Source organism: Podarcis vaucheri (assembly GCF_965113315.1).
Source record: "Podarcis vaucheri genome assembly, chromosome: 4".
In the NCBI taxonomy this organism is placed as follows: domain Eukaryota; kingdom Metazoa; phylum Chordata; class Lepidosauria; order Squamata; family Lacertidae; genus Podarcis; species Podarcis vaucheri.
This window is the reverse complement of record NC_138762.1, coordinates 31,276,534-31,420,115: the sequence shown is the minus strand read 5'-3', so window position 1 is coordinate 31,420,115 and position 143,582 is coordinate 31,276,534. Positions and strand designations below refer to the sequence as shown.

Sequence of the window (143,582 nt, the reverse complement as noted above, 5' to 3'; positions counted from 1 at the left end):
AACAAATCCCACTGGCAGGTTGCTGGCTCAGTTGCACAGGGATGTGAAAAAATGCAAAGCGCACTTGAAGATCACCTAACGAGGATTAGTATAACGTTGGATTAATAACAGTGAGAGCATTAGTCAATTGATTAATTAAATTGCATATATTTGCATATGAATAAACAATAGCTTTGGCAAAAATACTTCCTTTGTTTGTAGATAATGCAACATGTCTAAGATGGCAGGCGTCTTAGGCATGCCATTATGTGTGTGTCTATGTGACGGGGGAAAGGCAAGGTCTCTTTTAAGACAGTATCTGCCACCTACGTTTTTGCATTCTATAAAACCCTGTATCTAACTTTTTTTTTTTAAGTGCCTGATTAAAGTTATTAAGAACTGGTGATTGAAAAGTTGACCGAATGATACAACCATTTATTTAATGATATTTCAGCATCAATATAACTGCTAAGGGGAACACTTTAACTGGCATCCATCTGTCTCAGAAGACAGAATGGAGGAGTGCACATTTGGGAGTGAGCTCAATGGGAAACACTGGAGTTGCATCAGGCTTAAGAGCCTTGCAGGATCAGACCCAAAGAACACTCTTCCACTTGCACTCCCCAACAATGGGTTTTAGAAGCAGACTGCCTCTCATAGCGGAGGTGCCATCCTAATGAATAGCCACTGGCAGCCTTGTTCTCAATTTTCCTAGTCTTCCTTTAAAGCCATTCAAGTTGGTGGCAATCATCACATCTTATCTTAGAGATTTCCACAGTTTAACTGTGTGCTGTATTGAGAGGAGGGCTTTCTTTGGCCTGCCCTGAATCCTCCAACGTTCGGGTTCACTGAATGACCCCAATCATGAGAGAGGGAGAAAAATATGATCTATATGCTTTCTTCACACTATGCATGCTTGTATAATCTCTATCACATCATCCCTCTTTTTTCTAAGCTGAAGAAAGCCTTTCTATTGTTGCAACCCTTCCTCATTAGGGAGCAATACATATGTCTTCAAGCTCCCTGGATAGGAGGGATGGGCGATTCTGCCAATTTCAGTTTTTCATTTTTCCAGTCTTAAGTTCAATTCTCCACATTTTGACATCAGTTTGCAAATTTTTGTTTCAAATGCTTATGATACTCAACAGTGTTTTAGTGCAAATGTCTCCTTTTTTAAAAAAAATGTGCAGTGATGCCTAATATACACATTTTTGTAAGCCATTTTTTCCCTGATCCAATGCATTTTTGCATTATATGCACTTTTTTTGGACACTTCACCCTAGTATATGCATTTTTGTACACATTGCTTGGCAGGACAACTGCATTGCAGAATTCAGAGAAGTGCAAATTTCAAAGGATGGTTGTGTTTTTGGCTCATGCCTTGTTTCCAAAAGTGCAAATAAGATGGACACACCTTTGAATGAGACTCAGTTTTCTCCCCTCTCCCCTCCACCCCTACTGGACACACACATCTACTAACCATGAATGGCCTACCGTTTCCTAGAGAGCACAGACCAGTATATTGCCCCCCCCCACTCACTGCACGTTTGTCATGGGACACGCAGGTGCAATACATACAGGTGTTCCCTTGCAAAGGGCAGAGCTGCCTTGCTAAGCTCGGAGTCCTTTCAACATGGCTTTCTCCTGCATTTTCTCCTCCGCTCTCAACACTTGGTTCCCAAAACACCCAAAGCCGCTTTCTACGTATCAGGTCCCTTCTATAAGATTGCCTGTCCTGGGATCAGCGCCTGCAAGTTTCTTTGCAGCGTCCACAGCACCGCGTTGCCATCAACCAGTCAGCCCGCTCGCACCCAATCTAATCCAGATTCACCCTTTCTAAAGCCGACCCGTTTGCAACCCCAAACCCCCACGAGGAAGCGCCCCTCCCTCAACACGCTTCTTTGCGCATGCCATCCGCATCATTAAACCGTGGTCATTGGGGGTTGGGGAGCTTTCCCACCAGCCAGCGTCTCCCCGGTCTCCTCACAGTCACAGCCCCCGTCTTTCCCCGCATGCGAGTATGTGCGTAGCTTTTTCGTTTTCCAACCCGGGTTAGCGATCGTGGGAACAGAAGAACCCTGCGGCGGCGCCCTATGGAATGAAATCGCGTAGGGGTTTCCGCTCCGGCGCACCCCCGCACCCCCTGGGGATTAAAAAGGCGGCGTGTCGGAGAAAGATGAGGCGGACTCTTCCAAGCTGCCTGCTTGCCGAGCAAGCGAGCCCTTCTGCACCAGACGGGACCAAGGCGCGCGTGCCGTTTTCCTCCCGGGTCGCCCTTCTCGCTCTCAGCCCGCTTTCCCTCCTCTTAAGGTGGCGCGCCGGGATGTGGGCCGCTGCTCGGCGTCTCCTCCGCCGAGGGGGCCTTAAAAGCAAACCCTCCTCCTCCTCCTCCTCGCCTCCTTCCACCCAGAGCCGCAAGCTTCGAGGTGCGCCGAGCGGCGCTGCTTTGTAAGGGCGCCCGGCGAAGCGGCTGCGCTCCAGTCGGCGGGAGGCTTGGCCAGGAGGAGGAGGCGGCGGCCCGGAGTTGGATCGCGCGCAAGACGCCACTGGGGCACGTGCTGCAGCCGCAGCCGGCAGACCTGTAGCCTTGCAGCCGGACGGACGCCTGCCTGCTCGCCTCCTTTCACATCCTGGAGCAGGGTGCCGCGGCCGCCTTTAAGCGCCGGGAGATCCCGCCGGAGACCCTCGCCCGGGTGATCTTGGAGATCCTCGTCGCAACTTACCCGTGAAACAAGCCGACGCATTTATTTCCTCAGGTAAAAAAAAAACAAAAAAACCGCATGGAGAGGAATAGGTCTGTGTCATGAACAGAGAGATTTTCACCGTATTCTTCTTCTTCTTTTAAATAAAACAAATAAATAAATGTTGAGTGGGGGGGCAGGAGAGTCTCTCTCTTTCTAGGGGGACAATGTTTTAAGACTAAACACCCTTGACATTGCCCACTTTCCCCCCTTCTTTTTGTAAGAGTCCCGTCTCTACTGGACATAGTTAACTTTAAAAGGTGCTAAGCGAAGCAAACAATTGCCATGAATTTTAAGATATATATAATGGCTCGAATAACACCCTTCTCCTTAGGTACGAATATTTTCTCATCCTCAGCAAATTTGATGGATTTAAGAGAGACGGAGAGATGTGGGGATGTTTTTACAAGGGATGGAATAATGCATTTTTCTACATCCCTCCCATATTTAACGCTCCAGTGAAAGAATCCTAGAGGATATTCTCCAATCCATTATTTAACCCTCCCATCATCTTTACCTGAAATGTCACCTGTGTTTAACTACGTTTGGAAGAGGGGAAACAGATGTGCTGTTGCAAATTGCCGGGGAGCCTGCTCACCTAAGGATAAGAAAGCAGCGGCAGAGATGGGCATGCAAGGACCCACTGCATTCTCCAATTCCCAATCAAATCTTCCTCTTTTGTTTGGATTAAACAAAAGGAGTCACACACAAAGGGGGGGAGGGGGAGTCGCGGTACTTTAACAAAAGAAAAAGGTTCCAGGATGTTTTTTAAAAGTCTTAAGTATGACAACTTGGCAAGAGGCATTAATCCAAGATTCAGAAGATTGGACCACTTTTAGAACGTTAAGTGGAAGAAAATATTCTCTCTTTTTTTCCTCCTTTGCCCTTGCCGTGCTTGTTTCTATTTAGGATGCACCTTCTTCCTTTTCTAGGATGTAATTATTGTTTAAGGGAGGATGAATCTGATGAGGGTAACAGCTTCACTTTCTGTGCCACTCTAAACCACTCAGGTGCATACAAGGTCTAATTACCCAAATGAGAGGCATGAGCTCAGCATCCTCGCTCTCTGACTTGGAAGCCATAATCAGGTGCAAGAGGGACCGTGGGCAAATTGTAGTTGCATATTGACTCGGGGTTCGCTCATGGGGATTGGCGTGTTCCCGTGCCGAGCTGTGACATTAAAGAGATCCCACAGCAAAGCCCTTGATGAGTTGCAGCTCAAATTGAGCAACATACAGTGCATGCAATGGCAGTGAAGACCTACAGTCGTGTATGTTCTGTACCGATGTAATGCAGGAAAAGGTTTAATAGATGTGCTCCGGACGGCAGGCGTCCCACATCTGTGCTGAGCCAAGTTACAATGTCTGAGGATGAATGGCAGGCTACTAATATCTGAAAGGTGCTCTTGCGCCTTGGAAATCTGTTTTCCAAGGGGAAGTTGTGCAGGTACAACTTCTGTCATGGTGTTGCAGTGATAGATAAGCCGTATCTGCTGAATATCTCCTTGCTACATAGATTTTAAAAACAAGGGGAGACAGTTTTTGATCCAGATTTGATGATACGAATCTTGCCCTCAGTCCAAAGAGAAAGTGAAGGATCATATCTCCAAAGCAGGGAGATGGAGAAAGTGTAGGACTTTCGTGCTTTTTGTATAGCCTGATCTGCTTCTACAGTCCAAAACAGCCTTAGCAATCTAGCATACTCTCTCACACGCAACTATGCTTGTCTTAGAACAGGGACCATGGAGAAGAGGCCATTGCAGCCCTGATTATATACGTGGGCTGGTGGAGGGGGGGGAGGGACAATTGCATTTTGATCAAGCTAACCTGAAGTGGCTATTGAAATTCAGGACCGTGATGTGCCTGGAGGAAGTTGAGGGGCTGCCAGCCTGTTTTATTTGAGGCTATTACAAAGTGATGGAAGGTGCTAGGGGACAGCTGGGGGGGGGCATAGAACTGAAATGGCAATCAGCATTAAGGGGAGAAGCAGAGCCAAGGAATGGGAGCCAAAGACTGGAAGAGGTAGAGGAGTAAGTAGCTTGAGAGTGCCTGGCAATGGCCGATTTCACTAGACAAGAGCTCAGAAATATGGCTGCCTGGTCGCCAGTGGTGACCATAAATTTAGTTCAAGTGACCAGCCGGGAAAGCTTCCTGTATATTCTGCCACACCGTTTTTTAAAAAAACCTTTCAACATGGTGCCCAGCTGTCTGACTTTGCGCTGAGATACAGCATTTGTGTCATGGGTTACAAACACATCCACTACCCGGCTCTTGTCCTGTAAAATCTTCTTGCCAGGCAGCGGATATAAAAGAGGCATGCTGTGGAGCAGGAAGCAAAAGAAGAAGAGGAGTAAAATCTCTCTGCCAGTTAGAAGCAGATGTCGGCTGTCATACCAGGCCTGATCTACAGATGTAGACAACATGGTGTCCTCCAAATGTGGCCAGACTCCAATTCCCATGATCTCTGACTAAGCTGGCTGGGGCTGATGGAATTTGGACGCCAATGTCTGAAGGATGCCACGTTGGGCACACCTGCTATAGAGGCCATGAGTGTCTTCACACATTACTTGTTTGGGAGCACACCTAAAAGGATAAAGTGTGAATGTGCGTAACATGGGTCTTGCTGGGTCTATGAGACGGGATTGTGATCAGGGCTTTTCTGTTGGCTCATTTCTTGCTGTGTAATGTGTGAATCGGCCTCTGGAGAAGAAGGGAGCACTACAAGTCAAGGTGGGGGATAGAACTAGAACTGCAGGAAGTATTGGAGGTTCAAGTTGTAGGCCATTGTATAGCAGAGGGGGAGAGGAGAGGACCCTAAGAGCAAAGGATGGCGCGAGCTGAGGTTAGGACTAGGTTACTAACCTTCAAATGAGCTGAATGCACATCTCACTGTGTCTTGTGTGTAGAAAGCTTCCAAGTCCTAGCTACGTACATGTGCTGTGTCCTCTGGTGCAGGATCAGGAACCGGTGTCACCCCTGCAAGAGTTGCATTTGCTTCTGGAGGGATTTGCATCCAAAGTCAACAACTTGGGCATTACTTGCACTGCTGTATTTAGCATGCAGGTTTTTCACAGCTGCTGGGAGATAATTATTGAGATTGCAGCAGGAGGGGAGAGGGGAGTGTTAGTCCTGATTGGCAAGTGCAATGCCCTAAGTGCTTTCCCCCAAGTTTCCCATTGCCAGAGTGTCCACGTATTTCACCATGTGTGTCTAGGCATGAGGGGACAGCAATGTAGCCCCATGTCTTAAATATGAAATTTGTGCTTTGTGTTTTGACCTGGATAACTCAGTCGGTAGAACACGAGACTCTTAATCTCGGGATCACGGCTTTGAGCCCCATGTTGGGCAAAAGTTTGCTGCATTGCAAGGGGTTGGACTAGATGACCCTTATGGTCCCTTCCAACTCTGATTCTGTGATTTGCAGTAATACTGCAGTCACAATATAAATTTACACACACACACAATTTTATAATTTCTCCAAAAAGACTCAAGAAAAAAAAGAATAAAACAAGCATAGTCCCTGAAATACAACAATGGACATTTAAATTAAAAAGTTAGCAGTATCCAACCTGTTTAACAAATTCCAGCAGCACAAAGGTGACATGGAACTGACCCAGCAAAAATCATGCAATTAACTAAAAACCTTAAAATAAAAAAAAAGCCGCAGCGTCTTCAGTGATCACCCAGCACAGTATAGTGATAGGGCATAATTGACTTTGCTCAACACAAATCCCAACCCTTGGCTACTGAGATGGAGGGAATTGGAACAGGCCCCCAGATGATGATGGCTCATGAGGTGTAAAACGTACAGAAAATGGTGGTTCCTAAGGAATCCAAGCCCCAAGCTGTTAAGAGATTTAAAAGATTAACACCAGCACCTTCCTTTTGAACCTGGAAACGAATTGCTGATCAGCAACTAGCGTGAATTGCATAGAACTCAGATCACCTGCCGGCGTAATGCCTTTTCCCACTTGTGCAACAGGAATTTAGTAGTGACTGCCATCCTCATGCAGCTGGCGTAACTTGAATATAGGATTGGCTATGTATGTGGCACACTCTGTACCTAAACGCTGTTCATTGAGTGAGAGCTGTGAGTCCCCCTGCAGGGGGGTCAGAAGCACGCAGAGTATGATTGCCATGCTTGTCTCGCAGGAGCACCAGCAGCCTCTTAGCATCACTTTCAGTGCACTTAACTCTACACTGAATAAAAGGCCAGTGGGAGGAGGAGGAGGGAACCCTGCAGCAATTAAAACTCTATATTGTGTGTTTTGAAAGTCTATTGATACAGAATTAAAAGCATGCTGTATGCCAGAGCCAATCAAAAGTACCAACATGCTGAATATCCATTAATGAATCATTTCCACTTTTTGAGCAACGGTTGCCCAGAGAAGTGTGATATTCTAGGTGCTTTTAGAGAGAGCATTGCTGAAGGGGGGGTCAGGAATAGGCAGCCACTTTTGATGTAAGGGGAAGCAGCATATCACATTTGCACAAAAATGTCACATAGGGTGGACACGACGGACATTGGAGCAAGATGAGAAGGGGTCTGAATTTTGCATGCAGCGAGTCTGAATTTTTGTTTGGAAGAGTGATGCTCTGTAAATCCCATGGCATTTGTGTAACGTAAGTGGCAGAACTGTGATCTCATTCAGGTCTCTCCCAAGGCCAGACTCGGTTGGTGCCCATAGCATACACAAGTGTGCACAGACACACATGAGGAATATGTTACAGGGCTGATGTAATATGATGGTTATGTGCTTCAAATGCATTCTGTCGGTGCTATGTGTTATTAATGAGCTCATTTCACTTTGGCTAATGTAAACGATTCCATCCTCACCCCCAGAATCAGAAAATGTATTGAAATTCGTGAAATGTTGTGTCGCAGCAGAGAAACAGAAGCAAGTGTACTTTATGTTGACTTTGGCAATAATCATTTGTACTAGATTTTCGAAAGTCGTATCAAGATAGATTTAAAAAGGAGGGGGCACTAGTGAAAGCATTTAATAACTTGTTTGAAAATCCTATAAAAAGATGTTGGACGGCTAGTCCCCAATGATTTGCTTTATACAAGGAGTCTTCGGGTTTTCAGATAGGAGGAACGATTTCATACTTTTTTTAAAAAAAAACAAACTTAAGATGTCTGGAACTCCATTGTCTCAATGAAAAATTGTAGCGATAAGGAACTTAGCTTTGCAGACTAGTTTAAATTGTAGCTTTTGTGTGGTGTTTAATCTATGTTCTTTCCTCATAGTCTTTACAACGCTTTCTTTGTAATTTTATTTTCTGTTGTTTTTTTTTAAAAAAAAATGTATTATGCAGAGCCTGCTCTGAAATTTGGACTGTGTGATGCTCTCAGTGACATAATCAGGAGCCACCAGGGTCCAAATTCAACCACAGTCCCCTGAAAACTCAAATTCTGAGAAGCCTCTTAACCCCTTCCCTATTTATAGATAGATATTTATTTGCATCAGCCACCGAGTATAAAATACAAACATGTACAAACACAGCTAAGCAGGTAAAATGACCAGCCTTTTCCTTTTCTTACCTTCACTTTCTTTGAAACTCACCTGATGGCGGCAACGGGAGGTCTCTTTGGCAGCCTGTGAATCCTTCTTTCTCTCACTGAAATAGCAAAGTTCCAGGCACCAGGAACCCTGCAAAATGCTGTTTCTCCTCAACAACAGCACCCTCGGCACAGGGGTACCTAGGCCATGTCATTTCTACAACGCCTGGTACTCATATAAGCTACTTGTGCCTGCTATGAAGCTACATGGCCCATGGCCCTTTGCCCCCTGGGATGGTTCCATCTCAGGCTTCCACATGGGGGTTTAATAGTGTAGATGGAGCGCTGGCAACAGTTTGTTTTTTTTTTTATTCACAAGATTCTAAAGGTGGGAAATATGTGGGCTGGCGTTTTGAAGCCCGTAATGTCACGTGGACCTCAAAAACCTGCTTGCACAGGGAGCAGGGATCCCAAAGTGAGCACCCACCTGGGAACAGCTGCAGCTTATTGGTGAAGCATCTTCTTTTACATGCAGAAGTTCTGAGAGAGAGAAGCCTGCCTGAAATCTGCTGTCAGTCAGTGTAGATAGTCCTGGACCAGTGACTTCACTCAGTATACGGCAGATTCCTGACATTCCTCACCCATCTGGAACCACCTTCAGTGTCCAAGACACCAGAGAGCCAGAGAGCAAAGGAGTTATCACAGAAATAGCTTTGCTGAAGTCTCCCTGTTGTCAGTGTGGTGTAGTGGTTAGAGTGTCAAGAGGCCTGGGTTCAAATATATAATTAATAATAATAATAATAATAATAATAATAATAATAATGTGGGATGCGGGTGGCGCTGTGGGTTAAACCACAGAGCCTAGGGCTTGCCGATCAGAAGGTCAGCGGTTCGAATTCCCGCGACGGGGTGAGCTCCCATTGCTTGGTCCCAGCACCTGCCAACCTAGCAGTTCGAAAGCACATCAGAGTGCAAGTAGATAAATAGGTAGCGCTCCGGCGGGAAGGTAAACGGCATTTCCATGCGCTGCTCTGGTTCTCCAGAAGTGGCTTAGTCATGCTGGCTGCATGACCCGGAAGCTGGCTCCCTTGGCCAATAAAGCGAGATGAGCACCGCAACCCCAGAGTCGGTCACGACTGGACCTAATGGTCAGGGGTCCCTTTACCTAATAATAATAATAATAATAATAATAATAATAATAATAATGTAATGTAATAATAAATAATTTTATTTGTACCCCGTCCAGCTGACTGCCCTACAGTTCAAGCAGTTTCCTCTATCCCAAAGTGCAGAAAGCAGATGGAACACATTGACCCTAAGAGGAAGCAGACCCTGGAGCAGAAGCGACTCTGGAATGGCCCTGTGTGGTCATTCATAAAATTATATATTTTCAAATGGGAAACAACTACTTTTTATATCTTTATAAATAGGAAACAACTGTTGATTAAACTGGTGGTGGTGGGTTTAAGTCTATGCCCACCAGTGAAAAGATACTGCCTCACAGAATAGCTCAGCTGGTTAGAGCGTGGTGCTGGCAATGTCAAGGTTGCAGGTTCGATCCCCATAAGGCACAGCTGCATAATCCTGCATTGCAGGTGGTTGGACTAGAATGGCCAAACTTGGCCCTCCAGATGTTTTGGGCCTACAACTCCCATCATCCCTAGCTAGCAGGACCAGTGGTCAGGGGATGATGGGAACTGTAGTTTGGCCATGCCTGGACTAGTTGATCCTCAGGGTTCCTTCCAACTCTATCATTCTATGAGATTCTATTGAGAACTGACAAGAGCTTTTGGGGGGAGTGGTGTTAATGGTTAAAAGCACGTAGCTTTCATTCTACATTATCTAAAAAGTGGGTGTCTTGCAATTAAACACAATTTATTCATTGAAGAAAAGCACCTCATGTCATCGAAAGGAGGGGAATGAAAATCAGTGTCGCCGTGAAAATAATGCAAGTTTAGCCATTTTGGGGGGCTGCCTCATTCCGTGAAGAAATGAAGCATAATTCATTATATCTCGGTGCTCAGAACACCACCAGATGCAACAGGTTTCCTGTAGCTCAAGAGCAAAAACAATTGGATACAGCTGAATCCGACGGTTCAGTGTATAATTTGTGCTGCCCTTTGCTCCTTTGAAAGGACACTGCAATCAGCTGTGAAGCCTGTTTGAGGCATTGTTTTACGAACCAGGCTGGAATACAAAGGCCAAGCTAAACTGTTCTGAGCCAGTGTGCTTTCAGTTGTCCCAGGTATTTTGCATCAATGGCCACAGCTCTGGTAGCTCTCTGCTTGCTAAGTGAAGCAATGTAATAAAAAGGAGAAATGAGCATTCATAAAATTTAAACACTTGATGCAAACCTGTTAAGGCTAGTCGTAATGGTGCAGAGTTGCCAGGTTTATGTGGCTACATATTGCAGTATGTTAAGAAAAGCAAAAGCAATTTTGTTTGGGGGAAGTGCTGCCAGCCCATCACAGACTTTGGATAGACGCACTACAGTTCTACTGTGAAAAGATCATATTATGCTTCTCCGGTGAGTGGGCCCTCGCTAATATGTGCTTGAAGTAGGGATAGATGAATCTGTCAATTTTTGGTTCTCTCAGTTTCTAGTTTCTCCAGTTTTGTGCAGAACTAAGGGTTGTGACCCTGCTTGTATTGCTCACCCACCCACCCCCACTTAGACCTCGTCAGCCCTCCCCTTACAACTCGCCAAACCACCGTGCCCTTTCCTTACACGGCTGTAGGGAGCAGTGAGGGTTGGTGTTGGGGGCTGGCTGGGCGATAATGACTAGTAGGAAGCGCTAGCTGGGGAACCCCCAAGAGAACCCCCAGGGTCTCCCAGGTGGGCGCCATTGCCATTCCAAGAGAACAAGGGAGGTTTTCAGTGTGAGTTCCAGCACCTCTTTTTCTAGAAAAATAGCACTGGGAACCCCCAAGGGAAATCCCAGAGGTGGAAGGCTCAGAGCCCAGGGATTGGTGATGGGACACTGAAGATAGATCAGAGGGGGAAGATTGGGAAGAGATGCTAGATACCAAACTGACAGCAGGGTTTAGTGAGCAGGAAGAGCCTGTGACAGGGAACAGTTCAGATTCAGAGGCTGAAGCAGAAGAGGTTGGGGGGTGTGTGTCAAGGGACTTCTGAAGAATTCTGGGAGCACAGTGTCATATTGACTTCCTACCACCATTTTAATTGCTTTCATGCATGGTCCTTGCAATGTGCAGGATCTCCTTTCAGCTGGTTTGGTTTTTCTGAGTAAGGTGGCAATGTCTGTAAAGCAGACCTATATGGGGCCAGGCAAATGATGGTCTTCTTTCCTATATCAGTGCTGCTTGGCCCCAGAGATGGCTTTCTCCGTCTCCCTGTATAATGTGAAACTGGCATGGCTTCAAATCCATGTTAGTGATGCTGGGTGTGCATAGCAGGGGATGATAATAATTCTGGATAAACAAACATGGTCTAGTAGAGCATGGTCTCATGTGTGACTTATTTACAAATGCTGAGGTTGTGTGAGTGTGTGTGTGTTTAAGTGGGATTTCATTTTATTTATTCCCTGCATGCATATGCTATTTCCCCCCTATTTTGGAACTCAAGAGAGTGTGTTCCTCCAGTTGACCTATTTATTGTGCATTCATCCTGATATGCTTGCGTTGTGCCCAGTCTTCATTGGACATTTGTTCTGCTTCGTTTGTGACAATGAGCGAGCCTCTTCATTTGCTTCTGAGTGTTCATCCTCTTCCCCGTTGATTATTTGTTCATCCCACACAATGCATTTCCCTGTCACTTTCCTAATCTCAAAAAAAAAAGAGGGGTCAGTTTCTTGTTAAAAAGCAGGTCTGTTTTGCCAGGGTGAGGAAGTGCTTTAATTCACTAATAATAATAATAATAATAATAATAATAATAATAATATAATATAATAAATTTATTATTTATACCCCACCCATCTGGCTGGGTTTCCCCAACCACTTTGGGTGGCTCACAACAGAATATTAAAAACAAGATAAAACATTAAAAACTTCCCTAAACAAGATGAAATGACTGAGCAGCCATAGCCACACTGGTAACAATTTCAGGGTCACCATATAAGCTTTTCATTTCGTTTTTTAAAGAAAGAAGTAGCAAGTCCAAGATCTATGTAGGAAACTGAGCTAAGCACATCCCTGTTTCAGCTGGGAGAGCATGAGGGGTGAGGAATGAGGGGTAATGGTGCAAATTTAAACTTACAGGATACTCTTGAACCCTTAATGAGAATTAGTGACAGCTCAGAGGGACCCAGCATATACACGGTTCCCAGGCAGTCCCCCATCCAAGCACTAGCCAGACTCTGGCTTGCTTAGCTCGCGGGGAGTGATGTTGTGTTGCCTGCCTTCAGACTGTAGATCTGATTTCGTCTCAATCAAAGGTGGTCTGACCGATGTAGAACCCTGTTAGCTCCTATTAACAGTAGTGCAACGGATGCCTTAAAAAGCAATCAAACACAGATTCCATTGACTGGAAAGGTGGAGGAGAGGGGGCTGCCACTGTTCGCTGTATATCAGATAGTCCCTTGAGGCCAGCGTGCAAGGTGTGCAGCAATATCCATTGGCTCCCAACTTGTCCTGGTTAAGCATGTGCAAATTCCCAAGGTTCAGCAAAGTGCCCGGCTTAATTTAAAGACTTGTTTCTGCTTTAACGACAGACGTCCCCCTGTTGTTTAATACGTTTTCTCCTTGTTTATTCTCCGTGCATAAGGCAGAAAGGTCTCCGTCTCCTGACGCCGTTCGTATGCCCCCGCCCAGCTGCCCCAGCCTCCCCACTCCACGGTTTTGGATGCCGTCCCATCTACAGACTCCCCCAGTTTGGCTGCTTTCCTAGGATGAGACTTCACAATTGCTGGCTACTTCAAGCCAGAAATCAATCAGCCAGGAAATTCCTTCTGTCTTGCACTCAGAGAATTGGTAGCCTGTTTCCAAGAGGCTTCAAGGCAGGAGTGTGATGAGTTGCGGGGGTGGGGGGCAGGAGGGGCCGCGGGAAGGAATCGGGGAAGAACGCCACTATATTTGAAAGCAATTGACAACTCAGAAATAATCAGCACAGAAAGCAATGCCCTTGTATTTTGAGAGCTTCCCCACTCCTTGGCCTCACCTGCCCTTTGAGCGCATCACTGCATAATGCTATCGTTGTGGTTGTCCTTAACTTTCTTTACAAAGTCACCTGCAGGTGCACGTTCCCTATACTTTGGTTCACAGTTGAACACCTTCAAGATTTAATCTGTGGCGTGCCCCACAGCCAAAGAAATTTCAACATGGCAGCATATTACAGCGAATGTCAGGAGCTCACAGGGTGAGGGAAACGGGATCCTCGCCTCCTCCTGCAGTGGTCACTGGTGGGAGCAAGGAGAGTCACACTATGTGGCTCCAAACTTAATGTAGTGACATTGGGACCGTACCCCATCGTCCCCTGTGGCTGTATTTGAGAAACCATGGCCTGGGGTTTCAAAAACATAGTAGGGGGGGAGGCATCTGTAAATTATAAATGGCTTTAAACCAGTTGACAAGCTGGAACGTGTGCAGAGAAGGGCGAGCAAGATAGTCAAGGGTCTGGAAACCAAGCCTTATGAGGAACAGATGAGGGAGTTGGGTATGTTTATATCTTGATTTTATTCTGTGAACTGCCTTGAGACCCCCAGGTATAGGGTGGTATATTAATAATGATGACGATGGTGATGTTTAGCCTGGAAAAGAGGAGACTGGCAGGATATATGATAGCCATTTTCAAATATCTCAAGGGCTGTCACATGAAAGAGGGAACAAGCCAGTGTGGTGTAGTGGTTAAGAGCGGTAGACTCGTAATCTGGTGAACTGGGTTCGCTTCCCCACTCCTCCACATACAGCTGCTGGGTGACCTTGGGCTAGTCACACTTCTCTGAAGTCTCTCAGCCCCACTCACCTCACAGAGTGTTTGTTGTGGGGGAGGAAGGGAAAGGAGAATGTTAGCCACTTTGAGACTCCTTCGGGTAGTAATAAAGCAGGATATCAAATCCAAACTCCTCCTCCTCCTCCTCCTCCTCCTCCTCCTCTTCCTCCTCCTCCTCCTCCTCTTCTTCTTCTTCTTCTTCTTCTTCTTCTTCTTCTTCTCTGGAGGGTAGGATTCAAAACAATGGCTTCTAGTTACAAGAAAGGAGATTCTGACTAAACATAAAGAAAAATTTTCTGACAGAAAGGTTGTGGACTGCCTTGGAGGTTTTTAAGCAGAGGCTGGATGGTCATCTGTTATGGATGCTTTCGCTGAGATTCCTGCCTTGCAGAGGGTTGGATTCTCCTACAGCTCTATGATTCTACATCAGACCATTGATTGGTCCATCAAGCTCATTTCCAGACTGCGACCGTAATAAATCAATTCTACTTCAGTTCTGGTCCATCAAGCTCAGTTTGGCCTGCACTGTCTGGCAGCAGCTGTCTAGGATTTCACACCAAGGTTTCTACCTGGAGATGCCAGGGGTTGAACTTAGGACCTTCTGCATGCAAAGCAGTAGACTTTTAAGGCACATCAAATGGCCTCAGCAGAAGAACAGTTGCTTCCTAAAGGAAAATAACAGGAGCCCCATAGGCTTAAGATGGCTCTTTTGCAGGGTTGAGGGAGGGCTGAAATGCCAGTCCTCTTGCTGAGCAGCTTGCCTAGACTTTTTCAAGCTCCATCTGATCTTGTTCTCCTCCGCTCCGTAACATTGTACGCCCTTTTTGTTGCTTTTCATCTCCATGTGCAATCCCCCTCCCCATCTCTCTCTCTCTCTCCCCCTTCCCCAAATCCGCACAAAGGTGAAAAGGAGCGAGGAATGAGGCAGGGATGGCTCTCCCCTATCTGCTGCTGCTCTCCCCACCTCCACCATGAATGAGCCCCTTCATCCTCTCCTCCAGAGGAAACACAGATGCTTTTGTTTGGCGGCCTTGTAGGATAGGATGGAATTAATAAATCGGAGAGCTGATGTTGTGCTGCTACATTCTTTGCAATTTTAAGGCGAGAGCCTGAAAGAAAAGTTAATTTGCCTTCGGAGAAACCGCAGAGGCTCAGCCGACTGTTTATCCCCACTTTTATTTTTCTTAGACGACGCTCCTTTTATTTTCTTCTTCTCTCGCACTCAGCCCCCTTCCCCTTTTCACCTCTCCCCCGTAATCCATCTCTGCTTTCTCACAAGTCAGGCCATGTTTTCAGTATTATGGAGAGCTGTCCAGGAGTCCAGACAGGAGAAGCTCCCAGACCTACATGGAGACGCCTGGGATTGAACCTGTGACCATTGTGCATCTTCGACCATCCTGCCCTACCTTCCTCTTGTTGTCCCTTCACTCCTGACGCTTCCTTTTCCTACCAAGAACAGACCAAGGTAGAATCACTAGCAGTATCAAGAACACACTTAAGTTTGCTTCCCAGTTCAGGGGAGATGGCTTTCCCCATTCAGATATTTGTTCGTGTAAACCAGGTAAATATTGGGGGCCATTGTATAAGGTAAAAAGGTAAAGGACCCCTGGACAGATGGAGGGGTTCACAGCATCAACACCCCAAAAAGGGTATTGTTTCTCCCATGGTTGCAGCCTTGGAGTCAAACAGAATCAAGTGTTGCTCTCAAATGTTGCTCCAGCTTGCTGCTTCTAGCTCACATCCCGGCCCCAGCTCTGCTCTCAGCTGTGGCTTTTTCTGTCCCATTTGCCCATCACCTCACCAGGAAGCTAGTTTGGCTATTTCCCAGAATGAGAAGGCTTGATTAGCTTTTCATACTTGCTGGATCCAAGGGTTAGAAGAGTCTGGCATACAGTTTAACACCCACCCACCACAAATTCATAACAGTAAGTAGATTGTGTCTTTTTCCTTCCCGTTTTATTGATGGGAAGCCAAGGTTGAGGAGTAATGATTTGCCCAACGTCAGCCTCTGTAAGTCCACTCTAGAGCAGGATCCAGATTGCCATCCAACGTTTTGTGCATTTGAAAAGGGGCCGGGGTGTACTAGATATATATCACACTCTGTGTGACTCCCCAGTGAATCATGGGTCTTCTTTGTAGCATTCAGTTTCCTCAGCCACAAATCTAGCGTTCTCTTCCGGCATGGAACACTGGAAGCTTGCAGTGCAAGTCAGCTTGGTAAATCACTGCTTTGAAACTAGAACACCTAGGAACATGTTGACTGTTCTCATTTCCCATACATGATATTTCTCTGTGTTCCTGTGAGCAGAATCGGATCCTGCTGCTTCCGGGCTGGCAGAGGCTCTGCTCCTTGAATTACAACCAAAAATATGCCCAGGCTTCCCCTTAAGCTTACGTGGTTCTGTTCAAGCAGAAGAGTTGCGAACAATTCCATATGCTTGCATGGCAGAGAGGCAGAGCTGGGGGGAAGGGTTGAGAAATCTCTCTGGCACCCTTTGCTGTGCCTGGTGCTGTCCGGTGCTGGTTGGGGCTGATGGGACTTAACAACCCAAAATATATGGAGGGCACCAGGTTGGCGAAGGGGGCCATTGCATAGAAAGTTCACCACACATTAGCTGTTGTGAAATCTATACAAACGCTTGAAGAGAAGGCTGAGAGGTGATCTGATAGCCATCTTCAAATATCTGAAGGGCTGTCACATTGGAAGATGGAGCAAGCTTTTTTCTGCTGTTCCAGAGGGTAGGACCCAAACCAATGGGTCTTGTTATTCAAATAACAACAAAGGAGATTCTAAATAAACATCAGGAAGAACTTTCTGGTGGTAGGAACTGTTCAACCATGGAACAGGCTACTTCAGAAAGTAGATATTGCTGGGATATATGTATGCCCAAATATATAGAAATTGTGGCTTTTTGCCTCCCAAACCTATTGGTTGATACTTTTCCTGTTCTGTTGGAGAGATGTGGTTTCTCTCTGGATCATTTGTGGCTATGGATGAAGATTTATGAACTTTTGTCACTATGCATATGTGCATATTTATATATAATCGACTTTTGTTTTTAGTTCATATCAATTCAACACACACACGCCCCTAAAACGGCAAAGGCGCAAACTAAAATGCAGCAAAAGTGGAGATGAGGGAAAGTTGAGGGATGTGAGCAACATTCAAAGATTTTGTTCACTTTCAATTTGTGAGAATGTCAGAAAGCGATATGCTGTGATCTGCCAGAGGAATTCAGCATTTTAAGTTTGTTTATGCTGCATGTAGTTTTGTTTGGGGCCGAGTTATCTTTCATTGATGTTACCTTGTTAAACTTTTGTTTTGTGGTGGTCCGATGACTAAATACAAATAAATGAATCTTGATCATTGATTTGGAAGGATTTGATTGCTGTGATGTACTGTTAATAATTCAGACTGTAACAATTGGTGCTGATGGGAAAGTGCAGGCTTGCACATCCAATCAAGGCACAAGCGCCAAGTGCGCCAGGCAGAATCTGCAATGTACTTTTGCCACTAACTTTACTTCCAACTCCTCTCCAAGGAGGCCCCTGAACCGTGGAATTAGATTTTCAATTGGCAATATCAATTCCAAACCCAGACCCTGCATTCTTGCATCCTTTAAACTCGAGATCTAAACTTATATTATGATTGGAGGACATGAGGCTGAAAAATAAATAAAATGTGAAGGGGCCTAATGAATCTGTTCTACCTGATATGTTCTACCTTGTCCAACCCCAAACAATGAATGGGATTCAAGGAGCCTAACTTCCAGAAGGGCAGTAGCAATGGTAGTCAGCTGCAGCAAGTAAACAATAAAGATTTCTTTGGGACTCAGTAGATTAACTGCGGTTTATGCCTTTGCGGGCGAAAACCCACTTCATCAGATAAATTAAGTGCTACCCGAAGTTGGCAGGTATGCATGGATAGAGATGAAAAGATGTAAACACTCAATGAAAGCTAGTTCCATAATATGTTGGCTGCTATGTAAGGTGCCACAAGATTCATCAATGTTTTTAACAGTAGTTTGGAAACTTTTGCAAGTTCTGCAACTAGTGGCCCTCCTCCCACGACTACTACTAAGCAGTATGTTTTATATCCTGCATTTTATCCTGTGAACCACCCTGAGGTCTGAAGGGCGGTATATAAATCTAATAAATAAAACAAAAATAAAATATGTTGTTTACATTAGCCCCAGCTGTCCAGGCAGTGGATAAGTTTTAGATCCACATGTGAACTCTGCAGCTGGAGTCCATCCCTCATTCATCTTGGCTCAAGGCTGCCACTTGTCCTGTCTGCAATGAATGACAGGCAATGCATCTCTGAAGCATCTGCAATGGGCTTGGATGGACCATGGATGAAAGGTGGGTTCAATACTTGCCTGTAGCTGGAGCCCAGGTCCTTCAAAGAGCTTGAGGCTTTTCTGCTGAATTTTATTATGAGTCAAATAATTTGCAGGATGACTGCATAGTTTGTGGGTGCCTCTGCTGACACCTATGGTAACCTGTAGCATGGGCGTGGGGAACCTCAGGCCTGGGGGCCAGAAGCAGCCCTTCAGACCTCTCTATCTGGCCCTCTCCCCAGGCCATACCCTTTACTGGTCCTACTTTGCACTCCAAGAGTTGTTGTTTTTTTCCCAAAAATTTGATTGATTTTCCAAATTTATAACAAACATCAAAAACAAATAAACAAACAAATAAACATAAATCCTAACTATATTAGTTCCACTTTTGTTAACATTGTTGGGTGACTTCCTCGAATCCCCCTGGCTGAGTTTCTATGTATATCATTGTAACAGTTTTCCAAAACTAATTTCTCATAAAATTTACTTAATCAATTAACATCTTTCTTTCTTTTGATTTTAACTTTAGATATATTATTCAATAACATCACTTATTTAAATCCTAAGCCAATCTGGTACTTGCAAGTATTTCTTTTTAAGTTATCTTGGCATATTTAGCTAAATAGTCTTTAAATTTGATCCATTCCTCCTAGTACTCCTCCTCCTCCTGGTCGCGGACTCTTCCGGTCAGGTCGGCTAGCTCCGAAAAATCCATCATCTTCATCTGCCATTCCTCCCACTGTTGGTACTACTTGTGATTTCCCATTTTTGGCCAGCAAAATTCTAGCAGCTGTTGTGGCATACAAAAACAATCTGACATCTTTCTTGGGCAATTCCAAACCTATTCTTCCAAGAAGAAAGGCCTCTGGTTTCTTGCACCCTATAAGTTTTTGCCTGGTTGGAATGTGCCTGATCAAATGCCTCTTCCTTGCCTGGGTGTGTGTAGCAGCTAACCAAATGAACAAAGGTAAAAAAAATTGCCATTGTTGCTACACCTACATGTCTGTTTCGTCCTCCCCACCGCAGGCATGTGGCCTTCTGAAGGCTGCACAGGAGGGAGTGTGGCCCTCAGGCCGAATACATTTCCTCATCTCTTGCTGTAGTGCCATTCATTTCATGCGATGCCTCAGATCCAAACAGGTGCCGAAGAGCTAGTGACACAGCAGCAACAATGTTGGCCCCACACCCCCCCCCCCCGGCTGAAGATGGAATGGGGAAACAAAGCCAATGAGAGAGGCAGGATCTCTCTTTGATGAGTTGACCAACTACATGCCCTCCAACATCCTGCAGCGGAAAATCGGGGTGTGTATCTCTCTGGGCTGCACCTCCATGTGAGTCACAGGATTCATGGCTCCCAAAAATGTGCATCTTTCAGGGCTGCACCATTCCAGATAACCAGCAAGAGAGCATGGCCTCCAAACATGGGCATCTTTCAGGTCCACACACTCATGGCAATGAAAACGGGACATCTCGGGATCCAATCTGAAGCAGGTGTGGCTTCTGTAATTCCGGGATGTCCTGCTCAAAGCAGGACAGTTGACAGGTATGCAACTAGGCAGCTGCTGCTGCTATATGTCAAGGCATCCCCAGGGAACCACTACAAGCACTTGGAGGTGAGGAAGCTGTGCCGATTCCACACGTGACATGTCAGCAGCAAGGCTCTGGGCTTGTTATAAGTAATACCTCCCCATCCCACCCCCCAAAAAGAAATGTGCTAGTTCTTGCTGATCACTGATTCTTCTGGGGCGCACATGTGTGATTCTTAGCATGACGTGAGTAACTAAGATTAGTCACAGATATAAATAACTTGTTTTATCAAAACCCATCTGTTTCCTATGGTATTGTCATCCAGAAAGAGCCAGTGTTGCTTTCATCAAAATAAAATATCAGTGCCCTCAGTTACCCTTTGTGCTGTCTGAGAAAGTTCACTAGGGGGAAAATATCAACTAGCCAAAAGGTAATATTTCCCCACAACACCTGGAGGCAGAGCCAAGTAACCAGTGGGTTTTATTTTTTCAATGGGGAACAGCCCTTGTTTTTGGATCCCAGTACAACCTTAGTGCAATCTGCCATGTTTTTTTGCACCCACCAGGATCCAACTCAGTGTGTTTCAAACTTGGGTCTCTCAATGTTGTTGGACTCCCAAGTCCCACCATCCGGTGGTCAGAAATGATGAACATTGCAGTCCAAAAACAACTGGAGACCCAGGTTTGAAACACACTGATTCTAACCTTATTAAAGCTGCCATTCTGTATCCAGATGCCCCACTGGACACCTCCTTCTTGCAACTGTTACAAACGTTAGACTTCAGGGTCTTTTCTTTCTCATCCCAACTTTTTCTTAGCCTAACATCCAGTCCAGTGTTAGAAACTGATATATGAAAGCTAGGAGCTAAATGGCACATTAAACCTAGGTTATGGGCGCAACAACAGAATGTCTAGGTGCGCTTTTTTATAACAAGAATAATAAACTGAAAATGAATGAATCGCAGCTAAAATATTATGTTCATTTTTCACATGATCTAGTCCTTACCTTGCACACACCCCTAATATTCTTAAGAGGGTCTCTTCTCCAGTCTTCAGAGAGTAGCTGGAAGTAGGGAGGCAGAAAGAGGTCCTTCTTTCCTTTCACTCTGCAGTTTTAATCTGAAATCTTAGGTGCAGTACTGCGCCCAGAGCTCAGAAACTGCTCACACTAATTAAATTCCCTGTTGCAAAATGCACCTAGAACAATGGGAGTTTCGAACACTGATCCAGTCTGAATATCAGGGGAACACAAAAGCCTGCCAGCTGCACTATGACATTTTACATGATCCTAATTAAATGTATTGCCTCTTTATTTTTGGGTCTCCCCACCCCCCACCCCAAAGCAACCCACAGTTATTGGATCTACTACAAAAGTTTGCACAATCCACATATAAGCCGGGGACACCGGGAGAAGGATTGTGATTCAACATGGCATACTCCTCTGAAGCAGAGGACACCCTCCAGGTGTTGCACCTCCCATTATCCCTGGCCATGCTAGGTGGGGCACTTGGGAGTTGGGGTCCACAGGCACCTGAAGGGCCCCATGTTTCTTATTTCTGCTCTAAAGACAACCAATGTCTTGAACGTGGGTTTTGTGCTCCCCTGCTGCTATGGAAAATGCAGGTTTTCAGCCTCTGTCCAGCAACTTTTAACAAGAGACTGCTTGCTCTTTTTTTGCCCCTGTGCCCCAGCATGTAAGCTGTAGTAGATACAAGGCATGCGACAGCTGGCCTTAGTCGCCTGTGTGTTCTTAAGCAGGTGAGTTCATCTTAAGGAACTACATACGCCACACACAGAAACTTGTATGTCATGAACTCCCATCTATCTAGTCCAGCATTCTGTTCTCACAGTGGCCGTTCAGATGCCTGTGGTCTTTGATATGCATTTATACTCCGGCCCATATCATCCATCCAGTTCGGCTATTATCTTTTCACTGATTGCAGGGTGGGTTTGCTTGAATGCACATAGGAAACATTCTCTGTCAGTTGGGCTGGCGGCGGCGGCACAAGATCAGGCTTTTAAGCTCCAAGCAACAACATGTACAACCATCCTCTCTGGAGCAGAGTGTGACTGACTGTGAAATAAAAGTAATTCCCCTACAAACAGATCTAGGATATGAAAGCTGTGCTCACACACATTCCCTGAGTTCATTAGTAGCACTTGGCTACATAGACAGTGGTTCTTGGTATCACACACACAACATTTTGGAAGCGACTTGCATCAGGATTTGCTGTTATGTTTCTTGCATTTGATGAAAATTACTGTTTAAATATTTAGTTTATTCTTTTGCATTTGCTGTTCAGGCAGCATTGCATGTAATTTTAAACAGGTTTTAGGCTCCGTTTAGGTGGTTCTCATGTTTGAGAGTTGTCTAATTTTTAGACATTTGGGTTTTTGATATATGTGTGTAAGAGAGGGAGAAAACATTTAAAGGAACTTGATAATTTTGTTTGATTTAGTGGAAGGACTATGAGAGTGCATTATATCCTACATTTTATGATCCCATTCTTAGGGCATATACTATTTGTATATTTATAGTGCCCCTGAGAAATGATTTGATCCAACCTGTGACAGGACTAGAATAAATCTCATTTGAAACATCTGGACTTTCTTCCGCCTTACAAGTGGTGCTTTCCCAGGTTTGTGGTTGGCTTGGTGCTTCATGCCTTTTTGCAGTGGTGTGTCTGAATACAGCCTAATTAGCCATTTGCATCAGGACCAGGATGGCCTTTCCACTAGGTGGCTGCCTAGGACAGCACTTTATAGGGACCTGTATCCAGCGCTGGAACAACCTGGTGGATGCAGAAAGGCAAAAGAACGGGGCAATAGGTAGGGAAAGTACATCAGTGACAAGTCCTATGCAAACAACTTGTGCATATTTACTTTGATATAAGTTCATAGGTCTTTCTCCCAGTTAAGTGTGCATGACATTTTGGCCCCAGTATATTATATGTGCTATTCTTTTTTTAAAAAAAACAACCTCAAGTAAAACAAAGGGTGATCATGAGTCCACTGAGTGCTATAGAAGATGAAAACGAAGGTTGGAACAGGGGTGCCTTGTTAGAAATCAATAAGCCACTGTAACCAACAGGATGGGAGCCTAAAAGATTCAGGATGAAAGAGTATACCCAGTACATTATTATTATTATTATTATTATTATTATTATTATTACTAATACTATTACTATGCGGGTGGCACTGTGGTCTAAACTACTGAGCCTCTCGGGCTTGCTGATCAGAAGGTCAGCAACGGGGTGAGCTCCCATTGCTCTGTCCCAGCTCCTGCCAACCTAGCAGTTCAAAAGCAGGCCAGTGCAAGTAGATAAATAGGTACTGCTGTGGCAGGAAGGTAAATGGTGTTTCCGTGTGCTTTGGCTTCTGTCATGGTCTGTGGACAAACGCCAGCTCCTTCAGCCTGAAAGCGAGATGAGCGCCACAACCCTATAGAGTCACCTTTGACTGGCATTAACCATCCAGGGGTCCTTTACCTTTTTACCTTTATTATTATTATGATCATTATTATTAATTCATTTCTATACTGCTTTATATTTTTAAGGGGGGATCTCAAATCAGTTTACAAACTACTTTAAAACATCAAATAAAACAATCCAGAGCAAAACATTACTGAAGAAATTCAAATATAAAGTATACATTTAAATACAATTAACACTCATTCAAACATAATTAACAGAAAACTAAAATATTATCCTAATTTTTTTTAAAAAAAACAAACCCAAAACACTACAGAGGAGGTCAACTGCAGAATGCACATTTAGCAGAGCAAAGTTAACAAAACAATTATCTTAAACATTTCAAAAGAAAGCATTACTAAATGAAGTCAAATATAAAATGCATGATTTGAAAGACTACAGCACCCAAAGATCTTGGACCAACATGTCCATGCAAGCCCATTTCTGAAGTTTGGTGTACTTGCGCTGCTGAAAAGATTTAAAAAAAAAAATGGCCTTCCAGTTCTTAGGTAAAGATACCCCTGACCGTTAGGTCCAGTCGTGGACAACTCTGGGTTTCCGCGCTCATCTCACTCTATAGGCCGAGGGAGCAGGCGTTTGTCCTCTGACAGCTTCCGGGTCATGTAGCCAGCATGACTAAGCTGCTTCTGGCGAACCAGAGCAGCGCACGGAAAAGCCGTTTACCTTCCCGCCGGAGCGGTACCTATTTATCTACTGGCACTTGACATGCTTGCGAACTGCTAGATGGGCAGGAGCTGGGACTGAACAATGGGAGTTCACCCCGTCACGGGGATTCGAACCGCCGACCTTCTGATCGGCAAGCCCTAGGCTTTCTGGTTTAGACCACGGCACTACCCACGTCCCTTTCCAGTTCTTACATGTGCACAAAATCTGCCATTCAGGCACTACCCCCAAACTACAGGATAGAAATCTTTCAGTGAAGTGCTCCAGTAAATTGAAACCCTTGTTGTTTTCTCCTTCCCGCCTCCCTAAAGCTTCATTTAGCCTCTCCACCAAAAGCCAATTTCACAAACCAGGTAATAAGTGGATGTGTTCAGAATAAACCTGAGACTAGGTGAGAAGGGCTGCCTTTTGTTTACCTTCCCAAGTGTTTCCTGTGATTGTCCTAATGGTGATGAAGCATAGCTCATGCAAGGATGCTGGAAGGAAGTTCCTGGACCATGAGGTGCAACTGTGGTGGAATCTACACACATATAAAAAACACTGTGAAAATGCTTTTTTAAAAAAAAAGTTTTGAAAAATACATTGAATTTGGCATGGCTCAGTGCCGGCATATAGTGTCACATTTGTATATTGTACTTTACAACAGATTTAAAATGTTTTATTTACAGCTGTGTAGTTGAGTCCTGTGTTTCTAAAAAACGTGGACCTGCAATGAGGGGCAAGTGCAAATGAGCTTGCTGCAGGGGTTGGGGCTAAGATACAGGGTCTTATTAGCCAGGAACACACCTGCCTATATGACTTTTGGAATACCATAATGTGGTATTATGGGGAGTGCTCGAGGGCAACCTCTAGCCCTCCAGATGTGCTTGGACTCTAGCTTCTATTATCCCTTACCATTAGCCATACTGGCTAGAGCTGATGTGAGCTGGCCTCCAACAGCATCTGGATGACCACAGATTCCCTCTTCCTGGCCTAAACAATCTGTATTAGGAGGCAGCTAAAGAGGGGACGGGACGCGGGTGGCGCTGTGGGTTAAACCACAGAGCCTAGGACTTGCCAATCAGAAGGTCAGCAGTTCGAATCCCCACGACGGGGTGAGCTCCCGTTGTTCAGTCCCAGCTCCTGCCCACCTAGCAGTTCGAAATAAAATAAAGGGAAATAAAAGATCAGGCTGAATTCAAATTAAAGGCCAAGTAGGTCTTACAGGCCCGACGGAAGGAGGTTAAATCCTGAAAAGGTCCTGGCCATGGTGGAGGATAGTCTGACTTCCTTAGGCCCGGGACCTCTAAACTATGGTTATTCATAGACCTTAAGGTCCTCTGCAAGGCTTACCAGGAGAGGTGATTCCGTAAACCCCATTGCAGGGGATTGACCTAGGTGACCCCTAGGGTCCTTTCCAACTCTACAATTCTATGAGTCTATATCTGTGTGTATGTGTGTGTGTTGTACTGGCAGTTAAAAAAAATAAATTCAATGTTATCTCCATGGAGCCCTGTGGGAAAGTGGGGTGAAAATGTGCTAAATAAATGGAATTGGCACCCAGTGCCTTTATACTGCCACTGCTCCCATCGACACCCCCATGCAGGTTGTAACAGAGTGACCATTGCCTCCTTTCCTGCCCCCTCTTGCTTTGGATGCTGCAACTTTTTCTTTCCTTATGAACAGTACATCCCCAACGTGCAGCTGAGCTCTGACACAATACAGATAACAAGAGGACCAGTTCGGGAAATCTGCGCAGAGCCGTTCTCTGATGCGGAAAGCAGTGTGAGAAACCTGCTCATTACAGATGTGCTTCTTTTAGAGGGGGGGAGGAAGGATCTGCTTAAACAACTATCTCATTAAGTCTGCATAACAATGAAAGAGCAAGGAGAAGCCAAGCCCATGATTAGCAGAACTCCATCTCAGTAGCTACCTCCTTGAGTCAGTGTTATCCTGTTTCTTAGGGTGATCTGTGCCTGGTGACCAGCTGCTCCCACAGTCCGTAGAATGATATGGATAAACCGTAATCTCAAACAGTATGTTGAACCCGCTCTGATAAATCTGCTGTAGCTGATTTGAATCCCCTTGTTAGCCCACCTCCCCTTCGCGTAACTGAGGAGGAACGTCTTTGCAAACATAGCTCTCCTCACTGCAGTGCGCTGGCAGGAAAATGTGCTGTGGGTTTTTTTAAAAAAAGAAAAGAAAAGAAATTGGTTGTGCTCCGTTGCTTTTTTCAGAATGGATGCTAAGTGTCGATTGCTGTGTTACCATTTGGTGTCCCCGGTCTAATCAAGTATTAAAAAGGTTCAGATTTGTACAAAGCATCCCATGTTTTTGGAATCTAAGCCCCAGTTCATCCTCCACAGAAGAGCTGGACTGCCACAATTTAAGGAAGGACGTTGACAAGCTGGAATGTGTGCAGAGGAGGGCGACCGAGATGATCAAGGGTCTGGAAATCAAGCCTTATGAGGAATGGTTGAGGGAAGAGAGGGAACTGAGAGGAGATACGATTCTCCTGCTCTGGAGGGTAGAACAAGAAAGGAGATTCTGACTAAACTTTTGGAAAAGGAGGTTCTAACTAACAGAAGAACTTTCTGAGAGTAAGAGCTGTTCAACAGTGGAACAGTCTACCTTAGGAAGTTGTGAACTCTCCTTCCTTGGAGGCTTTTAAGCATCTGTCCTGGATGCTTTAGCTGAGAGTCCTTTGTTGCAGAGGGTTGGACTAGATGACCCTCAGGCTCTTCCAACTCTATGATTCTAGGTAGATAGAGGAGTGTGATCAGGGAATACTGGAAGAAGCCAGCTGTCAACTATTGCAGGAGTTACCAAACTGTGAACTGGAAGTTTTCTTTCAGGTGGTCTGAAAGAAAAGTGGGTCCGCATTAAAACATCCATATGGATTTCCATTGTATTTTTATTGCTTCTATTACCTTTTGTATTTATCTTTATTGGGTTACAATTTGAGTTCTGTAGAATTCAAATTGTGAAATAGTAAAATACAATTTAAGAAATGAAAGTGGCGATAAAAAATACAATTAAAAACTGCATGGAATGTATCCCAGCACATTACAAATGCTACAAGCTGCAGAGAAAAAAAATCATTTCAGTGGTCCACCAAGAGCCCCAGGTATTTTCCAGTGGTCCATTGGGGGAAAGGTGTGGGATCTACTGACTCCGTTGCCTTGGATCTGATGGTCTATTGGCACTTTACCATTTTCCTATAACAATGCAACCTTCCATGCCAGAATTTTCAGAGTTACCTGAAGATAAGCTGGGTAGCTGTTTCAAAGAAGCCTTCTGTGGCATGTGAAGGCATGAGCCACCAAGGTTCAAATAACCAAAGGCCAAAGACCAACTTAGTAACCTCATTTTGTAGCCAGTATAGCCCTTGCAGACTATGTCCTGGAAGACCAGGGTTCAAATCCCCACTCAGCCGCAAAGCTGGGTAACCTTGGGCCAGTCACTGCCTCTCAGCCTAGCCTAACTATCACAGGATAGTTGTCAGGATTAAATGATGGAGAGGATCACATTCACCACCTTGAGCTCCTTGGAGGAAAAGTGGGATATAAGCGTGACAAATAAAGTAGATAATGAATATATATCCTGTGTATGGATTTTCCAGGACTTGTACACACACACACACCCCTCAGGTGTGTATTTATGGGCTGACCTACCTCTTTCGGGGGGTGGGCACAGAAAATGTGACACAATTCTGTGACGTTACCACTTCAAGATACAGGTGGGTGGGTGGAGAATCACACAACTGTTGTGCCCCTCACAGGCACTCTCCAGCAGGTACATATGACATCTGCACAGTTGTATCTCACACAGCCCTCGCCGTTGCAACTGACATTAACAGCAGAGGAGTAGAGACAACTGCTTCCCCCCCCCCCAGTAATAAAAACACCACTGTGTAGTTGCTGGGGGAAACACAATATCCTGATAGCGAGTATTACTCGGCCAAAGAGATATCTGGAATGCACACAACTCTTGCTCGGTAATGACGGCATCTTTTGTTGCACAGGGAAAACAGTTTAAATAGAAAAAAATAAACCCTGGGTGTTTTGAAGCAGGCTGGGGGTGAAAAGATACAGATCCATAGCAAATTCTGTACTTGACCCCATATCAAAACATCTGTTTGTTCTAAGATAGTAGGAAACTGCCTTATGCTGAGACCATTAGTCCTTCTATGTCAGATGGCAATGGTGGTTGCTCGCGAGTAACCAGTCAGGACTCAGACCTGTCTTTTACAGGTTTTATTATGGGGCAAAACTATTTACAGTGCAGAACCACAAGTTCATGTCAGCCTCAATCGCTAGCAGAATCTGGGAGTGGTTGTTTCTGTGTCCTCCCCCAACATAAGAGCTTAGTCACCCCCAGCCTTTTCCTTCCTTCTTTGCGTTTTACACCTGTGCGCAAGGTGGGCGACGGAAGAGGAGTGCTTCCCTCCTGGCCGGCTTGGCAAGGAGTGGTGCTGAGGCTCCCAGCAGCATCCTCTAGCCCCTTTCCCTCCTTCACCCTGGAGTTGTGGCTTTCCCCACCCTCAGACTGACGAGGTGCAGTGCTGGGGCTCCCAGCAGCATCCTCTGGTCCCTTCCCCACTAGAGGAAGAGGAACTGCTTCGCAAGATTTTTGAAGATTCCCTGTATCCCAACCGCCCCTCTCCCTCCCTTCCCTGTTCCGATGGCAGCTTAGTGTTGTCTACACTGACTGGCAGCTGTTCTCTGGGATATCAGACAGGGATGGAGATGCCAGGGATTGAAACTGGGACCTTCTACATGCTGGGCACATGATCTGCCCCTGAGCTATGGCCCTTCCCTTCCAAGTGGGATGTGGAGGGAGGAGGGTGACAACTGGCAACAGGAAGTTCCTCCTGATTTCAGGGAGCAGAAAGAAGAGCTGCCAAGCACCAGAGACACCCGAGACGGCATGAATTATGCATCCCTTGTCTGAAGAGAGGTCAGCCTCATCAATAATGGAGGAAAGGCTCCCCGCTCTGCCTTCTGCCTGCATCTTCCAGCACCAACAACTCATGAAATCTGCATGGACTTTCTCAGGGTGTTTATGGGCTGCTGGGGGAAAGAAGCCGCAGAGCAGGAAGCAACCGGCACATCGAGCTGCGGCAAATTTCTGTGCATGTTTACAAGGCACCGAATGAGTGCGGGATTCATTTGCACAGATCTGATTAGATCCTTTCTGGCACAGGCCCACAAATGCACGCTTGCCTGTGAAATGCAGCTGACTGCAGCTCGTGCATCCGGGCTTGGGACTTGCAATACTGACTTTGTTTCACCAACTGGTGACAAATTTTAAGGCAGACACATCTGTACTCACCAGCACAGTGTCCTGTTTAGTTTAAAAGAAAAAGAAAGGAAAAAAGAATCACTTCTCCAAGTTTTCCAGTGCTGTTGTTAAGGCCAGATGGGCAGGTTATTTGCCTGCCCTGTTATGTTTTTTTAAAAGCAAAAATACTCATGTAGTGCATATCTGAATGTCAGGGCTGGGCCATGCATGGCTGGACTTGAATCCAGGCCCAGGAAGAGCCTTGCTAGAACTTGACTTCAGCAGGGTCTGTGCTAAACTAGGGCTGAATCTGATGTGCAGTGGGCAAAGGCCACTGATATGTTGATCAGGCCTGGACAGAAGCCCAATATCCTGTTGCTGTTCTTGTTCTTGTTGTTCTTGTTGTTCTGGCCAGTAAAGGCCTGGCCTATACAGAGGCTGCCAATCACAGGGACTGGTTTTCCATGGCTCTGAGGCCTGAGTATCGACAGACCTAGGCAGCTCACTAAGGATACGTCCAAACCTGGTTTGAGTCTCTGGATGCTAGAGGGTACCTCCAGACCGTCATAGCTTTGTGAGGTGGATAGTGGGAAGTTTAGGTTTTCACAATGATAGTGGATTAAAGCATTCTGTTGCCCAAGCGGTACCAGTCCAATTATTTTTTAAAAATGTCTTTTGCGATTAGGAAAGTGGCAGGGAAAATGTACTTAGGTTGGTGTGTCACCTCCAGACTGTGGAATAACTAGACTCATACAACCAACATGCTTAAATCTTATGCATGAAGGGGTTAAGACCATAAAGTAAGCTGTCCTGCCAGACTTAGCTCACCTTGGGAGGGACTGTGCAATCAAGTCTTTGTTCCTTCGGTCTACCAGAGAAGCTCAACGCGTGAGGAGATCTGAGATGGTTGCTGCAGCTCAGACCACATGGCTTTCACAAGCCATGCTTGTGTTCCTATACCAATAATTCAGGTTCTTTCACCACAGTAACTTAAGACGAGTTTTACTGCCTGTGCAGCTTTTCTGACTTCTGTATGGAAAAGCACATGAATCTGAGTTATTAAGAAAGCCATTTTTAACTTAGCAAATGTGTGGTCTTTTTCTATGCTAGGGGAAGAGGGAAACATTGGAAGGAACTCACAAGGGCGTATTGTAAAGGTCTAACAGCCTGTATTTCCATGCTTTACTTTGCTGCATATTTTGTGATTTTAAATCTCTGCTGGGGTTCTCGCCCCAAAGAGTACTTGCCCCAAGCATGGATCTTGGCATCCAGGAACTTTCCTTTTCATATAGCTATTTTTTCCTGGCCAACCAACACAGACCTCATATGGGGGTCCCTCCTATGTTTGAGATCCCGCCCAATGCCATTTCCACCACTGGAATGAGCACATAGCAGAAAGTCCACCCCAACCTCACCTACTGTCGCAACCAGCCTAATACACTTGAGTGCAGATCTTCCAGTCATCATTAAGGGTCATAGATTTAAACTCTCCCTTTGAAAGACACAGATTGCAACATTTTTAAGGAGAGAAAACATGTTTTATTTTTCTGCAATTAAATACTCTGTGGCACAAATAAATAATTGGTTTTCATGAGCGTGGCAAAACTTTTATTAAACTTCCTTCCTCTTTTTCTTCTCCTAGGTTTGGTTTGGTTCTCTTTAGAGGGATGTAGGAAGATTAGAAAGGCTGGCCCCCAATGTATTCCCGGACTGCGGTTCCTGCCTATCAGTTTGCATTAAAGGTAACGTAAGGGGCACCAGATATTTGTGTGAATCTCACCAACCAAAAAACTTCAAATTCCCTTCCAGACTCCACACAGATCTGCACACCAACCGCATGCCTGGTGCATAGAGAAAAGGGCCTTAATCCCACTCTTGAAATTAATGTTCCTATTTCTTTCTTGGCATCATCACACACCTGGTTACAAATATGTGATAAAGCATTTACAGCCTGACTCAGATTCACTGCCCTCTGAGAGCAAAGCGAGATGTTTGTTTGATATAAAACATACAGCTGTGTGTTAAGTTTGAACTTTAATCAGAGGGGTGTGTACTTTGCTTGTGTGTGATCCTTTCAGGGAAGGTTTAATGCAGAGAAGGGAGGGTTGTTTCTTGCTTTCATAGTGTGATCAGAGCCAAAATCACTTTCTGCGTACAGATAGAAAGGTGTTTTTCCCCCTCCCTAAGATCGCATAGCTCCCCCCAAAGAATCCTGGGAACTGTAGTTTGATAAGGGTGCTGGGAATTGTAGCTCTTTAGGGTGTAGTTCTCAGGATTATTTGGGGGAAAGCCACATGCTTTAAAAGTATGAGGTGAATTTGACCTAAGCGTTGTAGTTACACTGGTGAGAGGTGATTTTAGCTCCATTCACCCTGGGGAAGAAACAAGAGAGGCTCATATATATGTCCATATATGAATGATCCAGTTTGGGAACTTTGCCTGCCACAGCAAAGACTGGGCCATCCAAATGTGTTTTTTGCATTAGGATGTCTTCCATTGCTGTTAAGGGGATGTTTCTTTCCAGTATAAATACTATGCGCAAGGGCCTAATCCAGATAAGCAGCAGTTGGAGGTTTGAAGCCCCTTTCCTTCTCATCGCCACCATCAAAGCGTCCATCCCAGTCATCTCCCCCTGTATGGGCCAATTTCATACACGCAGCTAGAATGGAAATAGCTAGCAGCTGGACAGCAACCCAGCTGCCAAGGCCTACTCACCGGAGCCAACGATTACAGAAACTGGCTTTGTTTTTGTTTGCTTGTTTTGTTTTTTAAAAAAATATAAATCTTTATTAGTTTAAAATACAATCACACAGTAAAGGTAAGTATAACAAAATTAAGCACAAAAAAGAAGAAAAAGAATTCATCACCTCAAAAAGGTCAAAAAAAGGTTTAAAGGTGACAAAAAAGAAAAAAAGACAATTAAAAGAACCACATATTTACGGTATATAACATCATCCAATAAAGTTTTTATAGAAACCGGCTTTGAGGGACAAACTAACAAATATATGTGGCCAATTGTGTCACATGGCCAGATTTCTTTATGGAGAGATAATCCCTTGTCTGGCATGTATACAGGCTGTCACACCCTTTACCTTTGCAGCTGGTTAAAATTAATTGCTCCATAATTTGAGTATCATACTTAACTGTTCAAAACGAACCTGCCGAGTGTAGCATGTGAAATGGAAGGTTGTGCTCTGTGCTTTTTCTTGGGGCTCCAGATGGATATGCAAATCTGCTTCCTACGGAGAGATTTTGTTTGTAAAGATATGGGCAGATATGTGTAGAATGAGAGATCTAAAGCATGCTTGTTCACACTGTCAACAATCTTTGAATGGCTGCTAATTCCAAGAGTCTCCTCCTTCTCCTTCTCCTTCTCCTTCTCCTTCTCCTTCTCCTTCTCCTTCTCCTTCTCCTTCTCCTTCTCCTTCTCCTCCTCCTCCTCCTCCTCCTCTTCTTCTTCTTCACATACAAAATTATATTCATTTTACCTCTTTGACTTGAAACCAATACTTGCTTTCCTTGGCTACAGGGATGGGAACCTGTGGTCTGCCAAATGATGCTGGACTATAGTCATCTCCCATCAGCCCCAGGCAGCTTGACCACTGGGCTGGGATGATGGGAGATGTTGGTCAACCCATCTGGAGGACTACAGGTTCCCCATGCTTATTTAGCCAATCCTTCTGACTCATAACCCCCACGCACAATTATTAGCTGGTTCTGTAGACGACAGGAACACTTAAGTTAAAGGGGAAGCATCTGTTTCAAAGGCTGCGTCTCAAACTTTTAATTATGAAGCTCTCCTTTAGATATCTCTATATAAAAGGAAAATGGATGATGGATGACTGAAATTAAAGCGAGACGTGTATAATTGGAAATCGGCTCAAGGATCTTAGGCAGCATATTGAAGGCATCCATCATTCGGCCAGTGAATGTTGTTATAGGTGGTTAGGAATGAAGTTCTGAAGCAGGTATTAACAGATATGGGAGCTGAGAAGAGGAAACTTCAGAAAAGAAGAAAGGTGATGAAAGGGAACAGGGAGTGATGAGAGCTCATTTCTGATCCTAGTTTTCAGAGCCGTTCCAACATTTACAAGCTTCATTTAAACTATTAATACTAGTGTATATGCAAATGTCATGCACATCTGCCCCATTTTTGTCTCTTTTTGGTGATGTAGTTCACATTTTTTGACTCTTTGTATAAGTGGCCACCCAAATGAAACCAGTTGTGACTACCTGACCAGTATACTTGCGTGATGTGTTTCCAAACACTGGTTTGTTCATCCTTTGAGTCCTGTAGGTGTACTTTTGAAATCATAGTTTTTAGAGCAGCATTTGAAAAGGTCAAAAAAAGCAGCCCCTGGTTGCTGTTATTTCATTGCTCCTGAGCAAAGCCCTCTAGAAAGTATCTAGTGCATTCAGACGTTACAAATCTGACACCATGTTAATTAAAGGGATGTTGCCATGTGAGCACGTGTCTCAGTGAAGTGGGTCTTTGCAAGAAAAAGTAAAGGGACCAGGTGAAAATGTTGTGTTAACTGCTCTATTCTGTGCATGTGTTGTATTCAGAGATCCAAAATATGATTTGGAACAAGTTATTCAGGCTGGCTCGTTTAAATCTGTTTGTGTTTGTCCCTTGATACAGTTGGAACAGGAAGTAGTTCATCATCATTATGTGTCATGAATGCATCATCCCACTCCTTTCCATAATTAATCTGGGAATCTGTTTTAAACACAACTGCTTTCACTGCTCACTATTAACCGTTTTGCCCTCTGCTTCTAGTAATGAGAACAAGTTACATCATTGTTCGGATTTCTTTTGTCCCTGGTATATTTAAATGCACACTCACAATAGCATTTTCCCCTGCCAGCTGTGGATCTTTCCCTGTTGCATATAGTTCTTTAGTCATTCTCTACGTCTCCCAGTGCCTAATTTGCATTAATTGTTTTCCATTCATCTGTTTTTGTTATATGTCACTGCCCTTCACAGTTCTTCTAAACTCCTAACAAAAGTTGCTTGAGTTTTTGCAGAACGCCATTAAGTATCAAAACTTCTCATGGCATTTTTCCATTCCCAGGTTTTTAAGTGGAATATTAGGGGCGGTACAGCACAAGCGCACACTGGGCACCCAGAGCTGACCTGAAGGTGTATAGCATTATGAATGGAGAGAGATGTTTTTCTCCCTCTCTGTAATACTAAAACCCAATGAAGCTGAATGCTGAAAGACTGACAGCAGACAAAAGAAGTATTTATTCACACAGTGCATCATTTAACCATGGAATTCATTCCCACAAGAAGGAGTAATGATGCCCACCAACTTCCAGAGCTTGAAACGGGGGTTAGACAGATTCATGGGGAATAAGCCTAACAATGGATACCAGTCATGATGGCTTTGTGCTGTCTTCAGTGTCAGAGGCAGTGTGCCTCTTAATACAAGGTGCTAGGCATAATTAGTGGAGGGGGGAGTGTTTGTCCTCCTATCCTGTTTGTGGCGTTTCCATAGGCATCTGGTTGTCTGCTGTGAGAACAGGATGCTGGACTAGACAGGCCTTTGGTCTGATCTAGTAGGACGACCCTTATATTCTTGAGGTGTGAGCGCATGCTGGCAAAGATGTGTTGTCATGGCGAAAGTGCTCTCCTTCCCATTCAGAACATTCCCTTTTTATACGATGGGGTAAAATGGCAAAATTATTGACATCAATTGGAGCACTAGACTGATGATGACTGCTTGGTCTTTCTCAAATGTCACTGTAAACTTTGGAAAGAACACTAATTAAACACTGGAAGGAAGACTAGCTGTGCACATGTAAAGTGAAGATTGGACTCGTGGTGAAGAACAAACTGAATGTGAGTCAGCTATGCGACACTCCAGCACAAAAGGCCAGTTCAATTCTGGTTTGTGGAAACATTCTACCCAAGGCTCAAGCAGGAATAATATGTTTTACGCTGCACTGGCAAGGCCTCATGTAGATTACTAGGAACATCACAGTTCTAGGAGCATGTTGCTAAATCAGAAAAGATTCAGAGCTCAAGTAAAACCTGTCATCTGAGAAAAGGCTTGAAGCACCTGTGTATGTACTCAGCCTAGAGAAAACAAGATAGATTTATTTTTTTTAAAAAAATCCAACCCTTTAGCAACAGTTTTTGTTTTTTTAAAGCAGTGACGTAATTGACTTTGTAAACGTATGGCTGTAGCACAGGGACGCGTGAAGATGCCTGGTAAGTATGTGAATCAGCTTTTCAAATGAAATACTTGTAGTTGTGCTTTTCGTATCAGGAACGGCCACGGTCGTATTTCTTCCAAGCAGGTGAGAAACTTTGCTTTGTGACTAATGAGGTCTGTGTCTGCTTAGGCCTCCAGAGAAAGCATCGTCCCCCCCTGACAGACAGGAATGTGGAAGAAGGCCTGCAAGGAAGTGCCAAATGTATACACTCTGCACCTGAGGAGCATCTCAGAGGACACCAACTCCTGGCAGATCCCAGGAAGGCCCTGGGGCTAAACAAACCTGCCAGCTAGACACTCTTCCTCAAAGCCATTGGTGTCAAGGCATGCCCTCTGTTGTGACAGATAACTGGTGAGTCATTTTGCAGCATGGCTGATGAGGTGTGCTCGCCTAGCAAGGGAAGGAGTGCCGTTATTATGAATAGGGTTTTCTCCTAAATTTCAAAACTGTCAGCAGTCACATATTGCAGGCAGGGGCAGGAGAATCACAGCTCTGACTCAGGGGTGGGATACCTGCAGTCCCTGAGATGTTCTTGGACTCCTGTCAGCCTTGATCAGCAAAACTGCGATCCTAGAGAGGGATTGGAAACGGCTGACAGGATTATGACGTAGCTGCTTTGTTCCTGCCTATTAGCTCTGCTCTTGCAGCTACTGCTTCCAGTGTTCTGCTTTTGCTGGCTAACTTGAAAGTATTTCATAAAAGAACAAACAGATTTAACACACTGCCGAAACTGTTTTTGTTCCTCTACCCGGAACTAGGTAACTGAATGTAATTATGAGGCTGATTATGGGAAGATGTCCGTTGCTTGTTTGCACGTAGCGCTGACAGTTCGTTAGACTTGCTGGGTTCTTTCCATCAGGGCCTTTTGGCACCTTTATGACAGGCAAAACTGCTGCCGCATCAGAGCCTTTTTCTAGAGTGGGAATTCAGTGAAGGGAAAAGCTTCACCCGCTGAAGTTTTGCCTCTTGCTCAGGTGTCGATAGCTTTAGTACAGAAGAAAGAAATCCTATGCTTTTAGTGTTTGAAGAAAAAGATGGTCCAGCATAGGAACTTCTTTAGAGATCCAGATCCCTAAAGAGATCCATATTTTAAAAAACAAATATTATTTAATTTATGTGTGTACACACACAGAGAGAGAGGCAATTAGTTGCAATCCTGGCATTTTTACTGAGAACTAAGGATCAGACCATAAGAGTGCCTATTTATCAAACATGTTTTCCCTGGTTCAGCGGCAACAGGGTGTCAATGGTTCACTTTTTACACTCATTGGACTGTCTAGGAGTGTGGAGTCAAACTTCTCCCCAAGCTCCATTATTTCAACATTTGCTCCCTGTCAGGATATACTTTGTATGGATGCGTTACCACACCCCAGGAGCTAAGGAAACAATGATTTTTCTGGCAAAATCCACAAAAGAATATGGCCTTCGAGCTAAAAAAGATTCCCCACCCATTTTCTGTTAGTTCATGCTTGAATTTCAGTTCATGAAGACCAATATTTGTTTCATTTTCATGTCTCTTGCCAGATTAAAATATTGACCAGTTTGTTTGTTTTTGGCAGAAATGGGTGAAGTTTTCAGGCATTTCTAAGAGGATGAATTCTGCCAAAATACATCTGCAGTGCTTTACCTGCCAGGGCAGCATTTACAGTTTGGAGGTGGTTTTAAAAAGAGTTAACTTAATTCCCCTATTGTTTTGTGGGCAATAGGTGTGAAAATAATTGTGTGTGAAAATAATACATATCAGACAGGTGTCCCAAAGCAAGAAAGCTGCCATAATTCAAAAGGATTGGTGCAGGGGCTTTTGTGCTGGGTACTTTTTAAAGTTGATTTTCTTGAGGAGAACTAAAAGGGAGTCATTCCCCCATCCCTGACGTTTTGCAGTCAACAATTTTGCATGAAAATGGCATGCATGGTAGAGTTGCCTTTAGGAAAGTAACTTGCAAAATACCAGAAAGACAGGTGCATAGGCTGTAAGTTATAAGGAAAGGGAAAAGAGCTTCAGGCTTGTTTGATGCTCAGTTGGCACTAAAAGCCACAGAAACTTAAGTGCGGAGTTGATTTAATGGGAGTGGATGCGTGGCATTGGCAAAGGCAGAAGGAGTTAAATGCCCAGCATTTTCCAAGGAAGCAAGCATCAGTAGCAGAACTAGCAAAAGCGCAGAGCAGATCAAGGTGATGCATTGCTGTGATTGGAAAACACTGGTAAGATTATTCCCTCTGATGATCTTTATTTTTCATTTCTATTTATAAATAGGGGGAAATCTCAAAGTTGTTTACAAGCCTACATTAAAACGTCAAATAGAACATTAAAAAATAAAGCAGAACTTCTTACAGAAGAGGTTCACATATAATATATATATACTCAGTGATCTTGGACCGGTTGGTTGGAGCATGGCGCTGATAACGCCAAGGTTGCAGGTTCGATCCCCGTATGGGACAGCTATGTATACCTGCATTGCTGGGCGTTGGAACAGACGATCCTGAAGGTCCCTTCCAACTCCAGAATTCTATGATTGTATGAAAACAACATAATTAACAAGAAAATAGAATGCTATCTTAAAGATTTCAAAATAAAACATTACGGAGGTAGGTCAAATACAAAATACACATTTAACACTGCTGCCAAGGAGTGTAGTGGAGTCTCCTACTTTGGAGGTCTGTAAGCAGAGGCTTGACAACCATATGTCAGGAGTGCTCTGATGGTGTTTCCTGCTTGGCAGGGGGTTGGACTCGATGGCCCTTGTGGTCTCTTCCAACTCTATGATTCTATGATTCTATGAACACAGCAAAATTAAGACAAAATATTTTCTTAGACATTTCAAAATGAAACATTCCTAAAGGGGGTCAGGTATAGAATGCACATTGAAAGTGGCATAATTAGCAAGAAAATGAAGTATTATCTTAAATGTAAAATGTAGCTGCTGCTGCCAATGGTGGCTCATTTCGGGGGGCTGCCACTGGAGTTTGGACTTGGTGGTCTGGGTGCTCACTTAGCAACTGGGTGGCAGGCACAGCCAGCAGGCACTTCAAATCTGAGAGCCAAGAGAATGGCTCCAAATGCAACTCTCCCACCCAACCCTCTCCCTCACCTCTGTAGAGTTTTCCTCATATGGCAAAGTTGGAAGGAAAGATTTCACTTTTAGCCTTTTGCCTGAATATCCAAAGCATTCCAAATCACTTTCATTGCCCCAGCTTCACTTCAGGGCACTTTGGAAAGACCCCATTCTGGTTCAGACAAGAACCTTTCCCAAAGCAGCTTCAGCTCAGGATTCAGGGTTTGTCTGAATCTCATGCACATCCCTAATATCTATGACGAGCTCACTTCCGGTCTCAGAGTGTGCTGGGGAAAAATGTATTAAGGCAGCTGTTAGAGCGTGGGACTAACTACTGAAATAATTCCCAAGAATTTCTTGATAGAGTGAATGCCACAGAGAGCTGAATGTAAAAGTTGACAGTTCTGTGTAAGTGCCTGTCTCAGGTTTCTTACAGATAATAGCAGAAAATCCAGCTGGGGTTTCGCAGAAAGCATCTGTAAGTGCTAGGATTTCACAAAAATAAAAAAGCTATGTTGTCGCCTACAAGTTCTTATACCTAGCAACATCATTCTCATCACCATTATTTAGCACTATTATAAATTTCCTCATTTTTTCTACGTGTTGTACAAAGCTTACAAAATAAGACTCTGCCTACTGTTGGGCTTACAGTCTAACAGACATTATACAAAAGGAATACAGAGTGAAGGAAAGGGGTGGAGAAGCACTGGAACAGCTGCACCTTCTCAGCCAGTGGATGGTGCCAGGCTTTCTGAAAGGCAAGAGGCGTTAGCAGACCTTGCAGCTTGGGTGGATTAGATTAGAATAATCAGTATCTGGAATTCAAAGGTTTTATTCATGCAGGAACTATTTACAGGATGCATGGAGATAGAAGGGAAGAAATAGAAGACAGTAAAAAAAAGACTCAGCTTTTAGGAGTGGAGTTAACTTAGACAGAGAGCTACCAACAAATGCTGGCTGGATTGCTACACAGACAGGGCCCTCTGGTTGTTTACAGCAACACATGCATTAACAAGAAGCTTAAGAGAAGGAAATGCATTTACTTTCCTTCAACAATAGAGTGTATCCTCCTATGAAAATCCGGGGAAGTTCCCCTTCAGTTCTGCAATCCTAGGGTAACTGACAATTGGAGCAGATTGTTCTTTCTGGCAAGAAAACAAATTCATTGCAACTGTGGCTTCTTTGGCCAATGGATGGAACCCAGCCAAGTTACAAACCCTTACCATAATGTGAAATCTCTTGCAAGTAAAAATTATATACAATATTCAGGTTTTTCTTTTTACCTTTGTCTGGACTACATATGTAAGATCTTACTACTAAGGGGCAAATGAAGAAATTATCATGTGCAGGATGAGGATAAGAGTCACTTTGCAGAAGCAAACTCTATGGAGAATTGGACTGAAACTGTAGTCTCATTTTACACTGTTACAAGGTGTATGTCTGAACCCACATACACGCCTACCACACATGCGTCTTCAGCATACAGCCCTGAGAGGACTGGAATATTTTGCATGGAGTCAGTACATGCCTCCATTTAAAATGGTGTACACCTTTCACCCTTATGCTCAAAGACCTTTGTACACCAGAATGTAAATAAAGATTGGTTTATTACAGGGGTCAGCAAACTTTTTCAGCAGGGGGCCGGTCCACTGTCCCTCAGACCTTGTGGGGGGGGTGGACTATATTGGGGGGGGTGAACAAATTCCTATGCCCCACAAATAACCCAGAGATGCATTTTAAATAAAAGGATACATTCTACTCATGTAAAAACATGCTGATTCCCGGACCGTCCGCAGGCCGGATTTAGAAGGCGATTGGGCCAGATCTGGCCCCCGGGCCTTAGTTTGTCTACCCATGGTTTATTACATGGAAATGAAATATATAAAGTATATAGCCTTCAGTCATCAAGGTTACACATATGCAGGCAGCAATACAGTCATTAAATATTCAAACCTTAGGTGTAAAGAGTCATTTGCTACTAAAAAAACCTAGAAAGAATGATCTCAGGATAAGTAAGTTGAATAGATAGAAAACCAGGTATGTGGGGATATAGCAGAACTCGGAGCAAACAGAGCACATTGTCAGGGATAGAAATCTCTCTCATATATACACACACACACACACAAACATATGTGAAAATTTTCAGTGGACAAATAAAGTAAAAGAAAGGAAAAAAGGAAAACAAAAAGGTGTTTTCAACCATATTACAATACAGCTGTACAATACAACTGACGATGAATTTGTGAAATGATTAAGTGGGCACAAGATGTGGGTCGCAATATTGATTATGAATTATGGGGAAAGTTGTGGAAAATAAATATGAATTTCACGACATGTTTTTCAATAAAAGAAAATATGATGAAAATGACCCACAAGATTGGCGAAAATGTATAAAAAAGAAAAAGGTATATGTTGGAAGTGTAATGAAAATGAGGGATTTTTTTCCACATTTGGTGGTCCTGTAAAATAATTAAGGAATATTGAGAAACTATATATAATGAATTTTTAAAAAGATAATTAAGAAACTTTCCCCACCTGTGATTTTCCTCTTGGGGATGGTAACAACGGAGGTCCCCCCCCCCAAAAAAAAGAGTTTATTACTATACGCCACTGCGGCAGCTAGAACCTTGTCGGCAGAAAGGTGGAGAACAAGTATAGTACCCACTAAGGAAGAACTGCTGTGTAAAATGCTTCAATATGCTGAACTGGCTGGTCTGATGGTGCAGGATAAGAGGAAATGAATATAAGTAAAAAAGGAGGAATTGATAATGTTTATTGAAATTTTTAAGAACCAGTATAAACAAATACATAGCTTAGCAGAACTTTAGTAAATCTAGCAGAGTTGAAATAGAGTTTTTAATAGATAACAAACTGGATGATTAAAAAGATGTGGATTACGCAGAGTAGTAGAAAAGCAAAGGAACCAGGATAAGGGTGGAAGGGAAGTCATATGGTATATGTATACATGTTGTATTTGGTACGAAGTTGTAAGTGGAACAGGGAGAGGGAAGGGGCTAAGTATGCTCCCTGTTCCTGTTTTTGAAAATGCAAATGAAATAATAGATGGGGGGGGGACTGTAATACAATACGGTATTTAGGTATATAAGTAATGCTATTATTCCGACGAGTATATAATTATTAACAAAGAATTATCATTTTACAAGTGTATTCCAAGAGTCATTATATTTATCCATACACTTTTATATCTCCACCCACCACTTTGTTCTGAAATTTAGGGAGATGCCTGGGCAGTGGGACATCTCTGCAGCATGCTGAGGAGACGTAACCTTCTCACTACACTTCTGATTGTGTTGCCATGGGGGCTTCTTCTTACATTGTGGCATCAGTACCCAACTACCCGCTACCTCAGCATTCTGAGAAGTAAGTGCACCAGGCCCAACTTTACAAAGAGCTTCTTTTTACCCCATAGCAATTACAGTGCTCGGGGATAATTAAAATACAAATGTGAATGTGGTGAAGGTCTCAGTGGCACTGCAGTGTGTGTTTTATGATTTATTCTCTCTATTTGACTTGCCTTAGAGGAAACAGATGAAAACGTGACGGCCAAATCTCTCTTCAATAATAGCACATCGCTCGTGAGGGAGGATGGACTCTCATCATGTGCTCGGCAGCCGGCTGTTGGGGCAGCTCCAAAAATAATCCGGAGCTATGTGTACTCCAGGCCTCCCCCGTGGTCAGAGGCTCTGCCTGCCATCTTTGTGATCACCCCTACCTACAGCCGGCCAGTGCAGAAGGCTGAGCTGACCCGTCTGGCCAATACTTTCCTCCACGTGCAGAACCTCCACTGGGTGGTGGTGGAAGACGCTCCCAGAAGGACCAACCTAGTATCCAATCTGCTGGAGAAGACAGGGATCAATTTTACGCACCTGAACGTTGAGACTCCTAAGAGTCTGAAGAACCCTTCCTGGCTCCCATCTCACAAACCGAGGGGCACGTTGCAGAGGAATCTTGGACTGCATTGGCTGAGGGAGAATTTTGGCACCACACCACCACCAGAGGGTGTGGTCTACTTTGCTGATGATGACAACACCTATAGCCTAGAGCTCTTTGAAGAGGTATGAGACTCGAGTTTAGGATGGTTTCATCTTTGTGTCCATTATTTAGGCACATTGGTTGAGTGCATTCCCTCGCTTTAGTGGAGAGCATTATTTGGGTGGATAGGAAGAGATGCCAGCCATATGACAAATGAGAGGTTCTGGAGCTCAGTGGTAGAGCACTTCTTTTTAATCCCAAAGGTCCCAGGTTGGATCCCCTGCATGTCTAAAATAGAAGATAGGCCTGTATGAAATCCTCAAGAGCTTCAGCCAGTCATTGTAAACAACAGTTAGCTAACTCTTGACAAAGTACCTCACCAAGGACACCTGATTATGCTTAGCAGTCATGAAATAAGAAGTGAGGTCCTCTTGTGGATCAGTAAGCAGAGAGTAGAAATAAATGGTCAGTTCTCCCAATGGATGGATGTAGAAAGTGGAGGCCTGCCCCCAAGGATCAGTAATGGGCCTTGTGCTTTTTAACTTGTTCATAATCGATCAAGGTGAGCAGTAAGGTAATCCAGTTTGCTGCTGACACTAAACTATTCAGGGTCATTAAAACAAGAAAAGGATTTTCTACAATAAAATAAACGGACCTCTCCAAACTGAGTGAATGAGTGGCAAAATGGCCAATGTAAATCATTGTAAACAACCTTAAAGTGAAGTACAAAATCTGAATTTCATGTGCATGCTCATGGCATCCTAGCTGGCAGTGACAGACCTTCGGTTTCTACTCCCAGCTGTGCAAAGGCAAGTTCCATGCTAGGGACCATTGGTAAGGGAATTGAAAATAAAACTGCCAATAGAATATCATGAAACAAATCTACCGCACAGCCAAATCTGGAATACTGTGTACAGCGGTTCTGGTCACCTCACCTCCAAAAGGATATTGTAGAGTTGGAAAAGGTTCAGGAAACGGCAACCAGAATGATCAAGGGGATGGAGAAACTCCTCTGTGTGGAAAGGTTAATATACATGGGGCTTTTTAATTTAGAGAACAGGCAACAGGATAGAAGTACCCTGAAGGGTAGCTCAGTCAGTAGAGCATGAGACTCTTAATCTCAGGGCTGTGGGTTCAAGTCCCATGTTGGGCAAAATATTCCTGGACTCTACAAATCTGTGATGTTGTGTAGTGTATAAGATTGTGTATGCTGTGGAGAAACCGGTTAGAGAATAAAAAAAATTTTCCCTCTCTCATAACACTAGACCTCATGGTTATCCACTGAAGTTTAAGGTTGGAAGATGAAAGAAAATAATTCTTCACACAGTTCAGCTATGGAACTTGCTCCTACAAGGGGTAGTAATAGTTACCAACTACCCTTTTTAAAGAGGATTAGGCAAACTAATGGATGATCAGGCTATCAGTGGCTACTCACTACGATGGTTAGCTCCACAGTCAGAGATACTAATGCTCCTGAATGCCAGTTGCTGGAAACCTTAGCAGATGAGAATGGTCCTACGTACAGACTTCTCATGGGCACCTGGTTGGCCACTATGAGAGCAAGATGCTGACCTCATCCACCTTACGTTCATCCTCCTCCTCCTTTTATTTGTATGCTGCCTTTCCATAGTTATAACCATGTTCAAGGCAGCTTACAACATGAAAAGATTTACATAATTCAGAGCTGTTCCACCAGGCCTTTGGTCAGGGCACAGCCTGACTCCCTCCTTTGGCAATCTCCACAGAACCTTAGCTTAATGGTTGCCAACAATTTGATTTTAATTAATTTTTATAATGAAATGTTTTTAGAATATTGTACTATTTTATTGTTGTTAGCCGACCTGAGCCCGGCTTCGGCTGGGGAGGGCGGGATATAAATAACATTTATTATTATTTATTTATTTATTTATTTATTATTATTATTATTATTATTATTATTATTATTATTATTATTAATTCCAAACATTTGTTGTTTAGTCATTTAGTCGTGTCCGACTCTTCATGACACCATGGACCAGAGCACGCCAGGCACTCCTGTCTTCCACTGCCTCCCGCAGTTTGGTCAAACTCATGCTGGTAGCTTCGAGAACACTGTCCAACCATCTCGTCCTCTGTCGTCCCCTTCTCCTTGTGCCCTCAATCTTTCCCAACATCAGGGAGTCTTCTCTTCTCATGAGGTGGCCAAAGTATTGGAGCCTCAGCTTCAAGATCTGTCCTTCCAGTGAGCACTCAGGGCTGATTTCCTTAAGAATGGATAGGTTTGATCTTCTTGCAGTCCATGGGACTCTCAAGAGTCTCCTCCAGCACCATAATTCAAAAGCATCAATGCTTTGGTGATCAGCCTTCTTTATGGTCCAGCTCTCACTTCCATACATCACTAAATTCCAAACATAAAAAGGCATAAAAATAAAATGCATCAGAAAGTACACAGCCAAATTTAAATGATTTCCAAGTAAATCATAATAAGATCTAAAAATAAAGGTGCAAGAACTATCATCAATCACAACCATCAGTTGCAATCCTTTGCACACTGCCACCCATTGAACACAATGGGGCATATTTCTGAGTAAGCACGAAGTGTAGGCTGCAATCCTAGCCCCAGTTACTTGGGCGCATACCCCCATTGGATTCAATGGGATTTATTTCTGAGTCGACATGGATAGGATTGTGCTGTTTGTGCTACCATTTTTTACAACGCTATTGCTGTGCCCATTAACCTGTCGGGCTTTTCAGAAGGTGGGTGCATAGAAGGGAAGTCAGAGGAATCAAAGGGGAATGCTGGAGGAATTCTCAGAGGAACGGCCATCACAATTTTGTTTTCTTTCTGGCAAGCAGATGCGCTACACAAAGAAGGTGTCCGTCTGGCCAGTCGCCTTTGCCGGGGGCCTGAGGTACGAGTCCCCAAAGGTGAGCCCGGCAGGCAAAGTGGTGGGCTGGAAGGTCGTGTTCGACCCTAACCGGCCCTTTGCCATTGACATGGCTGGCTTTGCCATCAGCCTCAGGCTGATCCTGGAGAAGCCTCAGGCCACTTTCAAGCTGGACGGAGTGAAAGAAGGTTACCAAGAAACTAGCCTGCTGAAGGATCTGGTTACGATGGATGGATTGGAGCCCAGAGCCGCCAACTGCACAAAGGTTAGCATGGCCTGAATGTTTGCGCAACAGCCTTCCCACCCCCCACCCCCCGCCATCCACTTCCACTCTGGAAGGTGCCTCTCATCAGAGATTAGGCAGGCCAAACATGGATTTGGGGGAGAGCGTCCAGTTCTGTTGTATTGGGCACAGAGCTTCTGGGGTACCACAGATGGTGCCATAACTATGACAGCCAATGGAAGGGGGGGAGGACCAGATTTTAGCATCACACACAGGGGTCCACTGAAATTTGAGACACCAAGGTCTGCCACTGGGTAGGCACCCACTGTCTAGTGTTTCCAGCATGTTTTAGTATCTTATTGCAATGAACATTAATGATATTTTATGAAATGTCTTATGGTTCAACATTCTGTGGCTACAGAGCATGCTTCGTCTTCATTTGGGGTGTTCCCAAACACTGGGGTTCTGCCAAGCCCTCCGATCCCCCTCCCTCTAGTGCAAATATGGGAGTTGTTTGGTTACAAAGGGATCAGTGCTCATGGAATTGTTCGTTGATTTGTTTCATAAAAATAAAATTTATATCCTGCTTGATTGTAAAAAACAAACAAAACCCACCTCAAAGCAGTTTACAGAAAGATAAGCAATAAAATTAAATTACAAGCCTAATTTAAGTACACAGTTAAAAAACTAAAACAGATGAAAATTAACTCAACTCAAATGAATTCCACATTAGTAGGAGTGATTGTTATTTAATTGATTTTGTTTTTTGCGAAATCCTGTTTCATCTTTTAAAAGGGAAGGTTATTGCTTTGTTTTGTGTTTTGTTTTAATTATTTACTTGGTGTTTTTATCTTATATTTTATTCTGTGAACCGCCCTGAGATCTTGTGACAAAAGGCGGAATATACATTTAATTCATTAATTCATTAATAGAAAGAGCAGTATCAACATGCCCTTCCAACAAGGCTTGCAGCTCCTATCGATGTATACATGTTCCAAAGATTCTTCTGTTCAGACAGAAGTATACGTTCAGTTCAGATGTATACATTCCAGAGGTTTCATGAATGGCTGCCGTGCATATTTGCCAATATTTGCCTTCAGGTTCAGCCATGACATCCTAATAAGGTGCACATTCTCTCTGTAGGTCTTGGTCTGGCACACGAGGACAGAAAGACCAACACTGGTTAATGAAGGCAAACGCGGATTCACAGATCCAAGGGTGGAGGTGTAATTGGGAAATCACCTTATTCTGTAAGTATTTGCATGCATGGGCATAGCCGGGGGAGGGGGGCAGGGTGTCAGGAGTTTGGCCTACACTCGAGTAGGACCCTGGCAGAGACACATGCCCAACTGGCATGTTCTCTCCCTCCTGGTCAACTGTTTGGGAGCTTCAAAAGCTTTTTTCTGCCCGAACATCACAGCGACCGATGCCAACCTCGGTTGGCACACTTAGGGATCCACAGAGTCTTTACAGCATTGCATGACAGACCTCAGCAACTCAGCATGTTGGCTAATCTACTTTATTTACATATAAACACACACGGAGCACTGCAACATGGCTCCCTCTCTCTCTAGCATCAGACAGCAAAGAGGAAAAAGAACAAAGGACAATAGTCCCACTTCACGGAACACAGTAACACAAACATCCTTTCTCCATCACTTCCCACTCTGTAGAGTCAAAACATATACCGTCATGTTAAAGACAAAAATCCCATGACTGCAATCATGGAGCAGGAATTCTGACACAGGGAAGTGCAGCTGCCCCACCCTAAATCAATAAAAATACATAGCTAACTAAGGTTCTGCCCCCTCCCTCCCAACAAAAATCCTGGCTATGCCCATGTTTGTGTGTGTGTGTGTACTTCATTGTAGGCTTGTGAATAGTTCTTCTGAATAACTTAATGGGACGCAGGTAGCGCTGTGGGTTAAACCACAGAGCCTAGGACTTGCCGATCAGAAGGTCGGTGGTTCGAATCACCGTTACGGGGTGAGCTCCCATTGCTCGGTCCCTGCTCCTGCCAACCTAGCAGTTCAAAAACACGTCAAAGTGCAAGTAGATAAATAGATACCGCTTTGGCGGGAAGGTAAATGGCGTTTCCGTGCGCTGCTCTGGTTCGCCAGAAGCGGCCTAGTCATGCTGGCCACATGACCCAGAAGCTGTACGCCGGCTCCCTCGGCCAATAAAGTGAGATGAGCGCCACAACCCCAGAGTCGGCCATGACTGGACCTAATGGTCCCTTTACCTTTACCTTACCTAGGATGCTAGAACCTGAAAAGATTAAGATATTTCAGTCATCCTAACTATCTTTGCTGTGCTAGCTACGGTCACATTCACACCATAAATTTAAAGCACTATGATGCAGCCATGGCTTCCCTCAAATAATTCTGGGAGCTGTAGTTTGTTAAGGGTGCTGAGAGTTTTTAGGAGACCCCTGTATTCCCCTCACAAAACTCCAGTTCCCAGAGTTCCATGTGAAGAGGAAGTGGCTGTTAAACCACTCTGGGAATTTTTGCCCTGGGAAGGAAACAGAGGTCTCCTAACAAAATCTACAACTCTTTCGAGAAAGTTGTGGCAGTTTAAAGTGGTATTCATGGTGCTTTACATGTATGGCATAAATGTGTCCTAACCTACTGGAACTCAGGGCCTTTGCAGATGCCATAATAATTTGTACTCAATATGATATTTGGGCCATTCTGCAGGATCCTACTTCCATGCCCTCTGGCTCCTGCAGAAACCCTGTAATTTTTTTAAAACTGAAAATGTTGCTGGCTTTTTGTTTGTTTTTCATCTCGTCATTGTTCTATAGCACAAGAGTGCCCTTCCAAGTGATAATGTTGGAGAAGCAGTTAATAAAGCAGAATGATCCAGTACAAATGCAGCATTAATGTACCATTTTGGGGACAACGACATATTGCAAAATACACCGCAGGGGGGGAAAACCCAAATTGCCCAGTCTGGAGTGGCCCTGACTCAGCCCATGATAAGAACAACCTCTGGTACAGATTCTTATAAAGTGTTTGGCTGTGTAAATAAGAGTCAGGGCAGTCTCCAGGGCATAGGCAATGGTTAATTTAGTCTTGCAAAGGTTTTCCTTTAGCTATGTATGTCATGTAACCACAGTTCATGCCGCAAGGGACCTCCTTGAAATGAATTCTACATCACAGCGTAAGGTTGAGCCGGTGGAATGGACTTGGAAGGCAAAGGTAGGGAAGGCTTGATTTCCTTTAATAGTTAAACTTGCCCAAAGGCAAGAATCTGAAACCACCTATATGCAGCACTGCAGCATAAATACTTCTTTGTTCTCCAAAATATTAGCTTCTTTGTGGTTTTTAGGGGGGTTTTTTACAAAAAAAAGAAGAGACGATTTGTTGAGAAAATCCTAGTTTAGCTGTCTTTGCGAACTGAAACGATAAAACCCTCTTGGCCCGGACACGACCAAGTTTGTTACCCTCGGGCAGCGCCATCATAGCCTGGCAGAGGTCAGGGACTACAAATCTGATCCTGGCTTCACAGAAAGGCGCAGAAAGGACATATTGTAAAGCCTTTGGAGCAGCGTAACAAAGTGAGGGGAATTAGTATCTGCTGACGATTCCGAAACACGGCTTTTCAGGGACCGAGGCTTCTGTTCCGGTTAATTCCAACAGGATTTATGTCAGAGTTTCTGAAAGACGGTGCCCTAATTCTCTCTGCATATAAAAATAGGTTGTTGTCCATCTTGGGCTTGGCTTGTAGATTAAAGAGGGAAAGCCTGGGGAAAAATATGACCTGAATTGGTAGCCAAACTAAATGTTGAGTGTGGAACATAAGAAGTTGCTTAATACCAGGTCAGGATGCTTATCCATCCAGCCCAATACAGTGGTACCTCGGGTTACATACACTTCAGGTTACATAAGCTTCAGGTTACAGACTCCGCTAACCCAGAAATAGTGCTTCAGGTTAAGAACTTTGCTTCAGGATGAGAACAGAAATCATGCTCCGGCGGCGCGGCGGCAGCAGGAGGCCCCATTAGCTAAAGTGGTGCTTCAGGTTAAGAACAGTTTCAGGTTAAGTACGGACCTCCGGAACGAATTAAGTACTTAACCTGAGGTACCACTGTATTGTCTACTCTGACTGGCACGGCTCCCAGGCAGATTACATTAATGTCACCTGCTCCTTTTAACTTCAGTACTGGGGTCTGCAGTGGGTTTGCCACAGAAAACAGCAGCCACACGTTTACCTTTTCTCCCTCCAGAACACCTAGTGTGAATGTATTAATCTTATGAATCTTTGTCTATCTCTGTCTACCTCTGTCTATATGCAGGAAGAGAAATAGATACAGGTCTAGCTATCTTTATATCTCTTTCTATATATCTTTATACACACATTACCATTTACTTCGGCTCCACTGTGCTCCCACCGCTGGTGTGTGAAATCGAGTACGCGTGATGTTTGCCACAATCCCTCTCTGTCCTGTAGCTTCTTGAGAATTGCTGCTGTTTGATGGGTTTGCTCTCAGCTTCCATCTGATTTGAAAACACCAGCCACTGTTAAGGTGTGTGCATTTCAGGTGTCTGTCAAACACGTGCGGATGGCAGCACATGCACGGATGGTGGTTTCATTGAAAAGGAGTGCAGGGCAGGTTGCAGGTGCAGGGAAATGAATCAGGTAATGTGGATCGGGTGAAAACACCCCGGCTCCTCTCTGGTGTGTACAGCAGTGTAAACATGTGATTTATATCACAGCAGAGGGAAGACATCTCCCTGCATTTTATGCCACTAAAGTGTGAGCAGTCTATATATATATCTCTCTCCTGCTGTGCCAGAATTTTTAGAAACCAATTTGTGATTTTTAAATGCGATTTTTAATTTATGTATTGTGATTTTTAAATGCGTAATTTGTGAGTTTTGACCAATAATAACTATTATTATTATTATTATTATTATTATTATTATTATTATTATTATTAATTTATTTATACCCCGCCCATCTGGCTGGGTTTCCCCGGCCACTCTGGGCAGCTCTCAACAGAATTAAAAGGCACAACAGAACATCAAACATTAAAAACTTCCCTAGACAGGGCTGCCTTGAGATGTCTTCTAAAAGTAACATAGTTGTTTATTTCCTTGACATCTGATGGGAGGGCGTTCCACAGGGCAGGTGCCACTACAGATTCAAAATGGCGTCTGATGTAGAAATGATGGTGAAAGCTGCCACCCCCACCTCAGGAAATCTGATGCTGCGTTTGGCAACAATATCAAGAGGCGGCCAAACCTATGCCCACGGAGGGGGCAAAGTCACACCAAAGTGATGTTCCAGACTTCCATCTTGAATCAAAATGGGGGCAACATCTGAACTTTGACAAATATCGCTGCCCCCACTTTGTAACCATTGTGCTTTTAATTCTCAGTGACAATATATTGATAGGCATTGAAGCACACAGGGAACGAACAGACAAGCCATTTTTCAAAATACATTAGTATGGTAGATACTAATACTAATTAGTATATAGTCTAGTAATACTAATTTTCTAGACTGCCTTTCAAATCAAAGCGTACTTGCACAACATTCAGTTAAAATATGACCAGGAAAAAAACAGCAACGCTGCAGGTAATGCAACATAAAATCACTTCAAATTCAAAGCTAAGGGGTTTTTTTCTTTGAAAAGCAAAGTATTAAATAAATATATATTTATCATTATTCATTCACCAGGAGCTGGAAAGATAGCAGTGTGGGCACTTGTGAGCTTCCCTGGGGAAAGCTTTCCACAGATGAAGCACCACCACCACAAAGGCCCTCTCCCTGGTCAACATCTGTCACACTTCATTCAGCAGGATGCCTGTGAAGCTGCCTGTGAAAATGAATGGCCTTAGGGTTCTGTGGATATGGGATAGTACCCATGAAAGATATTTAAAATAAATAAATAAAAGTTTCTCCCTTCTGTTGCCTTTTTCCTCACCTCCTTTCCAAATACTGAACAGTTCTGGATGTTGTTTCAAGTTTTTGAAAATTCATTATTAATTACTACTACAAAAAGATGAGTGCTTCTCTCTGCATAAGTCACCCTATAGCCCTCTTAAAAAAGAACACAAGGAGCAAAAGACTACCCGTTCCCCATGGCAAATATACCCTATTTCAGAAATACTTTGTTGTTGTTGTTTAGTCGTGTCCGACTCTTCGTGACTCCATGGACCAGAGCACACCAGGCACTCCTGTCTTCCACTGCTTCCCGCAGTTTGGTCACACTCATGTTCGTAGCTTCGAGAACACTGTCCAACCATCTCGTCCTCTGTCGTCCCCTTCTCCTTGTGCCCTCCATCTTTCCCAACATCGGGGTCTTTTCCAGGGAGTCTTCTCTTCTCATGAGGTGGCCAAAGTATTGGAGCCTCAGCTTCATGATCTGTCCTTGCAGTGAGCACTCAGGACTGATTTCCTTCAGAATGGAGAGGTTGGATCTTCTTGCAGTCCATGGGACTCTCAAGAGTCTCCTCCAGCACCATAATTCAAAAGCATCAATTCTTCAGCGATCAGCCTTCTTTATGGTCCAGCTCTCACTTGTCTTACTTTAAAAAGAAGAAGAAGAAAAAGATTGATTCCTTCCCCATCATCTCTCTTTTGGGTGGTGTATGCTCCCCCTTCTCCACCACTAAAGTGAAGATCAGTTTATTCTTTGTAAGCCAGGAACTTACCTGCCATCTACAAAATATTTATATCTACATACTTCAAAGCTCATCCTGCCCTTCATTTTAGACAGATAGACAGACAGACAGACAGACAGATATCAGGAAACTGCAACAAGAACAGGCAAAGTCACTCCACCACAGACATCTTGGTTTGTACAAAGTCAAGTTTTTCACCGTGTGTGTGTGTGTGTGTGTGTGTGTGTGTGTGTGTGTAGAAATGCTGTTTTCTCCCCCCCCCCAACCCCATTCTCTGCTGCCTCCTGGGCCAACCACACATACACAGATTGCAGTGTCTCATGGAAAAGCTTTATTTAGCCTAGCAACTGTCTGCATCTCTCTAGGGAGATCTTCCTCGCACTTTGGGAACCCCGAGGCTAAATGGTCAATTTGCAAGATCTTCTTCAGCTGTAGGATTGAAAATACTCATTTGTGTTGCTGCAAACCCTCAAAAATGCCCTCCAGAAGAATCAAAAAGACGACTGTGGTTGCTTTGGGGGGGTTATATAATAAGCCCCCACAATAACAAGGAGTGGAGGGGTTGCTTTTCTTCCTCCTTTCTTGCTATTTTATGCAGCTGCTCTGTCTCCGTTCTACATCGCTGATGTAAAAAGCTTGTTTCTGCCTGCAGCAAGCATATGTCTTGGACCTGCCTCCAAGTTGCCAGTTAATTTTCTCTCTCCCCTCCCCTCTCCCGCTTTTCTAGGAGACTGGATGGCATAAATAACTATCCTTAACCATGAAAGTAAAAGATAGTTGCTTACAATCCTCTTTATAATAGAACTTCTTCAGATCTGGGCAGAAAATAAAATGTTCAAGCACAGGTGTTGTTTTTCCCCCCTACCCAGCTATATTCTTCAACCCACTGGGCACAATTTAGCACAGACTTAAGCAAGCTTAACTCCCTTAAAATAAATTGGCTTGAGTACGCTTGGCCCTGCGCTGGATTGTGAGAGGCAGAGGGAGGCATCCAAACCTACCCAAGGGCAAACACTATTGAAAGTAATATAACCGGGATTCCCACTCGTTTTCTGTGGGTCTTGCATCAGAGCCAGTGTGTTGTAGCGAGGATAGTCACTGATCTGCCTTCCAGGAGATCTGGGTTCAAATCCCTGCCAAGCTGGGTGACTTGCCTGTAACTTTGGATCCATTACTTCCTTACTCCTATTTTGTAGGCATTCCAAATGGTTGGGAAGGAAGTGCAAAGAAGTGTAATGAATGAGGAAATATTTCCTTAGGATTGTTACACCACTGCCATCTTGAAAAGCCCAAATCCATCTGAATAATCCATTTCACTTCAGTGCTGTGATAAACCTCCTCCACAATATATGTATTAGTTTCAAAAACAAGATGTTTGGTTTCCTGGCTAACTCCATAAAGCTGGAAGAAAGAAGCAGAGCAAATTATAACACTCCAGTCACATCCATCGCAGACGTTGAAAGCATTCTTATATCACTTTAACAGTCGTGGCTTCCCCTCAAAGAATCCTGGGAACCGTGGTGACCTTATTATACCTGCCACTTTCTCTCAGCTGAACTTACTTTACAGGGTTGTTGTGAGCATAAGTAAATACTGGAGGGAGACCATTTTTTTTTGAAGCCCTGAAGCCCTCGAAGGAAGGATGGAGTGAAAATGTAATTAAAAATAATATTATATTATTACAGCCATGAAATTAGTTCCAAGGTCACTTCGAACTTGCCTTTCCTAAATGATAGCGCCCCCCCCCGTGTGAGACATTGTTTTTGAAAATGGATCAAAAGAAGTTTCATAAGAATAAGTATAAAAGATGCACGCAATCCAGTTTGGGAGGTGGGTGAGTCAGCATGCTAAACTTCGTAGGCTAGAGTTACCAGATGTCCCCGTTTCCCAGGGACAGTCCCCGGATTTGCAAATAACTCCCCGGGCAAATTCCATCCCCGGAATGTCCCCGGATTTCATCTAATGTCCCCGGGAAACGCAGCAGCGGCAGTCTCAGCAGCCTGGAGCAGTTGTCTCTGGCTGGCTTCAGGAGCTGCTAGGAAGTCCCCATATGATGGTGGGGCAGGGGCTCTAAAATGCAGCTTCTGGGCTGCCTCCACCTTCCCTGACCCCAGCAACTAAGCTGTGAAGGGAGGCTTCATGCTGCCTATCGGTGCAGCCTACCAACTACTTGCGTGCAAACGGGAGCGGGGCAAGGATCTCTCATCTGTGAAGGGAGGCTTCACACTGCCTATCAGAGCTTGCATGCAAGCAGCCAGACGCAGGGATCTCTCAGTTAGGCAATGGGAAGCCTCCCTTCCCAGCGGAGGGATCCCCGCCCCCTCCTGCTTGCACGCAAGTAGCAATGGGATTGGGGCTGCTCTGATGGGAGGCATCGCGGTACCCAAGCCTTGCCACCGCCACCCTTGGCCCTCCTCCGCCTTCCATGCACCACGCACCACGCATCGCTTCCCTACCACCACCACCACCGAAGAACCAACAACTCAGGGGCTGCCCAGGCTCATGGAAAAAAGAGAGAGAAGCCTCGGAGGAAGGGGAAATGTGGTGGTTGAGGTCAAGGCGGCGGCCGCTCCTCTGCCACCGCCATCACTGCAGCATTAACGTCCTGAACGTTGTAGTATTTAATTGATTCATTGATTGATTCATTGGAAATCTGGATTCATTGGGAAAAAATCTGGTAACCTTATCGTAAGCAGAGATTCTACTGCGTTGATGCAAGGTGTTCTTTGACAATGATCTGGTTGACTATGCCCTAAGACACGCTGAGTACCTATACACATTTCTTTAAAAATCCCCCCTCCCCTATTTGTTTTGCAGGTAGCAACTGTTCTCATCTCTACACTTGCTCAGCAGCAAACTGATGCAGCAATGAAGAATAACATCCTACTTGTGTTCATAGCTACCAGCTTCCCACGTCCCGAAAGCCATGAAAGAAAGACTGAAAGACTGAAAGGAAGTGAATGTAGAACCCCAAGTCCAGTTGCTTTGTACAATGGCCGTTCATCATGCAGCTAGGAGAAATTGTTTCTACGTTTGTATTTATTTCTTGAAGGACTTTAAAAAAATATAAATGTGTGTGTACGTGTGTGTGTGCATGTGCATGCACACGCACACACCCACCACTTCCAGGGCAAGGGAAGAAGAAGCAGGTTTTCACTTTGGACACAGCTCTTTCTGGTAACCTCGCATCCTGATTTTTGAAGCTCTGCATTGTGAAGCAATGGGATGAGGGCCTCTGCAAATCTGCTCCATGCCACAGCAGTTCAAAAGGAGGCCATCCCTGCAATGGGAACAATGGAATATGCCAACATCAGTTTGGGGGAAGAGAAGCTCTCAGAGTAGCTTAAAACCTCATTCAATCTGAGGGGTTTGGCCCCCAGAAGAATGTGGTAGGACAGTTCATGCTTGGAGGTACATGTGGTTCATTCTTTGGCTTTGTTGAGTTCTGCATCAGTTCCCTTTACAGTGGTACCTCTGGTTAAATACGCTTGAGGATACAGACGCTTCAGGTTACAGACTTCGCTAACCCAGAAATAGTACCTCAGGTTAAGAACTTTGCTTCAGGATGAGAACAGAAATCGCGCTGTGGTGGCACGGTAGCAGCAGGAGGCCCCATTAGCTAAAGTGGTGCTTCAGGTTAAGAACAGTTTCGGGTTAAGAACAGACCTCCAGAACGAATTAAGTACTTAACCCGAGGTACCACTGTATATAAGATCCAAAGTGACATACATGGTTCCAGCCATCTCCAGTTCCTCTTGGATCGGAATGATAAACTGAACTAGAAAGTGGGTCCATTGAACCCAAGAGCCTCATTGTTCCAGTTTGCATGTCACAGTAAACCATAGTTAGCGGTTTGCTGTGAATGCACAAAGGGGGCTGTTTCTCCTCCCCACTAGTGTATGAAGAAGACAAACCATGATCCCTTGTTTAGTGCTAGATCTGAACCAGGGAGGATGGCTTGGTTTGCTGCAACAAACCCATGATCAGTAAGCCAAAAAGAAGCCTTGGATACAGAGCATGATTCATTGGGAGTGAAACAAACCATGGTCCCTGGTTCAGATGTAATGCTAAGCCAGTGAATGTGCTTTGTTTCCTGGCCCTGAAAGCTGGGAGGGGCAAACTGGCTAAGACCAGCATGTGCACAGGAAACCATTAACTATGGTTTACCATGCTGTGTGAATGGCACCATTGTCTAAAACTTATCAGGATGAAATCCTTGTGTGCGGTATTATTTGGCTAAATCTTTTTCACAAGAGAAGATGTTCTGAATCCAGAGCTTCTCTCGTCTTCTCCAAGTGGGTGAAATCCTGGCTAATAGCTAGGCAGTGGTCTTCATTAAATTCCGTGGCTGGGAGTGGGATACTGCAATAGGTGGACTTTTGGTTAGATGCAGCTGGTCAGTTCTTCTATTCTTGTGGCTTTGTAGAACTATTACACATTCTGGAACTGTCGGTGCACTTGCATGATCAAACTCAACTCATTTCCTGTCCGGACAGCTATGAACTCCAACAAAACCAACATGTTTGGAGTGAGCAGAAAGTGTTCAGCCATACTGAGCAATTGACTCCAAGCTTTAAATACATGTGATGGTGGCAAAAAAATGCAGCATCACCCAGAAACAAGACTTGGAACCACTGGGGAGGGAAATGACTACCGAAAACAGAAATATTCATCCATTATGAGTGTTAAAGGGAAACAAAAGCACCTACAAGTAATTTCTTATATTTGTAATTGGAAAAGTATTGTCAGCACATCAATAAGGTTTGGGGCCAATGTAGAGTCAAAGAAACAAAGAATTGATGGACCCAAATGCCTGAAAAGGTAGAATGACATGATAGCACAAATGTTTGTTTCCGTGGTGGGCTGTGCTCACAAAAGCCCACTGCTGGTGTTTTTACATATGTGTGGAAATTCTCACACCCAATAATTAGAAGGACACTTTTTTAGCAACTGAGCCACCCCTAAAAATGATTCAGAAATGGCAGGATACCTATTTATTTCTTAGCTTGTTTGTAACATGGGTCTTTTCTGCCTATGCCATTTATATCAACCTGGGTCGCCTGGCGTGTTTTATGGAAAATATACTTCCCCACTTCCCCCCCCCCTCTGCTCTTCTGAATCTCAATAGGGAATAACCAATTTTATACTCTCCGTTGAAATGTCATATATATTTCATGCTCGCTGCATTACAGGAGGGGGGGAGAAGTGGTGTCTTAAATTAGCAGAATAATTAGAAGCACAGTAATGAGGAAAGTATAATTTAAAGGAGAAAGAGGCTATGTGGGAGTTAAGGTTGGCAGGAAAGGTTTGTCAAGCTTTTCGATTCCCTTGCCAGCTGCTGCTTCTGTGGGAAATCATGGAGGTCACCTCATTATAGAACAAAGACAATCCTGGGAAATCTCAGAGAACATTAGCTGTAGAAAATATTTGAAGAATGGGGACTGGGGCCCATACTGAACCTCTAGCATTAAGACCAAGCCACTTTTGTTCTTTTCACTGAGAGAAGGATGAGGTCCAACTGAGAAGAGAAATGAACTTGGCACCTCTTTAAGGTGTTTTTTTTCTTCCTGTCAGGTCTACTGCTGTGCTTTTGAGGGCCAATTTATATGTGGGGAAGCTATACAATGTTGCATCAAGCAAATGACCCCACACTACGCAGGGCATTTTCCCCATCACTTTCCTTGTTGCAAATAGTCCAGTTTGGGAGCAAGGCTGGAAGATTGGGCTTGTCATGCAAGATCTCCAAATACACTTTAAATGCACAACATGAATTTGGTGGCATACGATTGAATCCCATCTGAAACTACTGATAATCTGGAATCCCCCCCCCCCCGAATGCCTTTCTTCATTGTTTTGCAAAATTGCAATTGCTTTGCTAAATACAGCCTTTAGCAGGGGCAGGGAAGGAACTGATCCAGACTGCCCAGAGTTCCCCAGTGGCCTGCCAACCCCCCAACCCAATTTTCCGGGGGGGGGGGGCGGCGGCAGCACTGCTGAAGAGAAGAAAAGAGTGCACAACGTCAAGTGGGCACAGCAGTTTAAATCCCCATCATGGTCAGTGCAATGCCACCCAGGATGCAAATCACCTCCTCCCTGCTCAAAAGATGAACAGTTTCCATCCCCCATCATCCAATTATTCAAGCTTCACCTATCATTGCGTTGTGTGCAGGAATAGTTTAAAACTTTGCTGTAACCCTTTCAAGCCCCTACTGTGGCTCCCCAGTAAAGAGAGCCAGTGTGGTGTAGTGGTTAAGAGCGGTAGACTCGTAATCTGGTGAACCGGGTTCGCGTCTCTGCTCCTCCACATGCAGCTGCTGGGTGACCTTGGGCTAGTCACACTTCTTTGAAGTCTCTCAGCCCCACTCACCTCACAGAGTGTTTGTTGTGGGGGAGGAAGGGAAAGGAGAATGTTAGCCACTTTGAGACTCCTTACAGTAGTGATAAAGCGGGATATCAGATCCAAACTCTTCTTTTCTTCTTCTTCTGACCTCAAGCTTGCAGGCAATAGAGGAAGGAAGGGCAATCATGGTTAATGGTGGTAGAAAGACCCCCTTTCTAAATGTGACCAGGTTTTTCACTGTGGTTGCCAACTTTTTTTTACTGGCCTGCAGCTATGACTTTAAGAGCAGCTTGATATGCAAAAAGAAAAAGAAAAGTAGCAGCAACCTAATCCTTTTAAAATCGTACCAGGAAAAGCTTCATCAGTTAAATATCTGTGTGTCATGTTGTTGTTAACAACAAAAGTCGGGTAACTACATTGCATATCCTGTGGCTTCTTATCTGCTCCTAAGCACGCTTAGTCAGGTCAAGCCCCATTGAATTGGATAGGACTTACTTCCTAGCTGGTATGCACAGAAGTGTCACTGCCATCTAGGAACCTAGGAACCAAACAAACCCAACCCCTGTGTTGCAAAGAGAACATCAGCAATATCTAAGCAACATGATGACCATGTACATACGCAATAGACAATCTTTATAGAATTCCTTCAAACCATAATAAGTACAAAATGAAATCTGTTAGTAGCAGTGACTACGTTATTATATGAGCACTGTTCCACAGCATTTGATATTTTCATTTATATGCATTCATTCAAAATAAGATGGGGTATGTACTCTTTTTCATTACTGTTTGTATTATAGTTTATAATTTTTGTAAAGTGATATGTCATGCAGCTCATCGTCTGTAAAATTTTATTTTCAGTTTATGAAGTAATTCTATATCCTCCCACCACACTGACGAAGAATTCTATGAAGCAGTAGTCAATATCCGGAATCACTGTTCAGTGTTGGGCATCATATTTGCTGAATACACAAAGCTTCACAGCTTGTCTTTCATCGTACAAAGTCTGGTACCTTGCTTCATTTAAAGATTTTCAGAGACTTTTAGACTAAAGATTTCATTTTGTACTTATTATGGTTCGAAGGAATTCTATAAAGATTGTCTATTGCGTATGTACATGGTCATCGTGTTATCTAGGAACTAGTAGCAGTCTCTGGCTGTCACAGGCCATTCTGGTAAAATACACACCTTACTTTGCAAAAGGTCTCAGCCCCTGCATTTTCACACATGGTTGGAAAGATTCCTCTCTGAATCTCCAGAAAGCCACTTCCTGTTAGACTAGATGAGCCAGCGCCAGCTCCCTGCTTCTTGGGGACTGTTTGCCTACCCAGAGGCTACTGAAACAAAAATGCAGAAAGTGGAATGTTGGTAGGATTGTGTGTGAAGAGTGTGAAGTAGAGCTTTCAAGAAGGACTTCAGGGTTCCTGTCAAGGATGGCTCTCCAGATGTTGTGGGACTACAACTCCCATCGTGCCTGGCCATTGGCCAAGCTGGCTGGGAGTTGGGATTCAGAAACATCTGGTGTGTTGCAGGTTCCCTGCTCCTGATGGCAGCCTTCTGTTGAGCCACAGATCGAAGAAGGACATAGCTTGAGGGCATGCCTTTGAAATGTTCTGGCAGCTGGATAAATAACTTCCAAAGGTCCCACTTTATACAAAGCCCTCACCTGCACTGCATATGTGGAGAGACAGGCCAGCTTCCAGAAAATGAAAATAAATGGGACAGAGTTTGTGGCATCTTTGGCCTTGCCTTGTGAAGAGGGGATGTAATTGACCAGCAGAACAGTATGAGGTAAGGTCGCATCCAAACCATACATTTAAAACCCTGTTATACTACTTTAACAGCCATGGCTTCTTCCCAGAGACTCATAGGAACTGTAGTTACCTTGGAATATAAAACAAGCCTGCTGGATCAAGCCAATGGCTCATCTAGTCCAACGTTTTATTCTCACAGTAGCCAACCAGAACCGCCAAACAGCATTCAGAAGCTTTGCTGCCCCTGTACATAGTTTGTTAAGGGGTGTTGAGAATTGTAGCTCTATGAGGGGGTCTTCTAACAACTCTCAGCACGCTTAGCAAGGGTTCTTTGGGGGAAAACATGGCAGCTGAAGTGGTATAAGAGTGTTTTAAATGTATGGTATAATGGTATAGGTGTGACCTTGTAACATGTATGCTACAGACCAGCAGAAGGATGCTTTCAGAACTTAACAGAGAAAGGTCCTTTGAGAAGAGTGAGTTGTTTATAAAGAGCTGTGAAGAAAGGCTTCAAGCAGGCTTTGTGGCATCTCATTGGGACCAGTGGTGTAGTCCTTGAATTTCATGAATGACATTAACCTTCTGTATTGTCAAAGCAAAAATGAAAACAACCGCGGTGTTAACAAGAGAAAGAGAGGAAATGTCAACGAAGTCGTTTTGTGATGTTCGTTTATGATGGTGGGCACTTGGCTATTATTAAACATGCTATGAAAACAGCACATGGAGATAACTTGTATCAAGGGCGGACTTTGGTAATCTTTTGCAATATGGCACCCTGTGCGAGGCCAAAATTTGGCGCCCCCAAATGGATCTTTCTCAATGATGGATGTTCTTAATTTTGCAGCCTCTCAGCTTGGTGCCCTGTGCAGGGGCTGCCCACACTGCCCAAAATCAGACGCTGCTGATAACTCATCTTCCCTTCAGTAAAGAGGCTTTTCAAAGGAGAACTTTCACTGGTGATGATGTCGGGGCAAGACTCTGGGGGCAGAATCTAGGTCCCACCCACCAGCTGACGTCCAAATTGCAGCAGAACTTGCCTACCACATTTTGAAGTATATAGTGCACATTACTACCTAAAGAAGGAGGCTCATGTAAGACCTTTCATCTCAGAGTCTAAAATGGCTTAATTAGACCACTGGCCGTTTCCAATAAAAGCTTTATTTGTAAGAGATTACACTGTACAGAGTGCTTATAGTATTTGCTTTGTTTTACAACGTTAGGAAAACACATTTGTAGCAAACAGGCACGCCTTCCATAGACAGGAAAGTCCCGAAAGAGGAACCTGTGAAGTGCCCCACAAGGTCACTTACCCAGTTTCAACTAACACTCCTGAGATACACACACTCTCTGTCTAGGCCTCTCTAGTTCTCCGTCAATTCCAACTGCACCCTGGAGTTCATAGAACTTGGAAGGAACACCATGGGTCATCTAGTCCAACCCCCTGCAATGCAGGAATCTCAGCTAAAGCATCCATGACAGATGGCCATTCGACCTCTGTTTGAAAACCTCGAAGGAAGGAGAGTCCACCGCTTCTCATGGGAGTCTGTTCCACTGCTGTACAGCTCTTACCGTCAGAAAGCTTTTTCTGTATGTTTAGCCAGAATGTCCTTTCTTGAAACTTGAAGCCATTGGTTCAGGTCCTGCCCTCCAGAGCAGAAGAAAAGGTTCTGTACCAGGGGTCCTCAAACTTTTGAAACGGGGCCAGTTCACTGTCCCTCAGACACTGTCGGGGGCCGGACTATAGTTTGAAAAAAATATGAACAAATTCCACATTGCACATATTTTATTTGTAGTACACACACAAAACAGGGAAAACAATACAATATTTAAAATGAAGAATGATTTTAATCAACATAAATTTATAAGTTTTTCAATGGGGAGGGGGAATACGAGAGAGAGAGAGAGAGAGAGAGAGAGACCAAGTAAGAGGGAGGAAAGGAAAGAGGCATCACCTCAGGTTCTGGGCAGCAGCGGCGGCAGCATCCGGGTGCTCCTCCCTCAGTGCCCTCCAGCAAGAGACCCTCAGCCCAGCTGTGGCTCTGGCGACAGTCACTGCACCTTTGCACTACGTTTGTATTTCCACAGGCCTTCCTTGGCAGCAGCGGCTCCTCCGGGCTTGGCTCTAGGCCCGGCTGGTCCATGGGCCGGTCCCTCCCCTTTCAGACCTGCTTCACCTGGCAACCAAGGAGGAGGAGGAGCGAATGTGAAGAAGGAGAAGCCGGGTGGGGAGGGAAGGGGGGATTGCGGCAGCGAACCAGTGGTCCCTTCCCAGCGGTTTGAGGGAGCTGCCACTAACTGGCAGTGTCTCACTCTCTCACTCACTCACTCACTCACTCTCTCACACACACACACCCCTCCCTAGTGCTCCTGGGTGGGATTGATGGACAGCTAAGTGGGATGGGGCTGGAGAGTGTGGTCTGAGGAGAAGCCGGGAGGGATTGGACCCAGCTGCTGGCTGTTTATTGAGGATCCATTCTGATTTGTTTTCAGGAAGAGTATATGATGTTGCTTCGTTATCTCACACTTTCCAGTCGCTTTGGTTACCACAGATATATTTCTCTCTCTCTTTTTAAAAGGTTTGTCACAGAAGAGCACCAAATATTTAATTGCACAACCTAAATTTGCCAGTACTTGACTGAATCCCATCAGGAAACAACTCCAGTGTGGAAGTTGCACAGTTTCCATGCATTCTTTTCACAAACCAGTGGCACTGGTTTCATATTTACAGAATTATAGCCATAGCCGTCAACTTTCCCCTTTTCTTGCAAGGAATCCTATTCGGAATAAGGGAGTGTCCTTTTTAAAAAGGGGAAAGTTGAAAGCCATTGGAAGTTGGGCTCTTTATGTGGTCAACCTGTAGCACGGATGTAGTAAATGGCACAGGCGGAAAAGGGTTTTTGCAGTCTTCCCCCACCCTGCCCAATAAAATATTCTGTCAATATACCCAACCACAAGGCCTCAAGGTGGCTATGCTTAAAAAGGTTTATAACAAACTATGGAAAAGAAACTAAAATAGATTCTGAGCATTGTAAAATACTGAAAAGCGATGAGGCCAGCTTGAAAATGTTAAGACACAATGTACACAAATATCAAAAAATAAATCCCATACTGCAGAATGGATATCCAATCTCACGGAGCTGCTTGTGAAAATATGTGTATTCATGGGGAGAAAGTAGAAAAAAAGGAATCCACTTCCAATCATGCATACATTTGTAAATTCAAAGACTCTTCATGAATAACAAATTCAGTTCTTGCTCTGTCAATCTTACTCCTAAATATCAAAACTGAAACAGATGGTGCTACAGAGACAATGGCTTTATATACTGGATGTTCATGGGCACCTCTGAAGCCAGAAGACATTATATGAAAGCCATTCCAGCAAACCCATTGTCATACAATCACAGGTGCAAATGATGTTTTAGGAAAACAATTTCAAGGAGCACATTCATATGGGCATAACACAGGCATAGGCAAACTCAGCCCTCCAGATGATTTGGGACTACAACTCCCATCATCCCTAGCTAACAGGACCAGTGGTCAGGGATGATGGGAGTTGTAGTCCCAAAACATCTGGAGGGCTGAGTTTGCCTATGCCTGGCATAACATATTTGATATAGGTGAAAATGCCACAAATATTTTGGATACCTTTTCTACAGGAGGAGAATTGATTACTTAGATATATGTCAATGGTGAGAGGAATTTGTGTTTTGTTTTTAACTGATTGTAGATTCACTAATAGCTCAATTTGAGGGGTCATATATCACAGTGATATAGAAGTGCACAAGAAGTTAGCATCCAACTGCAACCCTGTACATTTTATATCAAGGCAATGCTGTGGTCACCCAAAAGTCCGTCATCTGAAAGCAAGAAAGCGTTTTCCTCCATTCTTCCCCACTAGTGTAATGAATTGTGTCTCACAAGCAGCAGCAGCAAATGGGAACTTGCAACAAAGTGTGGCAGTGCATGCCTAGCTGCTAACAGGCTCATGGGGAACGAGAAAAAAATATGGGTCAAAGGAACCACAAAGTGGTTATCTCTGGAAGCTCAATAAAAGTCCATAAGACCTGAAAGCTCACAGACCTTGTCAAAATATTTTATTTTATTTTTTACAGGGGTTGGGAGCTAAAAGTGAGTTTGTGGTTGCACAGCAACCCTCCTTCCCGAACTATAGAACTCTTCGATTACCTTGATATTTGCTTAGTCCACATAAACAGCAAAATAAGACATAAAAAGTGTTTTTGGACTTCTCTGCTTCAGGGTGTGTGCAGGAGATGAGGAGCATTTGCATGATCTGATGTTTTTCCACATGGAAAATCCCCACACGTAGAAAACTAAATGTGAGAGTCCAACCCAGCTTCCCTTCTACTCCAACAATACAAGAGTTTTCAACGTCCTGGGAATCTTTTTTTCATTTCAGAAGCATTCATCCAAGTGATCTTCCACCTGCTGTTTGAAGCGTCACAGTCGGGGAACACATTCACCAGCTTATCTGTGTAAAGCAGGGTTTATTTCATTAAATATCTTGGGCCCTGTATGGTTGACAAGGCTTCCTCCTTCTCCCTATCTGCTTTCTGTGCTTACTATATGGTTTTCTTACCGTATCTCTGCTTTTAACCATCAGTCAATTGCGGGGAGCAGAGAAGACAGTCGAGACTCCTGCTTACGAAGAGTTCATTTCACCAGAAGGCCTTGTTGTGTGGGGAGAAGCAGAGGGACTTTCCAGATGTTTCTTTTAGCGTGCACAGATGTTGCTCAGATCTCAAAACATTGTTCCATATGGAGCTCATTCCGTTGCAGAGATGTTGTTATGCCCCCAAGCTGAAACATTACATAAGGGCAGGATATGAGTTATATCACTGGTGCTGGATCACGGCTCGTGCTAATAAAGCGCTAAAAATAAAACTCATTTTAATCTTTGTCTGGAAAGGTCCATGCACCATATGCTTTTTTGTTCCAAGCTATGCATTGCGTAGCCATATGGTTCCGAACAAATCATTTCTCTGGGCTTGTTTACGCATCTGCACAAGAGATAACTGACAATACCTTGACATTGCTATTGTGAGCTACTGGAAATGTTGGAGAGGGGGGGGGAACTAGCTTGCTTGTGTTACAAGCTCCCGCTCGTCTTTTTAGGCTCATTATCACGGTTAACATTTATTACTGCAGGATGCAGGATAAGTTGTCAAGGATCTTTCTATGGCAGAAAGACTAGTTTCTACTCAAGTAGAATTAAGTAGGTCTCTGTTGCATTGCTCTTTGCTCCATTGAATCTGCTTCCTATGCTTTAGCAGGAGGAACAAGAATTCCCTGTGGATACATAACTCTGTACTGATGACAGGTTGGCTGGGAATAGATCTGGATGAAGGAAATTTCACATAGACATTTCATTCTGAAATTTTCTAAGACTAAATGCAGAAATAAGATCCAATTGATAGGAAATATCTACCCACTGTAGCATCCCCCAAAAAGAATGCTACTACTGAGAATGAGTGATGGTGATGATTTGATTTCTTACCTGCCCTTTACCAAAAAGTTCCAGGGCAGGTTACAGTTGCAATTTAAAATTTTGATATTAAAAATCAGTTTAAAACAAATACAATCAATATATCTCTTGTGTCAAAGGTAAGGGTAAAGAGGTGTGTCTTCAGTATGCAAGGACACTACATAATTTCTTTTTTATAGAGAGAGAGAGTTACGAGCACAATAGAGTGTATCCTTCTAGGAAAATCCAGTGAAGTTCCCCTTCAGTTCTGTAATCCTAGGGTAACTGACAACTGGAGCAGATTGTTCTTTCTGGCAAGAAAACAAATTCATTGCAACTACTTCTTCTTTGGCCAACAGATGGAATCCAGCCAAGTCTACACAACCCTTACCATAATGTGAATTCTCTTGCAAGTAAAAATCATATACAATATTCAAGTTTTTCTTTTTACCTTTGTCTGACTACATATGTAAGAGCTTACTACTTCAAGGGGCAAATGAAGAAATTATCATGTGCAGGATGAGGATAAGAGTCACTTTGCAGAAGCAAAATAAAAAAATTCGTGTGCATGCACACTTCTTCAGATACACAGTGTATCTGAAGAAGTGTGCATGCACACGAAAGCTCATACCAAGAACTAACTTACTTGGTCTTTAAGGTGCTACTGGAAGGAATTTTTTTATTTTGACTATGGCAGACCAACACGGCTACCTATCTGTTTGCAGAAGCAAACTCTATGGAGAATTGGACTGAAACTGTAGTCTCATTTTACACTGTTACAAGGTGTATGTCTGAACCCACATACACGCCTACCACACATGCGTCTTAAGCGTACAGCTCTGAGAGGACTGGAATATTTTGCATGGAGTCAGTACGTGCCTCCATTTAAAATGGTGTACACCTTTCACCCTGATGCCCATAAAGAGCTTTGTACACCAGAATGTAAATAAAGATTGGTTTATTACATGGAAATGAGACATATAAAGTATATAGCCTTCAGTCATCAAGGTTTCACCTATGCAGACAGCAATACAATCATTAAACGTATACACCTTAGCTGTAAAGAGTAAAGAATCATTCGCTACTGAAAAACATAGAAAGAATAATCGCAGGAATATGTCTTCACTAAGGAGAAGAGAAAACCAGGTATGTGGGCATATATCTGTACTTGCAGCAAGCAGAGCACGTTGTCAGGGATATGAGATAAAATTTTCAGTGGACAAATAAAGTGAAAGAAATAAAAAAAATGAAAACAAAATGTGCTTTAAACTGTAGTGCAATACAATTGTACAATACAACTAAATATGAATTTGTGAAATTGAGCATGATTAAGTGGGCACAAGGTGTGGGTCACAATACTGATTATGAATTATGGAAAAAGTTGTGGAAAATAAATATGAAATTCACAACATGTTTTGCAATAAAAGAAAATATGATGAAAATGACCCGCAGATGGTATTTAACACCCACAAGATTGGTGAAAATGTCTTTTTTTTAAAAAAAGGTAAATGTTGGAAGTGTAATGAAAATGAGAGATTTTTTCCACATGTGGTGGTCCTGTAAAGTAATTAAGGAATATTGAGAACTATATATAATCATTTTTTTTAAAGATAATTTTAAAAACTTTCCCCACCTGTGATTTTCCTCTTGGGGATAGAAACAATGGATGTCCACAAAAAACAAAAGAGTTTATTACTATACGCCACTGCCGCAGCTAGAATCTTATTGGCACAAAGGTGGAGAACAAGTATAGTACCCACTAAGGAAGAACGGCAGTGTAAAATGTTTCTTTTTTTAATAGATTTTTTTATTAAGAATTTAAACAAAACATATTATCTTAAAACATATCATCCTTAATCCCCCCCATTTTCCCCCTCCCTCCCATAAAACTAACACCGCCCGACTTCTCTCAGTTCCAGTCTCTGCTTTCTCTATAAATGCTATTCTCTGCATGTTACAAATTTGTATAGATCCTTAATTTGTCTAACTGTTTGTTATCAATAAAAAGTTTGTGAGTATTTATTCAAAACCTGCCAAGCAGTCCAATTCACTTTGTTGCGTCTTTAAGTACTTTGTAAAAGGTTCCCATTCATCTTTAAAGGCACAGTTATCCTTGTCCCGTAGTTTATGTGTCAATTTTGCCAATTCTGCATAGTCCATCAATTTCTCTTGCCATACTTCTTTAGTCGGCGTTTCCTCAGTCTTCCATCCTTGTGCTATTAAGACTCTTGCTGCCGTTGTCACATACATAAACATATTTTTCAACTTCTTTGACAGGTCTTTCCCTACAATCTACAATCCCTAACAAAAATGCTAAAGTTTTTTTTAAAAAATATATATTTTATTCAGGATTTTCTTGTTTTACAGAAGTGTAGTGCCTCGTATTTTTTTTCCCATGTAACATTTTTACAATTAGGTGGAACATTTTCTTCAATTTGTTGCATATCATTTCCCAAAAAAATTTAATTACATTACAATCCCACCAAATATGATAAAAATTCCCCTCCTTCTCCTTACACTTCCAAGATATATTTGAGCTAGTTTTCCCTAACTGCACTGGTGTCATATACCATCTATACATCATCTTCATATAATTCTCCCTCAGCAAAGAACAATGTGTAAATTTTAGATCAATTTTCCATAACCTTTCCCAATCTTCCATCATAATGTTGTGACCTACATCTTGTGCCCATTTGATCATGACTGATTTTACCTCTTCATCTTTCGCCTCCCATTCTAGCAGTATGCTGTATGCAGCCTTCAGTAATTTCACTTTCACTTCAATCACTTCGATCTGAAACCTAGATCTTGTATAGCTAAATCCTTTCTTACTGTCTTCTTTATATGTTTCGTATAATTGTTGATAGTGCAACCAACTCTGAAAATGATCTTTGATCTCGTCATAATCTCTTAACTTCCATTTTCCATCATGGTCCTTTAATAAATCAACATATGTGAACCATTTTCCTTTCTTTCCAAGTTTGAGCAGTAATGCTTCATGTGGTGAAAGCCACCAAGGGGTCTTTGGTTCCAGTAAGTCTTTACATCTCTCCCATACTCTCATTAGTGATTTCCTAATTATATGGTTATAAAAACTTCTGTGAACCTTCCCTTTCCCATACCATAAATATGGGTGCCTGCCAAATCTGTTATCGTGTCCTTCTAATTCTAATGCCTCTTGCTTATCCAACCTCATCCAGTCCCTGATCCATACCAGACAAGCAGATTCATAGTACAAATTGAGGTCTGGGTGGGCAAACCCACCTCTATATTTTGTGTCTGTAAGTATTTTATGTTTTATCCTTGGCCTTCCCCCCCCCCCGATAAATTTTGAAATCTCTTTCTGCCATTTTTTAAAGCATTCATCTTTCAGGATGACTGGTATTGATTGGAAAAGAAATAGCATTTTTGGCAACACATTCATTTTAATCTCCTATATCTTGCCTAACAATGATTCATTCTGCTCCATATTTCTAAATTTCTTTTTACCTCAAGCCAGATTTTTTCATAATTATTTTTAAATAGGTTTATATTTCTTGATCTTAACCAAATCCCTAAATACTTGACCTTTTTGTGGACTTCAATCTCAATATCTTGTTCTAACTCTGTTTTTTCCTCTTCCTTCATATTTTTAACTAATAATTTTGTTTTATTCCTATTTAACTTGAATCCTGCCACTTCCCCAATTTTTTTCTATTACTTTGGGGAGTGAAGTTTTAGGTTCTTCCACTGCTATCACTAAATCATCTGCATATGCTTTTAACTTAAATTCGCTTTTCCCAGTTTTTACACCTATAATCTCTTTGTCTGCTCTTATGTTTCTGGCAAGTACTTCTAGTACCAGGATGAACAATAATGGTGATAATGGGCATCCTTGTCTCGTTCCTTTTTGGATCTTACAGTCATCCGTTTTCACCTGATTTATAATTAATTTTGCTTTTTGTTCTGAGTAAATCGCTGCTATTCCTTTTAGAAATTTAGAACCACTTCTAATTTGTTCTAGCAGTTTTGTCATGAATTTTCAAATGTGTAAAATGTTTCAATATGCCAAACTGGCTGGTCTGGTGTACAGGATAAGAGAAAATGAAGATAAGTAAAAAAAGAGGAATTGATAATGTTTCTTGAAAATTTTAAGAACCAGTATAAACAATACATAGCTTACCAGGACTATAGTAAATCTAGCAGAGATGAAATAGAGTTTTTAATAGATAACAAACTGGATGATTAAAAAGATGTGGATTACGCAGAGTAGTAGAAAAGCAAAGGAACCATGATAAGGGTGGAAGGGAAGTCATATGGTATATGTATACATGTTGTATTTGGTACGAAGTTGTAAGAGGGACAGGGAGAGGGAAGGGGCTAAGTATGCTCCCTGTTCGGGGGGGGGGGGACTGTAATACAATACGATATTTATGTATATAAGTAATGCTGTTATTCCGACCAGTATATAATTATTAAGAAGTCATTATAATTTTACAAGTGCGTTCCAAGTGTCATTATATTTATCCATACACTTTCATAACTCCCCCCGCTACTTTGTTCTGAAATGTAGGGAGATGCCCAGGCAGTGGGACATCTCTGCAGCATGCTGAAGAGACGTAACCTTCTCACTACACTTCTGATTGTGTTGCCATGGGGGCTTCTTCTTACACTGTTGCATCAGTACCCAACTACCCGCTACCTCAACCTTCTGAGAAGTAAGTGCACCAAGCCCAGCCTTACAAAGAGCTTCTTTTTACCCCATTGCAATTACAGTGCTCAGGGATAATTAAAATACAAATGTGAATGTGATGAAGGTCTCGGTGGCACTGCAGTGGGTGTTTTATGATTTATTCTCTCTATTCGACTTGCCTTAGAGGAAACAGATGAAAACGTGAAGGCCAAATTTCTCTTCAATAATAGCACACCACTCGCGAGGGAGGATGGACTCTCATCATGTGCTCGGCAGCTGGCTGTTGGGGCAGCTCCAAAAGTAATCGGGAGCTATGTGTACTCCAGGCCTCCCCCATGGTCAGAGGCTCTGCCTTCCATCTTTGTGATCACCCCTACCTACAGCCGGCCAGTGCAGAAGGCTGAGCTGACCCGTCTGGCCAATACTTTCCTCCATGTGCAGAACCTCCACTGGGTGGTGGTGGAAGACGCTCCCAGAAGGACCAACCTAGTATCCAATCTGCTGGAGAAGACAGGGATCAATTTTACGCACCTGAACGTTGAGACGCCTAAGAGTCTGAAGAGCCCTTCCTGGTTCCCATCTCAAAAAGCAAGGGGCACGTTGCAGAGGAATCTTGGACTGCATTGGCTGAGGGAGAATTTCAGCACCACACCACCACCAGAGGGTGTGGTCTACTTTGCTGATGATGACAACACCTATAGCCTGGAGATCTTTGAAGAGGTATGAGACTCGAGTTTAGGGTGGTTTCATCTTTGGGGTCCATGATTGAGGCACATTGGTTGAGTGCATTGCCTAGCCATAGTGGACAGCCTTATTGGGGTGGATAGGAGGAGGTGCCAAGCCGATGACAAAGGAGAGGTGCTGGAGCTCAGTGGAAGAGCACATGTTCTGGCCTTCGGAGCATACCCCCATTGGATTCAATGGGATTTATTTCTGAGTAGACATGGTTAGGATTGTGCTGTTTGTGCTACCATTTTTAACAACGCTATTGCTGTGCTCATTAACCTGTTGGGCTTTTCAGAAGGTGGGTGCATAGAAGGGAAGTCAGAGGAATCAAAGTGGAACACTTGAGGAATTCTCAGAGGAACGGCCATCACAATTTTGTTTTCTTTCTGACAAGCAGATGCGCTACACAAAGAAGGTGTCTGTCTGGCCAGTCGCCTTTGTTGGGGGCCTCAGGTACGAGTCCCTAAAGCTGAGCCCGGCAGGCAAAGTGGTGGGTTGGAAGGTCGCATACGACCCTAAGCGGCCCTTTGCCATTGACATGGCTGGCTTTGCCATCAGCCTTAGGCTGATCCTGGAGAAGCATCAGGCCACTTTCAAGCTGGATGGAGTGAAAGGAGGTTACCAAGAAACTAGCCTGCTGAAGGATCTGGTTACGATGGATGAACTGGAGCCCAGAGCTGCCAACTGCACAAAGGTTAGCATGGCCTGAATGTTTGCGTAACAGCCTTCCCACCCACCCCCACCCCACCATCCACTTCCACTCTGGAAGGTGCCTCTCATCAGAGATTAGGCAGGCCAAACATGGATTTGGGGGAGAGCGTCCAGTTCTGTTGTATTGGGCACAGAGCTTCTGGGGTACTGCAGATGGTGCCGTAACTATGACATCCAACGGAAGGCGGGGGGAGGACTGGATTTTGGCGTCACCCACAGGGGTGCCAATGAAATTTGAGACACCAAGGTCTGCCACTGGGTAGGCACCCACTCCTGTTTCCAGCATGTTTTAGCATCTGACTGCAATGAACATTAAAGTTTTACTGATATTTTATGAAATGTCTTATGGCTCAACATTCTGTGGCTACAGAGTGTGCTTAGTCTTCATTTGGGGTGTTCCCAAACACTGGGGTTCTGCCAAGCCCTCCGATCCCCTTCCCTCTTGTGCAAATATGCGGGTTGTTGGTTACAAAGGGATCAGTGCTCATGGAATTGTTCGTTGGTTTGTTTCATATTCTGCTTGATTGTAAAAAAATAAAATAAAAACCCACCTCAAAGCAGTTTACAGAAAGATAAGCAATAAAATAAAATTACAAGCCTAATTTAAGTACACAGTTAAAAAACTAAAACAGATGAAAATTAACTCAACTCAGATGAATCCCACATTAGTAGGAGTGATTGTTATTTAATTGGGTGTTTTTTTGTTTTGTTTCATCTTTTAAAAGGGAAGGTTTTTGCTTTGTTTTGTGTTTTGTTTTAATTCTTCACTTGGTGTTTTTATCTTATATTTTATTCTGTGAACCGCCCTGAGATCTTGTGACAAAAGGCGGAATATCCATTTAATTCATTAATAGAAAGAGCAGTATCAACATGCCCTTCCAACAAGGCTTGCAGCTCCTATCGATGTATACATGTTCCAGAGATTTTTCTGTTCAGACAGTATAATTCTGTTCAGATGTATATGTTCCAGAGGCTTCACGGATGGCTGCCATGCATATTTGCCAATATTTGCCTTCAGGTTCAGCCATGACATCCTAATAAGGTGCACATTCTCTCCGTAGGTCTTGGTTTGGCACACGAGGACGGAAAAGCCAGGACTGGGTAATGAAGGCAAATACGGATTCACAGATCCAAGGATGGAGGTGTAATCGGGAAATCAATAAGAAGACAAAAAGAGACAATGCAATGCATCTTAAGTTATTAAATGGTATGATGTATTTTTGTTGTTGCTGATTCTCTCATCTACTTCAAGACTGATTCAAAGAGAAATTATATTTCAAGAATATATGTGGGGGAGGAATGCTGATACTTCCTTCAGATATCCACAATCCTTTGCACAAACTTAATTTCAAGCTCTGTTGAAGATTGTATTTAGCTGCGTTTAGGAAAAAAATGCACTGGTTTAATTTCTGAGGCAGATGCGTGAAGATGAGAAAGACGGACCTTTGGCTGTGAAGATAGCTTCATGCATGGTGCTTAGATAGTCGGTCTAACATTGTCATTTCCCTCACCCACCCTGCTCTGCAGCTAAGCTCAGATGATACTCAGAATAGCTACCGTACCCTTGGCATGCTTCAATGGAGACAGTTGTAGCTTTTAAAAAGCTATCAAGTCAACTTTTAGTTCAAGAAGACCAATAAATAAATAAATCTGCATTTAAAAAGGAAACCTGTGACCTTGATAAGAACTTTAGTTTGGATTGAGAAAACTATGCCTGTTGAATTGGGATTTGAAAGGATGGGAAGGATGAAAACAAAGCAGTCTAAAAAGGAACTTAACAGTGAAACCTATGCACCTTTCCCCAGAAATTTAATAAGCATGCACAGGGTTGCAGCCTATTTAATATATAGTACCATTTTAGATCTGGAGGGACGTGGTTTAAATAGAGGATGGACCATTGTCTTAACTCCACAAAAACTTAATACAAACAATAGTATATCTGCTTCATTTTATTAGCATAATCACTTTTAGGGACTCTGGAGCCACACCCTTTTAATCAAAGTCAGCTTTTATTTCAGCACTACTATTTGGCCATTCAAAGCCCTATTCAGACATTCAAAAGAATGTTTGTTGTTTAGTCGTGTCCAACTCTTCATGACCCCATGGACCAGAGCACACCAGGCACTCCTGTCTTCCACTGCCTCCCGCAGTTTGGTCAAACTTATGTTCGTAGCTTCAAGAACACTGTCCAACCATCTCGTCCTCTGTCGTCCCCTTCTCCTTGTGCTCTCAATCTTTCCCAACATCAGGGTCTTTTCCAAGGAGTCTTCTCTTCTCATGAGGAGCCAAAGTATTGGAGCCTCAGCTTCAGAATACCACCCCATTTTTGTGCAGTTTTGTGATTTCTCCCATTCCCCACTAGGTTTACGGAGCTGAAGTCAGTGGGATTCTAGGCAAAATGTTTGTTTATTTATTAAAGTATTTGGAACCCACTACCAGTGCAGTTTACAAATTTATAACACAGTACACACACTTACACACACTTACACACACTTATAACACAGTACACACACTTACACACACTTACAATTTAAAACCTGGAAAATAAAGGAAAAGGTCTTGAGTACATGGAATGATCTGAGACCCAAATGCTCATACTAATGAAACCAGTATAGAGCTATTATGAAGGCTGACTGGGAACCTGCCTGACGTGAACTGTGGTCCGTTGTCGGAGACAAGGACATCAGGACACCCATGCGTCACAAACAGGCCTCGCAGCACCCGGATGACGGCCTCGGTAGTGGTGGAGGGCATCAGGGCCACCTCCAGCCATTTGGAATAGGCGTTCACCACTACCATAAAGGTCCGACTGTGAAAAGGGCCAGCCAGATCGATGTGCACCCTCGACCAGGGTGTCTTTGGCATCTCCCAGGTGTGTCCCTTAGCTGCCGGTGGTGCAGGCCTTGATTCTTGGCACGCTTGACAGGCAGACACCCAGGCAGTAATGGCATCGTCCATGTTAGGCCACCAGACGTAACACCAAGCCAAAGCCTTCATTTTGACAATTCCTGGGTGGCCAACGTGCAGAGCCTCCAGGACGCGTTGACGGAGTCTTTGGGGAATCACCACACGGTCTTACCACAGCAGACAGCCGCGATGAGTCGAGAGTTCATGTTGTCTGGTTGCAAAGGGCTGGAACTCCCTTCGCCCTTGTGGCCACCCCCTCCACACCCAGTTGAGCACACGGCTGATGGTGCGATCCTGGGCAGATGCGGAGGCTACAGTGGCAGCCGATACAGGCGCTGCCGGAAGATCCTCAATCAGGAGGAGTGATGAAGCTGGAGTCGGGTCTTCCACAAACGCTGGAAGAGGGCAACGGCTGATGGCGTCGGCAGGGCCCATCGATTTCCCCGGGCGATGGACGAGCCGGTAGTGGTAGGCAGCCAGGAAAACAGTCCATCGCAGCATGCGTGGCGAGAGGACCGGTGGAGTTGGACGATCACCGGCGAGGAGACCCAGGAGCGGCTTGTGGTCAGTGATGAGATCAAAAGTCCTGCCACAGAGGTATTCATGGAACCTCTTCACTCCAGCCACAAGTGCCAGTGCCTCCTTGTCGAGCTGGCTGTAATTCCATTCCGTTGGAGATAGTGTCCTGGAAAAGTAGGCGAGCGGTGCTTCTCTTCCATCTGGAAAACGGTGACTAAGGACAGCACCGATGCCAAAAGGTGAGGCGTCGCAGGCAAGGACCAGCGGCCTGGATTCACTGTACTGTACCAGCACACGGTCCAATGAAAGGAGAGCCTTGACTGCGTTGAAGGCCGCCGTCTCCCGATGACCCCAGGACCAAGGCGTCTTTGTGCTGAGGAGTCGGTGAAGATGCTCAGCCACTGTGGCTTTGTGGGGCAGGAACATGTTATAAAAGTTCAGCAGCCCCAGGAACGCCTGCAACTCCATCTTGTTCTTTGGGATGGGGGCCTGCTGGATAGCGCAGATCTTGGATGTGGTCGGGTGAAGGCCGGAGGCGTCGATAAGATAGCCAAGGAACTCTACCTGTGGAACAGCGATCTGGCACTTCTCCCTCTTTACCTTGAGCCTGGCCTCTTGGAACCTGGTCAGCACGGCACGGAGGCACTCGAACAGCTGCTGGTGTGAGTCTGCGGACACCAAGACGTCATCAAAATATGGTACCATGCCCGGAAGCCCTTGCAGGAAACGCTCCATAAGGCTTTGGAAGATGCCAGGAGCCACACTCACCCTGAACTGCAACCGGCGGCAACGGAATGCCCCTCAGTGGGTGACAATCGTCTGGGCTTCAGCAGTGGCATCATCGACGGGCAGTTGTTGATAGGCTTGGGCAAGGTCCAGCTTAGCGAAGACCTTACCCTCACCCAGGGAATGCAGCAGGTGTTGGACAACAGGAACCGGGTAAGCGTGCTGCTGAAGTACCTTGTTGATCGTGCACTCATAGTCAAAGCAGATTCTCACCGACCCATCTGGCTTGACAGGCGTGACGATGGGGGTTTCCCACTTGGCGTGGGAAAACCGGCTCCAAAACTCTTTGGGCGATCAGCTTGTCCAGTTGTTCGTCCACCTTAGCCTTGAGAGCAAAGGGAACCCGGCGTGGCTTTAGCTTGATGGGGGCAACTTGTGGATCAAGGCTAAAGGAGATGGACGTACCTGTATATTGCCCCAAAGTGCCGTCAAAAACCTCGGCAAAGTCTTTGACCAGACCCTCAGTCTCTGCGTTAGAGATGCAGTTGATGCCGGTGACTTCCAGGCCGAGGGCATCAAACCAGTCTAGCCCTAGGAGGCTTGGCCGCTGACCTTCGACCACCACCAACCGGAGCAGGCCTGAAAAATCCTTGAAGGCGATCCGGTACCGGCCAACGCCTACCACGGGAATGTCGTTTCCCTGGTAGTCTCTCAGGTGTACGCGGTTAGAGTTGAGTTGCCTTTTGGTCACTCTGGGTACCAGTCTTTTGATGGTGCTCCAAGACACGATGGACAGGGCAGACCCGGTGTCGATCTCCATGTCACATGGAGCTCCTTCAATGAGCACCGTGACGTTCAGCTTGCATCGCGTAGGCGAGTCAGTTTGGCCAATCGTGGTTCCAGACGGGCAGTTGGTGAGAGCGAAACAGCTTTCCTTGGCAGACTGGAGTGAAGACTTGGACTTGCGAGTCGGTGAACGGGGGGTGTCAGACGGAGCCGATCGGCAGACCTTAGCGATGTGGCCCCTTCTGGAACACTTCCGACAGATGGCGTCTCTGAATCGACACTTGGCATGGGAATGGTTGCCTCCACAGCCGGCACATTCCAACCCTTGGCCCTTGGACTTCTGTTGGAACTTCCTGCGCTCCCGCTTTGTCTGGTGCACGTCATCGTCTTCACTGGAGGATGCCTCATCACTGTTGGCCTCTTCATGATGCACTGGAACTGGCTTCCTAGCAAGACACGGGCTGCTGGACTTGCGGATCTCCTGGGCTCAGCAGCTTCTGAGGCCACAGCCTCCTCAATGGCTTTCTGTAGCGTGAGGTCTGGCTTGGTGAGGAGACGCCGTTGCAGATGGATGTCCCGGACCCCACAGACGATTCGATCCATCAGGGCATCATCTAAGTCTCGGAACTCGCAGTGCATTGCAGCCTGTCTGAGGGCAGTGGTGTAGTTGCTGACTGACTCCCCCTCTGCCTGGTTCCGGTGGTAAAACGCATGGCGGGCAGCAATCTTGGATGGCTTTGGCGCGTAGTGGTTGCGGAGCTTCTCTTGGATCGTGTCCCATGGTGTTGCCTGGACTGCTTCAGGCACAACCAATGCTCGGGCCGTCTCAAACACCTCAGGCCCACAGAGGCTGAGGAATAGACCCTGCTTCCGTTCATTTGATACTGCTGTCAGCTCGTTGGCTTGGAGGTAGCAATCAAACCGAGCGAGGTAGGAGTCCCATGATTCAGAGGCTGGCACAAATGGCTGTAGAGGCACAAGTGAAGCCATGATTCCGATGCCGGCGTGAAGGGCGATGGATGGAACACAGTGCTCCAGCCGGAACAGTCAGCTCTGAATTGGTTCTGTCCAGTGATTTCGCTCAGTGATTTCGCTCTGTGATTCAGCTCAGTTCAGAGGATGGCTGCATCTGGCTGTGCTCTGATGTCCACCGATCCCATCCTTGTTGCCAGTGTTGAATAGTGGGTAGACATGGCAGACGACACAGCGATTTCTCCAAAACAGCTCTTTATTTTGTAAGCTGGAACAGAACTGCACAGCAAGCAGCTCAGCCGGCCTGCTTTTATAGACAGCCGGCTGTCAACACTGTAGCAACAACAACCCAGGGTTTCCCGCCTAAAATAACTGACGTGGACCTGAGTGAAAACTATCTACAGTATCCCCCTGCTGGCCCAGGGTGAGAACTTCGGTACATAACACATATAGTATTTTGCTAGAATGGGAAACAAAAGATGAGGAGGTCAAGTCGGTTATGATCAAGTGGACACAAGATATAGGGCATAATATACAATTTGAGGACTGGGGGAAATAGGGGAAATTGTGGAAAGTAAATCTGAAATTTACATATTGTTCTCTTTTCAAAGAAAATTACATGAAAATGATGTATAGATGGTATGTTACACCAGTACAGATAGCAAAAATGTACAAAACCGGGTCAAACACATGTTGGAAATGTAAAGAAAAAGAAGGGACTTTCTATAATACGTGGTGGGAATGTAAAGAAATGAAATTTTTTTGGGAAGTGATATACAATGAACTGAAAGAAATGTTTAAAAACCAGAAGCATTTCTGTTAGGGATTCTAGGACAAGACCTGCCAAGAAAAATAAAGAATTTATTTATGTATGTCACAACAGCGGCAAGAGTCTTGATAGCACAAGGATGGAAGAATGAGGAAATCCCAACGAAAGAACAGTGGCAAGAAAAATTGATGAGTTATGCAGAACTGACTAAACTGACATACAAACTGCGGGACAAGGACAAGTGTGACTTTAAGAAAGAATGAGAGCTTTTCACAAATTATCTAAAAAGAAAACAAAATGAACTGGACTCCTTGGAAGGGTTCAAATAAACATACACATATTTATTGGTTGATAACATGATAGATGGATAACGTAAGGATATGTATAATTTTATAACATGCAGAAAATAATATGTGCTGAGAAATCAGAGAAAGGAGCTGAGGGAAGTCTTGGGGAGGGAGGGTTAGAAGGGGGTGGGAAAAAGGGGGAAATATTGAATATGATATGTTTTGATAGTTTGTATGTTGAAGTTGTTAATAAAAATATTTAAAAAAAAACAAAAAAACCAAACTATCAGGGGTCCTTTACTTTTACTTTTATGTGCGATATAACAGTGTACCACCAGATGGCAATGTGGGGTCCCATTTATTTCTGTACCTGTTTTCCCTGTTTAAATTTACAACGTGTTTAACTGAAATGCTTCTTTGATGTGTCTAGATCCAGCACAGTACTTATTTATTATTACTATTTGTTAGGGCTGCCATACGCCCTAACAAGGAAAGAAATGAAACTGGATTCAGGAAGCAGTGTCTGCAGTGATACTGCTGATAAACATCAGGCAATAGGAAAAAGGAAGCAAACCACAGAGATGCTATCAACATGTTTTGAGGCTTCGCCAGGTCCAGGGACGCGGACTTATAAAAAATATTGGGGGGGGGCCCGGGAAAGCTCGTGAAATGTAAATAAGCTCATGAATATGCAAATAAGCTCATGAATATGCAAATAAAGTGGCGCCGCCCCCTCGTGAGCGTATAGGGGAGAGCGTGCTGCTGCCTATCAATCAGCTCCGGAACAGCTGATATGCGGGAAACCTGGGGCTAGAGGCAGGAGCCCCCGCCCCCGGGGATTCCCCTGTTCTCGCGGGGGACGGCCGGGGCTATCCGGCTAGGGCGCACGGCTGGCTGGCTGGCTGGCGAGGGAGCAGGTGGGGAGGAGGCGGGGGACGGCGGCGGCGCTCTGCTGAAGGGCGCCCGAGATTATTGGGGGGGCTGAGCCCCCAAAAAAAAATTTTTGAGGGGGCTCGAGCCCCCTCAAGCCCCATGGAGTCGGCGCCTATGGCTAGGTCTGTTCAACCTTCTGCAGCTGCTCCTGCTGTCACCCACTGTTGTATCTGGAGCTTTAATCCTAGAATAACAGGCAGGTAGGACTTTAGAATGTAGTAATCTGATTGGCCGTGGGAGCCGTCCAATCTAGCTCCGTAAGGGAAGTTTGAACCAGCCTATCAGGTGTGACCTGGGGTGTGAACAAAGGATATATAGCCAGGCAAGCACTGACAGACACACCCAATGACTGACAGTTTTTATTACAAACTGATATAAACTCCACAAAACTGAAGGTTTTCTCAGAGTACATTTCACCCACCCAGCTGCCCGCCTTCCAGTTTCCATGTTTTGTACCCCCAGGCCCTCACACGCCCACAAAAGGTATAAAGAAATGGTGTCACACAGAAGCAAAGGAATCCGAACATTCCCACTTCTCCTGACAAAACCAAAAACACCCTACCTTTGTTCACCCACCACTCTAAAGGCCTCAAACACACATATGCACACCAACATCTGATTCTTTGGACATAATTTCCCAAAATTATGCAACATCAACCGCAGAGGCTTCCTAGCTTAAAGTGTAACGTTTTGTCCATTTGACAACACTGTTTTTATATTGGCATAGCATTTGGGAGAGCCTTAAAGGATATTAATTACATTTAATGAAGGCTGGATTTCTCTGAAAACCAAAACAGGATCAAAACATTTTTGTGTGTGTTCACATTGGAGTAATTGGGGCATTTGCTTTAGGCCGTGTTTGTTTGTTCAGCCTCCAATCTTTCTATTTACATGGGCTAAGATGGAAACCATCTGAGTCTGACTCTTCTTGGCTGACAGTTCCTGGGGACTAATAAAAAGGGGGTTATTGCTTGCAACAAATGTTCCTGTTTGCTTCAATGTTTGATTAAGCAGTCTGAAGCTAGGTCGTTCTGTGTAGAAGAGCACCTTGAGAATTGTGTGCTATCCACCTGTCTAGACTGCCGATTACAGCTATCTAGAAATGGCCATGTTTTATTAAAACGTTAGTCATGAGGATTCATGCAGGTTCTTCATGCTTCTTCATCACACATGTTTCTTGGTTTTGAGGTGCACCCATCAAAAAACAGCAGGGGATTTATGACCAAGAGTCAAATTAGCAGTGAAGCTGTCTGGGGCTACAAGTTTGTGCCCTCACTCTACTTTTACTTTAAAAATAAAAGCATTCAGCTCTTATGGATGAAAAGAAGTACTTAAAAATTGGTGGTGTTGTGTGTGTGTGTGTGTTGACATTCTGGCAGCCCAACCTTATTCTTGTTCCTCATCCACCCACAGCAAGTTCCACTGATTTCATGGTGCTTAGTCCTACAAAGTGTACATTACATTCTGTGGCTTAAAAAACAAAGTATGTGGCTTGATCAGCCTGTCTATTTGTAAATGAATGATTGCTGTTAAAGCAGAGTAGAACGAGGAAGTACATTTGTCATTTGAATGAGCATTTTGCCCAATGCCAGTTTCTCATTTGCATTGCAAAACAGTTGCAAGTCAAATTTCAGCCTCATGTGGAAAGGTGATTGATTTGGATATTAATTTTTTTTTATTAAGTTTCAACATTTTTAAAAGAAATACAATCAATACACCATTTCGTCTTTTCTCTTATTTTTGTCGACTTCCCACCTCCTTTTCCATGGGGTTCTTGTTTCTCTCCTTCTGCCGCACCCTATCTTCTTGATTTGCATCGTCACGTAGCTCCTATTCAAAAGTTATTTGGTGTAGAAAGAATGGCACAGTTTCAGATAGAATGGAGAGATGCCTACACACACAAATCTGTATGCGCAGAGGCTTATTTCAGACATTAAAATAAATTCATGTAGACTGCCCCTCCCTTTGGTGCTGGCACAGTAGTAACAGTGTCAGAATAGATCCAAGGAGACCAAGGCTCAAATCGCCACTCACCCATCAGACACACTGGGAGAATTTGAGCTAGTCACCAACTTTTCTCAGCCCACGTTATAGGATGGGCTGTGAGGATAAAAATGGAGGGGGAGGAATGATGCATTGAATGCTACCTTGAGATCCTTGGAGAATGTGTGGAGTATATTTTCTACACAGAACAATATCTGAAAAGATGTTCCCTGTCTTATGGCTACTGTTCCATTACCTTACACATCTCCCGAGAGACCTTCCTATAATGCAGACCCTCTTCTCTGGATAAACTACCCTTGTCCATTCTCTTAAACTTTGCTTTCAGAATGCTGCTTTGCTTCAATGGCAGCAGACCTTCTAAATTGGACTGAGTATTGGGATCTAGCTTGAAAACATATCTGTAAAATGTTCTGCTGAAGGATTTCATCGAGCACAGACTACCCTTCTTTCTGACAGACTCAGACCTGCTTTGCGTCAGTAAGTTTGCTGTGCCACGTGCAGTCTCTGTGGCCTTGGGCTAACCTAGCCAATGTCTCATTCCTGAATACAGCACTTAGGTCCCAAAATCCAAAGGTTGGTGGTGTATATTAGAACTAGCAAAACTGGGGAGATAGTGGAATCAACCCAAAGAGGTTTAAGACAGCAATATATTAAGCTTGAACCTACCAAATAAAGCCACATTTTAAAAATTAACTGGTAAACTTGGTTTTAATAATTGATAGTGATGATATTTAAAAACAATATTAGTATGTCTATAAATGTAGTGGAAGCCGACAGCCACATCTACTCGTCATTCTGATGCTTTTGCTGCTTCTCAACTTTTCCTTTTAATGTATAGGCACAAAATGAATTGTTATGTTTCTGCTATGAAATGTCGATACTCTCACACTGTAACAGCCCCGAGAGCTGTGTCACTTATATCTCTTATGTTTTGCAACACACAACGAAAGTTGCAAAACGGGGCAGCCAATATAATGTGGAGCCTATGGGGAGGGGAAATGGTTTTTAAGGGCCTTTTGCATCTGAGGCTTTTTAGATAAGAAGGGGTGGGGGAAACAAGGATGTGGCATGAATGCGATATAAAATTATGTATGAGGTGCAGAAGGTGGATAGGGAGAGATCAGCCTTTGTTCCTATCCAGCAGAGCTCTTCCGTCCACTTTGACACTGTGCTGCTGCTTTTGTATTAAATATTATTTTCTTCTCAGATTTTAATCTCTTCCCTGCTCTTTAGAGAACGAGAGGGAAGGATTCGCTTGAAGAGGAGTCAGTTCTGCGAGAGCGCGGGGGGGGGCGGGAGAGAGAGAGAGAGAGAGAGAGAGAGAGAGAGAGAGAGAGAGAGAGAGAGAGAGAGAGAGAGAGAGAGAGAGAGAGACTCCGTCTGACAGGCGCCGATTCCTTCTCCGTTGACTACAGCAAGGCAGGAGCCTTAGTGGACTCCGATTCCCAGCATGCAACGCTAACCCCACCGAGAGGGCCTAGGCGTCACGTTGCATCTCGGGAGCTGTAGTCCTAGAAACCCTTGTTATGCAAAAAAACACGGGGATGAAGTGAGGAGGTGGGCGGGTCCCGACGACAGCCCTCTGGACGGAAGTGTTGCACACGCGCGTTCTCTCAGGCGGGCAGGTGAGCAGCCCCATCTCTCGCCCTCGGCGGCGGCACCTGTTCGCTCGTCAGGCTTCTCTGAGAAGCGGGGTGGGTTAGGGGGGGGGGAGGGAACGGGGCTTCGTGTGAAGCGTCAAGAGGTGGCGGGTTGGGGCCGGGAACCCAAGCAGGCCGGGGGCTGGGGAAGAAGTCAAGACATATAACGTTGCCCTTTGTCCCGTAGAGTGAGTTAAGCGACTCTCCAAAGTCTCCTCGACTGCAGCCTTTAAAATAATAATTAAAATAATTAAAAAATACTTGTATAAACAAGCAAACGGGCAAGGGACGGTCGCCTACTACCGGCACCGAAAGCTAAATTGAGGGGTTTTCGCTTCGCTCTCGGTCTCCACACACAAACACGGCGTAGCTTTTCCTAACTCGGGTCTTGCTTGGTGTGAAACATTTCAAGGCGCGGGATTCAGCCCTGGATTTGGGCTGTGGGGCGAATTGTAAGGCGATGATGGGACTTTGCGCTTCAACTTTTGAGGGGTGGCTTTTTGGGGGGTTGGGGTGGGAGTTAAGTTAAACGTACCCCCGCCTCTGCCAGCGCTGCTGTGTCCGCTTCTCAATCCTCCTCTTCCACCCTCACTCCCCGCTGTTGTTTTCTCCTCAGAGGAAAAATGCGAAACGTCACAGTTCTGGAGGGCAATAATAATGATAATAAAGGAGTCCAAACTGTCATACGCTGACTTAATCCCTCTCAGACACACATTGTGGGGATAACAGGCTGTGTTACTGGCCTTGGTACGTGATTTTTTAAAATGACATAGCTAGGATTTTTGTTAGTGGGGGCTGACTTTTATAAGGGGAGGGCAAATTTCAGATTAGTATTGATTTTGATTGATTTGGGGTGGGGGCAGCTTTTGATTGATTTGGCTATGCCCATGTTTGTGAGAAATAAATTAATAAGAGGTTCCCCAACCACCACACACACACACACGTAGAAGAAGATCTGAGTTGCAAAAGGCCGGCAAGGGGTTCGCTTTTTAAAAGCAGCTTTAGTCACTTTTTGAGGACTCACAAAGCAGTGTACGAACAGGGTCAAGGCAAGATGTAATGATGAAATAGCCACCATAGCAAGCATACAGGTTAGAAGAAAATCCTTCCTGCCCCACCGGCTAGAGGATTACTGATTCACTGCTATGATAAAATCCGGAGGTTCTCAATTGTGTTCAATAGGAAGCTCTCACCCAGCTTCACCTGGGCCTAATGGAAGATCCAAAAATGGCTTCCAATGTGAATGTGCAAGCTTCCTGTTTTGCACAATACTGTAGATCATTGGTAGGTAAACTAAGGCCCAGAGGCCGGATCTGGCCCAATTGCCTTCTAAATCCAGCCCGCGGACGGTCCAGGAATCAGCGTGTTTTTACATGAGTAGAATGTGTCCTTTTATTTAAAATGCATCTCTGGGTTATTTGTGGGGCCTGCCTGGTGTTTTTACATGAGTAGAATGTATTCTTTATTTAAAATGCATCTCTGGGTTATTTGTGGGGCATAGGAATTTGTTCTCCCCCCCCAAAAAAAAAAAATAGTCCGGCCCCCCACAAGGTCTGAGGGACAGTTTGCTGAAAGTTTGCTGACTGCTGCTGTAGATGGATTACTGGCCTCTCCTCTTATTTCTGTTTTGCCCTTCTGGTAGCACAGTTCAGGGGCTTGCTTGACCCTCTTCTGAAGCTCCCCCCCCCCCGGAGACACCACATTATGGTTGGACTGCTAAGGACACTTAGAAGCGCCACTTCTAAGAGAAAAATATGCTCAAGACTGTTCTGTGTGGGTAGAGGTGGAGGTGGGAAGTCAACTTCTTACCCCTTGTAATTTTCTTCTATCTCTCTGCCTCCCCCGCCCTCCGCTGTACATTTTCTGTCAGTAGAAAGTTTATTCCATTCTGTTGTAGAGTGTAGGCCAGAGGTCAGCAAACTTTTTCAGCAGGGGGCTGGTCTACTGTCCCTCAGACCTTCTGGGGGGCCGGACCATATTTTGAAAAAAAAAATAAACAAATTCCTATGCCCCACAAATAACCCAGAGATGCATTTTAAATAAAAGGACACATTCTACTCATGTAAAAACACGCTGATTCCTGGACCGTCCACGGGCCGGATTTAGATGCCGATTGGGATGGATCTGGCCCCCGGGTCTTAGTTTGCCCGTGTAGGCAGTTTTCTCCAAGAGGCTTCTTGTCACTTGCATCTGCGCATGTGAGTTGGGTCACTTGGCTATGAAAAAGGTGAGATGGCAGGGCTCTTTTACCTCCTTTTAAGATGTCCCCACCAATCCTGCTGGTTCTCAGCGATTGTGAAAAGTCTCTGCATATAGTTGAAAGTCTTTGTGTTGATCTGTCTGTATTCCTCCCCACCCCCATGTTCCATGACTGACTCCTGATATTAAAAACAGTATCTGGGGTTCAGGCATGAGATATTCTAATGGTGTGCTATACTATACTGTTCTATAAGATCAACTGAGTATTTCCCCTGTGCTTCAAGGACACTGCGTTCTGGATTTTGAAAACCCTGAGAGTCGAAGACCATTTGAAAGAACAGTCATTCTCGTTTCAGTGACCTAGGACATGTTTGAGTGCCAGATCAAATTACATTCAACTTTTCCTGTCTGGTTGAAAGAACACCTGTTCTCAGATGAATGGAGAGAGTCAACCAGCTAGCAGTGAACCACACTGAAACTCTTGCACTGCTGGGATTATATTCAAGTAGTTCAAAACACCCAGCTGCCATAATAATTCATATAACAGCAAGAAAGGCCATAAAGTATAATTACTTAGCCAATAAAAATGACAGTATGTGAGAACAGCAATGAGAAAATATATTATTAATAATTCTTTTTTTCTTCTGGATGTGGACAACAGTTTACTTAAAACACATTTTGTAATGGTTTTATGTAGAACAATCTATTTTACTGTGTTAGAAAATGATAATTCCTGTGGACACTCGTGCAAGGTGTGCTGAGTGTTTTCATTGTTGTTGCAAGTTTATCTTGATAGCCAAATATGCTGCCAGTCCTTAATATTGTGAGTATGCAATGCTGTTTCTTCCCAAGTAATGCATTTTGTTTGTTTGTTTACTACAACATTTGTAATTTCTATTTTCAAGTTTTATTTGCCTGTGTCCCAGGTGGTAAAAATTAAGACACCTGTGTTTTAAGTAGCATAGGGTGCTGCAGTCTGCCTCTCATTCACTTGCTAGTACTGTACAGTATTGGTTATATTTGCTTGTACAAAAGTAAGGGTCCAGTTGTATACTGCATTTACGTGTACTTTGCAAAATGGGCTGATCTTTTGAATAAGTATACATAGCATTGCTTTGTAAAATTAAGAAAAACGCCAAATAAGTGTAATATTATGCTAATTAAGTGTTAAATTATGTATTTTGTATTGTTAAAGCAGCAAAACAACTTTAGGGTTGATAAATAATTAAGTAAGTATTGAATATATTTGAATTTCTCACTGAATTGGAAGCCTGGGCTTCACAGTTTCTAAAATTTTAAATCTAGGCAAACACACCACCAAAAAGGACTGACTTATTCTTAGCTGCCAAAGAATGCTGAGTCTCAGCTGGAAAAGAGAAACATAAAACTCAGGATTGGGAGGAGAAATAGTTTATTCTGATTCCTGAAAGAGGGCCTGGCCAACTGACTGGAACCATGAATAGGAGTACTTACATTGCAATATTGCTTTAGATCCTATTGTGTTATATGTAATAATTATGCTTGGGTTAATCTTTCTCCTGAAACAAGAGTTTCAGTAATGGAAAGAAAATGTATTGGCTAAAAACCCAGAATTTAATCTGAAGTGTGGAGATCGGGATCTGCACCAAAACGTAATTTTACATACCAGCATTTTGAAACTGTTCCACTCCACAGTGGCAAGTGGGAAACAGGTGATTATAGATTGCCTCTAATAAATGCTCATACATTTATATAAATTAAATACGTAAATGAACTGAAAGTTACAGCCCTCCCACTTTGCTTCTGCTGTCAGCCCTTTTATCCAGTTTCATCAAGCTGCCTCTCATTCACTTGCTAGTCCAGTATTGGTTATATTTGCTTGTACAAGCTGAACTGGTGGCTGTTCTCTAAGCTTCTGGCAGAGGGCTTTCATAGTCATGTTACCTGAGCTGCTTTTGTCTGGAGACACCAGATGAGCCTGGGACCACCTAACATGGAAGAGGTTAAACAATTGTTAGTTTTAAAACAGTATTCCTAGTTATAGTTTATATGCCATTATATCCAGTTAGAAGGCAAATATATTGTTAGCACCTTTTCATTGCTTTTCTCATTTTAATTGCAGATTGAATAATAGAAGAATGGATGAAGATGTTTAAAATCTAAGATGTTTGATCTGCAATAATAATATAGGTTGCATTATATCCTGTGAGAACTTTGGGCATTTTCCAAAGATGCTAGCTCCCTTATTCAGCTGCCCATCAAGAACATTTACTGTTCCATTGCACTGTACCCAAGAAGTTAAAATGTCGGTGTGTCTTGAAGAATTAAGTGTTTAGCCTAAGTATGGCTTTTGGAAAGAAAATGTCCCTTTCTCGAGTAGAAAATCCCTGCTTTCTGCTTTTTTTGATAATCTTTCAAGCAATATTCATCTTGATCCTGTACCGAGGCAGCAATTCAACTGTATATCAGACTTCTTTTCCGCTACCTCGCCCATTGGACTATTCAAAAACAGAGGATGTCTATACAAATCTCAGTTTGTTCACTCCTGCTCCTGATAAGGCAAATATGCGGTACTGCACTGAGTCACCAATATTGGGTATGTATTCTTGCAGGTTGATGTTGGTAATGCATCCTAATGATTTGAGTTGCACATGAAAGCTGTATTTGGCTGTGATCCTAACTCGCACTTAGGAGCAGCAGGGCTGCATGAAGTAGTGGAGCCACCATCTCTTCCATTTCCTGGTTGTACTGCTCAGGGATAAGGAGGGACACACAGTAAAATTTCCAGTTTTCACTGTGCCAGCTCCTGGCTGGTCCTGCAGAGGGGTCTGGATCAGGCCCATTGGTAGTAGCTGGACTGACTAAGGCTCCAGAAGAACCTCAGCTGGGTGCAGTGGGATCCACCTTGTTCACAGAGCACACCCCACACTGCCAGGACTGGGTAGAGGGAAACCTGCTGCATTCCATCTCTCCAGTTAAGCTGATTGGGTTTTAGGAATGCTTTACCTGTTATTATACTGGGACCGATGTGTGAAAGCATCTTTCCTAGTAGCATTAATTTCAAATATTACATCATTCTTTTAGAATATAGAATTTTGATGAGAAATTACACCTGTTGGCTTGTATTTTCTAGCGCTGGAATTGCAGGATATCCATTAAATAATGTATGTGCTTCCTTTTTTGAGTCAACAAACAACATCATAAAAACCTGTAGCTATATCAACTACTTTTGTTTCTGTCCTTGACTGGCTGGGGATTGTCTTTGTTATGTGTTTGATAAATGGTTGGTTTGTTGTGCTAAGAGAACCTTGGCTACTACAGGAAACATTGATTTGATATTGGATGACCTTCCAGTGGACCCATGTGTTTGAGCTGTTTGACTGTGGAACAGTCTCCCTCTGGAGGTTGCAGACTCTCCTTCTTTGGAGGATTTTAAGCGCAGGTTGGGTGGTCATCTGCCATGGATGCTTTAGCTGAGATTTCTGCATTGCAGGGGGTTGGACTAGATGACCCTTGGGTCCCTTCCAACTCTACAATTGTATGATAATACAATTTTCATATGCTAATTAGGTAATAAATTATACATTTTGTGTTGTTAAACCAGTAAAAGAAGTTTTGACTTTATCAGAAAGGCAGTACTGTACTGTGTGTATTTACTGCCCCCACCCCAATTATGCATTACTAATGAAAGTAAGGCAGTTTACTTCAGGAGTGATTTCAGTTTTATATCCTCAAAATGCAGGCACAAAAGCAGACAAATTTATATTCAGGCATTCCAAGCTATGCCTGGGGGACAGGTTTAGCAACTGTTCCCTTCTTCCAGGTGATAGCTGTATGCTACAGGGGCTGTCAATGACCTGACTTTCTGCATAACTTGGGTTTTGATGAGATGTGATTTTGGTTTCCCACTTCTTCCAAATATTCATACTCACACATCTGCCATACAACAGCAGATACACAACTTTGGCTTTGTATTGCTTTGCTATTAAAGGCAGCCCTGTTAAGGGAAGTTTTTAATATTTAATGCTGTACTGTTTTTAACATTTGATTGGGAGCTGCCCAGAGTGGCTGGGGAAACTCAACCAGATGGGCGGGGTATAAATAATAAATTATTATTATTATTATTATTATTATTATTATTATTATTATTATTATTATTAAGCTACCTCATGAGCAAAGCTCCATTGGTGTACTGTATCTTAATCTCATCTGACAAATGTTGCCCAACACTTGGACTTTTTATACATAAGGCATTTGAGACTCAGTCCACATTAGTCTGACAAGAGATTTTGATTGTCCTTTTAACTTTTTGCCTTTGTTGTTGAAATTTAAGAAACCCTATGTTAATTTGGCTAGTGAACTTGCTTTTGTATTTTGGGTTGTAGGATTGTGTTCTTTTTGCATTACTTTCCTATATTAATCCTCCATTGGAAGCAGTTGCTTTTGCTATAAGTAGCTATCCTTTTTAACAATTGCTGTTCATCTTAAGATGTTTTTTAGTGTGCTAGATATTAGCATCCAGTACCTCTTATCTTGCATGCTGCTATTTTTAAAAACTTAATCTTTTTCAGTAACTGCCTGACTCCGGATTTGCGCTTGTATTATCTGCTCCAATGACTGTTTTTCTTACTGCTGTACTGGTTTTGACATAAGGCCAAACCATAGTTTAGCACAGGGGTAGGGAACTGGCTCTTGTGCTTGCGTTGTCTATTCCAATGCCTGTTTTTCTTACTGCTGGACTGGTTTTGACATAATGCTCGCCATAGTCTAGCACAGGAGTAGGGAACAGGATCTGGCTGACAGGCCGATTCCTCTCCCCCCCCCCCCCCAACTCTGGCAGGCCTCTTACCTGTCCATCACCCAACATCACTATGATTTCAGTTGACCAATTCTTTCTTTGCAGCGAAGTCATCACCCTTGGCTTGTGTTTTTTCCACATGACGGCGAGTTCAGAATTGTTTATTACTGTTTTGGAATAACCTCCAGCTTGCTGTGTCATCCAAACCCAAATTGTGTTTAATCTTAACTATGGTTAGCAAAAGCATGCTGACTTGGACTCAAACTCCCATCAGTCCCAGTCCTCCCATCAGATATGACCTGAGTTGTGGTTCAGCAACATCTGGAGGACTATAAGTTCCCCATTTCTTCTCTCTTCTCGTTACATTCCGATCAAGCCAATATTATAAGATGGGGAGTGAAATGAGAGGGAGTTGTGATGGTACTATATCCTAGGCAGCATTCATTTGGTTTTGATAAAGCTTGTGTAAATCATTCTGTGCGGCAGTGGCAATATCAGCAAATAGGAGCCAGACAAAGTATAGTTGCCATTCTGTGACTCCTGATGGGAAAGCAGTAGATTTGCAGTAATGAAATTCACACACTTGAAAAAGTGACACTGTCAATCTTTCAGCCCTTGTCTAGGAAAAAAAAGTAATAGCTGACTCAATCCAAATAGTGTAGTCAGGTTGTGGAAGAGATGGTGTTCTTTGCTTTTGTATGCAGTAAATGTCTAGGGTCCTCATTAGTAGTGAGAAGAAATAACTTCATTTCCATATTCTTGAAGGGTAAGGTTTGTAGTAGGCTGTGCTGCTTTTTGAGAAGATGAGTGTACCCATGATTGAATCATCAGTATAATCTGCTTAGTTGCCAATGAGGTCTTCTGCACCAACCATGGCCATAACCAGTTCTGGATTGTAGTGTGGTGCAGGCGGTTCCTTTGCACAGGGCGCTGAGCTGAGGGGGCACAAAATAATAAAAATGATAATAAAACCTATATTTATACAGGCACCTACTGAGAAGATCCATTTTAAAAGCAACAGCACTAAAAGGAATTATTGTGAAGATAAGGAATATTGGGTGTGTGGGTGTCCCAAATTCTGTCCTTGCCCAGGGCACCATATTACCAAAATCCTCCCCTGCCATTACTATTACTGAGAAGTGTAATTGTCTTTTCCCCTTGAATCAGCAGATCTGATCCCTCCTAGTTTAGAGAGCTTGTTGGAAGCTGCCCAGAGTGGCTGGGGCAACCCACTCAGATGGGCACGGATTATTATTATTATTATTATTATTATTATTATTATTATTATTATTTGGTATGTTAACTTTAATTTTATATGCCTTAAGTAAGTGTGGTTTGACTTCCTATGCTCTCCTCCTACCCTTTTCCTTCCCATGAAGCCAACTGAATATCTTGAACCTTTTAATCCTCCTTGTTCTGCATAACTTACTCTTATTTTCCAAACCATTCTAATTACAGTGGTACCTCAGTTTACATACGCTTCAGGTTACAGACTCTGCTAACCCAGAAATAGTGCTTCAGGTTTGCTTTGCTTCAGCATGAGAACAGAAATCGTGCTGCGGCGGCAGCAGGAGGCCCCATTAGCTAAAGTGGTGCTTCAGGTTAAGAACAGTTTCAGGTTAAGAACAGACCTCCGGAACGAATTAAGTACTTAACCTGAGGTACCACTGTATGTGATTTATTCAGCTGTTAAAAGAGATCAACAAACAGTGTGGCCAGGTGTTGTTACTCGCAGTGCTTGTCCCAGTGTGGTCTGTCTCCTGTGGATACATGAAGGAAGTCACACAGTACAGTGGAACCTCGGGTTAAGAACTTAATTCGTTCTGGAGGTCCGTTCTTAACCTGAAACTGTTCTTAACCTAAGGTACCACTTTAGCTATTGGGGCCTCCCGCTACCGCCGCAGCACGATTTCTGTTCTCATCCTGAAGCAACGTTCTTAACCCGAGGTACTATTTCTGGGTTAGCAGAGTCTGTAACCTGAAGTGTCTGTAACCCAAGGTACCACTGTATGCTCTTCTTGTTTTCCATTTCTTTCTTGTACAGGTGCAACCATTGGATCTGCTTGAGTTAAAGGAACCAACGTTTGTTCTATACAGGATTAGAGTATGAAGATACTCTAGTCTGCAGTAAATCCATTCCTCCTTCACTCTAAACCAGCTTATATATGCAATTTAGTTGTAGTGTCCTTGCTGTGCTGGTGCAATGTCATATTCAACTGCGTGCTGGCATAGCAATTGGTGTTCCCTTGGCATAAGAAGGATCAGTCCCTCAGAATAGTAAATAGAGTTGGTCAATGTATAGCTTTATACCAGCCTCTGGTTTCAAGGCTGCTATTGATTGTGAAAATGGAACACTTTTAATTTAAAAATGTTAATTGAAGCGCTATGACCCCACTGACCCAAGGAAGCTGCATTGTATACTTAATAGCTCTTGGTGTTTAAAGGCAAATTAAGTACTGATTCCACAATTAAATATATTTTCTGTGAAGTACTTATATAAAAACATGCTGGAATTTAAAAACTACCTAGAGTTTGTAAGAAAGCAGTTGACTAGCTTCTTATTGCAAGGGATTGGGTGATTTTTGCCTGTCCCTAATTGATTTTGCGTTCTGACATAATGGCCTTGTTTGGATGAGCCTTGGGATCATGCACTCATCCTTGCACAAGGGCAAAGAAGCATTCATTTTAAACTAGCAGCAGCTTGCTGGGGGCATCTAAGCTCAGGCAAGCTGCAAATCAAATTGTACTCTTATGAAGCTGGCTTGCTTTAGTTTAGTTTAGCCATAGTTTAGGGTTTGGACGGAATGCTAAACCAGTTAATCTTAAATGGAAGTAGAAGCCTCTAATCTCCTCTGCATCCTTATCAGAGGAGAGGGGAAATGCACAGGCCTGATGCTTGGAAAGGCTTGCTCTCCTAATGCTAATTAGTGGTTTAGTCAGTTATGTCTGAGCTCAGCCAGAGCCTCCCACACTCATTCTTATAGAAGAAAAATGTTTAAATCAGCACCTGTGCTCTACCAACTACCCTCGTAGGAGACTTTATCTCCATGAATAACTTATTCTGAAACTCACCCACTTAACCCTTCTTCTCATACAGTTGGACCCTTAGCCGTCACATTTGACACACTACCCAGTGAAGAAACGATCATCAGCAAAAACCCGTATGTCCAGTCAGGTGGTCACTACAGCCCTCCACACTGTGTGGCTCGCTACAAAACTGCTGTCATTGTGCCACACAAGAATCACGAGAAACACTTGCAGCACTTCCTCTATTATCTCCATCCCTTCCTTCAGCGTCAGCAGATTAACTACTGTATCTACTTGATTCATCAGGTAAGCCAAACCAAAGGCACGCTGCAAGTCTCTTTAACATGTTTTTTTGAATAAAATGAGCTAACGCAAATGTTGTCTGATAAGTACAGAATATGGGAGTGTGCCTGCAGTTTAGATATACGGCTGTCTATAAAGTGCTCCTCATAAAATCAAAATCTTCTGCGGAGAAAAAAGTTGAAATGTCAAGGATGCTGCTGCTTTCTAAATTGCAAGTGGTTAATCTTCTAATCAGCCATGCTGTTTTTATGCCAGATGGAGTACATGCTATGAGTGCTGCTTAGTCCAAACTCTTCCTATGGATGTTTCTATGAAATAATGTGATCTTCTGGGGATTTTAAAAAATAAAAAATAAAATCACATGTAAAGATCAGAAACAAAGGGGAAGTACTGAGGAGAAGGCCATTTGTGGAGGGGTTAATTAGTTGTTTTTCATTTCTAGGTGTGAATGTGTACAAGTGATATCAGGCTTGATATCAGGCTTGTATGTTGCAAATTTTGTGGTCATCACACTCATTATTAACCATGTAAACACTTTACAGCTGTTAACATATTCCAGTCCTGAAATGTTGGCAATCTTGGTCCAGTGATTATTAGCTCCATTTTGCTTCTTCCATTTCCTCAGATCCTCATTCTCCACTTGCCTTTCTTCATGTTCTTCTTTACTTAATAGCTATTCTTCACCCTTATTTTAGCCTCCTTATCTCTCATCCCATAGTCCAGCTGCTTGTGTGAGTTGGTGATCCCTTCCTAACCACTAATTTTGTCTTTCCTCACAGTTGCTGGACTGTGAACTAGTTTCTTCAACAACTGATTGATACGCCAAGCATGCCGAATATCTCAGTGTCACAAAAGCAGCACAATATATTATGAGCGCCCTCTAACAAATTCATCATTGTGTTCTAAGGCTGATTTTCGTTTTCTCTTTTCAGGCTGGAAGTGGCCCATTTAACCGAGCAAAGCTTCTTAACGTTGGAGTCCGTGAGGCAATGAAAGACGATGACTGGGACTGCCTGCTTCTGCATGATGTGGACCTCATTCCAGAGAATGATTATAATGTTTATGCCTGTGATGATTATTTCCCCAAACAACTGTCCACTGCTATTGACAAGTTATACTACAGGTAATAAATATCCTAAGTAAAAGTATACTAGGGCCATATTACCATTGGCTGGGGAGAGGAGAAGAAATGTAACACAAGTAGTACAAAAATGTAAACAGTACAAATTAAAATGAATTTATTAAATAATAATTGTTTAGAAATTATAAGGGTTAACACTGGGCCAATTGCTTTTCAGTCAACCAGCAGTTTTGCAGGTTCTGGCAATTTCATTTTTTATGAAGCAATTGGACAGAATACGTCTACTCCTTTTCCCTTTCTAACATTGCGTGCATATGGATTAGGGTACGGAGCATAAAACCACACAGGTGTTCTCCTGCATGCGCTTCTTTTGTATGACACTTTGAACTGCAATCTGATTTGGGATTGTAAATCCCATTGAATTTATTTGCAATTTATTTTTATTTGCAAATACAACAAACCTTTAGAAAAAATGTGGCAGTGAGAAGCATACAATAAACAATAAAATGTTCTTCATAAAACAAGTAGAAAATACATTCGATAAGCCTAATACATCAACACAGCACCCTTCAGGAACGCCGTTGAGTTTTAAGCAGGTGTGTAAGTGCCAATACTGCAAGTGCCTTCCTGGTGTTCATTGGAAGCACATTCCAAAGTGCTTTGTTTCTGTTGCAAGGAAAAACTGTTTTCTGGTATTTTCTTACTTCTAAGCATGCTTAAATCATGGCCTTAACATTGAGATGTAAGAGAGAAGAAACTTGGAAGGTATGTTTTTAAGGATACTGAAGTCTTGAACTTTTTCCAGAACTAATACTCCCTGTCTTCACAACACTTCTGGTACAGCATCAGGAGCACTAAACTTGCATGAATGTGAAAGTCATTGTGTCCTGATGCTCCATGTAGGACCAAATAAAAATAAAAGTATTCTAGTTTGTTGTGCCAGACACATGTACTCTTTGCTTTCCACAGTGCAGTGCAATTTTTATTTATTTATTTATTTGGTAAACTGATCTAGGTTTATTTTTCTTTGTAGTTTCCCATACTGGTCCTTTTTTGGTGGTGTAATTGCTTTGACCCCAGAGCATTACATGAAGATAAATGGGTTTCCAAATACCTTCTGGGACAAAGATGGTGAAGATGATGACATTGCTGAAAGGTACTATTGAGGAACAGGCGTTGAAAAAGGTTGTGATAAATTCAAACATAACAACAGTTAAGTTGTGCCTGCTTAAAAGAATGAAGTGAGACCTCTCCATCACTCAATAGGACCTCTGTTCAGAAAGTGGTTGGTAATTACTTCATTTGATAGGTTGGATTTAAAGGTGCCCTTTTGCGTGTGGAATGTGTTTTCCATTCAAAGAAGCACAGTTTTGCACCTTTAGTTAGAAAAGTGTGAGAAAAGTTGGCTGAAATGGCAGAACATTTGAAAACCGTCCTCTGAAATCTGCTGTACCAAGGACGGGGCTCTACGGTGCAAGAATCTATAAACAAGCCTGAAGCTGCACTGCAGGGAACAGAAATTTTCGCTCTGTTGTTTGTTTGTTTTTAAATCCAAACTCCTTGTACCATGTGACAAGCTGCTTAGGAATTTCCAAAGCAGTTTATGATAAAGGGTAGAAGATTGCTGTCTGAGATAAAAGAGCACCCATACAAGCCTTTGCAGACAGCTAAAAAGACTTCAGATTGGGATGTGTACAGGGGGCTGCAAGGTGACAAGGTGGTTTCTTACTGGGCATTGAAATAAATGTCAGCCAGTTGCTAGTTTGAGCAAAGATCAGCCCTATCAAACATGAATGTGGCAAGGTCATGTGAAATTTCTGTTCATCTTTCATAGAATCATAGAGTTGGAAGAGACCACAAGGGCCATCGAGTCCAACCCCCTCCAATCTTTCCCGGGCATTCTTCTGTTCCCAAATATGGTTGACAGAATATAAAAATGTAAATGGAACACTTTGTTCTAACTGCTGTTCAAAGTCAAGGTGACTAACCTGTGGGCAGTATCCAGGCCTCCCTGCCCCATGTTTTGTGCCCCTCAAGATGTCCCCAAATTTGTTGATTTTTGTTGAAAGGCAAAATTATACCCCCTCCCATTTTTCTAGTTGTTAAAAATGTGTTAACATTGACTAACTCTAGTGTGATGCCAAATTGTTTTTGTGCCCTTCATGCTCCCTATTGGTCCATTTTATTGTTATTAATTGCCATTCCTGAGGATCTCCTCCTGTGATTCTATGGTGCCTAATAATTATTGTGACACCAACCCCCCCCCTTCTCTAATTCCTCCTTTAAAAAATTGTTAATGAATGATAAATAATTTAAAACAGTGCAGAATAGCAGATGGGAAAGTATTTTGGAATGTAGACTTGATAACTGCAGTTCTCACTTTGGCCCAGTGCAGTTGAAGCAGAGAAATCTGACACAGCATCACCAGCCTGATAGGCTTTCATACTGGCCACTGAGGCCGTGAAGCCATTGTCAGCATATGTAGTTGTATTAGGACAATGTTACTCGTATGCCTGCCCCCCTTTCAAAAAAAGGAAAAACCATTTCTAAGGAACAGCATTGAAGCTCATCAGATTGAACTTCAAAGAATTGGTTTGCTAACCCTAACCCTGATACAGAGTAGAGGCTGGTGCTAAAATCTGTTATTTCGGGTTTTGTGAGCCATTTTTGAGCAGAGGCAGAGCAATGCACCCAAGGTAGGACAAGAAAGAAAACGGCTGGCCTGATCTTATATAATTCCACCCACCAAGAGCAAATTATCCAGCCATCTTGTGTCTGTGTCACTGCTAGACAGAAAATAATTGACAATCACGAACCCTTAGAATATGCCAGTCCTAACCATTTCACCTTTGTTGCTGTCTGCCTTGATTTTGCCATTTTTATGGAGAAATGTTCTGAAATGCATGTACTTATGCTTGTAAATTAACGTTTTCACCATCTCTTCACTTCAAAAGGATTGCTATCGCAGGAATGGGAATAGATCGCGTTCCACTTTATGTTGGGCATTACAAAATGATAGACTATGGACAAGCTGCTGAACGTGTACAGAACCTTAAAAGGTGAATACAGATTTTCTTCTTTCCATGACGGGTTTTACATGCACTACACTTCCCAGCAGACAGGGCTTGTAACACATTGCATCCGCACCAGATCAAACCACACCCTCACCCTTGAGCCAGGATATATATTTAAGTAGTAGAGACTTACAGTCTTTGGCACCTCCAATTCATTGTTTATCAGTGCAACTACCAGCAGGATGGAGCATAATATTTAAATATCTTATTGGTAAACATCTCCCCAACAGCCAGAGTTGAGGCATTCCAGCAGCTCTACTGGAATGCAGATAAATGAAGAGCAGAGGTGCCTATCAGCTACATCATCTGACGTAGAAACTCTTCTCAGCCTTAGCTGTTGTGGCTGCTTTGAGCTGAGAGATACTGTATATGCTCAGAGGCACACCAAGCAGATTACTGGACTGCCCTCGGTTCATAGCACTCAGATAGATTGAAAACTATGCCGCTCTTTGGCTGTACCTGGCCCTTTTGGTTTTGAAGGCTCTGCTTGTGAAGGTATTCAGTCTGCCACCAAATTTCCCGAAAGAGCCTCATGTGCTTAATAGCACATTCCTGGGTGAGGCACCTCCTACTTGGAAGTTTTTCTTTGCAAGAATTCGCCTATGTATTCATGTTTCATAATGCTAGAAAATTTCCTCTTCATCTCTGCTGAAAAACCTAGACCTGTAACATTGATATCTGATTAGCATTTTTCTCTCTCTACTGTCCCTGCCTCACATCATTCCACCTTTACTTTCCCCTCTAGGCCTGCTGAACTGAACACTAAAAAAACGTGGAGAGATGATGGGATGAATTCTTTGGAATACAAACTCTTGGGAAAGAAGAAGTACCGTTTGTATGTTAACATTACTGTGGATATTGGGGCTGCACCCGTCCTACCACCTGAGGGCAAAAGCAATGGAAACAAAGCCTGACTCTGGCAGATTTGACTCTTGCAGTGCTGGAGTTTGCTGGGTACAAAAGGATTGTGTGGTACGCAGACATGAAGATGCATTTTTAAAGCTTCTATTTACAAGTAAAATAATAATAAAGTCACCACGAATGAACACGTATTAAGTTTGTGTATTTGTGGAAAAGCATGCAGCCATTGTAAAGTGCGATGTCTACTGAACCCTGCACTCTTACTCACCTGCACAGTTCTTGAAGAGCAAGTGTTAGATCTTATAACCAGTTACACTGTGATGTGGATACTTGGCATTACTGTATCCTCTTAACCGTATGAATGTAACGTAAATTTATGTATTTGTTCTATTTTTAGACATCTTTTGCATTATAAATTCTGTTCTCTTGCACCAGTGTTAATGCTTTAAGGTGGCAGTTAAGTATTAAATGTGTTTCAAAGTGTTAATTTTGTAAAAGTTTATTTTTCAATGAATTTAAATAAACTGCACTGAGTATTAGCGTTTTGTCTCAGCTGCAATCATTACCTGCTTTTCTGAAGGATCATTTCTCTCAGAGGCTTTGCATTGCTCCAGATGTTTCTGATATACAGTACATGGCAAGGGAAGACTATAGCCTATGAGTTATTTGCCCCCTTCCCATATAAAAGAGCACATGGTCATTTTACAGTAAGGCATGGGTGTTAGGAGCTAACTCCCTAGTTCACATTCCTCCCTAAAGCAATTCCATCTTAAACGGAGATAAATGATAGTGAGGTGTGAGAGTGGCCAAGGTTTGCACCCCACGTGCACTTTTGTTGTAAAAATTAAGACACCTGCTTCTAGGTGTATGTAGCTCTGTTGCGCTTGGCTATATTCATAGAATCACAGAATTGTCAAGTTGGAAGGGACCATAAGGGTCACCTAGTCCACTTTGAGACCATGCACAATTTAATCGCGTGTCAGAATGCTGGGTTTTGCTTTACAGAAGGTGCTTCTGTGTCTTCCATTAGGGCATCCTGTACTGTGCCTCTTTTCCTCAGAGCATCCCTGATATGGATCAGTCAGCTCTTGGGAATATGCTGCTAAACTTTCTGGTACCAACTCGATTTTTCTTTTCTTTTTCCCCACAAGCCTCTAGCAGAATTAATAACCTCTTCTTTCTATTCAAAGCCGTCAACAGAAGCCTTTACTTCATCGCTTCATTATGCCTTGAGATATGATGACTGTGCTATAAACAGGCGGTGATCATCTTTACTTATTTCAGTGCAAATGGCAGGGGGACTTGACATATGAGAGATTAAGCATTTGCAAATTGCTTATGCAGTGCATTCAGTAATGTACAGCGAAGATGCATCAGTACTTCATCTTCTGTAGAACAACCATATTACAATGTTTGTTAGGTGTGAAGCAGGCAACAGGAATGCAGGGTAGCCCTGTGTACTGGCAGCATTCCCCCTTCTGCACAATTATTCTGAAGGAAGCGTCTGGCTTGCATAGAGGAGGTCCCTGGCTCAATCCCTAGCATCTTCAAGTAGGCCTGCAAAAGGCTGCCTGACTGAAATCTTGGGAGAGCCACTGCCAGCTAGTATGGACACTGGAGAGCTAGATGGACAATAGTATGACTTGGTATGAGACAGCTCCCTATGTTCTTAAGGGAGCTGCTTCAATAAGGGCAGGGTTTGCTCCTCAGGGATGCAAATGATCTCCCTTTTTCCATGCACATAAAAGCTCTCTTCAGCTAGTCGATTATGCATTGTGCAGCATCACTGAGGGTGAGGCCAACACAAGTTCCTATTGGTCACTTCACCCACAAAATACACATTGCGTATAGGCAGTGGCCATTTTGCACAGGGGATGCATTCCTGACCCCCGCATGCATGTGTCGGCGGAGCACGTGTAAGCCAGTCCCTCCTCTGTCCAGCCCATTTTCTGACCACTTCCAGGTTGCAGTGATGCACGCGTGCACAGACAGTCGTGGCCTGTATCTGCCTTGCAAACTGTTGGGAACTGAAAGCATACTCACTAAGTGAAGTGACAAATGGTATCTATGGAGCGATTTGCAGACAGACAACTTGAAATTGTAACAACAAAGGCTTAATCATAGGAGCAGGTCTAATGAAGTCTATGTGACTTAGTCATGACTTGATGTAAGTCTCGGTGATTTATCTATTCTAAGCATTACAGCCCACTTTCATTTTGAACACCCACCCAAATCCAATAACTATTTTATTGAAAAACGCTCAGGATCAGTGGGCAAATATCAGTTGTATAATTTCTTCAAAATGCAAAACATTTCCTTCTAGGAACTGTTGAAACTTCACTCCCCCTCCCCGAAAACATATTCTACTTTTAGTACCGTGGCCTGAAATGCACCTAGAAGCTACACAACCACTTTGTCATGCCCCCCCCAAGCAGTTGTTTCCAGACCATTTTACATGTGTGCATTATGCCTTTGAGGAACTGCATGGAGGAGCTTCAATATTTACTTCCACAACCTCTCACTCTGCATTCTCTTGCTGTCCTTAGGCAACGGCCCCACAAACATTTTTACAAACCAGCTGCAGAATTAAATAAGGTTTCTCACACACCCTTAAGCTGACAATGTAATTGGAAAGCTTTACCAAGACAATGGAATTCTTTTCAATATGCTCCATATTTTATTGCGAGTTTTCAAATCTCCCTCATTCTCCCTGTGGGTATTCTTAACACGATGGCATCAGATACCTTTACCTCAGGAGGTTATGATGAATGCTTGTTCAACTGGCTGAAGAAAAAGCCATTTCCAACAGGGCTATCCTATTTAAAAGAGAATTGCCCATTGGATGAAGAAGCCCTTTAACTTTGCACCTTGGAAAAAGCATGGCAGTATTGTCCTTATATCCTTGTTTCCACTTTAAAATGGTGGAGATTCAACATCAGCTATCAAAACAGATAGCTTTCAGGCAGTGGAAGTCAATTCCCTCCAGAGGAAGGAATTAATATTTTTAATCAAAGAAAAAACCATGATCATAGAGTTATTTAAGTTAACCGCAGTCACCAACAGGCCAGTACTGTCCTGAAGTCCAGGAAGAAACATCTAACAAAGCTACTAGAGATCGGGGGGGGGGGACCCTATTCTTCCCCCTGTAATGTACTTGATTCTGGGAAACCACCAACAAAAACGTAGGTGCTTGCTCTCGGCCCTGGAAATTGTCTTCGATTATCCATACAGTTCATTAGGCACAAGAGATGGTTATGAAATCTTGGTCGGCATGCCAAAGTCCACTGTGATGTTGGTGTACAAAGGGTTGTGTTCCACGGAGAGCAGCTTGTAAGAGCAGGAATTTAGCCCGTCTGTTTTCCACACTTGAGATACCTGACGCAAGAGTTTCATTCTGAACAATTAAAAATAAAAATGGGTAGGGTGGGGTGGAGAGAGAACAGAAAAAAGGGCATGAATTAAAACGTCATGAAGGTTCTGTTTTAGAGACAGGTACGATATGTAAAGCTCTGAAAGCAGATGAATCTTAAGTTGCAGTGGCCGAAGATGCAAACTGCAGTTTAAGAGGCAATACAGACCTGAGCAAGGACAACTTCTATATATGATATATTGTCTGGCTTGGTGTTTCACAATCCATTTATATGGGTACCGTGCCCACACTATGCTTAGACCAGGGTTAGTCAATGTTGTGCCCTGCAGATGTTGCAGGAGACAATGCCCATCATCCCTGACCATTGGAAATGCTGGCTGGAGCTGTTGGAAATTTTAGTCCAAAACTTCTGGTGGGCACCATAATGGCCACCCTGGCTTAGACCGTATGTCGCATTTTCACCCATTTCCCATCCACCTAGTTTTACTACCATAATATGACTTCATTGACTCACCTCTGTCGATTTGCTTCGTTGCCTTGGTCTCTCGTGTGGAAGATCATTGTGTATTTGGCCACATGAGGAGAAGGCCGGATAACCTTCATCTTCTGCATTTCAACTCTAAATGCAAATATAGCAATGATTTGCAAGCATGTCATGGAGATTGGGGGGGTGAGGCTTGAGAATGATGATCAGAACCTCCCAACCTCCCCCAGCTCAAAACTATAAAACAATAGGCATCTGACTCACACTCCCTCTAGTGCATCAGTGCGCAGGTCCCTATAAACTTCAACTGAAATGACAGCCACACTGCGCATTTTTGTACAAGCTGTAATGGAAGACCCTTAACTGTTACCTTTGCTATTAGAAATGTGGGGCACCGTCTCAAATTTTCAGATATCCCTCAGTGGGGGTGGGGCAAACTTTGGGGCCTTTTAAATTCATTTAGCGCTTCCAATCTGGCTGTGCAAATAAGAGAATCAAGGCTAGCAAGTGCTAGTTTGCTTCTTCCTAATCCGGTTTCCTTGTGGGTGGGCCATAGACAGGTTGTCCATCCGCTGATTTAAAAAACCATCATATTCTGGTTAGAACCCCACTTCACCCAAAGGCATGTACTGAAAGAGATCATGGGGGCGGGGGATGCAGCTTGCACCTGACCTTAGCTGTTGAGTATAGCAGATTAATTACATACTATATCTTTAGGTGCCAGGTGAAAAGGTTTTTCTATATCCAGGCCTTTGGCTGATTAACATTCTATGGCCTTTAAAATGTCTTTGTGGGAGGTGGGCTCCTGACCCCTGGGTGTAGACAATACTGAGCTAGACAGACCAGTGGCTTAATTCGATATAACATAGCTTCCTATTTTCCTATAGTGCACATGCCAAACAGAGACACTCAGAGCTGTAAAACAACCAGTGAAAGAAAACCAATAATGATGGTATTACAGCTCAAGACTTCATTTGCTTAGGGATTCTAGGCAGTCACGTTGAAGGGACAAAATCCACGGAAGGCTTTTTACAATTAGAAGCAGTTTGCTGAAGGACAAGGCCTAACTAATCACTAGTAACTAACAGACTCAAAAAGCAGCGCATCAGTACAGCACTGAGCAAAAACAAGTTCTAAAAAAAGCCACCAAACCCAAACAAAAAAACACCAAACCCTTTCCCACTCTGCTTTATAACCCGACTTCTTTTTGTAAGAGTATAACAGAGGGAACTGCTGCCCTCTATTGGACTCATGGATAACAGAGGCACCAAGGACATTCTTTTTGAGTATGGACGTTCTCTAGCCCAGTGGTTCCCAGTTAGGGGTCCGGGGATCCCTAGGGGTCCAGAGGACACACACCCAGGGGGTCCCTTGCCATAGACTCACTTATCTTGTTAATTGCACAGTAAAAGTCATCCACGGATCATCTAGCCTCTGTTCACGACCAGCACCTGCTTGCTGGCAGGGGAAAAACTTGTGGAAAATTTTCTGGATGGCAAGTGTGCTGGGATTGGACAAAAACCTCTGATACAGTTTCTTAGGGCTCTTGCAATTGGAGGGGGATGGGGGAAGAGAGAGTGCAAACAGCTTGCTCCACAGGGTAGATTCACATGCTTATCATTAAAAAAAATATGTAAGCAATCCCTTCCCCTTGCTCTCTACTTTTTAACTGAAAAGAACTTCTATTTGTATTCAACGACTATCAGGTTTAATGGTCTATCCCACTGCTTGTAGGTAGGGTTTTCTTGCCTTATGCATTTGGGATTCTTGTCTCATCTTGGAAATCCAACAAGGGAAATAGTTAAGCCAGTGGTTTTCAACCAATGTGCCGTGGCACCCTGGGGTGCCTTAAATGATGGTCAGGGGTGCCACAGGGAGCACTGGCCTCCATCCCTCTTTCCTTCCCTCCCTCCTCTGATACCCTCTCACATCTCTGCTGCCCAAAGGCTGTTTGTGGCAGCAGCCCTGGCTACAAAGCTCCCCAGGTAAATGGTGCCTCTGGGGCTGGCCGGGGGGCTGGTTTCCAGGAGCTGAGGCAGCCTTGGAGTAAGCAAGTAAGCAAGCAAGTGGGTGAGGGAGCCCAGCCAGCCAGTCCACCAAGCCCTTGCTGTTGGGAATGGACAGACAAGTGGGAGGCTGGGAAGGCGCTGCACTTTCTTGTGCTCGCTGTGTCAAATGCCTGCCAAGAAGAGGGGAGAAGAGGGAACACTTCACAAGGAAGGGGTGAGGGGCTGCCAGCTCTGCAGGGAAAGGGTGACTTAACTAGGCTTCTGAGGCTCAGAGCATGTTTTCCCACAGGGGAGTTACAGAAAGAATGCAGTTGGTCAAGGGAGCCATGGACTCAAATAGGTTGAAAACCTCTGAGCTAAGCAATTTGCTACTATGGTTAGCACAACAGCTCACCCTCTGATGATTTAGTTTAGTGCTAGGGCTGGGCGATACTTCCTTTTCAACATTGTGATATATCAGCAGCTAAATACCAGTATACGCTGACATATCACCATGACTGGAATTTATCTCGGCTGCTTCTTCCCACCTTTGGGAAGGAAGAAGCAGCCGAGATACATGGCCCAGTCCTACACAGTGAGAGAGTCGCGATGCCTCTCAGGCTCATATGCAAGCCAAGGAGCATTGGGGCTTTGATGAACTGCTCAGCAGGGGGGTGGAAGAGGCCTCCCGCCCCCCAACTGAATGAGCCAGCGGTGGGCTGGAGGCTCCGTTAACTGCTTGGCTGAAGGGAGCGGCAGCCATGCACCGCTCAGCTGAGAAGCGGAGGGAGGAACAAGCTGTATTGCTCCTCTCCAATACAGCTTGTTCCTCCCTCTTCCGGTGTGAGGGCAGAGTGGGATAGTGCCTTCACTCAGCTGTATATCGCTGGTGAAACCACTGCTGTTCCCAAGTCCCTCTGCTACCAGCGCCAGCTGGAGGAAGCCAAGTGGTTTTGCTTGCAATAAAGTGAAGCCACCATCACGGTGAGGGCCCAGGCCTATTTAGTGCAAAAGGCAGCCTGCGTGGATGTTGTTTCCATGTTTTCTGTGGGAAGCTATGTGGCTACATTTGGGGGTGGGAGGAAACAGATGTACGGCAGAATCCTAATAAATTAAGAAGTTGGTTGTTCCTATTAAGCAAACAGCAGAAATAAAAACCTCACTCAAAATAAGTACTGTATTTAACTAATTAATCTCTTTAAGCCAGGGATGAAACTTGGGCACAGGAGGACTAAATAATAATAAATTATTATCATCACTACTAAAGCTACTACTGCTACTATTACCAACATTACAAAATTCCAGCTGTTTTCTATTTAGTCTTCACCAATACTGTATCAAGCCCTGACCAAGCCTTCACCTATGTCTTGAAGGTGCAAGATCCTTCAGTTAGCACAACCATATGCTGCAAAGTTTTGCTAAGGTGTACCATCTCTGATTGCCAGGGACGCGGGTGGCGCTGTGGGTTAAAGCCTCAGCGCCTAGGGCTTGCCGATCGAAAGGTCGGCAGTTCGAATCCCCGCGGCGGGGTGCGCTCCCGCTGCTCGGTCCCAGCGCCTGCCAACCTAGCAGTTCGAAAGCACCCCCGGGTGCAAGTAGATAAATAGGTACCGCTTACCAGCGGGAAGGTAAACGGCGTTCCGTGTGCTGCGCTGGCTCGCCAGATGCAGCTTTGTCACGCTGGCCACGTGACCCGGAAGTGTCTTCGGACAGCGCTGGCCCCCGGCCAATAGATGTGAGATGGGCGCACAAACCCCAGAGTCTGTCAAGACTGGCCCGTTCGGGCAGGGGTACCTTTACCTTTACCTTTACCATCTCTGATTACAAGTAAGGAATGGCATGTTTGAATACTCTCTCATATAAAAAAAGCCTTCTGCAAATAGAACACTTGCACGTTAGGGACACAATTGCTTTTTTATTTTATTCAGTTGTAGTGGAGCAATGGAGACAAGTTTTTCCTACTGTCTGGGGATAGGCAATTTGTGGCAATATCACAAATTTTAGGGTCCGTTTTTAGTATACCTACAAACCTTTGCCTACTAGGGGCTAACCCACATTTTCTTCAAAAAATTGCTTTGCACAGGTAACGACCATAGAGGTGTTTTTTTTTTTCAAAAGTAGGGGGTCCATGGCTTTGGCTTTTTAAAAATAGGGGATCCTCAATAATTAGCTATCTGGGAACCACTGCTCTAGCCACAAACTGCAAATTACATACAAGAATACATAGGAATCCCCCAACCAAGGAAAAACAGTTTTCTGATGAGGAGATTAGTAGCACGGAAGCCTGCCCACCACATTTCCCCAGGAACTTTTTGTTCCCCCAGCTGATTTTTTCCCCTTTGCAGAATTCTAGACAAGACTTTATCTCCATTTACAAAATTCAAGTAGGACCCTGCAGGAGGCGCAGCAGGGATTGGGAATGCAGAGGAGGAAGTACAATTGCACACACCACTTCCATGTTCCTTAGCTTCTCCTCTCAACTCTGCTTTTCCTTAAGAGGGGGAGGAGAAGCCACCAGGAGCTGGCATGCCTGTGTAACATGTAGTTCTGCCCATGGTGAGCCCCACCCAGAAATGCACAGCTGCTACCCAGACCACACAATTGCAGATGTTGCTGCATGTTGGTCCTACTCCATGTCCACCAGAGCTCCGGGGGACTAGAAATTGCTGCCAGCACTGGATTTCAGCTCCTCCAGGCTTTGATGTACTCATCTCAGGGGAAGGGTATATGCACCAGGGACTGTAAGCTGGCAGCGACAATTTATCTAGACTCTGGAATAAGATGGTCTGCAGATCATCATAAAAAAAATTAAGAGCCACTCCTTTAGGCTATTTTATCTTGGAACCATAAAATAAGTAGCTGATGTTGACTGATAGCGCTGGACATGTGCAGCATCCATGTACTTATTGATAAAGCCTTCACTGGCAAATAAACAGACCTCAGTGAAGGGTACAGGGAGAAAGAGAAGCCAGAGATATGGAGAGACCCCGGATCAAATTACCAGTTGACATGGTTGAAAAATAACTCCTTTTTTAAACAGATGGTTCACAAGATGCAAGGATACTTATGGTTTTCGATAAAGAAGAAACTAAATGCCTCCCTACAGGACCCAGCTGATAAATAAACTTTCAGAGACTTCCGGAAATGGCGGATTTCCTCTGACCGGGAGGAATCTGCTCCGTGGAAATTTGGGTCTGGCTGCCACTGCGAAGGCGGAGACCAGTAAAAATCACAGGCGGGAGAAGCCTGTGAATGTGGGATTCGGCGGGCACCTTTTGCGCCATCCCTACTCACGAGGAAACCCGGTTTTGGGGATCCGGAGCAACGTGGGGTGAGCGGTGCGGTGCTTCGAATCGTCTGCTTCTTCCACGGAGCGAAGCCGCATAGCTGTTGCCGGAGAGCATTGACTTTTTCCTGTGGACAATTTGACTCCAAAGTAATCACCCGTGAGTAGAGCTGAGACGGGAGAATCGGATTTTAAACGTTTAATTTGGCATCGAAACGGGGAGGTTCAAAACAGGAAGTCCGCCTTCCCTATTTGTAAACAGACTGAGGCAAGGAGGCTGTAGGCTGAAGTCTTGCAAAGCCTTTTGTAAAAGACTAAATTTCCATCGGTAAAGAGCATAAAACCCCCCTTGGAGGCAGGAGAAGAGGGGGGAAGTTGTGGACTGAGTATGCCTGCAGGAGAGGGTGAAGGGAGTTAAAATACCGCTGCTCTGACCCTGGAAATGGGATGCCAGTAGGACTGACGTTTTGGAATGTTCATTGACAGCACTTAGAACGTTCCTTGACAGCTAGCAAAGTAAGAGAAATACATTGTTTCTATTGTCTCCGGCTGCTTCTAAAAAGGAGTAAAAAGTAACTGAAATCTGAAACTAACTTTGGATTGTATGAGTTGCGTTTAAAGGGGACATTGTTGACTATTATAAATAGAAACTGTTTCCCCCTAGTGGAAGTCTCTGAAATTGGTTACTTTATAAGAGCTGGGCTAGGGGGATTTCCAGCTGCAAGATAAAAATTGTGAGACTCTGAGATTGACCTTGAATCTCTCAAGTGTTATGGCAAATGGAAAAGAAAAAACAGATGAAATGTCGACAGAAGAGGCCTTAGTGGTCGCATTAGTGAAAATAAACGATTCGCTGGAACAGCTTCACAGGAAAACAGACAATCTGGGACAAAAGGTGAACACCAACACAGAAACCATCCAGAGATTGATACAGGAATTTACCTTGACACGGCAAATTGTGGAGGAGAAAACCCTTGCTGCTAAATGTAAAACAATACAACTGGAGTGTGAGAGAGCCCCATCCATTCAAAGGCAACTCGATGAACATAAGTTGACATCTGTTATGATGGAATTTAAAGAAAAACAGATGAATTTGAGGACCACAGCCCTACCTGAATTGGGAAAGGAAAGCTTGACAGAGCTTCAGGAGGAGACAGGACTAACATCGGTTGAGAAAGAGAGGCTTTTGGGGGTCAGTATGACCGCCAAAAATGTGAATTTATTTAAGGGTAACTGTGAAGGACGTTGGATTGAAGAGAAGGGGGATTGGGAAATATGGACAAATCTGAAGTTGCTATTGTTGGGCCGAGCTGTTGTGGTGGGGATGAGGGTTGCTGTGTTGCCGGGGATGTTGCTTTTGTTCCAAATAGTGCGAGTTTTGGATGGGATGGATTGTTTCAGGAGGTGGCAGAGGGATGTTTCTGGATTTGTTTGGCAGGGCAAGAAGCCTAGAGTAAAATTTAAGATATTGACGGATGCTAAAGAAGGAGGTGGACCTGCCCTGCCAGACCCCTAAACTTGGTTGTGAACCATCTGATTTTTGCTGGCTGAGAGAATGGTTGTCTCTTGGAAGCACTGAAGTGTTGGATAATGGCAGATGAAGTTGAGGAACTAGATGGACTTGGCGGAAAAGACTGGCAAGATCCGAGATCAGGGAGAAGAGTCGGTGGAAGAAGACTGGGGAAAGTTTAAAGATTATTTACAGAAATATTGTAAAATTAATGAATGTTAGAAGAATGTTGGAATGAAGTTATATGGCTTCAGTAGAAATGTTATAAGGAATTAAGTATAAATAGATTAATAGAGTATTAAAGGAAAATAAGGTTAAAATGTGTTAAGATAATTATAAGATAGAAAACAGGGGAAGATGGAAAGGAATTGCTGAAATAATTAATAGAAGTGGAATACAAAAAGGGAGGTGTGAGGAGGCCGTGGAAATATGTGAAAGAAAGATAAGACATTGGAAGTTTTTTCTTTTTTTCTTTCTTCTCTTTTGATGTGTTTTAAAATTGTTTTTGGTTTTTTTGTTAATTTTTATGTAGTGTTTTAGTATTGTAATGTACTACTTTTTCTTTGTTTTTTCTGTGTTTAAATTGTTGTAAAAGGAATAAATATTATTATAAAAAAAAGATAAATAAACTTTCAAAAAGAGCCAAAGTTGACTTCTGGAAAAAATAACGCTATCAGTGACATTTTTTCAAAATTTCAGCAGCATTACTAATGCAATAAGGCACATGCTGCACCATGAAGATGGCTGAGGAAATAAAGTGCCACCATGTTAATTAAATCAATTGTGTCTGATGAAGTAGACTCTGGTTGTTTTTTTTAAAGAGGCTTATACCATAATAAATTTGCTAGTTTTTAAGGTGCAACAAGACTCTTTGCTGTATTTCCTGCAAGAGATAAACACAGCTGGGACTGAAAATTGCTGCCATCTACAGAAAAAGACTGCCTCTCAATCCCAGCCCATCCCTTTTTAGCATTCAGTCAAGAGGAACAATGCTTCTATCTTTCCTTTTTATCAGCTTGCAGTATTTATTTTCTTGTAAATGGCAGTTCTGTTGACATTCAGAGAGGAAGGTAAACAGAAAGGACAAGTTCTCTGAGGCAGCAATAAACAGATCCTGTAACCAAAAGCCAATCAAACTGTAAACGCAGCTGGCAAGCAAGACTCCCCAACAACAGCAAGAAGAGCCAGCAGTTCAGAAATGCTGACTTATGAGAAATTTGATTATGATACACATCTTACAGGAGACTTAATGTTTTAATATTACCATGATTACTGTTTTCTTTTTAATTCCACACACTGCACATTTCTGTGGCTTCAATGTGTTAGAAATTGCTTTTTCTAGCGACAGCAGCAGGAACATAGCATAGCAGATATGCTAGACATTTGTACCTCTCTCAGTGCAAAGCTGTCAATGTCCAGAAGTTTCTCAAATTTCTACAAGAGAAGTTAAAAATTTGAAATGCAGTGGTACCTTGGTTGTTGAACTTAACCTGTTCCAGGAGTCCATTCGACTCCCAGAACGGTCCAAAAACCAAGGCGCGGCTTCCGATTGGCTGCAGGAGCTTCCTGCACTCAATTGGAAGCCACAGAAGCCATGTCAGACATTTGGCTTCCGAAAAACGTTCTCAAACAAGAGCACTCACTTCTGGCGTTCCGGAGCCGATTTGTTCAACAACAAAGGCTTTCGACTACCAAGGTAGCACTGTACTCTTAAAATATCTGCACAGTTTGCTGCTAATAATGAGCACAAGATATTTGCGACAGACAGAATTTGAGATAACACTGCTTTAAGCACCGTTCCAGGCTGTGCAATTTATTGGTGGGGACACCACAACCATCACTGAACCGTCCAATGACATCATTCCAACGGTGTTGTGAGGAAAATAGCTGTTTTGCCAACATGCAAGTTGATAAAAGAAAGTTGAGAAAGAGATCAGCTGCATTTTTTTGAAATTTAGTCAGCTAACTTGACCTGCTCAATATCTGAAGTCTAAAAAAAAACCCTCTGATGAAACAAGTCTGTCTCCATGAACGTCATACCCTTTGTGAATTCAAAGCTATCATTCAACAGTACAAGATACCTTCTGAGTTCACAATCACCACCACCACTCCTCCATCCTTCTGGGAAAGTGATGTTAATAAATATGAATGACCTTCCCCATGGTGCCCTCCATGTATTTTGGATTATAACCACCATTAGCTCCAACCATGTTTGTTTTTCTTGGGGGGGGGGTTCCCCTCAAGTCATACTTTGTCCTTAGTTGCTGTGATGCACCTGCTTTTCAAGGGCAATAATGCAGTTTGTTGCAGGTGTATTTTGCCAGCTGGAAATCAATTGTGGCATCACCATAGATGTTTCTTAGATGGTGCTTTGGTGTTTGAAGCAAAAGTGCATTATGAGCCCTCCCCCCATCTCATTTTGAATGCTGTGCCCATTTCACAGTCCTTCTTCCCCTCCTCCTTTTAATATTTCTTTGGTGGGTGGTCCTCACCAATTTTAGTACTTAAGCATATACATGTAATAAAGAGATAGCAGGATTCTTTCCCGCTGCCCACGTTAGGAAAGGCCTTAAATAATAGCTAGGTAAAGAAGGTCAATTTAAAAGATAGGGGCATACGAACCTGCCATATGCCATTGGCTCATCTAGCTCAGAATTGTTTACACTGACTGACAGTGGCTGTCCAGGGTTTCAGGCAGGAGTTGTTCCCTGCCCTACCTGGAGACTGAACCTGGGTCCTTCTGCATGCAAAGCCAATGCTCTATCACTGAGCTACAACCCTTCCAGCAAGCAGACAGTTTCTGGTCACTAGTCAACCAGTAACTCCCTGTAATGATTTCATCTAAGTGCAGTCAATTCAAACTAGTGTCGGACTTCTGGGTTAGTGCCACCGGCAATGGGCAAAAAAAATGAGAGGCACAAATACAAGATGGGTGACACGTGGCTTGAGAGCAGTACATGTGAAAAGGATCTAGGAGTCTTGGTTGACCACAAACTTGACATGAGCCAACAGTGTGACGCGGCAGCTAAAAAAGCCAATGCAATTCTGGGCTGCATCAATAGGAGTATAGCATCTAGATCAAGGGAAGTAATAGTGCCACTGTATTCTGCTCTGGTCAGACCTCACCTGGAGTACTGTGTCCAGTTCTGGGCACCACAGTTCAAGAAGGACACTGACAAACTAGAACGTGTCCAGAGGAGGGCAACCAAAATGGTCAAAGGCCTGGAAACGATGCCTTATGAGGAACGGCTAAGGGAGCTGGGCATGTTTAGCCTGGAGAAGAGGAGGTTAAGGGGTGATATGATAGTCATGTTCAAATATATAAAAGGATGTCACACAGAGGAGGGAGAAAGGTTGTTTTCTGCTGCTCCAGACAAGCGTACACGGAGCAATGGATCCAAACTACAAGAAAGAAGATTCCACCTAAACATTCGGAAGAACTTCCTGACAGTAAGAGCTGTTCGACAGTGGAATTTGCTGCCAAGGAGTGTGGTGGAGTCTCCTTCTTTGGAGGTCTTTAAGCAGAGGCTTGACAACCATATGTCAGGAGTGCTCTGATGGTGTTTCCTGCTTGGCAGGGGGTTGGACTCGATGGCCCTTGTGGTCTCTTCCAACTCTATGATTCTATGATTCTAAAGTCTGCAAAGTTATCTGTAAAGGACTAAATTTCCATCGGTTAAAACTACAAAACCCCCCTTGGAAGCAGGAGAAGAGGGGGGAAATCTTAAATTGTTCAAGCCTGCAGGAGAGGGAGTAAAGAAAGATAAATTTCTATCGTCTTGAACCTGGGAACGGGCTGTCAAAGATAGACGTTTTGGGAAAGTTCATTGACTGTGAATAATAACGTATGTTGACAGATAGTCAAATAAGAGAAACATATTGACTCCAATGTTTCCTTTTGCACTAAAAGGGAACATAGATTTGAAAAACGAAAGCAATTTTGTTGCTGGATCTGCTTGTAAAAGGATGGATACAAATAGAAATTGTTTCCTCTAGAGGAAGCTTTTGAACGGTTGTTGGAGTGGACCTGGGGAACTCTACAGCTGTAGAGATTAAGGATCGTGAGAAACAGACATTGACCTTGGACAAGAATGTTGACACAGGAAGCCTTAGTGTCTGCTTTGTGCAGGACAAGTGCTTTGTTGGAGCAGCTTCATGCGAAGATGGATTTGATGACTACTGCAACTGATAATTTCGGTCAAACAGCGAACACTGATATAGAACCTGCTCAATAATTGACCCAGGAATCTGCCCTGACAGGGCAAGCCGCAGAGAAGACAAAGGAGGAGGCTGTTGTTGAACCTCAAGTAATACAAGTTGAGAGAGATGTGGCCTTGCAGGAACACAAGCTGTCGTTTCTGATGACTGAATCTGGAGTGAGTCAGACTTGGAGAGACGGAGTCCTGTTGGGACTGGAGATGGCAAGTTGGTTATATCCTCCTATGCAGGGATGTCCTGACTTTTGGGATTTGGTTTTGGGCCAGGAGGAGATTGGAGTGGTCGAGGCCCTCAACTTCGGAGGGACATTGAAGTATGCTTTGGAATATTTTTTGGATTTTAGTGCTAACCATGGAGAACGGGCTGACCGGTTGAGAAGGGATAAAGACATTCTTAGGTTGTTCCCCCGAGATCTACTCCTCAGAGACAAAGGAAGGAAATTAAGTACAAGACCAGCAGAAGACAAAGTAAAGTGCAGGTACAATTATGAAGAAGATCTGCAGAAGGGACATGGAAAAGAGTTAAGAGCTTCGGACATAAGATCACCAGGTTGATGGACTAGATGGAACAGACAGAAAGGACTGACAGAACCCGAGACCAGGAAGAGGAGACAGTGGATGAAGATTGGCAGAAAGTTTAAAAATTCAGTTAGAGAAATATTGCAAAATTAATGACTGTTAGGAAAATATTGGAATGAAACTATTAGGCTTTAGTCAAAATGTTATAAGGAGTTATATATAAATAAGTTTTTAAGTTCTAAGGTTTGTTTTTTTATATATGGTAAGATAAGGCTAAAATAAATTAAGACAACTAAAGGACAGAATACAGTGAAAGATGGAAAGGATTTGCTGAGATAATTAATAATTAGAATACAAAAAAGGGAGGTGTGAGGAGGTCGATGAAACAAGTTAATGAAGATAAGGATATGGGAATATTGGATTTGTTTTTAAATTTATTCTTTTGCTTTTGTTTTTGATTTTAGTGTATCGTATGTTTTGTACTTTTTATTCTCTTTTTACTGATTTGTATTGTTTAATCTCTTTTTTCTTCCTTTTTCTTTTTCTTTTCTTTTTTTATGTAACTTTAAATTCTCAATAAATATCATTTTTTAAAAAAACAATTCAAACTAGTGTCTGTACTCCTGTCAAGATTTCATATCCCTATTTAGGCTATTTATATTGCACAAGCTTCTCATCTCCAATTCGCCCATAGCACTTCTCTTCCCCTTCTGTATTCATTTTAAGCAACGTATGAGTCATATCCAAGGAGCTCCAATCATCCACCATCTATGCCACCCACTTTGCTTAGGTGTGCAATTACCTGATGCGGAGGTCATCATCCTCTGCTCCCCAGCCCCAGTAGTTGTTAGAAAATCCATTCACCTTGGAAAATTGCTCTCTTGTTAGAGCAGTTACACCCCCAAAGTATCCTTGGTAACGCAACCTAGGAACAAATAAGAAGTGGTGGAGAAAAAGTCTTTTCAGAAAGTGGCATAAACCCAAACATAGCCTTTATCAAAAACTATTTTATAGCCAGAAAAAAGTTCAGTTACCCATCTGCTGAAGCAAAAAAAATGAATAATGAAGTGTGTGTAGAGATATGCTCTCAGGGGCCTTGCCATGTCCTGAGCAAGCAGTGTTAGCTCACCTATGGCATGAAATCTGACTCAAAGACATTTCATTCTGTGAAATGGAAAAAGCCCTACAGATATAAAATATGATGGACAATGGACAGGACAACCGGTAGGGGAAGCTCCTTGAAGATGGGTAAGGCTGTGTACATATATACATAAAAAGCACTCCACATCTTTCTCCCAGGCTGGCAACTAGCAGCCCTAAGGCTAATTTTATGTAGCTGTTGGGTCTAATTTCAGAAGCCCTTTGCCCAGCATTCAGCTCATACCACCTGTAAGAATAACTCATCCATCCACCAGCAGCCTACTGCAGAGGAAAAGAGAGGTGGAGAAGAAAGAGAATGGGGTAGTCCCACCCACACTTTGATCTGGCCCCACCTGCTTCTAGCTTCATGTTCACACACAGATGACATGTGGTCCCTTACAGATTACACTCAAGAGGGAGCAGAGTTGCTCACCCCATTGCTTAGAAAAACATGCAGAGGAAAAAGTGAGTCATGCCAGGTCTCTCTCACCTTCCCAGAAACTGTATCCACCTTCTGTCTTATGATGGCTCCCAAGGCAAGCTTTTTTCTCATGGGGACCAAGATGGGTTGCAGTGTGTGTGTGCGCGCACACACATGCACATAGGATGGGTGGCTAGGGTGCCTGCTTCAATTCTGCTTGCAAAATTCAAGCAATGGTAATCACCTGTTGTTAGCGTCCCTACTTGTATCACTATGAAAGGGCAAGTTCTCTCTCCCAGCTCCTACCTGTAGCCTGTGCTGTTTCTACCCACTACCAAGTGCTTTGGCTGACTGCCACACATGTAAATGTTGAAGTCATTCTCTGGTACCAAGTCCACATCATGGAATATGAAACAATCCCAGTTCTCTTCCTTCAGGGCCTCCAAATATCCCACATTCAGCAGTTTTGCTCTGTTAAACTTGGCACTCCCAGCCTGCAAACAAGAAAAGGAAGCAATTTACGTCAGACCTGTTAAAACCAAGTAAACTTCCTATCAGGATGCTCTCCTGATCACATGTTTACAGTATCCTTTCCTGGCTCACAGCAACTGTACCACAAAAGCAGCTGTGGGATTGAGAGAAAAGGTAAGGGAAATATTGTAAATGAATAAAAACATATGTGTGTTTTGAGCCCAATCCAGCTCTAGCTGCAAACAACTCGTCTTGCATATACAGTGTCTCTCATCCCATCAGCAGCCACCCTTCCTGGCTGCCTGTAAAGGAGAACACAGGGCAGCAACGGTGCCCTCCATTAACTTGGCTGAGACCAGCTACCATTTGACTGTTCCCCTCCTAGAACTGCCTCAATCAGTAGCTCTTCCATCTGAACTATTGCTAAGACCATTGGCTGCTTAATCTATTCAAATGTCTTGTGGTTGTTTTTACCTAGGTCTTGGGCTAAATTGGAAATTTTATTTTTTGTTCTTGTAGTTTTACTTGTTTACCTTATAACAGAATTGTTAAGTCGCTGGGAAAGATCTCCACAACCCATGGTCATTGACTACAACAGAGGTATGATAATTTAAACATTTAGTATTCAGTTTGCAACTTAAGTTTTAAAATACAGGAGTATGGACTCCTTTCTTGGAATGACAATATTAATCATCTGCCTGTTTACCCAGAAGTAAGTCCCACTGTGTTCAATGGGGCTTATTCACTAGTAAGAATAATTAGGACTGCAGCCTCAAACTTATATTTTGCATTGTAAAGTTCACTAGCATTGGCCATATTTCATTCACTCTACAATAAAAGAAGATTTTAAATTGAATATTAATTTCCTTTCTGTGTAACAGACAATATTGTTTTGCCCCCACTTATTCTTCTACAAACATATATAAAAAATACATATTTTCCTTCTCCTTCAGCAACCTAAAGCCTGTTATAATGGCAAGGATGTGTACACTTTCTTATGGAGAACAGAGACACTCACAAAAGCATTCAGAACTCTTCCGGAATAGCATTCACCAGGCAAACAGGAAATGAATAAAAGATGAAAAGCCTTCTTAAAAGGAAAAAAGAGCTCCTCTTTTCTCTTTCATACAGAGATGGTTTTATAAAAACCAAGTATTGACAAATGAATATTAATAGCATACTATTAGCTGCTTTTGTTTTAAATTAGACTGAGACTGCCAAGATGAAGCAAGTTGTCACTTCAGCACTGAACTTGAGACTCTAGGCAGCTTCAGGCAAAAAGCAGGTGCTGCAAAAGGACAGGTGGTCCACCTAAGCTTAGTATTGTCTCCAACAGGGGAAAGGAATCTTTGAACCCAAGAGCCACATTTGTTCCTGGGCAGCCTTTCAAGGGCCAGGTGTCAGTAGGGGCAGGGCCAAAGGCAAAACGTAATGCCTTGGTGAAAATGAAATGAAAACCCTACCCTTGTATAGTAGGGTAGTTTATACACACATTCACACTCTCATTTTATCCTCCATCCAGATGAGCAAGAGGCATATTTATTATTATTATTATTATTATTATTATTATTATTATTATTATTATTATTATTACTACCACTACTATTACTACCCCACCCATCTGACTGGGTTGCCCCAGCCACTCTGAGTGGCTTCTAGCTTATATAAAAACATAATAAAACATTAAACAATAAAAAGATCCCTATACAAGGCTGCCTTCAGATGTTCTTCTGAGTTTAAGGATACATTCCAGCCAGGCAAACAAACTCAAGAAGGGTGTGAAGCTGGGATAGACCTGGGTAGAGGTCTGAGGGTCACATTTGTCCCCCAGGCCAGAGGTTCCCCAGTCCAGGCCTACAGACTTGGAAGCAGTTCTTCACAGCTTCAGACAAGGGTCTTCCTTAGGCCTACCAGGGGATGCCAGGATCGCTGTGTAGAATGTCAGTGGAAAGTGGAAAGTCAGCCCTTAAGGAATTAGTTCTAGCCAAGTGTACAGCACTTGCAACATACCATATTTTTTGCTCTTTAAGACTCCCTTTTTCCCTCCTAAAAAGTAAGGGGAAATGTGTGTGCGTCTTATGGAGCGCATGCAGGCTGCGCAGCTATCCCAGAAGCCAGAACAGCAAGACGGATTGCTGCTTTCACTGCATAGTGATCCCTTCTTGCTGTTCTAGCTTCTGAGATTCAGAATATTTCTTTCTTGTTTTCCTTCTCCAAAAACTAGGTGCGTCTTGTGGAGTGAAAAATACGGTACTTCAATGTATCTAAAAATTTAGCCCACCTCACCTGATTAGATGACGAATACATGTGCAAATATTACTTCTGAGCAGAAGACTGGTGCAGTTTAAGGAATGGAACTCTCATCCCCTAGCCCCAATAATTTGTATTATTCCAGGAGATTTGGAAATGGTTATCACATTCCTCATTTAGGTTCTCACTAAGCCAGAATGTAATGGTGTAGAAAAGAGCATCAAACCAATGTCAATTTGGTCTACTTAAGAGTATTACATCCATCATGGAACTCAAGGTGGTGGACATGGGATTCCCAAGCCTCCTATCCAAGCCCTGACCAGACCCAAACCTGCTTTGCTACAGCGATGTGGCTGCATTATACCCCTCTGACCCCATCTTGATCCATGTAGCTTACAAGCCTAGGAACAGGAGCAGCCAATAAAATAATGGATAGGTAAAGCAGCTCTAGAGGGCAAGAGACCCAGATGTACCATCTCCAGTTTCCACTGTAATCCTTTTTTAAAAAATAAAAAATTGACTTGATAACGTATTATTTATTAATAGGAGACTGACTTATGAAACGTGAAGCGTGAGCCAAGAATGTGTGTCTCTACTGCTATAAATGCTGCCACATTTTGCGCTCAAGGGAAGATGAAGGCCAAAGAACATTTTATTCTTTACAAAAACCACCACCTCTAAAGCAGTGAGTGCAAGGGAACTTCACCAAGCGTAGCCGAAGGAAGTCAGGCACACATGAAAACGCGAGCCAAGCCCCAGGACACAAACAGGCAATTATTTGAGCAAGACACATTTCTCAAGCCTGGCAGCTTTGAGAACAATGCTCTACCAACAGTGCATAAAGTTAATTTGCCACCCGCTCCGCTTAATTCATCTGATCTGCTTTAAGCTCTTGCAGCAGAAGACGAAACTCATCAGGACCGGTGCACATGGGGACTCCTAACCGCTGGTAACACACTGATATGGATTTGTATCAGGACTGGGGGAAACGATGTGGAATGTGCCTGAAGCAGTGTTCTGATCCCCAATTGCACAAACAGACACAACAGTCAAAAGACCTCTAGACACAACCACAGGGCAGGAAGGTTTGGATTCACCCCTCATCTCTAGCTGCAGATGTTTTGTATGGACCCACCTGGTGGATGATATAAATGCCATAGTCCAGCTGCTGCCGCTGCAGAAATGGGTGAAGGTGCTCCAGCAGGTACAGCAGGTGCTTCTCTCGGTTGCGATGTGGAATCAATATTGCGACACGTTGCTGAGCTAAGCAGCCTTCTGGGCGATGGCGTCCCTTTGACACTCGAGGATTCTCTTTCTGCACCTCCTCCAGGGTGAGAGATGCCTTAAAGAAAAGCTTGCTAGGGCCTCCTATGGGAAAAGGCATGACTTCAGTCTCATCTTCGTAAACTATAAACACAGCTGCTGTAAGTCGTAAGAGCAAATTAACTTAAATGCTTAGGAATCTGCGAAGCCATTTCGGAGACTGAGGAGGTTTATTTGATGCTTTGTTTTTTTAACTTGGAACTATACACTAAAATCTTTTGTAAGCAGCTAGATTTGGCCAGCAAGCTACTCTTTAAGTTACCTAAGGGGAAAGGGGAGGATGATTGGGGGCGGGCAAGCAATATTCTTCCTCAATGTGGTCAGCTGTCAATTAGGCCTTCCATCCAGAGGTTCCCGGGGGCTCCTACCTTTGACTCTGTACCATAATCCTAAGAGCAGGCTAGAAACATAACCCCAAAACTGGGAACTAGTAACTGCAAACCATAAAGGGAACTCTGCAAAAATTGTAAAGCAGTGGAAGGTAAGACGACCACAAGTTCACCATCCCTGTTATTAAGGTCAGACTCATACATTATTGGTGTGGTACAGGAATAGCTTTTCCACTTGGTCCAGCAATATCTGAATAGTGGAATTATGTGGGGTGCCTCGATTATGGAGGAGATGCTCACATTAGCACTGTTGGCTGCCATCTCACAAGTTTCAGCACAGAAATGGAAATTTCTCAAAGGATCTCCATGGAATTCTAATATTTGTTGGCATAGGATTCAGCCACAGAACTGTGACATATGAATCATGTTTTTGAATAGTACTAGAAGATATGTCAGACGGAGAAATGTAAGGCCAAGAGGAAAACAGAATGCTGATTTTTACAAGCTACAAGTGTTTTCTCATCTATGTGCAAATGACAAATTCTCCTTAAGACAGGGATAGGAACTGGATCTGGACAGCAGGCTGGATCCCAATCTCCGCCACCTACTGTGGGCCAAATGTGAAAGGTGGGAGGGACTGCCCACCTGTCAGTCACCTGACATCACAATGACACCAGTTGACCTGTTTTCATCCCATGAGGCCTGCAAGCCCTGACAATCAGCTGATCATTGGTGTTTGCAGAAAGCCCTGCACAGCTCTTTGAAGCCCTGACAATCTGTTGATAGTTGGGGCTTCAAAGCCTAATGGACAGCTCCCTGCTAGCTCCACCAATCACCTGATCATTGGTGGCTTGCAAGAACCACACAGAGCACTATACACAGGGCTCTGCAGACGCAATCTCCTTTTTGGCACAGCTGCAACTTTACCTGCCTCACTCCCAACACCTTGCATAACATTGGGGTATGGCAGGTGGATATGGCTTGGTCAAATCAGCCTTGCAGGTCCAATGGGGAGGCCTGGCAGCCCTGATTAGGCACACAAGCCTGAAGTCTCTCCCCCCCCCCCCGATGCCTTAAGGATTTTTTTTTGGGGGGGGAGGGAATCCTCCCCTCTTTGACTTCTTAGCTAAAGCCCCAAAATCCATGAAGTCTTGCTTTAAGACTGAGATTGGAAAACATGGATCAACTTACGCAGATACGGAGACAGAGAGGGACACGGGGGCCTCATTACGGGCAGTTTCACAGTAGGCATGGTGCTCTTGTCCGGATTTTCCGTTCGCTCCTCTGTGATAGTGGTTGGTTTTCGGAAACTCCCCACGATGCTTTTTGCTCTTGGAGTTTCGTGCACGGCATCCACTAAGTAAGTGGAAGTGGCCCAGCCCACCAATAAGACACACAAGGTGAATAGAATGAGCAGCTTGAGCTTGTAGGAGACGTGAAGGCTGGCATAGCTCAAGCCCATGGCCTTGCCTGGTTTATACGCTGCTCCCTCAACACTGTCCTTGACGTCTCCTTGTCACAGTGCACTTTGAGGAGAGCAGGAAAGTCAAGACGAAACAAGGAGTTCTGTGACGCCGCATTCTGACAAGTCGCCTCTGACTTTTGAACTCATGTCTTTCTAGCTGAACGATAAGCGGAAGGCAGGCATTACAAGAGTCGACCTGTTCAGAGAGAGACGAAAAGGTCATTCTATGCCATCACCCCTCCAACCTTTAAACAGAAGAACTCCTATTTTCATATACATTTGAAAGCAGCCTTAACCCCCCCCCGCGCTTCTCCTCATCAGCCATATCATCCTAAGATGACAAGGTAGCATTAGAATAGGGCAAGACACCAATGGTTCCTCCCCCTGCAAGTACATTATTAACACAACAGTAGGAGAAATGCAATGCAGATAGGTAAAAAATAAGCTCATTAAATGCTAAACAAACACACACACACACACACACACACACTGTTCAATCTGCAAGTTCAAGCATGGCATTTCAGTCTCAGCTCAGCAAACAGCAATGCAAAAAGGAAGTAGGGAGGCTGAAGCATGTACTCTGAATATATGATCTGATGTCTGGTAGATAGACAAGGTGCGTGATTTTGAGGAATGCATCTTTGCAATGCTATGTGCCAAACAACTGATGCAGGAAAAATAAGGGGATAAATACATTGGGGTTAAAAAGTGCAAAATCAACTAAGCAGAAATTTTAAAAAAGTTGTAGAAAGTGATTAAATATGCAATAGGGATAGAAAAATAAAAAGCACAAGAATTAAGCCATTGCATGGACAGTTTCTCACATACAGTATCTTGTTTCCACTTGTTAAAGTTACAAGTTTGTGGCAAGCTCTAAAACCAGCAAACTATAATTCGCACCTGCCCTCTAAGCAAATAATGCTTTGCAACAAACCTGCAACTAACTAAGCAAGTGGAATATACAAGGAAAGATGACAAAAAGAGCATTTTTCCATACCACCAACTCATGAGATGTGTAGTTTCAGGGTTCACTATGTTTTGTAATTTTTTTCTTGTAATTGTATGTTTTTGTTTAACCATTTTTAATGTATTTTTAAATTGTTGTAACCCACCATGATACCTTAGGGTGAAGGGCAGATAATAAATAATAATGTTAATACACATTCAAAATAAGCAATATGGCGAAAAGGCACTGTGATCGTGAGACCTCAGGACATGGTGTAGCTCCAATGCAAGTATAGGATATATTATCTGACGGTGTTTTGTTGTTTTCCAGTATTAACTATGAACTGCAGCTTTGGCAGTAATGCTCATTTATTTATTCACAATTATATACAGCAATGGTGTCTTTGTGTATTGAGAAATGGCTGCAAATAGGAGACTGCAAGGTTCTGTATTGACTTGGTGTGGATATATACCATTGAATGGAAATGACCTGTGTTTTTCTCCACCAGTAACTAATGGCCCATTTTAAGCATTTGAAAACCACAGACACAAAGACACTGCATAAATAAATGTATAAAGCGGGAGAGGGGAACAGTTTTTCAGTCCAGGGGCTGCATACTCTTGCAGGCAACCTTCTGGATGCTATATGTCAGAGCTGGGTGGCAAAAGGGGGGATGAGGCAACAGATGTGACTCTCAGATTTGTACAGAAGGCTAAATTCCAGCAAAAGAACAATTCAGAGCTTTCTACGTGCACACACACGTCCACCCAGGCACTCAAGGAGAGAGCAGGGCAGGGCAGGGCCGGTGAGGGTGCAGCCTGGAGAAAGTCCCAAGGGCCAGACAAAGAAGCACCCAAGCCTTGGGTTCCCCGCTTCTGTGTTAGGATATCCCATACAGAAAGGCATGTGGTGCAAGCACGAAATAAGACATAGTGGAACCTCGTGTTACGGACGGGATCCGTTCCAGAGGCCAGTCCGTAACACAGAACTGACACAAGCATGAAGTGCCACATCGGCGCACGGCGCGATTTAGCGCTTCTGTGCATGCGGCAAAACCCGGAAGTAACCCGTTCTGGTACTTCCGGGTTGCCGTGGGACATAACACGAAAACACGTAACCTGAAGCGGACGCAACATGAGGTATGACTGTACTGACTGGGCCATGCTGTTTTTATTGCAATTATCTGTATGTGGTTTTTTTTAATTATTCCACCCCCACCCCACCCCACTTTCAGCTGTTCTTATTTTAATCTGTAAGCCGCCTTAAGTCCCTGTAAGGGGAAAATATGATGTAATAAATATAACAGAGCATTAACTTTGCATGCAGAAGGCCTTAGGTTTAATCCCCAGCATCTCCAGGTAAGACTGGAGAGAAGCTGCCAGTCAGTTCAATAGGGAGCTAGATGGACTAAGAGTCTGACTTAGTATAAAGCAGCTTCCTATGCTCCCAAAGGAAATTTTAGGAGAACATCAGAAAAGGCTGGAAAGCACAGACTAAGTTCATTTGCATTCCTTACACATGCAGGCAGATACACTTCTACCTAAAAAAAAAACCTTGAAGGCAAGGTCAGCTGAAAATACCGACAAGAGATAACCTGAAAGTGAAAGAACTAAGACCTGAGTTCAATGAATGCTTTTAAATTCACCCCTTTCCCGACTTTCATCATTTCTAATATGGCTTCAGCTGTCCTTCTTGCTCTCTACGCTGAAAATCCTTCCCCTGGAGTAAACGTGATCAAGCTCCCATTTAGCCTGGTCCATTCAGCCTGCAACAGAGACTCGAGTCAAAGATACAACCCATCCACTCGCTCCCGTTTCCTTCCTGCTGTCTGAGCCAAGAGAAAGCGAGCCCCTTAGACTTACTTGATCCTGCCACCGCTGCTCCTCTTCCTGCTGCGGTGAAGCTGTTTTGTCCTTATCGCAGCTACGAGGGCTCCAGTGCCAAGTGGCAGGGCACTTTTCAGACCTGAAACCCCACACCATAAAGGAACCTCTGTTGCCTCTCAGGGATTCAGGAGGAGTCTGCTCAAAACTGCAGGAGCCACTGAAAGAAAAGTCAACAGTTTCAGCCTTCCCCTGTTAGAAAGCCACTCCCTCACCCCTTCCGAGACATTTAATTCCTCCCACCACTTCTCTCTTCTTTCTAGAAAGATGTGAAAAGAAGCCACATCAGGGAAATTCTGGAGAGCTGGAGCAGGGAAACACTCACAGATGCCTGTGCAAAAGTGGCCTCACAAAATCGGTTGCCAAAACATACAAGGCCAGATTTATTTCTGTCCTGCAGGTTTCTCTGCCTTTGTAGGAAGTCATAGATCACAGAACTGTAGAGCTGGAAGGGGTCACAAGGGTCATCTAGCCCAACCCCCTGCAATACAGGAATCTTTTGCCCAATGTTCATGACCCTGAGGTCATTTTGCCCAATGTGAGGCTTGAACCCACAACCCTGAGGGTAGGAGTCTCATGCTCTACCAAGTGAGCTGTCCCAGCTTCAAGATATAGCACCAATTTCTTTGTGAGTTAAATGTACCATATATGCCACCCACACAGAATAGCTCCTGGGTTAATAATAAATAAAACCAGTTTGGAGAAGAGCTGGTTTTTTTATAACAGTAATCAGACATGCGCTTTGAATGCAAACAGCCCAAAGTACAATCTCCGGTGTCTTCAAGAAGGGGTAAGAAGGTTCCCTGCCTTAAACCATGGAGAGCAGCGGCTAGTCAGGTAGTGGACAATACAGAACTCAATGAACCAGTGGTCTGACTCAGAATAAGGTCAGCTTCCTACGTTTCTGGTCTATAAACATGAAAAGGGAAGCAACATATAAAGACCAGAGTGGGAATCAACTAAATTTTACTTAGTAGACACAATGAAATTAATCAACATGACTAAGTTAGGTCCATTAATTTCAATAGGTCTACTCTGAGCTCAATCAATGCCACCCCAGCATAGGAATAGCAGATTCCCACCCTCCTTACCCTGCACTTTGCTTCTTCATTTACACGTTACAAACCCTGCTAAGGAGTTTTAGCAGCCAAAGTGCTCCCAAATTCAACAGTTATGTAAGAAGCAAGTTGCCCAGGAAGTCCAACATGTTTGTAACAAACAGTTTGTATAATCTGGTCTGGAAATGAAACCTGAGGATTCAAATGAATGCATAGGAGCAGAATTTCAACCAGGCTTTAACCAGGTTAACACTTGAGTTTATATGTGATCTGAGCACCACAATGCAGCTGCATTACTAGCATCTGTCTTGTTTAATTTGGTTCATTCACCCCCCCCCCCAAATCACTTCATAGCCATTTAACAATTAACAGTCATTCTTGCTTCAATCTAAACTTATGATATATCCTAGGAAACGCTTCCTCCCCCTTCGTGCTTAGGAAATCTAGAATTTCAGATGTCCTCTGACAAGTAGTAATAAACTCTAGTTTTATGATCTGTTTGCCAGTCTATAAAGGAAAAGAAACACTTCTTCTGCTGCCTTCTGCACACTAGGCATAATTACTGAAATTCCCTATGCCAGATAAGACAACAGACTCTGGATGATAGGTGTCAAGTGGACAATGTAATCTCCCTTTGTCCTCCTACAGCTTCCAGCTGGTGGTGCTGTAGGTGCTTAAACAGTGACCTTCATTTAGGAAAAGTACGGTAATCTGTTCTTGCTCCATTGAAATCAATGAGGCTGGTTAGTTGTAATCCAAGCATATTCTATTCATTTATGTGTGGCTTCTGGCATCATTAAATTTTTCTGGCTTGGCTCCAACACTTAGAGCAATTACTAATATTAACTTCAAATGTGATAAAGCAACTTTCTGAGTATATAAATATCCTGCTTCTGGGAGTTGGAAAGCAAAGGATCCAAATCATTCTGGGAATCTTGCACTATCTTTTGGAACTGCTGCCCTGGTGAGAAAAAGCAGTGTACCTTGCAGATGCCACAGAGCAAGGCAGTTTCTATTAGCAAAACCAAAGAAAAAGTCAGCCACACATATCGAGACAAATTATTTCCTCAGGTGATGATTGCATCCAGAAAATTAATTAGAAGTTGGTTCAATTAAAAGAGGTGCAGCAACGCCTGTGCACAAACACTCATTAAGTTTCAGCAATAAAAGGGAGTAATAAAGAGACCCATGCTGGGATGGGAGAGGCAGCAAATTAAATAGCAGGCTCTGAACTTCCGTCTCCTGTCTGTTGAGGCACTGTCAGCACTCATTTGATGTACAACAGCTGCAATCCTAATCCTGGTGCATTCCCTGGTGCTGCCACATAATGATGCATACGGTGGGGCTATAAGGCAAGGTTAGTAGCAACAACCCTAAAGAGCCCTCTCTTCCTTTCATTTTCACCGCTTGCAACTTCACCTTGTAGCCACTGCCCACTTTGGCCCTGCTGCCAACTTCAAAGACTGGGGTTACTAAAGAAAATGGCCAGGACTTTGCTCCAGATAGTTTTCAGGTAGAGGAGCACAACTCAAACTGCACAATCCTTCTGTCAAAGCAAAGCACCCTTCAGTTGTGTCAAACTGGCTCAGCATCTTTCAGAGCAAACAGCAGCAGGAGGGGGGATGAGAAGGCGTTTTTTTGTGGGAAACCAGTGTGACAGACTCTGTTGTGAGCTCAATTCATATTGCCCCCGAACCCAAGGCTTCTTTTTATTCTTCAAAATAAAGAAACAGCAACATCTGGTGCACTTTTCAAAAAGCATGATTAAAACGAAGTATGATTTGGCCCCTAAAAGGAACTTGCAGGAGGAAGTGAGAGATAGGAATAACTCTCCCTGTCTCCCCATGGTGCTTTTCACTGACAGTCCAACAGGACTGCAAACTTACCTAAGGAGAATCACATCGGCAATGTAATGGTGATCTTTTGAAGTGAAAATGAAAGCAACTACCGTAATAGAGGAAAGAGGGAAGGGGGAAAGGAGGGAGAAAAGGCCACAGCTGCTAAGTGTAAGTGATTGGGGATTATGGGCGTTGTCCCTATTCTAGAATGTAATCTGTAAAGTATCAAATGTTGGAATTGTATTTACTAATAAAAGTAACTACGCTTTATAGAAGTTAAGCTCAAGTATCAAATGTATTTCTGCAAATGTCAACAAAAAAATGAGATTAATCATCCAATGTAAACTGTTTTAACACATAGTTCTTAATAGCACGTAACAGTGCAGACGAGCGACTTCTGGAGTAAAAGGATCATTCAGCCAGCTGGGTGCAGTGCTGAGAAAAATTAGGTCTAGGGGCCGAATGCAGCTCTCCAGTCTTTTCCATATGGCCCTTGGAAGTCTCCCAAGGCCATAACACTCACTGACCCTGCTCTTCCTTGAGTGTTTTTGCCTGGCTAGAATTGGTCCTTAAAGTATAATGCTTCTTGCTTGTCCAAACAGAGGATGCCGAGTTGTGCATGTAAGAAACCTCTTGAGTTTTGCATGCCTAGCTTGTAGCCAACTGTACAAAGGCAAGGGTGCATACCTGCCCCACCTACTTTGGTCCCTGCCCCACGCACCAGGGGCACGCAATCCTCAGGTTGCCCACAAGGAAACACATCCTTTGAGTTGAAAAAGGTACCCTATTCCAGGACCAGAGGATCAGGTTCAAATCCCCATTCATATATAAAGCTCACTGAGTAGCCCGGGGTAAATCATCCACTCTCACTCTAGCGTAACCTACCTCAAATGGTTGTCATCCGGCTCACACACCTCTGTGGCCTCCTTAAAGGAGAGACCTAACAGAGACAAACAGCTGTATGGGACTCCGGGCAGCCGCCTCCCAGACAAGCCTCCCTTTTCGAGTCAGCCATCAACCAAAGCCTTGTGTACAGATTCACAGCATTCCAGGCGCATTCCTTGAATTTCCCCCTGGCAGCCACCCAAGTCCATGCACTATCCCAACCAGAGCTTTATGAGAACTGAGAGGAAGTAGAAAAAAACATGTGCTCTACAGTGGTACCTTGGGTTACGTACCTAATTCGTTCCGGAGGTCTGTTCTTAACCTGAAACTGTTCTTAACCTGAAGCACCACTTTAGCTAATGGGGCCTCCTGCTGCAGCTGCTGCCGCGCCGCTGCTGCACGGCTTCTGTTCTCATCCTGAAGCAAAGTTCTTAACATGAAGCACTATTTCTGGGTTAGTGGAGTCTGTAACCTGAAGCGTATGGAACCTGAAGCGTATGTAGCCCGAGGTACCACTGTATAGAGTTCTGTTTTAAAACACACAGAGAGAGAAAATGCATTAAACACTCATTCGTTTCCACTGGGCGTTTTATATACCTCCCAGGCATAGCAGGATCTCCTGTGAGGACCCTCCCAAACGCCAAGAGCCCCTTCCTCCCCTGGAAGCCCCCATGGAGCAGCGCTACTTGTGTTGTGAGACGCGCATTTTACGCACCTCCGGCTTGAAAAGCGCCAGGCTGCGCTACTTACCCCCCAAGATGCCTGGTCTTACTCGCCACCCCCAAAACCCCGGAGACTTCGACGGAGCGGTGCGCCCCCTAAACCCGCTGCCCCGCCACGCCGCCCCCGCCGGTCTCCTCACAGGCAAGTCCCGCCGCGCTCAGGGGGCTCCGGCTGTCCCTTTACCTTCGGAGGAGGCCCGCCGACCACAGCGGGGGTTTTACGCCCGAGAAAGCGCTCGCGGGCTCGGGCAGCCCCAGAGCATCCCTTCCCCGCTCCCCGGAGAGGCCGCTGCTCCTACGCGGGAAGCTGGTACGCGGGAAGCGGGCCGAGGTGCCACGGGGCTCCTTCACGCGCCGCCCGCCCGGGCGCCTCTGGTCCGGCGGCTACACGGGGCTTCGGGTATCAACCCAAATCCCCCGCCAACCACAGAGACACGGACCGAACGGCCGCCTCCGATTAACCATAGAGAGATTCCTCCCGGCAGATAGAGCGTCACGGAGCTTTGCCCACCCCCGCTACAGTTGCCTGGAAACGAGGCCCGGCGTCTCTCTCTCTCTCGCGCGCGCAAGTAGCGGCGCGTCCTGGTTAGCGCGCTTGGCGTCTCCTTTCAAGGGCTCCTCTTCTGTCTCTATGCTTGAAATTGCACCCCATAAGCTTAGGACCATAGACCATCCAAACATTCCCAACCACAGACAACCGTGACCTTGTCAATTCTCCTCCAACAGATGTCCTCGATTGACATAGGACTTCTTCAGCCTATGACATAACTCCAAATGAAGCCATATTAAAATAATAGTGGTGAGATGTTTTCCCTGTATTCAGTAACTTGCAGTGGCAGCTGCTTTTATGATATATGATTAAATTTTGTTTTACAATTTAAAGTACTCATTTAAACATCCTTACAATATCAGTCACTTCCCACCTCTTTCCGTGGTTTATTTTACCTATCATAAATCACTGCATATTTTACAGAAACTATACCATTCAGTATTCCATTATTACATCCATCAAAACTTATTGACACTGTTGAATTTATCTTAACGCTCCCAGCGTTTTCAGCTGCACACAGTTATTTCCCATATATTCAATAAACGTTTTCCAATCTTCTCTGAATGTATGTTCTTCTTGTTCTCTTATTCTATATGTTATGTTCTGCAAGCATATTCTGTCAACTTGAGTTCCTATTATTCTTTGGTTGGGACCTCACCCATTTTCCATTTTGGGGCTAACAAAACACAGGCCGCAATGGTTTTATTATTGTTGGTATGTGATTGGGTTGGAATGGTTATTTATAATTAACTGACGTTTCAATCCTTTATAGCTTATTTTACAACAACCTTAAAATATGATGTTCATACTGTATACTCAAACTGAGTTATTTGGATCACCATGCTACGCTTTGAAGTTCTTCAGTATTTGATGGTTATAGTCATTATGTATCGACTTGCATCTTTGTTGTGTCGAGAGCTGCTTTGATCATATTTGCATGGAAAAGCAGCATATACGTTTAAATTAAATAAATAAATGTTGCAGCCAGTTGTCCTATGCACTGATGGGTTCACTAGGTAATTTGGCACAATTTTCTTACTAAGGCTGTATCGACTTTATGTAATTATTTATTTAAAACATTTCTAAAGACAGGTACCATAAAAACAGCTTTCCAAGATGCACCAGTTGTCTCGCTTATTCTATTTATCCAACATGTGACATTTGTTAATACAATACCTACAGCAGAAGTGTGAAAGCAAGTTTTAATTAACTGCACTGCCGACCTTTCAGGGCAAATTGATTTAAGCCTCATATGCACATATATGCCCACAACAACAAGGAATGTGCATGGTAGAAGAGATTTTAGTTTAGAGATTTTCTTTTAACTTTTGGCACTTGGAAAACTTATTCCTATACCCTACTTTACAGTTATGGTGTAAGTCACATCTTTCTTATTTATTTATTTATTTATTTATACATACCAAGCAACAGCCTTTTAAAACATACACAATGCACTTGTAGTGTTTTTGATGTAGTAGCATACATAAAATAAAGGTGATGCTAAAGGATAAGGATCAGAGTCCTAGGGGTGGAGCAGGGGACTCTAGAGGCAGGTGATGCAAAGATTCAGATCCAAGACTCATAATCACCAGCTTAGATCTAATCTTACCCAAAGCAACATGCATGATAAAGTAAAGGGACCCCTGACCGTTAGGTCCAGTCGTGACCGACTCTGGGGTTGCGGCGCTCATCTCGCTTTATTGGCCGAGGGAGCCGGCGTACAGCTTCTGGGTCATGTGGCCAGCATGACTAAGCCACTTCTAGCGAACCAGAGCAGCTCACAGAAACGCCGTTTACCTTCCCACCGGAGCGGTACCTATTTATCTACTTGCACTTTGACATGCTTTCAAATTGCTAGGTTGGCAGGAGAAGATGCATGATACATACTTATATATTTAAAAACACAATCAAACACTAGGTGGTGCTAACTAACTGATTTATACGAATCTTACCTGAAAACTCTAAAACAGGGCAAGCAGAATATCCTCTGGATGATTAGTAGATTGACAAGAATTTCTGATTGCCAATTATTTATAGCAGCAACAAAATGACCCCCCTCCCCCAAATATAGCTCTGAAAAGATGAACGTGTGGGGTGAACCAGGTGTATTTTGGGGAGGTGTCGACTCTGCAAGACTCTACACAGCTACACCTCTGCCAATTGATTTATATGACTCACGTTTCTGCTACATTTCACAGTGTCACATAAATCTAGAGATCCCACCAGGCAGTTCACATAAACCAAGAGTAAGGAACCTGTAGCCCTTCAGATGTTGTCCTAATTTAAAAACTAATCTGTGGATTTGCTTCTGTTTGCAGCACGAAACTAATTTGTGGTAAACCTGCCAGAGATATAATAGATCCTGAATACCAATGTATATAAAGCCCTGAGGACTACTCAGGCAGTTAAACTAAACGAGATAGTAATTGGCTCGGATATAACTAAATCGTTAGTCAAATGTTCTGCATGCACCTCTGACATATATCCATGTCAAACATACATTATGAGAAACTGCTAAAGATAAATGCACCATTAAACAGCATGTAAATAACTACTTCATAGATTAGAAAGTGTTATAACATTATTGTTAAGAATAATATTTCCCTGTGGATTGTAGTCCAAAACATTATTTTAAAATAAGTCATGAAATTGTGCATGGTGGGAGGGGGGTGGGAGTACAAGCTCCAGCCCCTTTTTTATTGCTACTTATGCAACTACAGTTATTAAACTTTAGTACTATAACAGGAAGGATGGTCCACTCAGTCCCCAAGTGCCTTAAAAATTAATTTTAATCTCTTTTTTTTAATGTCACAGGTTATTAATTCATTCTATGTGCCAATTTGCCTATAAAGTGGTACCTCGGGTTAAGGACTTAATTCGTTCCGGAGGTCCGTTCTTAACCTGAAACTGTTCTTAACCTGAAGCACCACTTTAGCTAATGGGGCCTCCTGCTGCTGCTGCACCGCCGGAGCACGATTTCTGTTCTCATCCTGAAGCAAAGTTCTTAACCTGAGGTAATATTTCTGGGTTAGCAGAGTCTGTAATCTGAAGCGTATGTAACCTGAAGCATATGTAACCCGCTGTACCACTGTACATTTTTGTAACCTCATAACTCATAAAGGAGTGTTGCCAACCAGCCACCCCCTTGACCCTTGCCTTGCTCAACTTTGCTTATTAGAATTAACCACAAGAGGTTGACCGGATGCGTCCGGGAAATGATTAGTGTTTCAATGGAGAGTTTGAGGTGTCAGAGGAGGGGTAGTACCTCTGGTAAAAGATACATTGTGCTCTTTCTGGGTCAGTTTGTCCACCTTTGGTCCCCATTTTTTCCCTTTGGTCTTGTTTTTTTATTTTTCATTTTTTTGGTCTGCTGTGTGTTAACATACCAGGTAGGGTTTTTCAACTTCATTTCTTTTTAAAAAAAAAACAAAACGTGATACTCAGAGCTATACCGATGGTCATAGATGGGGCTGCCATACATCTGGAATTTCCCAGACATAGGCAGGATTCGTCCTTCAAACATCAGAAGTGTTGATTTTTTGGCTCAACAACTTTTGTGTCCGGATTTTCACTTTTTGAAATGTGACCCTAGTCATATGACCCTAGTCAAAGATTGTGTTGGGGCTAATGCTGGATTTTTGAGCAGGTGAACCCGGCTTCAAATTCTTCTTCAGCCATGAAGATAGTAAATATGAGTCCTTTTGTCTGTTAACATCCTAAAAAGGGCACTTCGTAAAGTCTCATTAAGGAAGGTAAGAAGTCTCCACAGCAGGGGCACCCATTCTTCTTGTTTTGAAATAAGATTTAATTTCACTTTTATTTTTGTCTCCCAAGTTATTCTCCAGTTGATCTCCAGTTTTCATGGCTTATTTGTCAAGTCCAGTTTTCTCCTATCTGAAAATGTTGTATATTATGAACTTTGGTGTTTAATAGTCCAGTGGTTTGTAATGACAATCTCATATTTCCTGTTTAAGAGTTTATTAAACTAAATGCCTTTTATAAACAAAAACAACAGGAATAATTAGTGTACCAGCAAGGAGGACAGATAGGAATCTGTAACCTTTGGCTGTTATTCTTGGCAACTCTGTAATCTTAAACAGCTCACTGGCCTCTCCATGGCTCAGTTTACCTGTCTATGAAATAACTGAAATATTTCACATGCTTTAATTTTAAGGTGATGAGTTATGAGAGTGAAATCTTGCTGGCATCCCAGGAATGGACCTTTAAATGAAGATGTTGCATGTGCATAGGGATTTTTTTTCTTTCATAAATAGTTTTTATCAAGACCATGTCATTGTGCTTGAGAATAAAAGGGATATTGCAATTATTTTTAGCAGTGGCTTTTCATCATGTCCCTGAATACTTGTACAAACCTAATTTTTTTGAAAACTTACATATTTTAGTGACACTCATAGAAAGGTTTCATAGAAAAGTAATATATACCAAGGAATCCTACAAGCTTAGCACCAATAAATACTGGAAATTTCAATGTACCTTGAGCAATTGCTCTTGACTCACTATACTGCCTTAAAACATATTTTATTAGAGATTTTGATTGTTGGAGAACCATAAGAAACAAATTTATAAGAGGCAGTTCAACCATGGCCCAAGCTCCCTTGAGGGTATTTTAGCTATGGGATGTCTTAGGGCAAGAGTTTGTATTGGTTTGTCAGCTTCATGATGGAACATGCCTTACTTACTAACTTTAAATTAGCATTTGCAAACCTTTTATAATAAACTCATAGTACTAGCAGCACAACAAACAGAAGCTAAAATGATCAAATGTCTTAAGCAACCTTTGTCCAAACAAAAAACCTAAATACAAGTCCAATGACTGCAACCTGTCTCTGAATGTAGACATTTTGAAGTGAAGTAATGTAATCTGTACTCTTTTAATCAATTAGGTATATAATTATTTGACCTTGCATGCTTATTTGACCTTCAGAGTGTTAATGTAAACTTCATATCTGCACACCAAGCTCCTTAAATTACACTCTGCTAGTGATTTCATGAAAACAGCACCAGCCTTTCTTCTGAGAATAAATATCATTGCATTTTTTATTTCCTGTTCCAGTATGCCACCTGATGTGGAGATTCTTTACATACTCAAGGCTGCCTTGAAAATGCTTACCACAGAGGTCACTATCAACCAGAAGGAAAGTGAAGTTCAGGGTGCTCTTTATACATCAGTAGATGTCCTGAGAGTCAGTCTACAAGCTTGTACAGTGGTGCCCCGCAAGACGAATGCCTCGCAAGACGAAAAACTCGCTAGACGAAAGGGTTTTTCGGTTTTGCGTTGCTTCGCTAGACGAATTTCCCTATGGGCTTGCTTCACAAGACGAAAACATCTTGCGCTTTTTTCTTAAAGCCGCTTGAAGAGGCGCAGTTGCAATGGACCGTGCTTCGCAAGACGAAAAACATCGCAAGACGAAAAGACTTGCGGAACGAATTATTTTTGTCTTGCGAGGCACCACTGTATTGGTAACTGGACCCCTTTGCCTACATGGGGCCCCCTGAGCTCAAATATCTTTGCTGAGGAAGAAACAGCTTATGAGATGTGTACCAGACTCACAGGTTTCAGTGTAGCCTCCTGCCCATTCTTGCATGGAAAGTTCTCTCAGTCTTTGTCAGGTTGTTGTTGAATCAGGACTCCTGTGAATCGGGTACTAGAGCACACCAGAATAATTCACCAGGAGAGTAAACTGCAGGGAGATCCACAGGCCATAGCCTATAATCCAGGCGAAAATAGACAGCCAATCTCATGCCACGTCTTAGCTCCCACCCAATACATGCAGACAGAGGCTCTTGCTTGCAGGTAAGAAAAATACATTTCTTTCAGCAAGTAATGATGCTGGCTCAGCAGCAGACACAAGGCTCAGGGGTTACAGTTCAGGAGCAAGGCAAGAAGTTCAGGACTGGACAGAAGCAGTGCAGGTGTCCCAACAAGCTGCCCTGTCCTTCTTGCCAAGCTTTTAAAGACAAGGCCTTGGAGGAATGCTGAGGTTGCAAACACATGCTCTGTCAGGGTGGGTGGGTGTGATCTCATCTCCAAAAGCAGTGCCTGGTTCTAGGCAGCAAGACTGTGCCTCTGGTTCTAGGCAACAAGACTGGCTCCCATTCAGTCCCTGCCAGGTCCTGTTCTGCCTCCTCTATCAACTGATCAAAGCTTCCACTGAGGCTTCCTGCTCCACAGGAAGGGGTGAGGGTACAGCTGACATCCCTGTTATCTCTTCCAAAGCAAGTAAGAGCTGTTTGACAGTGGAACAGACTTCCACAAGAGGTGGTGGACTTTCCTTCCTTTGGGGTTCTTAAGCAGAGGATAGGTGGCCATCTGTCATGTATGATTTAGTTGAGATTCCTGAATTAAGGAGGTTGGAATAGTTGACCCTCAGGAACAATTCCAGCTCTACAATTCTGTGGTTTAATACACTTGGAGACTGAGGCTGTGCAACATATTAGCAGCTTGAGATGCAGCAAGGTCGTTTTCCCTGCACTGTATTTGAGCAAGTCGCATATGCACTTGTACATACTGGAGAGAAGCTGAGGAGGTAGTTCACTCAATGCTCATTACCTGATTTGTTGTCCCACGTCTGCAAACCCCGCCCCCGCCCAAACAATGAAGGTGTCACCTTTGGGTGTCCACACACATGCAAGGGATGTCTCAAATGTTTGCATCTCCATGGAACCACAGCTTAATTTTTTTTAATTGGACGGAAGCTGGTGAAGGGATAATGCATCAAACAACAGCATTTCTCAATAGCTGTTATCCATCCATTGTCCCGGAAAAGCCTAACCTTTGAATATGTCTTGACACTGTTTTTATGGTTACGCTTCTGAATAATATTTTGGACTGCATCAGTACATACTCTTCAGCTACTTTCATAGTATATTAATGCACATCAAACAGACAAAAAACTAGGAGTGAACGATTTAGGTTTTTGGAGTGCATGTAAGTCTCTCTGTATCTTTGAAACAGAATCAAATGGGCCCTTTTTCTTTTCTAGAGATACGTTTGTGGCTTTCAATCAAGCAGACCACTATCATCCTAAAAGCCACTCTAGTGGCTGTGGAGCCATGGTGGTAAAGCAATATTCATTGCTTGATTGGTTGAGCAGAGTCGTTCGGCACTTACCCAGCTGAAGTCTCAGCAATAAACATTACAAATATCACAGCATGGAAACCCAGTGCAGTTTGTACAAATCATCAAGACCAGATGAAGCCCTTTTATGATTACCTATAAAGCAGAGGGCAAGGGAGCATTCCTTTCTTCAGTTTTTGTCTCTTCCCAAGCAGAGGTGCTACATGCTTGCTGTTGCAACAGAAGAGGGTGAAATGTTATCTCACTAGAACCTATTAGTCCACTGCTGAAGATTGAGACCTAGTGTGCTGTTTGGGGACCTGATGTGCCTTCACCTCATGCCCAAGTGGGGATTTGAACCCTGGTCTCTCAAGTCCTAGTCCAACACTCTAACCACTATACCACACTTGGCTTTCTATGAAACTATGACCATTCAACCCATTTCCCACCCAAGAACACACAACAGCATGTGCCCGCACCCCAGTCAAAAGCTTATAAATGTGTAAACCTATCAATGTTTTATCCTGCAACATTAAGCAAACTCAGCAACGAAAGCTGAACTTATAAATAAACAAGGTTTATATCACAGCCCTATCATCGTACATGAACTTGGAAGCTGGTCACAACAATTCAAAACACAATACAGTGGTATCTCGGGTTACATACACTTCAGGTTACATATGCTTCAGGTTACAGACTCCACTAACCCAGAAATATTACCTCTGGTTAAGAACTTTGCTTCAGGATGAGAACAGAAATTGTGCTCCGGCGGCGTGGGGGCAGCAGGAGGCCCCATTAGCTAAAGTGGTCTTCAAGTTAAGAACAGTTTCAGGTTACGAACGGACCTCCGGAACGAATTAAGAACTTAACCCGAGGTACCACTGTACACAACAAAATGGAATACCATTTAAAATGTGTGTTTATGGTGCAAATGCCCTGCCCCGTGTTGTTTCTCGGCCATGTCAAAGCATATCTCATATTGTTGCTGACAGAAACAAATTGGGACCTACTGAGTCAATATTTTGCAAGCTGTTTTTATTTTTTACTTTTGAGCTAAGGACCATTCAACATATTACGTACCCAGACTTGCTCCCACCACTGGCGCTGAAGAAATGCCTGTCTTCTGTCATGCCTGCCTTCTGTCCATACCTAATATGCAGCTTAAACACACACACAAACTGAAATGAATGCATTTTAGTTATTTAATATTTATTTTGACACAGAGAAGTTTGTGCATCACCATTAGGTTACTGACTGGTCCAATAAAATAGATCATTTAGCTGATTTTTGCATTGCTATCTCTGTAGGACTAGCACAGCCATCAGTACTTTGATCTACTATGAATTGTCAGAGGCATTGAGGTTGTTAGCACTGCTAACAACTTAATTGATGTGAACAATGCAAGGGAATTTTAGAGAGAGAAATTCCAAGGCAGATATAATGCTTGTTCCTCATAGTTCGCCTATTTAAATTTCCCTAGCCATAGAATCTAGCTTGTTTGACGTAAATACTTCATAATTCTGGGATGAAAGATCCTATTGAAATATAAAGTACTGCTAATCAGAAACTGTTCGCTTATCAGCATCGCCGCCCCCATCCCAGTACAACAAACAAACCAGAAGTTTGTCCTCGGACTCTCTGCCTGTATATAGGCTTGAAAGTACTACATCTGAAACATGGTTTCTGCCTACTATTATGGGGCACGGTGAGGCTCAGACAGCAATTTGCAACTCGCAATGAAAGGAGGTTACTCAAACAGTCTCTCTAGTTTGATTTATTATTATATTTTTACTATTGGCAGGGGTACAGGGAGACCATTCAACTTTTACTTCTACTAAGGAACACACAAAGGTAACTTGTAGCTGTGCCCCCAAATCCATTCCTAACGTAAGCTGTAGAACCTAGGTACACGTTGGTCTCCCTCCTATACATGTTGGTCTCCCTCCTATTTAATCATCAGCTGGCCTCCTCAGTGGTGACGCTTGCAAGGATGCCTTTATCACAGAAGCTTGCCTATCGCCTTGTTTATGACCATTTCAGGCCACGTGAATGTGTATGTGTGTGTTGTAAAGCAGAGGACTAAGCTGCAGTTTTCCAGATATTGCTGGACTACAACTCTCTGAGCACTGGCCATGCTGGATGAGGTTGATGGGAGTTGGAGTCTAACAACATCTGGAGAACCACATGTTTCTCATCCATATTTTGAACCACTTATCACGTGTTGCGATTTTGCTTTTATTCTTCTCTTTTCTGGAAACACGGACTGCATGTTGCTTTGTTGTTTTAATTGTAATTTCTCATCATTTATGTTTGTGAGCACCCAGAGAACAATGTGATTTGGTGGCTTTATATAAATATAGTTAAGAATGAATGAATGAATGAACGAACGAACGAAGAGGGATGGAGGGAGGAAGATTGCCTTGTACAGTAGTTTAACAGAACGTTACTGGACAAAAGTTGGAAGCGACTGTGTGGAAACCCTATCTTTTGTGCACAGTTCCAAGTGTAGGTTGGAGGTTCATGAAACTTACATCAAAGACAATAAATGTGTCCTCAAGGTGTCTCCAACTACGACACCATCATACCTGACCATTGGCCATGCTGATAGCAGCTGATGAAAGTTGTAGTCCAAAACATTTGAAGGCCACCAGGTTGGAAGAGACTGATGCAGTCCTACAGAATGGGAGGGACAGCCTCTGGCAACAACCTCCAAGCCACCCTGGGTCCTGTACCACCTGAGGGAAGGTGATGTGGCTGCCCACCATTTGCCTGCTTAGGAACTCGCTACCCCTAGGTAAAAGGGAAATTTTAAATAAAATTATAAGACTAGCCTTATAATCCCCAGTAAAAGGTAAAGGGACCCCTGACCATTAGGTCCAGTCGTGGCCGACTCTGGGGTTGCGGCGCTCATCTCGCTTTATTGGCCAAGGGAGCCGGCGTACAGCTTCTAGGTCATGTAGCTAGCATGACTAAGCCACTTCTGGTGTGCCAGAGCAGCACATGGAAACGCCATTTACCTTCCCGCCGGAGCAGTACCTATTTATCTACTTGCACTTTGACGTGCTTTCAAACTGCTAGGTTGGCAGGAGCAGGGACCGAGCAACAGGAGCTTACCCCGTCACGGGGATTTGAAATGCCGACCTTCTGATCGGCAAGTCCTGGGCTCTGTGGTTTAACCCACAGTGCCTCGCGTCCCATAATCCCCAGTAGGGATGATTTAATTGGCAAGAGTTGGCATCAGCTGGCATTCTGCATCCTGGTCTCACCGAATCCCATTTTCAGAAAGGCTAGGAAGGCTAATTTGTTTAATGTTTATGGAAAATATAAACAGCTGAGCCCTGTTAATTTCTTGCCTATTGTTGAGAAAATCTGGCATTGGGTTTGTTCTCCCTCCACTGTTGTGGTTTTTTCTATATACAATTCACATAGTTGTCACTTCCCTGGTTTATTATTCCTTTGCTTCTTTTAATTTCTTTCATACAACATGTCATCTCATGCAGACACTTGCTAACCAAGGTGTTTATTTAATGTTTATGTATTCTAAATATTTAAGAATAAAAATCATTTCCAGACATTTTCCTGCCAGTATTTTCAGAGGGCAACCTAACAATACTTGTCTGTCTGATCCCAGACTTTTGTGTTTCAAGTTCCTTGTTTCAACAGCGACGGGGATCTATGGATCCCTCCCTCCACTCAAGAGACATTCATTGGAGTTGAAGGGTGAAAAGTCCATCAGCTCTATCTGCATTTCCAGTGCTATAAATCTGTCTCTGGAATAACCAAGTTTGTCTTCATTCTGCATTCTGATAAGATGTCATTACAGGAGTTATTTTAATCAAATTTTCAGTTATTACATTAGTGCATACTTACATGGGGCTTCTCTCAGCTAGCATATGGCGCTTTAAGTCTTGTGGCGAGGAAGAGGATGGAAAACATTTGATTTAAAAAAAAATTTTTGCTTTAAAAAATGGAACCTCCAGCCAGACAATAAGCTTCAGCCAGTTCAAAACTGTAAAATCCACTGCCTGTCTATGTTGGGTCAACATAAGCACATCAACACCAAGTAAAGACTGAAGCCCCGATTCTTTTATGATTTTATTATAAAAATGTTTGAATTGTTATATTGGGGACGACGTTTCCTATTTTATAGAGGGCAGCTCCCTCTTTGAAGGACTCTCGGATGTTAGTCCTCTTCTGAAGAGCTGTCTGGTACAAGTATGGTTTTAAATTGAAGAACCGTAGAAGGGAGAGTGGAGCCTAGACATTTTCATTCGCCAGCTGGGCTAAAACCGTGTACCTCTTGCCATGTACTCAGGCTCCATAATAGATACCAATTTTGTAGTTTCTTGAGCAATACTGCTGTTTGGTCATTTCCCCTCAAACCATCTTTCATCTAGTTTGAAAATGTAAGCTACACTTAAGCTGAGGTGTGTACATTTGAGAGAACAGCTGCATACTGTGAGTGAAACCAGTGCTTTAATGTTACCCAGTTTCATTGGACTCAACCTAGCTCAGGCACTTTAAATACAAGATGTACAAATATAGTATTGTACAGCTTTCATTTCATTTATTTTCATGGTGCTTGAGGAGGAAGAGTGCCCGGTGAATTCTGCCCATTCGTTTTATTTCCCCAAAGTAGGGTGGACTTCTGAGTCACAAGGCGTTGGGTGTGTGATGGAAGATTTAGAAGTCAGGGGAGGAGTCAAAGTTGGTCTCTTATGACTCTTGGCAGAAATGAGCAAATGTACCAGTACTCTTGCATAATATTGCTTTTAATAAACTGACACCTCATTGCTGCGAAGGGTTTCCTGTGAGATGTGCTATGATGTGGATTAGCCTCCCAGGGCAAATGACATGGCTTGCAACATTTGAAAAGCAGAGATTATTCATTAAACCAGAGATTGCCAATCTTTTGGCATTGGTGAACATATTTGCAAACGGGAGAAACTGTTGTGGTCACCACAAGCGAAGTGCAAAACAAGCGCACACCGCAAAATATTATATTGGCTACAACAGAATGCTTCTTTCATGCCTACTTTCAGAAGTGGAAAGGTGGAACAGGGAGAACACACTGCAGACATCAGGGAAGGCATGCAGGTGAATGCATGCCCATATATGCCACATTGATGTTCCCTGCATTGAACAATATACTCTAGGGTACAATCTGGTATGTGACAGGACCTAGACTTGGTGACCTAGTTAGACTCTATTGTATCTTGTTCCTCCACAATATGCCCAGAATCCATGTCATAGCTGTCAATGTTTCCCTTTTTTTAAAGGGAAATTCCCTTATTCCGAATAGGATTCCTCGCAAGAAAAGGGAAAAGTTGACAGCTATCATCCATGTAGTGATCTGAATAATACTTCTGAAAAAAAGAGAACACTCTATCAAGCTGTCCACCTATCCACATCTACTTTCCTCTAACAATAACGCTGAGAAAATGACCTGCATATATTGTTGACCAGAGAACAAATAAAACTGTCTATAATCTGGCAAACATCAGGAATGTGCAATAGGCAGCAAGTTGGCCACTTCTTTGGATTATATTAAGAGTGGTTGTGTAGGCCACATTCTCACAAGTTAATTCATCAGGGGCCATATACTAGCAACAGGTGGGTACAGAGCCCTAAGTGAGCAGGGCGAAAACCAGAAGTGATTGTGGCTACTCTTACCCCTTATAATTTATATGTCATGGGCCCTGAGGGCTGGGATTGGCTGTGCAAGGAAAGAGGAGTTGCCAACACAGATGAACCCGGGAAGGCATCCAGTGGTCTGAGAAAGTCTCCGGTTCTGATCCTTAGACTGGGCAAGCAACCTAACACTTCTCCAGGAAGGCTGAACCAGTCGTGTCTGTTCATGCCTGCACTGGCATCTCTGTGACCTGAGTGATGGAGGAGGCATTACTGCCTTCTCAGAGGAAGATGGGATAGGCAAGGTAACAGGCTCCCCTGGAGGGGCAGGAGTAGACATGATTTCTGACAACAGTGGAGGTGGTGGCATGATAGTACCAAATCATGCCCCTCTCGCTAAGTCAAGGTGCCTTGTACCCTAAGGCCACTCAAGTTATTTGGGTGCTTGAGGCTGGCAATCTCAAAAGTGTCTCTTCTCATTCCTGGAAGTAAAATATCAAATATTAAACACATTTAAAGATTTTATTATACTTATAAACACTTTTATGTGTGCATAGATAGATAGATGTCCAGATACTATAGTGTCCAGATGAAGGGAAGTAATAGTAGCACTCTATTCTGCCCATGGACTGCAAGATCAAACCTATCCATTCTTAAGGAAATCAGCCCTGAATGCTCACTGGAAGGACAGATCCTGAAACTGAGACTCCAATACTTTGGCCACCTCATGGGAAGAGAGACTCCCTGGAAAAGACCCTGATGTTGGGAAAGATGGAGGGCACAAGGAGAAGGGGACGACAGAGGACGAGATGGTTGGACAGTGTTCTCGAAGCTACCAGCATGAGTTTGACCAAACTGCGGGAGGCAGTGGAAGACAGGAGTGCCTGGCGTGCTCTGGTCCATAGGGTCACAAAGAGTCGGACACGACTAAACGACTAAACAACAACAACAACAATTCTTCCTTAGTCAGACCACACTTGGAATACTGTGTTCAGTTCTGGGCATCACAATTTAAGAAGGATCTTGACAAGCCAGAACGTGGGCATAGGAGGGCAACCAAGATGATCAAGGGTCTGGAAACCAAGCCTTATGAGGAGGACGTGGGTATGTTTAGCCTAGAAAAGAGGAGACTGAGAGGAGATATAATAGCCATCTTCAAATATTTCAAAGGCTGTCATATGAAAGATGGAGTGAGCTTGCCCTGGAGAGTAGGACCCAAATGATTGCTTGACAAGAAAGGAGATTCCGCCTAAACACCAGGAAAAACGTTCTGACAGCCAGAGC

General features: G+C 43.6%; 4 protein-coding genes across 10 annotated transcripts; 3 read left to right on the top strand and 1 right to left on the bottom strand.

Annotated features, from left to right (window-relative positions):
- The first annotated feature begins 1,931 nt into the window (after positions 1-1,931).
- On the top strand, positions 1,932-61,657 carry LOC309531846 (galactosylgalactosylxylosylprotein 3-beta-glucuronosyltransferase 1-like). 2 transcript variants are annotated; one of them, XM_082221599.1, is made up of 8 exons: positions 1,932-2,735; positions 31,034-31,133; positions 35,743-35,964; positions 41,903-42,047; positions 42,207-42,742; positions 45,495-45,791; positions 46,893-46,999; positions 55,202-61,657. In XM_082221599.1, exons 4-7 carry the CDS (start codon positions 41,936-41,938, stop codon positions 46,977-46,979), a joined length of 1,032 nt encoding a protein of 343 aa, XP_082077725.1. In that variant the 5' UTR covers positions 1,932-2,735; positions 31,034-31,133; positions 35,743-35,964; positions 41,903-41,935; the 3' UTR covers positions 46,980-46,999; positions 55,202-61,657. The 2 variants fall into 2 exon arrangements, with proteins under 2 accessions (XP_082077725.1, XP_082077726.1); XM_082221600.1 differs by lacking the exon at positions 31,034-31,133.
- Positions 61,658-70,355: 8,698 nt separating this feature from the next.
- LOC309531847 (galactosylgalactosylxylosylprotein 3-beta-glucuronosyltransferase 1-like) lies at positions 70,356-79,171 on the top strand. Of its 2 annotated transcripts, XR_014219474.1 has the most exons (5): positions 70,356-70,657; positions 70,817-71,352; positions 71,756-72,052; positions 73,131-73,276; positions 78,863-79,171. XR_014219474.1 is itself a non-coding variant. In XM_082221601.1 (4 exons), the coding sequence occupies exons 1-4, from the start codon at positions 70,546-70,548 to the stop codon at positions 73,215-73,217; spliced, it is 1,032 nt and encodes a 343-aa protein (XP_082077727.1). In that variant the 5' UTR covers positions 70,356-70,545; the 3' UTR covers positions 73,218-74,145. The 2 variants fall into 2 exon arrangements, 1 of the variants encoding a protein (XP_082077727.1); XM_082221601.1 differs by lacking the exon at positions 78,863-79,171 and having other exon boundaries at positions 73,131-74,145.
- A 4,246-nt stretch (positions 79,172-83,417) lies between these two features.
- On the top strand, positions 83,418-99,119 carry LOC309531843 (beta-1,4-galactosyltransferase 3-like). 3 transcript variants are annotated; one of them, XM_082221592.1, is made up of 7 exons: positions 83,418-83,597; positions 87,913-88,386; positions 93,686-93,921; positions 94,851-95,041; positions 96,033-96,155; positions 97,954-98,058; positions 98,819-99,119. In XM_082221592.1, exons 2-7 carry the CDS (start codon positions 88,134-88,136, stop codon positions 98,985-98,987), a joined length of 1,077 nt encoding a protein of 358 aa, XP_082077718.1. In that variant the 5' UTR covers positions 83,418-83,597; positions 87,913-88,133; the 3' UTR covers positions 98,988-99,119. The 3 variants fall into 3 exon arrangements, with proteins under 3 accessions (XP_082077718.1, XP_082077720.1, XP_082077719.1); XM_082221594.1 differs by lacking the exon at positions 83,418-83,597 and adding an exon at positions 83,612-83,666; XM_082221593.1 differs by lacking the exon at positions 83,418-83,597 and adding an exon at positions 84,161-84,359.
- A 298-nt stretch (positions 99,120-99,417) lies between these two features.
- B4GALT4 (beta-1,4-galactosyltransferase 4) lies at positions 99,418-129,513 on the bottom strand. 3 transcript variants are annotated; one of them, XM_082221598.1, is made up of 9 exons: positions 129,224-129,513; positions 124,516-124,696; positions 124,270-124,418; positions 121,434-121,903; positions 119,726-119,958; positions 116,176-116,363; positions 115,111-115,233; positions 102,819-102,923; positions 99,418-102,328 (listed from the first exon to the last, which is right to left on the bottom strand). In XM_082221598.1, exons 4-9 carry the CDS (start codon positions 121,702-121,704, stop codon positions 102,187-102,189), a joined length of 1,062 nt encoding a protein of 353 aa, XP_082077724.1. In that variant the 5' UTR covers positions 121,705-121,903; positions 124,270-124,418; positions 124,516-124,696; positions 129,224-129,513; the 3' UTR covers positions 99,418-102,186. The 3 variants fall into 3 exon arrangements, with proteins under 3 accessions (XP_082077724.1, XP_082077723.1, XP_082077722.1); XM_082221597.1 differs by having other exon boundaries at positions 124,299-124,418; XM_082221596.1 differs by lacking the exon at positions 124,270-124,418.
- Between the last annotated feature and the right edge of the window lie 14,069 nt (positions 129,514-143,582).

Coding starts and splice junctions, on each gene's coding strand:
- LOC309531847 (XM_082221601.1), top strand. CDS start 70,546: ATGCTGAAGAGACGTAACCTTCTCACTACACTTCTGATTGTGTTGCCA. Junction 70,658..70,816: donor CTACCTCAACCTTCTGAGAA/GTAAGTGCACCA, acceptor GACTTGCCTTAG/AGGAAACAGATGAAAACGTG. Junction 72,053..73,130: donor GAGCTGCCAACTGCACAAAG/GTTAGCATGGCC, acceptor TTCTCTCCGTAG/GTCTTGGTTTGGCACACGAG.
- LOC309531843 (XM_082221592.1), top strand. CDS start 88,134: ATGGCTTTTGGAAAGAAAATGTCCCTTTCTCGAGTAGAAAATCCCTGC. Junction 96,156..97,953: donor GATGATGACATTGCTGAAAG/GTACTATTGAGG, acceptor TCACTTCAAAAG/GATTGCTATCGCAGGAATGG. Junction 98,059..98,818: donor CGTGTACAGAACCTTAAAAG/GTGAATACAGAT, acceptor TTTCCCCTCTAG/GCCTGCTGAACTGAACACTA.
- LOC309531846 (XM_082221600.1), top strand. CDS start 41,936: ATGCTGAGGAGACGTAACCTTCTCACTACACTTCTGATTGTGTTGCCA. Junction 42,743..45,494: donor GCCTAGAGCTCTTTGAAGAG/GTATGAGACTCG, acceptor TCTGGCAAGCAG/ATGCGCTACACAAAGAAGGT. Junction 45,792..46,892: donor GAGCCGCCAACTGCACAAAG/GTTAGCATGGCC, acceptor TTCTCTCTGTAG/GTCTTGGTCTGGCACACGAG.
- B4GALT4 (XM_082221598.1), bottom strand. CDS start 121,704: ATGGGCTTGAGCTATGCCAGCCTTCACGTCTCCTACAAGCTCAAGCTG. Junction 115,234..116,175: donor AGAAACAGCACAGGCTACAG/GTAGGAGCTGGG, acceptor ATTTGTTCCTAG/GTTGCGTTACCAAGGATACT. Junction 102,329..102,818: donor AACGAAGCAAATCGACAGAG/GTGAGTCAATGA, acceptor TTAATTGTTCAG/AATGAAACTCTTGCGTCAGG.